This window comes from Rana temporaria, chromosome 2, assembly GCF_905171775.1.
Source record: "Rana temporaria chromosome 2, aRanTem1.1, whole genome shotgun sequence".
In the NCBI taxonomy this organism is placed as follows: Eukaryota; Metazoa; Chordata; class Amphibia; order Anura; family Ranidae; genus Rana; species Rana temporaria.
Window position 1 is genome coordinate 213,235,613 of NC_053490.1, and position 144,179 is coordinate 213,379,791.

The 144,179-nt window shown below is 44.0% G+C and overlaps 2 protein-coding genes across 2 annotated transcripts; both read left to right on the forward strand.

Moving 5' to 3' along the window:
• Positions 1-25,874: 25,874 nt before the first annotated feature.
• On the forward strand, positions 25,875-110,684 carry SEPTIN10 (septin 10). Its single transcript, XM_040336391.1, has 11 exons — positions 25,875-25,957; positions 68,725-68,796; positions 70,674-70,788; positions 75,820-76,015; positions 77,468-77,654; positions 81,747-81,908; positions 86,870-86,966; positions 92,363-92,531; positions 103,404-103,536; positions 107,031-107,215; positions 109,977-110,684. The coding sequence occupies exons 1-11, from the start codon at positions 25,925-25,927 to the stop codon at positions 109,984-109,986; spliced, it is 1,359 nt and encodes a 452-aa protein (XP_040192325.1). The 5' UTR covers positions 25,875-25,924; the 3' UTR covers positions 109,987-110,684.
• Positions 110,685-122,987: 12,303 nt separating this feature from the next.
• DPH3 (diphthamide biosynthesis 3) lies at positions 122,988-130,711 on the forward strand. The gene is made up of 3 exons (XM_040336394.1): positions 122,988-123,187; positions 125,264-125,338; positions 130,222-130,711. Exons 1-3 carry the CDS (start codon positions 123,080-123,082, stop codon positions 130,288-130,290), a joined length of 252 nt encoding a protein of 83 aa, XP_040192328.1. The 5' UTR covers positions 122,988-123,079; the 3' UTR covers positions 130,291-130,711.
• Positions 130,712-144,179: the final 13,468 nt, after the last annotated feature.

Sequence of the window (144,179 nt, forward strand, 5' to 3'; positions counted from 1 at the left end):
ATTAGCAGGGATCTGGCCCTATTACAAAACACCTCTGAGAATCTCTGCCTATGATGAGAGGGGGTGTGTGCCTTTCCTCCAATCAGCAATGTTAGCTATCTTGGCTGTATGCCCAGACATCACTCTGTGTTAAACAGGAAAATATTAGGCATTTTCTTTCCGCCCCTGCCCAAGAGCATCAAGGCATTCTACCTTCCACAGGCTAACAATTTAATAAATACTATGCTATATTCTTCTGACCATCGCATGGACGCTTTGATGTGTTTTACATATTTTACACCCCCTGCACTTTCTACACTCTGTTGTATGTTCCTCCAATCCAGGGCTCTGTGTGCTCTAGCTCTGCAGTGTGTGCCATGTCAGATCCCTGCTCCCTGTTTTCTGCCGCTGAAAAAAAATCAGTTGAGATGTGTGTGTTACAAGACAGTCGAGAAAAGAGGGCTGCAGATAGATAGGTAAAACTTGTGTAGGAGGACTTGTTTCATCCCTGTGTATCACCTGAGGCTAGTTACTTCATTGAGTATATGTTAGGGTTTGTGATCACTTTAAATTACCCTCATCTTTAAAGCCTAAGTCCACCTATTTGCAGGAAAATAAATGTGCATTTATTATTTTTTTCTCGGTGCCCCATTGCAAGCTACTTGCTCTGGGGGCACTCGGCAGGAGGGAGGGGTCAGGAGCGCCCCGCGAGAGACCCAAGAAGAAGAGGATAAGGGCTGCTCTGGGCAAAACTGCTGCACAGAGCAGGTAAGTATAACATGTTTGTTATTTTTTTTAAATTTGAAAAAAGCCTTTAATATAATTTTAAGTTTTATTAAGTATCATTTTAAATATTTTATGGCTGCAACTGTGGCATTTATTGTTAAGCCTCTTTAAACAAATGCCCAGTATATAATGCAATGTAGCCAATTCCACTTTTTACCGCAGCGTGCGCATTATGCGACAGTTCGAATAATTTTACCGATATATGCAACAATTTCAGGTAGTTCCTAATAGCAACACTTTTACATTATGTTGCAACGGCTGCAAAACACTCATAAGGAAATACTGCCATTTTGGAGATAAGAAAACTGTAATAAGATGTATATTTTGGCATCATTTGTGGCAGAAGTAAGGAGATTGCCCCTTTGATGCTTCCTAAAGTAGGAATACACTTCTTCTAAGCACAACAAACCAAAAATGCTATTTGATTGATTTTTAAAGAACAAAGCAAACTCACCCATCCATCCAGGTCTCCATGCTTTATTTTCTTGAGAAATCAATTTGAAACACCCCCCTAGCATTTCTGGTTGTGACCATCTTGTGTAAGAGCAAGATGATTCAGGTAACATTTACTTCCTGGAATCCATCTGCCCTTAGCTCAGACTTGCAAGCAGGAGAGGGTGTGCTTACCTGACAAAGCCCCTCCTCCCTTACTGAAGACTCCTGGGATGTATGACATCATTTGCCTAGGCATGGAAACCAGGAACTAAAGAGATGTAAAAAGAAAAAGTTTAAAACAAGCACATGTGATATACTTTCCTATTCATTTATTAATGCTAGCGGCAGGGCCGGCCCTACCATGGGTCCCGATAGGACCATATATACAGTGGTCCCACCCGATTGTGGTCCGGTCCGCCGACCCGCTCCTCATGTGGCCCGTGCCACTGCTATTGAAGGTATTGGCAGAGCACTCACTGCCATACCCGCACAGCTGGCCGCCCGCCCATCCTCTCCGCAGCTCCCCCCCCCCCTTTGCTGCTGACAAAAAAGTCAGCTGACAGGCTGATGGCCAACAGCGTAAAGGGGGAGGAGCTTTTGGCTGAGCAGAGACCCCATGATTGAAGAGGGATCGCTATAGGCACAGCTGGCACAGAGAGAAAGTAAGTGTCAATAATCCCATCTCTACCACCTCTGCCTGTGTCTAACCTCCCCTACCACCCCTGCCTGTGTCTAAACCCCCTACCACCCCGGCCTGTGTCTAACCCTTTCCCTACCACCCCGGCCTGTGTCTAATCCCTTCCCTACCACCCCTGCCTGTGTCTAAACCCCCTACCACCCCTGTCTGTGTCTAACCCCTTCCCTACCACCCCTGCCTGTGTTTAATCCCTTCCCTACCACCCCTGCCTGTGTCTAACCCCTTCCCTACCACCCCTGCCTGTGTCTAACCCCTTCCCTACCACCCCTGCCTGTGTCTAAACTATTTGCCTCCCCTGCCTGTGTCTAACCCCCCCTGCCCCCCTATGTCTAGCCCCCTCCCTACCACCCCTGCCTGTGTCTAACCCCTTCTCTACCACCCCTGCCTGTGTCTAACCCCTCCCTACCTCCCCTGCCTGTGTCTAAACCCCCTACCTCCCCTGCCTGTGTCTAACCCCCCTTACCTTCCCTGCCTGTGTCTAACCCCCTCCCTACCACCCCTGCCTGTGTCAGCATTTTGATCCTGGGCCCAGGCAGCACAATGTCTTGGGCCAGCCCTGGCTAGCAGCATAAGGATTAAAATGAGTCAATGTTGATTGAGAGAGTGAAATTCCGCTTTAAGATGCCAAGGATTCTTACCTGTTTAAAGTAATTGGTTGCTATGACATTGGCAGATCCAAGGACACCAGTGCCTTAGCAACCAATGAAGCGCGGCCACTCAGTGCCCTTGAGACCAGTGCACAATGCAGGCTTTGAGACAAATTCATGTACATCTTTCTGACATGAGTTTGTGCCACTCTTTATAAATTCCAGAGCATGTGTCTAAGTTAGTTATGCATCTGAGAAAAGTTATAACGTTACAATGCTTTATCAATATAGTTTGTAACAGGGAGTTGAAAAACGATGATAAAACATGTAATACCATACAGAAGACAGTATAGCAAGCTTTAGTTATTACACAAGAATAGCTAGCTGTCAAGTGTAGAACTGCCAGTCAGCGTAATACTACCAGTAACTACTGCCATCTAGTGATAAAAAAACAGAATGCCTAGTTTTCTGAAGAACATGGCCCAGATTCACAAAGCACTTACGCCGACGTATAACAAGTTACGCCGACGTAAGTGCAAATGTGCGCCGTTGTATCTGTGCGCCAGACCCACAAACAGATATGCGCCTAAAACCAGGCTACACCCCGCCGGCGTAGCTTGCTTACGCCAGCGTAGGGTGGGCGCACATTTAGGCAGGCTGCATGGTACCGCTCCCATTGATTAACCATTCAAACATGCAAATGAGGGAAATACGGCGAATCACGAACCTGCGTGCGCCTGACGCAGGCTACGCGAGGTGCGCGTAAGTTGTACGTCCGGCGTAAAGTTATTCCCCATAAAGGAGGTGCAACCCAGCAACAGATATGCAAAGGTCTGCACCAGGGAACACAAGCTGGCGTATTTTACGTTGGACGTGTGTCTGGCTTGGCGTAGATTACGTTCACGCCGTACGCAGTGATCCGGCGTAGTTTAGGCAGTTGTTCCGATATGGTTGTGAGCATGCGTAGGGGGATGCGTCCAAGTCACGGCGCAAGCGCAGTTCATGATAGGTATCTGTCTGGCACTCGGCCCATCATTTGCATGGGGTCACGCCTCATTTGCATGGGTCACGCCCACTTCCACCTACGTCAGTATACGCCTTTGACTCCCACGCCACGCTTGCCCAGCGTTGGGAGCAATAGCTTGCTGAATGCATTGCTTGCCTCTCTGCGCTGCGTTGGCGTAGCGTACATTGGTTACTCTACGGCGGTGTATTGTGCACCCGCTCTTTGTGAATCTGGGCCCCTGTGTTTATCCCAGTGCTTACAAAAGTAAAATTACACACCACTAGACTAAATAATAATAACTAGACTTTTGAACCCATCTAGAGAGTTTAATGAGGTTGGTGGTATTTTTTACCAAAAACAAAGAAGGAACAAACATACACCCTAACCTGATACAAAGAATCCCTGTATATACAGTGTGTCAATAATATAAAACAAAAACAAAACCTTTATGACTGATAATGATATAAGTAGTTGTAATGGTGGATCCCTGATTACCGTATATACTGTGATATGACTGATTATATTTAATTTGATTAGTTGGGGGTACATTGCGTACAGTAACAGCTTGTCATACCATTGTTATTGTCCTTTCAAAATTATAGTTTTCTGTATATAATCTGTTAGCAACCAATGAATTAAACGTTATATATATTTATCTTTTAATTGGGTAATTGTAAATGAAATATCACCATAATAAATACACTCCAAAATGTTTTATTTCCAGCACCCTCTCCACCGGTACATAATAATATTTCCCAACACTGTATAAGATTAATAATCCCAATCACACTAATAATATCCTTCACCACCAGGAATATAATAAAACACCCACCATTAACACTTTATTAATATTCCCCCAATACCAACACCGTTATTATTTCTCTACTGCTAGAAATATATTTGTACTAATATTTCCAAATCTGTCCATTAGTGTGAGTTGGTCCATCAGTGTCATACTATGAGGTTTTTTCTGTCTACTAAAGACTAACAGGCTGCTCACTTTGGGGATTCTTTATGGACCTTCCTTTGAGCACTGGTCTGAATTATTTGCTGGAGGGGGGATTATGGTGTGGAGTTGTTTTTCAGGGGTTGGGCTTGGCCCCTTAGTTCCAGTGAAGGGAAGTATTAAGGGTCAGCATACCAAGATATTTTGGACAATTTCATGCTCCCAACTTTGTGGGAACAGTTTGGGGATGGCCCCTTCCTGTTTCAACATGACTGCGCACCAGTGCACAAAGCAAGGTTCATAAAGACATGGATGATCGAGTTTGGGGGTGAAGGAACTTGACTGTCCTGCACAGAGTCCTGACCGCAACCCGATAGAACACCTTTGGGATGAATTAGAGTGGAGACTGTGAGCCAGGTCTTCTCTCCAACATTAGTGCCTGACCTCACAAATGCGCTTCTGGAAAAATAGTCAAACATTCCCTTAGGCCCCGTACACGACCGGATCTATCCGCTGGGATTGATCCGCGGATCAGTTCCAGCAGACAGATCCGGCCGTGTGAACGTCCGAGCGGACATTTTCAGGCGGATAAAAATCCAGCCGACGGATTCCCAGCGGATAAAAATTTCTTAGCATGCTAAGAAATCTATCCGCTGGAATCCAGTCCAGCGGACTGATCCGGTCGTCTGTACAGACTCACCGGATCAGTCCGTCCGCTCCCATCCCTCGCATGCGTCGTAATGATTCGACGCATGCGTGGAAGTATTTACCTTCCAGGGTCGCACACGTCGCCGCGTCATCGTCGCGGCGACGGCGCGGCCACGTCACCGCGGATGTATTCCACGGGGATTTCGATCTGATGGTGTGTACAGCCATCAGATCCAAATTCGCCAGAGGATTTATCCGCTGGAAACGGTCTGGCGGACCGTTTCCAGCGGATATCCTCTCGTCTGTACGAGGCCCAAGACACACTCCTAAATCATGTGGACAGCCTTCCCAGAAAAGTTGAAGCTGTTATAGCTGCAAAGGGTGGGCCAACTCAATATTGAACCCTACAGACTAAGGGGCAGATTCACAAAGATCTGCCCCGGCGCACCGTATCTGAGATACGCTACGCCGCCGTACCTTACTGCATGCGCCGTCCCTAAATTTCCCGCCGTGCATTGCACTAAATGACGTCGCAAGGACGTCATTGTTTTGACGTGGACGTAAATTACGTCCAGCCCCATTCACAGACGACTTACGCAAACAAAATAAAATATTTTCAAATTCGACGCGGGAACGACGGCCATACTTAACATTGCATACACCACCAAATAGCAGCTTTAACTATACGCCTAAAAAAGCCGAACGGAAACAACGTAAAAGAATGCGACGGCTGCTCGTACGTTCGTGGATCGTCAGAAATAGCTAATTTGCATACTCGACGCGGAATACGACGGGAACGCCACCCAGCGGACGCCGAAGAATTGCATCTAAGATCCGAAGGCGTACGAAGACGTACGCCTGTCAGATCTAACCCAGATGCCTTTGTATCAAAACAAAGATACGACGTGGGAAATTTGAAAGTACGCCGGCGTTTCACTAGATACGCCGGCGTACTCTCTTTGTGGATCTGCCCCTAAGACTGAGATGCCATTAAAGTTCATGTGCATGTAAAGGCAGGCGTCCCAATACTTTTGGTAATATAGTGTATGTCCACCAATGCAAATCATTGTTAAACGCTGCCAATGAACAGCTAATAGAAGAACACAATACCCTAAATGGAGATCATTTCTTGTTGTTATCAGGTGGTTTCTCTTTTTTATTTAAGAGGACCTAAAGTATTATTATAAATTTACCATCTCCCACCACCTCCTTCTTGTTGCCAACAATTTAAAAACAGCAGTTAAATATTTATTTATTCATGGCAATGACATTCTCCAGCTGCCAAATTCTTCTCAACCCTTTACAACTGAGGTTAGGGACCATATTTGTGCAAGGCAAAGGCACTCGTGGCTGGGGGATATTATAGCATTGCGGAAATTGTTTTATACAGTATTGATGTAGGAGATAGATAAAAGGAGATTTTTTTTTTTATGGTGCTGGTGGTTGGGTAAGTAATAATGGTTAAGGCTGGATTTCTACTAGGCTACAGGAATGTTATGTAGCTTACTTGACCATTTTGGTGCCGACCACTATTTTTGTTCCCAGACACTATTGCACTCCACTGACTCTGAACTCACTGGCCTTCCCAGGAGTGTCTTGCTCCTGAAGACGCTTCCTCTGCATGTAATGATATCACTCGCTGCACGCTGTGCTGTTAGGGTGTTGAGCAGTCATCTTGTGGGTTCCCCACCATTGGTGAGGAGAATAGAAGATGTGACTGCTTATGGGGCTGTGCCTGCAAATGTCTTCTCTTCTGCTTAGTTTCACTTTTGGAGAGATGTCTGTCATCTCTGTGGACCTGTGTAAAAAATGTAAGTGTTAATGTACTTTTTTTTCCCCATTAGGCTGCATTCTCAATATTGCAGAAATGCTCTTTGAAATGTGCATTTTTTAATGTTAGCGCAAAGCACAATAATCAAAGGTACATATTATTCTTAAATGGCACCCAAACACATATATAGTAATTACAAAGATGCCTGCATTGTAAAAAAACGCACAGATATTAATACGTTTGGTTCATTGCACTGACACAAATAGTGCAGCTGAGTTTTTACGCACATTGAGACAGGGCCGGATCTAGCCTGTCTAATGTGGGGTTAGAGTCAGGGCTGTCTTAATGAGAGGGCACACATGGGCACTGTCCAGGGGCCCCAGCTGCATGGGGGGGGGGGGCCCTGCACTTTTCCCAAAGCAGCTGGTCCTTGAGCCCATACTGCCCTGAAATTGGGGGCCCCATGATGGCACTAAGAGTGATAGATGCAAAGGGGAGACAGTCAGCCTCCTACCTACTTAATGTCTGTTTACCTGCACTGTCATCATTGTAGGGGCCCCAGAGCATTACTTTGCCCAGGGGCCCATGGTGCTATTAAGACGGCCCTGGGTAGAGTAAAACATGTCAGGGGGGCAGAGGATGCATGGTCATCAGGGGAGTGTACAAGAGTTAGTAGGGCAGTGTATAGGGGGCCAGTAGGGCAGGGGGTGAGAGATCAGCAGGGGAGTTTACAAGAGTTAGTAGGGCAGTGTACAGAGGGTCAGCAGGGCAGAGGATGAGAGGTCAGCAGAGGAGTGTACAAGAGTTAGTAGGGCAGTGTATAGGGGTTCAGCAGGACAGAGGATGAGAAATCAGCACGGGCGTGTACAAGAGTTAGTAGGGCAGTATACAGGGGGTCAGCAGGGCAGAAGATAAGAAATTAGCAGGGGTGTGTACAAGAGTTAGTAGGGCAGTGTACAGGGGGTCAGCAGGGCAGAGGATGAGAAATCAGCAGGGGAGTGTACAAGAGTTAGTAGGGCAGTGTACATGGGGGTTATCAGGGTAGAGGATGAGACATCAGAAGGGGAGTGTACAAGAGTTAGCAGGGCAGTGTACATGGGGGTCAGCTGGGCAGAGGATGTGAGATCTGAAGTGGGGTGTACAAGAGTTAGTAGGGCAGTATAAAGGGGGTCAGCAGGGCAGAGGATGACAAATCAGCAGGGGAGTGTACAAGAGTTAGTAGGGCAGTGTATATGGGGGTCAGCAGGGCAGAGGATGAGAGATCTGAAGGGGTGTGTACAAGAGTTAGTAGGGCAGTGTACAGGGGGTCAGCTGGGTGGAGAGCAGGGGTTGTCAGGGCAGTGGACAGGGGTCAGCAGGGCAGTGTACAGGGGGGAGGAGTTCAGCATCCAGACAGAATGTTCATGGGGTGGCGGTGGCTGGCCTGGGGGGGGGGACACTTATGAAATCTGAGGGGGCACAGCTTACCCCAGCACCCCCTAGATCCAGCCATGCTAAACATGCTATTCAATGCAGAAAAACATGCATTAACACATCACCATTAGCAAACTGCAAGAGTGTAAGTGAGCTCCTAGTGGGACATATTGCCTATCCTTGAAATCCTGGTGAGCCACGCACTCATTCGTCCTCACTGCATCAAGCTTTTTATTGCTCAACTTGTTCAGTGCCACACAGCCTCTTCTTCTGTGCATACAAACTGCAGTCAGTATGGTAATGATTTGGTCTCGGCAAACATGTTTGTTATAGTGTCATCACAGTATTTCAGCCATCACTACTCCAGGCACATTTGCAGTTGTGTCAGTACAGTACTGATTTTCTTTTGCAGACATGATTGTGGTTCTTGGACACATTCATGTTTGTGTAGGTATCTAAATGCTGGGGATGATTTACCAAAGCAGCCATTTTTAAATGTTCCATAATTTTTGACAAGATCATATTTGAGCACAGGCTAAAATGTGCTCATTGAGGCGGTTTTAAACAGAAAAAAAATGGCTGCCTTGACAAGACCCTACTTGCTCACAAATAGGGATGAGCCGAACACCCCTGGGTTCGGTTCGTACCAGAACCTGCGAACAGACCAAAAGTTTGTGTGAACTTTAGAACCCCATTAAAGTCTATGGGACTTGAACGTTTGAAATCTAAAGTGCTAATTTTAAAGGCTAATATGCAAGTTATTGTCCTAAAAAGTGTTTGGGGACCCGGGTCCTGCCCTAGGGGACATGTATCAATGCAAAAAAAGTTTTAAAAAACGGCTGTTTTTTTCAGGAGCAGTGATTTTAATAATGCTTAAAGTGAAACAATAAAATTGAAATATTCCTTTAAATTTCGTACCTAGGGGGGGTGTATAGTATGCCTGTAAAGTAGCGCTTGTTTCCTGTGCTTAGAACTGTCCCTGCACAAAGTGTCATTTCTGAAGGAAAAAAGTAATTTAAAATCACTCACCTTAGGGCCTGGTATGGATATTAAGGGGAACCCTGCGTCAAATAAAAAAAAAATTATGTGGGGTTCCCCCCAAATATCCATTCCAGACCCTTCAGGTCTGGTATGGATTTTAAGGGGAACTCCACCCCAAATTAAAAAAAAAAATGCTGTGGACCCCCACACTTTTAATTTTTTTATTTTTTATGAATGACTTTTCTCTGTATTGCCGGGAGCCGACAATTCATTATAGCCGCAAGTGATTTTAAATGACTTTTTTTCCTTCAGAAATGACACTTTGTGCAGGGACAGTTCTAAGCATGGGAAACAAGCGCTACTTTACAGGCATACTATACACCCCCCCCCCCCCGGTATGAAATTTAAAGGAATATTTCACTTTTATTGTTTCACTTAAAGGAATTATTAAAAATCACTGCTGCCAAAAAAAACTGCAGTTTTTAAAACTTTTTTTTGCATTGATACATGTCCCCTGGGGCAGGATCCAGGTCCCCAAACACTTTTTATTACAATAACTTGCATATTAGCCTTTAAAATTAGCACTTTAGATTTCAAACGTTCGAGTCCCATAGACTTTAACAGGGTTCTAAAGTTCACACGAACTTGTCGCGAACACCCCAAATAGTTCACTGTTCTGCGAACAGGCAATGTTTGAGTCGAACATGAGTTCTACTCGAACTCGAAGCTCATCCCTACTCACAAACCTCCTGTCCATATCTTCTATGCTCAGCTCTGTCCCTCAAACCCACATTACCTTTTTTTTTATCCTTTTGACCCCCCTACCCCCTTGCCCCTTCAGTTCTGCAATATTCATTTAGTCAAGGTATTTAGTCAGATTGTAGTGTCTTTACCTGCTATATAGGATATCATGCTGAAATCACAATGTAGCTTGTTTAGATATCTGAAGGTCAAATATTCAGCTATGCTCTAAATCTCTAGAGCTGGCTGTGATAAGGTTGGCACAACTGCAGAAGATAACATATTACTTTAAAATATAAAGTGCCGGATTAAGTAAAATGCTTTGGCAACAAGAACATGACACGTTCATACAAATAAAACCTCAAGTACTGATTTCTCTAATAAAGGTAGCCCTATACATAACAAGCAATTGTTTCACAAAACAAATGAGTGGTGCTATCATGACAGTCTAACAATTGGTCGTTTGCAAACAATTGCAAACCAAAACCTTGGAGCACTGTTTGTGAAAAAAAATGCTATCTGGACAGATATTTTTATATAATTCTTTAGTGTTCTCTACTGAAAGGGCAACAATAAAGATAGTGACAGAGTTCATGGACAAGCTATAGCACTGAAGCCTAGTACACACTATTGTTATTATTTTTGTTCAACCCAGCAGGGCCGAACGAAAAAAAAAACATGAAGAGCCGCTGTATTAATTTTGGTTGGAGCCCTATGGCCGATACGGACATGGACACAGACTGACTAGGACTTACAACATACAATGGGCCTGAAGTGTGCGCTGGCCCTAATGGACAGTACGCCAAAATAAGGGGGCATACCCTGTTAAATGATGGATGTTTGTGGAGAGGAATGAAGCTGGGAATTCCTGTGAAATGGGATGGGGGGGTGGGTGAAGTGCGCCGGAAGTCTCGTGCTGAGACAGGAAGCCGACGGAGCCCGGAAGCAGGTGAGGGGTTTATATAGGCTGCCGGGCTCCTCCCATAAACACAGGCCGCTGCTTGGCCTTCTTACTTATGCAATGTTAGTACAGCGATCTTCCCCATTGGGCTATTGTGTTCTGACAGGGAGATGGCCCGCCACCAGAACACAGTGGTCAGTGCTCTCAGCCATTGGCTGATGGGATGCCGATCAGCAGATCTTTTTCGGTCATGGCCCTTCAACAAAAGCTGGCCAAACGTCCAGCTTCTGTTGGACCGGCTGCCATACACACGTGCCAAATGTCGACCGGTTTAAAAGAACCCATCCGACATTCGGCCTGTGTGTATGGCTCTTAACTTAAAAGGGATGCTAGAGCATTTAAAAATGTAATTTGAAGATGTAAGCACCCCCTGCGAGTCCATAGCCGCCGAGTGTAAGGCCTCGTACACACGACCGAACATGTCCGCTGAAACTGGTCCGGCGGACCAGTTTCCGCCGACATATTCGGTCATGTGTACGGCCGACTGGACAATTGTCCGGCGGATCGGACAGGTTTCCAGCGGACAAATGTTTCTTAGCATGCTAAGAAACATGTCCGCTGGAAGCCTGTCCGTCGGACATGTTCGGTCGTCTGTACGACTCACCGGACATGCCCGCTCGGCCGAAAGCCCTCGCATGCCCTCACAGCTTAAAAACGCCTGTCCATGTTAATTTTGCGCGTTTTTGAGCGTTTTTTAATGTCTGGCGTTTTTACAGCTCTATTGCTGGAGCCACAGAACGCCCTGGTCCCGCGTTTTTTTTACAGCTCAAAAACGCCTATGCCATTTGCAGCTCAAAAACGCCTATGTGGGAATGATGCCATAGAATAACATGGACAGGCGTTTTTAAGCTGTAAAAAACGCTCAGAAAAGTGGCTGTAAAAACGCCAGTGGAAATGAAGCCTTAAAGCGACAGATTCCCCCTTTTGGGACCCCCAGAGATTCTCTTTCTCTTCGAATGACAAAACTCTGTTTAAGAGCACCCCAATGCAGTTTTGGGCCTCAACAGGTATACCACTGGCTAGTGAGAGGGGATAAGGAGGGGCTGTAAAATTTTGCTCCCTTAGTGTATATACTGTAACCATTTCATGCCGATTTCTGACATTTGTTGCTTGCAAGCTAAAATCTGTATTTTTTGCAAGAAAATTACTAAGAACCCCCAAAAATAATATATTTATTTTTTTAGCAGAGAATCTAGAGAATAAAATGGTGATCGTTGCAATATTTTATGTCACACTGTATTTGCGCAGCAGTCTTTCAAATGCAATTTTTTTAGGAAAGAAGACACTTTTATGAATTAAGAAAAAGTAAAGTTAGCCCAATTTTTTGTATAATGTGAAATATGATGTTACGCTGAGTAAATAGATACCCAACATGTCATACTTTGAAATTGCTCACACTTGTGGAATGATGACAAACTACGGTACCTAAAAATCTCCATAGGCGGCGATATATAAAGAAATGACGGTTACCAGGTTAGAGTTACAGAGAAGGTCTAGTGCAAGAATTATTTCTCTCGCTCTGACGATCGTGGCGATACCTCACATGTGTGATTTGAATATCGTTTACATATGCAGTCGCGACTTACGTGTGCATTTTCTTTGCTGCGTAAGCAAAAGTTATAGCGTCTACAAAATACATTTATGGCATTTATATTGTTATTTTTTTTACTAGTACGGCGATCTGCGATTTTTATTGTGACTGTGATCGGACGCTTTTGACACTATTTTGGGACCATTCACATTAGTACAGCGATCAGAGCTATAAAAATGCACTAATTTCTGTGTAAATGTGACTGGCAGGGAAGGGGTTAACACTAGGGGGCGAGTAAGGGGTTAAACGTGTATCCTAGGGAGTGATTCTAACTGTAGGGGGAGGGGACTCACAGTTCCTCTGTACTGGGAAAACACTTTGGTCTTCTTGGTTTACACACACAGATCTACGTCCTCTGCTGTGTTATCGGCAATCGCGGCTGCCAGGCACGCGCACCGGGTGCCGAGTGACGCAGCGGGTGCGCACCTGCCCTCTAGAGAGTCTGAAAGTAAAAGACGTCATATGACGGCGGCCTGGAGGGACAAAGGGTTCTGTCTATGTGCGGTAGGGAAGTGGTTAAAAACTGCACTATTGTGACATCGCTTCCGTGTTTACAGAGAGAAGACTGGATTAAAACCATTTCCGGATTCGTGCCAGTCTCTCTATAGCCAGCGGAAGTGTCGGATCACGAATCGTGTCTCCCGGTGGGACGGAAGGCCTGGTAAGAGCGGTGGAAGGCGGCGGGAGGGGGGACGTCCCCTCCAGTTCCGGCCCAAGACATTGTGCTGCCTGGGACCAAGAATAAAATGCTGCCCCCCCCAACCAGAAAAAAATCACACCAACCAAAAGGCCCCCACATTTATTATTTTATATCATGATATCTAAAGGGGACCCGTCATGGCTCTATACATGTATAAAGGAGTATAAAGAGGACCTGTCATTGCTCTGTACATGTATAGGAGTATAAAGAGGACCTGTCATGGCTCTATACATGTATATAGAGGACCTGTCATTACTCTTTACATGTAAAGGAATATCAAGAGGACCTGTCATGGCTCTATAAATGTATATAGGAGTATAAAGAGTACTTGACATGGCTCTATACATGTATAAAGGAGTATAACAAGGGCCTGTCATGGCTTTATAGATGTATAAAGAGAACCTGTCATGGCTCTATACATGTATAAAGAGGACCTGTCATGGCTCTATACATGTATATAGAAGACCTGTCGAGACTCTTTACATGTAAAGGAATATAAAGAGGACCTGCCACGGCTCTATAAATGTATATAGGAGTATAAAGAGAACCTGTCATGGCTCGATACATGTATAAAGGAGTATAACGAGGGCCTGTCATGGCTCTATAGATGTATAAAGAGGGCCTGTCATGGCTCTATACATGCATATAGGCGTATAAAAGGACCTGCCATGGGCTCTATACATGTATCCAGGAGTATCAAGGGACCTGTGAATTGCCGGCGGCCACAATGTCTTTTGCGCAAACTAATCAATGTACGCTAATTGTGTTTTTTTGGGGGGTACCAAAAATATGTAGAAGAATACATATTGGCCTAAACTGAAGAAAATAGTTTATTTTTCTAAATTTTGGGGATATTTATTATAGCAAAAAGTTAAAAAATATATATATTTATAGCACAAAAAATAAAAACCGCAGCGGTGATCAAATATCACCAAAATAAAGCTCTATTTGTGGGAAAAAAAGAACATCAATTTTATTTGGGTAGCGGAGCTGGCGGAACGGGCTGGTGGGCATCAGTATATCGCCCCCCTAAAAGAGTCAGATTTTCAGGTACCCTGGGAAACTGTGTTTAATATTTCACATGTAACTGTTAATAACACAATTTCCTTTGTTTGTCTTTGTGGGTCGTGGTTATTGTCACTGTTATTTGCTCGGCTGGACGCGTTGCCGTAATAAATCTTCTTTGCTTCAGTCTTGGTGTGTCAGAGGGTGTGGTACTGCCTGAAGGGGCATTTTCACTGGCAACCAGGGAATGAAATCATCCAACGTCTCCTTCAGAGTTAGCACTACACATTAGGAGAAGATCACAGGCAGCAACAGGCATTAATGTTATTCATTTGAGTAAAAAGAAAAAAAATGTGAGTGCATCATTTTTTATACATTTTATTGCTATTGAAATGGACATAAAGTAATAACTTCAATGCTGATTAAGACATTCACCTATGTTGTGTATACTCAGTCAAAGACAAGGCCTTTGCAATATAACATATACTGTACAATATGTACTACATAGAAAATTGGCAAGTTATCAATTTGCTGAGGACAAATTAAATGAGAGAACTAATCACAAACTGTTCACAGGTATAAGTGCAAAGTAATATAGCAACGCCCATGTAATTAGAGTATAATCGGTTGAGAAACTATGAAAATCTAAACCAAAAGCATTGTGTTCCATCTCAAATATGGTGATATTTTGAAGTTACCTCATATTATTTAGAACAACCTTGTTATGTTTGTTTGTTTTTTGAGTTGGGTACTGCTTAAGATTCATACCAGACCTGAAGGTCCTGGTATGAATTTGGGGGAACCCTATGCATTTTTTGGGGGGGTCCCCCATTAACATTTAAAGCAGACCCTCATCTAGATAAGGGTCTGGTATAAATGAAGGGAATCCCTGACAGCTTTTGTTTACAAACAGATTGAAGCATCTGGTAGCTGTCATTTTATATTATTTTCTAAATGTCAGTGTTGCTGTAGTAGGTTGTAGACGTTGCACAGATTGCCACTTCACAGACAGGGTCAGGGCATTCCCCAGGCAGGGTATTAAAATTGGTTCTAAAGACACACGTTTTTTTTTTAATCTTAATGCATTCTATGCGTCAAGATAAAAAACCTTCTGTGTGCAACAAACCCCCTCAGCAATGCTGTATCTTGGCCTATGCCAACAAGGCCCAGGCCTAGGGCAGCACTTTGCAGGGGGGCAGCACGAAAACAGCAATTGTGGCTTGACTTTTAGTGTTGTGCCAGTCTTGGGGTGGACTTGGCCGGGAGGAAAATCAGTCTAGTGCCCCCATAAAGCAGCCGCACTACTGCCAGTATAATAATACTGGCAAGGCCACCATCAGGGGGGGGAAGCCCATACACATGGAGGACGCTAGGGCGGCAGACCCCCAACCAATGAGTTGTGTGGGCGGGCGGCGTTCCGCAACTGGGGGGGGGGGATTGCATCGATTCTAGTTTTGACTGTTCTATAATAACAGTGGACCTCCCACCTGAGTTCTCAGCTAGAGAGAGACAGAGGCCATGTCGGGAGGCTAAAAACTGTCAAAAAGTCAGATGACGGTCTCCATAGCAAAACGAGAAGTCAGAGTAAATTGCTGCAAATTAAGGGACTCTACTGCCCTCAGAACTGGTGTCCTCACTGGAAAATGTCAGGGCGTGTCCTAAATGAGGGTGTGGTCTTGACAGGAAAGGGTGGGAAGGGGTGGGTCATATTTAAATTAGGGGGTCACGAGTTTTGTCAGGCCTAGGGCAGCACAAAACCTAAATACACCACTGCCCCTCAGCCCTCCTAATACTTACTTCCCTCTCGTTACAGCGATGTTGCGTGAACGCCACGAAGCCCGGGACTCTCCCTACTGATTGGCTAAGGCAATCACTGTTCTTAATGATGCCTTGGAGGAGGGGTGAAACGCATTGACACACTTCCGGTCTCCCAAACCACTGACCTCACTTACGCCCTCCATGGAACGCACGCCAACCAGCGGTGCACCCAGAGATCCATGCTGATGCATTTTGTGTTTTGGTCTCTTCTAAGTAGCACCGAGCCAACGCAAATTTTACCTTTCAATACAGAACTTCACTATCGGTTCCTTCTCTGTCTCCCACATGATCATGATCAAGCACCTTTGAATAATTATGGAAATCAGCACAGATATAGTCTCCAGAGAAAATGTTTGTCTTCTAATTGATCCGATTGGATCCAAGCCTTTTTGACCCCAGACTGCAAAGCTGTGGGTCCTTGCCATTTGCTGAGTGGGGTCACAACACTGGAATATGGCATCACGGCACTGTTTAATTGTGGAGCACCAGCAGCAATAACATTGAAGCACTCATGCCCTTTATGAGCACCCTTTTGAGCACTTTATTTATACAGTTAATTATGCAAATCATGTATATTATGGTATATTATTTGCACTTATTCATGTTTTGCCAGCGCTGTTTATATTGTTTTTTCAGCTCCTGCTGCTTGACAACTCCACCAACTCTTGCCACTAAATAAACGAAGGGGCAGTGCCATGCTTCTTTTTTCCCATTTTTATGGGGAAAAAACAACTTTGAAAAACATGGAAAAAAACTGTTTTTCCCAATTTTTTTATTCCCCCCCCCCCCTCCAGCCTTCCCAACTCTACCACTATATATGCCACATCATCTTCTATTATAATAAAATAATATGATGGGAGGAGATATTGATCAATGTACTGTGTATATTATATAAATTACACATAATACTTAATAATAACAGATATAGACTTTGTGAGGATAATGATCATTGTATATATATATAGTATAAAATACAAATTTCCAATCATAATAGACATGGGGGGGGTTTAATGGTCCTTGTATAGTTTGTATTTTATACACAATCCTCTATAAATGGAGGGGATAATGATCACTGTACAGTGTATACAATGTATATTACGCACCATTTTTTATAATATTAGATTTGGGAAGGAGATAATGATAATTGTCAATGTAAGGAGTGTATATTAGCATTCTTTATAATTATAGCTATAATAGATCAGGGCTCAACATTTCAAGTCCTGATCTACTAGCCAGGCCTTAAAGGAGTTGTAAAAAAAAAACATTTTTTGCCTAAAATTAATGGGGTAGATCCACGTACAGCGGCTCATTATTGCGCTGGGCGTAGCGTATCTAAGATACACTACGCAGCTGTAACTTACCTTTTTTTTTCCGAATCCTCAAAGAATTTGCGCCGTAAGTTACGGCGGCGTAGTGGATCTTTGGCAGCGTAATGGCGCGGCATTCAAATCTCTGTGATGGGGGCGTGTTTTATGTAAATACATTGTGACCCGACGTAAACGACGTTTTTTTTTTAACTGCGCATGCGTCGTCCGTGGGGGTATCCCAGTGCGCATGCTCGAAATTAACCCGGAACAAGCCAATGCTCACGACGGTGACGTCATTCTACGCAAATCCCTATTCGCGAACGACTTACGCAAAGGACGTAAAAAATTCAAATTTTTACATGGGAACGACGGCCATACTTAACATTGAGTATGCCTCATAACAGTAGCTTTAACTATACGCCGGAACAAGCCAATGCTCACGACGGTGACGTCATTCTACGCAAATCCCTATTCGCGAACTACTTACGCAAACGACGTAAACATTTTAAATTTCTACGTGGGAACGACGGCCATACTTAACATTGAGTACGCCTCATAACAGTAGCTTTAACCATACACCGGAATAAGCCGAACGCAAACGGCGTAAAAAAATGCGACGGCCGGACGTACGTTCGTGGATCGCCGTAACTAGCTAATTTGCTTACTCGACGCGGAATTCTACGGAAACGCCACCTAGCAGTCGCCGAAAAATTGCATCTTAGATCCGACGGCGTACTAAGACGTACGCCTGTCGGATCGACCCGGGATGCCGTCGCATCTTGTTTTGAAGATACAAAACAAAGATACGACGCGGGAAATTTTAAATTACGCCGGCGTATCAATAGATACGCCGGCGTAATTCTTTTGTGGATCTGCCCCAATGTCTGCAAGGTAGACAGACAGGATATTGCAATGATTCTGTTAAAAAACAAGTAAATACCTATTAAATTCCTTCATCTATATCACCTCCGGCATTCTAGTTTCTGTTCTCTCATTCACTTCCTGGTTTGCGGCGCTCGTTCATGTAAGAACTACATTTCCCAGTATGCATTGCGGCACGCCCAGTAATTCACACCTCCTTGAAGTCTCTAACACGTAGAGAGCGTCCTGCTGCACAGATGTAGTTCCCAGGAGGGGGTGAGCACGTCACTGACCACCGCAGTAAAGCCTCCCTTCACGGTGGCGAGTTATAATCAGACAAGCAGGAAGTGAACAGAACAGAGAAGAAATAGAGCAACTTCTGAGCAAAAACAAACAATGAGGAAGTGAAAAGAGGAACGTCTGCAGGTAAAGGATGCTTATTATGAAAAAAATATGTTTTCCTTTACAACCCCTTTAACGGTTACTCGTCCCCAGTTGCCCCACCCAACCGATACCCTGCCCTGCCCCTCCCCTAAACACGCCCTCATAAATTACCTAGTATAGATTTATTTCATGAATGGTGTATTAATATCTTTGTGAAAGAAAAACTAAAATAAAGAATAAAAAAAAAATACCTCATGAAATTACACTTAAGGGGTAGATTCAGATAGAATGGTCTATCTGCCCGCCGCGCAAGTTTTGTATTCAGAAACAACTTACGCCCTTAGTTACGGCGGCGTAACGTATCTGTGTCGGCCTAATTCAAATGTGGATGTGGATGATGTGGGCGTGTTGTATGTATATTAACTGTGACCCCGCGAATGTGATGCAATCGTCATTGCTTTCGACGTGAACGTAAATTACGTCCAGCCCTATTCGCAAACGACTTACGCAAACAATGTAAAATTTTCAAAACTCGATGCGGGAACGACGGTCATACTTAACATAGGATACGCCTCATATAGCAGTGGTAACTATACGCCGAAAAAAGCCTAACGTAAACGACGTAAAAAAAATGCGCCGGCCGAACGTACGTTTCTGAATCGGCGTATCTAGCTCATTTGCATATTCCTCGCGTAAATCTATGGAAGCGCCACCTAGCGGCCAGCGTAAATATGCAGCCTAAGATACGACGGTGTAAAACACTTACGCCGGTCGGATCTTAGGGAAATCTATGCGTAACTGATTCTATAAATCAGGCACATAGATACGACCGGCCGGACTCAGAGATACGACGGCGTATCTGGAGATACGCCGTCGTATGTTCTCTCTGAATCTACCCCTAAATGTTTTATGCAAAATTAAGTTACAAAAATAAATATTACTAACAACTTTATCAGTGCCCACCATCAGTGGCCATCAATGCAGCCTCACATGTGCCCATCAATGCAGTCTCACCTGTGCCAATCGATGCAGCTTTACCTGTGCTCTTCAATGCAGCCTCACCTGTGCTCATCAATGCAGCCTAACCAGTGCCCATCAATGCAGCCTAACCAGTGCCCATCAATGAAGCCTCACCTGTGCCGATCAATGCAGCCTCACCTGTGCTCATCAATGCAGCCTGACCTGTGCCCATTAATGCAGCCTCACCTGTGCCTATCAATGCAGCGTGAACAGTGCAAAGGAAGAGAGAGGGGAGAGGGGAGGAAGAGGAGAGCTGGCTGGATCATCACAGAGTGGGAATTGCCCGCTGTAACAGATTTCATTTGAATTGCCGGGTGCTCACTGTCACACACAGTCCCGCCTCCTGGCCAAGCTCCTTTGATAGATGCCACATGTCCCAGCATTGGACCAGTGTTCTGTCTATCAAAAGAAGTTGGGACTGTGTGACGATGAGCGCCCAGCAATTCAAATGAAAGCTTTTACAGTGGGCGATCCCCGCTCTGTGATGATCTGTCTCCTCCCTCTCCTCTCTCTCTTCCTCTGGCGATCACTGGGAGAACAGCTCCCGTTCAACCCCGCCTGCCGGCGGTGCTCCCACTCCCCCTCCTAGGCAGCCCACGCTCACCCTTAATGCTTTTCCACTTGCCAAATGCGAGCAGGCAAGTGAAAATTTTGAGGGCTGTAATAGATATAGGCAGGTGTTACTTTGGATTCAGGTCCATGTCCCCTCAAGACACACAGACTCTGGGAACCATGTATATGTCATATTTGAAAGAGTGACTGATTCATACTGTTGGGACACATACTGTTAGATGCTAATGTCATCAACTCCAGCCACCTGTCTGTCTGTTATAATGTAAATAAGTCTAGGATAACTTCTAAGGATCGCTCACCCATTGTTGCTTGTGCTAATTGACCCTGCCATTGTATGAAGGAGTTCTGTGTTGAAATGTATGATAATGTATATTGTAGTTAGCATAGGTGTGCGCAGGGGGTGTGCCTGGGTACACCCTAATCATCCTGAGTGGTGCAGATTGCCCCTGCTGATGTTACACCAATCCCCCCCTCCAATGGGGCTCCTAAAAAATTGTAAAAAAATAATAAATAAAATAATAGAAAACTACATACACTGTACACTGCCCTACTGACACCAACCTTCGGCATTACAGAAAAGTCCACTGCCTACTAACACTGTCCTTGTTTTAATACATTTGGGGTGCACACCCTAGTGCAATAGGCTGCGCACATCTATGGTATTTAGGGAGTCACAACTGCTGCTTTATGGGATTAGTTAATTAGCTCATGTTAATTTATGTTTCTGTGTATTGCTAGAGTAATATGAGTAGGATGTAGGAACCTCCTCTTTTACTGTATATAAGACTTGTATTCTGGTTCTAATAAAGAGTCCATGTTCAACAGACAAACAAGTATCGTTTTGTTGTGTGCTTGTGAGCAGTTGGAATATCTGATATCTATATCTAGACTGGGAGGAAGTGGTATATGACTTTTTGTTACAGGTATCCTCATCCTCCTATCATGTATAGGTATCCTCATCCACTTATAAGGTATAGGTATCCTCATCCTCCTATCAGGTATAGGTATCCTCATCCTCCTATCAGGTATAGGTATCCTCATCCTCCTATCAGGTATAGGTATCCTCATCCACTTATGAGGTATAGGTATCCTCATCCTCCTATCAGGTATAGGTATCCTCATCCTCCTATCAGGTATAGGTATCCTCACCCTCCTATCAGGTATAGGTATCCTCATCCTCCTATCAGGTATAGGTATCCTCATCCTCCTATCAGGTATAGGTATCCTCATCCTCCTATCAGGTATAGGTATCATCATCCTTCTATCAGGTATAGGTATCCTCATTTACTTATCAGGTATAGGTATCCTCATCCACTTATCATATATAGGTATCCTCATCCACTTATCAGGTATAGGTATCCTCATCCACTTATCAGGTATAGGTATCCTCATCCACTTATCAGGTATACAGTAGGTATCCTCATCCACATATCATATATAGGTATCCTCATCCACTTATCATATATAGGTATTCTCATCCACTTATCAGGTATACAGTAGGTATCCTCATCCACATATCATATATAGGTATCCTCATCCACTTATCATATATAGGTATTCTCATCCACTTATCAGGTATAGATATCCTTATACACTTATCAGGTATAGGTATGCTCATCCACTTATCATATGAAGGTATCCTCATCCACTTATCAGGTATAGGTATCCTTATACACTTATCAGCTATAGGTATCCTCATCCACTTATCATATATAGGTATCCTCATCCGATCGCCAAGAACGCGGTCACATACAACACGTACGACGGCACTATAAAAGGGAAGTTCAATACCAAGTGCGCCACCCTTTGGGCTCCTTCTGCTAATCTCGTGTTAGTAGAAGTTTTGGTGAGAGACGATTCATGCTTTTCAGTCTCGTGCTTTTCATTCCGTTACAGCTTAACGAATGTGCTATCTCCATTACGAACGCTAGTTTTACCAGACGGATCGCTTCCGTCTCGTACTTGATTCAGAGCATGCGTGGAATTTTGTGCTTTTGGGTTTTGTTGTCGGAATATTTGAGAACCAACTCTCAAATTTTTGTTGTCGGAAATTCCGACAGAAAATGTCCGATGGAGCCTACACACGGTCGGAATTTCCGACAACAAGCTCCCATCGAACATTTGTTGTCGGAAATTCCGAGCATATGTACGCGGCATAAGAGTTAGATGAGGTATACAAAGTCAAGAATTGTTACAACTTGTTTGTATGTGGTAACACAGATACTACAATAAACTAGTCAACTAGAAGACATTCACAAATAGCCTACAGAGGTCAGTATTGTATCCATAAATCTCTGAATAATCCACAATGTGATCATTAGAATTAGTTATTACATAGGAGGTATAGAGAAAAAGTAAGAAGGCAAGATAGGGGGATAGGATGAGGAGGAGAAATGTACATATTAAAAGAAGAATGTTTTTTATTTTTCATATACATAATAAAAAAGTCTCCAATGCAAATTTAAATAAAGGATTCCTTGCAAGTATAAAATCCACAAACAAACGTGTGTGGGCGGTCGCGCAATGCTCGATCGCCCACACACGTTTGTTTGTGAATTTTATACTTGCAAGGAATCCTTTATTTTTTTATAACAAATAAATATGAAAATAAAGCAAAAATAAAAAGTTTTTCTTTTAATATGTACATAAAAAAACAAACAAAAATTTTTTTTTCTTTTAATATGTAAAATTAAAAAGTTCTTCTTTTAATATGCATATGCAAAATACAAAAAAAAATCATCTTTTAATATGTACAATTAATATAAGAAAACATATTTTTTCTTTTAATATGTATACGTGAAAAATAAATCTTTTAATATTACATATAAAAAATAAAAATCTTTATTTACATAAAAAATTTAAAAAACTGTTTTTTAATATGTATATGTAAAATAAAAATGTTCTTTTAATAAGCATATGAAAAATAAAAATACATATTCTTTTAATATGTATATCAAAAATGAAAAACAAATCAACTTTTAATATGTACAAGAAAAAAAAGTATTTTAATATGTAAAAAAAAAAAAAAAGTATTTTAATATGCATGTGAAAAAAAAAACGTATTTTAATATGTACGTGAAAAATGTGTTTTAATGTGTATATGTAAAATAAAAAAATAATCTTCTTTTTAATAAGCATATGAAGAATAAAAAAAAAAATATTCTTTTAATATGTATATCAAAAATAAAATCAAAAACGAATTTTAATACGTATAAAGAAAACGTATTTTTAAATATATACATAATGGCCCAGATTCACAGAGAGCAGGGCGCAAATTATGCCGCCGTAGAGCAAACACTGTACGCTACGCCAACGCAGCGCAGAGAGGCAAGCATTGTATTCAGCAAGCCAGTGCTCCCAACGCTGCACCAGCGTGGCGTGGGTTTCGAAGGCGCACGTTGGCGTAGGTGGAAGTGGGCGTGAACCCATGCAAATGAGGCGTGACCCCATGCAACTGTGGACGCACCCTCATGCGCCTGCTCACAACCATGCCGGCAAAACTGCCTAAGCTACGCCTGATCACTGTGTACGCCGTGAACATAACGTACGCCCAGCCAGACACACGTCCAACGCACAATACGCCGGCTTGTATTCCCTGGTGCAGACCTGTGCATGTCTGTTGCCGGGTTGCACCTCCTTTATGCCGGACGTAAAACTTACACTCATCTCGCGTAGCATGCCGCCGAGCACACGCACGTTCGTGAATCGCCGTATTTCCCTCATTTGCATATTTGAATGGCTAATCAATGGGAGCGGCACCATGCGCCCAGCCTAAATTTGCGCCCACCCTACGCCGGCGTGAGCAAGCTACGTCGGCGGGGTGTAGCCTGGTTTTAGGCACATGTCTGTTTGTGGGTCTGGCGCACAGATACGACGGCGCACATTTGCACTTACGCCGGTGTAACTTGTTATACGTTGGCGTAAGAGCATTGTGAATCTGGGCCTATGTATTTATATATATATCCACTTCCCGCCCGGCCTATGGCCGATTTACATCCGGAAAGTGGTTCTGAAATCCTGACAGGACGTCCATGGACGTCCTGCAGGATTTCATGCCGCGCGCGCCCGGCGATCGGTGATGCGGGGTGTCAGTCTGACACCCTGCATCTCCGATCTCGGTAAAGAGCCTCCGGCGGAGACTCTTTACCACATGATCAGCCGTGTCCAATCACGGCTGATCACGATGTAAACAGGAAGAGCCGTTGATGGCTCTTCCTCACTCGCGTCTGACAGACGCGAGTATAGGAGAGCCGATCGGCTGCTCTCCTGACAGGGGGGGGTTCGCGCTGATTGTTTATCAGCGCAGCCCCCCCTCGGATTGCCACACTGGACCACCAGGGAAGCCAAACAAAAAAAAAAAGCATTGAAAAAAAAAAAAAAGTCTTAAAAAAAAAAAGCTTTTTAAAAAAAAAATAAAGACTGGCAACATGGGTAGATCAGTGCTGCCCCACAATGTCCATCAGTGCCACCCCAAGTGTCCATCAGTGCCACCCCACAGTGTCCCCTCACAGTGCCCATCCATGCCCAGTGCCCACCTATCAGTGCCCATCTGTGCCACCCATAAGTATCCATCAGTGCCACCCATAAGTGCCGCCCATGAGTGCCCATCTGTGCCGCCTATGAGTGCCCAGTGCCGCCCATGAGTGCCGCCTATGTGTGCCCATCAGTGCCGCCAATGTGTGCCCATCAGTGCCGCCTATGTGTGCCCATCAGTGCCGCATACCAGCGCCGCCAATCAGTGCCACCTCATCTGTGCTCGTCAGTACTACCTCATCGATGTCCATCAGTGCCATCTCATCGGTGCCCATCAGTGCCGCCATATGACTGCCCGTAATTGAAAGAGAAAACTTACTTATTTACAAAAAAATTAACAGAATAAAATAAAAACGTAATTTTTTTTCAAATTTTTCAGTCTTTTTTGTTGTTGCGCAAAAAAATCGCAGAGGTGATCAAATACCACCAAAAGAAAGCTCTATTTGTGGGGGAAAAAAGGACGCCAATTTTGTTTGGGAGCCACTTCGCACGACCGCGCAATTGCCATTCAAAGTGCGACAGTGCTGAAAGCTGAAAATTGGCTTGGGCGGGAAGGTGCGTACGTGCCTGGTATGGAAGTGGATATATATATATATATATATATATATATATATATATACATATATATATATATATATATATATATATATATATATGTGTGAATATATATGCATACTGTATATATTTAAAAATACTTTTTTTATACGTAAATTAATTTTGATTAGTTTTTTATATAAAATATAAATATTTCTTTTTCATATACATATTAAAAAATATATATATTTTTATTTTCTATATATGTATATTAAAAAAAAAAACTCCCAAAAGAGGAAAGAAATAATATATATTTGTTTTTCTTTCATCATGTATATGAAAAATAAATGTAAAAAACTTCTTCCATGTGCATGTAAAAACGGTGTTGCTTTATGGCCGTTGTAAAATCTAGCTGGAGGAATACATAAAGCGGTGGTGAATGTACGGTAGTAGTGAGTGGAATGCGCTGCGCTCCACACAACAGACAAAGGCAAGCTGATCCTACCTGCCCGGTTCATGACACTCACAGGGGAGGGGCCGTGCAGCTGTCGGGGGGCGTGGTGATGACTTCCAGGGGCGGGAACTGAGCGGGGTTGGTGTTAGGGGGGCGGGGCGGTGGAGTAGCGCTGCCGTTGAGTGTAGAAGTTATGGACGCTTCTCCTGATCTGTCCCGACATCTGGTGAGTCAGACTTTGCCCGATCCGCTGTGTGTGTGTCTGTGTGGGTGAGAAGTCAGGAGGGAGGTGGCTGGCAGCCTGGTACACTGTTGTGTGTATGTGATTGTGTGCGATGGCACAGCCAGCATAGTGTACATAGAGTATGGGTGGGGTGGGGGATGTGACACACCCAGAATAAGTGGACATTGTGGGGGGTAGTGTGGCGATCCTTCCATACTGTACTGTGCACCGATCACTGTGCTGCCCTCCTACTACATGGCTAGTATTATAGATCACTATGATAGAAGTCATCTTCTCAGTTCTGATCACCGTTGTCCAATCAGTGACCAGCATAGAACTTTCTGCTTCTACTTTGTCAGATGTGGGTGGGATGGAATCTTTCTCTATCATAGGAAATCATGACTGATCCCAGCATCATGCTCTATGGGCAGCATGGTAATCACACAGGATATTGGTTTTACTATTAGGAGACACTGACATCACAAAGGAGATTTCAGGACTTGTAACAACGTCCCTACTATATATATGAATGAATGACTGCCCATAGGACACTTATTATTAGATTGTAAGCTCCACGAGCAAGGCCTTCCTGTTGCTGTATTATACGTGTACTGACCCCCCACCCCCCTCTACATTGTAAATGCTGCGTAACTAGGGTGACCACGTGTCCCGGTTTGCCCGGGATCGTCCCGTAATATACATTTTTGTCCCGTGTCCCGGGAGCCTTCAAACCGGGACAACAGAGAGTCCCGGAATCAACTGCCTACCAGTCTGCCACACTCACTGCCGCTGCTGACACAGTGCCGCTGTAATTAAATCATTCCTAAATCACTGGTTGCTAGGGACCCGCTTGGCGTGTAGCAACCAGTGACGTCACCGTGTCCCGCTCTCTCTGCGGCTCCGACTCCACCCCCATCTCCTCCTCCTCCAGCGGCCAGCCGCAGCAGAGAGAGCAGCAGCGTCACCTACCGCGGCCAGGGCCGTCTTACCGAGTGGGCACAGGCTGTAATCCGCCCCTCACAGGCATCGGCACTTTTTTTATGCAGCGGGAGCGTGCCAGGCCAGCAGACAGCAGGAATTCGGAGAAGGTGGCCAGAGAGGGGGGGAGTTGGATGTAAAAGCTCCCTGACCACCGAAGAGATGAGGTCTGCCTCCCCCCCCCCCCCCTCCCAGAACTTGAATCGTGCGCCGCGCGGCCCGGGCCTGAGGAGTGGAGAACAGGCTGGCTGGGAAGTGGGAACCCGGAAGAAAGACCACCCCCGGATCTAGAGGGAGACTCGGCGCTGCCACACTGCTGGCCATCAGGTACCGTACCAGGCATCCTGTCCATACATGCCAGCACACTGAGAGGGGGCAGGGTGAGCAGAGGAGGGACAGCGCTATGTGGTCTGTCTCAGCCCCCTATTCTGCCTATCAGACCCCCATCCTCTGCCTCTCAGACCCCCATCCTCTGCCTCCAAGACCCCCATCCTCTGCCTCCAAGACCCCCATCCTCTGCCTCCAAGACCCCCATCCTCTGCCTCCAAGACCCCCATCCTCTGCCTCTCAGACCCCCATCCTCTGCCTCTAAGACCCCCATCCTCTGCCTCTCAGACCCCCATCCTCTGCCTCTCAGACCCTCATCCTCTGCCTCTAAGACCCCCATCCTCTGCCTCCAAGACCCCCATCCTCTGCCTCCAAGACCCCCATCCTCTGCCTGTCAGACCCCCATCCTCTGCCTCCAAGACCCCCATCCTCTGCCTGTCAGACCCCCATCCTCTGCCTGTCAGACCCCCATCCTCTGCCTGTCAGACCCCCATCCTCTGCCTCCAAGACCCCCATCCTCTGCCTCCAAGACCCCCATCCTCTGCCTCCAAGACCCCCATCCTCTGCCTCCAAGACCCCCATCCTCTGCCTCCAAGACCCCCATCCTCTGCCTCTCAGACCCCCATCCTCTGCCTGTCAGACCCCCATCCTCTGCCTCTCAGACCCCCATCCTCTGCCTCTCAGACCCCCATCCTCTGCCTCTCAGACCCCCATCCTCTGCCTCTAAGACCCCCATCCTCTGCCTGTCAGACCCCCATCCTCTGCCTCCAAGACCCCCATCCTCTGCCTGTCAGACCCCCATCCTCTGCCTCCAAGACCCCCATCCTCTGCCTGTCAGACCCCCATCCTCTGCCTGTCAGACCCCCATCCTCTGCCTGTCAGACCCCCATCCTCTGCCTGTCAGACCCCCATCCTCTGCCTCCAAAACCCCCATCCTCTGCCTCCAAAACCCCCATCCTCTGCCTCCAAGACCCCCATCCTCTGCCTCCAAGACCCCCATCCTCTGCCTCTCAGACCCCCATCCTCTGCCTGTCAGACCCCCATCCTCTGCCTCCAAGACCCCCATCCTCTGCCTCTCAGACCCCCATCCTCTGCCTCTCAGACCCCCATCCTCTGCCTCTAAGACCCCCATCCTCTGCCTCTAAGACCCCCATCCTCTGCCTCCAAGACCCCCATCCTCTGCCTCTCAGACCCCCATCCTCTGCCTGTCAGACCCCCATCCTCTGCCTGTCAGACCCCCATCCTCTGCCTCCAAGACCCCCATCCTCTGCCTCCAAGACCCCCATCCTCTGCCTCCAAGACCCCCATCCTCTGCCTCCAAGACCCCCATCCTCTGCCTCCAAGACCCCCATCCTCTGCCTCCAAGACCCCCATCCTCTGCCTCCAAGACCCCCATCCTCTGCCTCCAAGACCCCCATCCTCTGCCTCTCAGACCCCCATCCTCTGCCTGTCAGACCCCCATCCTCTGCCTCCAAGACCCCCATCCTCTGCCTCTCAGACCCCCATCCTCTGCCTCTCAGACCCCCATCCTCTGCCTCTCAGACCCCCATCCTCTGCCTCCAAGACCCCCATCCTCTGCCTCCAAGACCCCCATCCTCTGCCTCCAAGACCCCCATCCTCTGCCTCCAAGACCCCCATCCTCTGCCTCCAAGACCCCCATCCTCTGCCTCCAAGACCCCCATCCTCTGCCTCCAAGACCCCCATCCTCTGCCTCCAAGACCCCCATCCTCTGCCTCCAAGACCCCCATCCTCTGCCTCTCAGACCCCCATCCTCTGCCTCCAAGACCCCCATCCTCTGCCTCCAAGACCCCCATCCTCTGCCTGTCAGACCCCCATCCTCTGCCTCCAAGACCCCCATCCTCTGCCTGTCAGACCCCCATCCTCTGCCTGTCAGACCCCCATCCTCTGCCTGTCAGACCCCCATCCTCTGCCTGTCAGACCCCCATCCTCTGCCTGTCAGACCCCCATCCTCTGCCTGTCAGACCCCCATCCTCTGCCTCCAAGACCCCCATCCTCTGCCTCCAAGACCCCCATCCTCTGCCTCTCAGACCCCCATCCTCTGCCTCCAAGACCCCCATCCTCTGCCTGTCAGACCCCCATCCTCTGCCTGTCAGACCCCCATCCTCTGCCTGTCAGACCCCCATCCTCTGCCTCCAAGACCCCCATCCTCTGCCTCCAAGACCCCCATCCTCTGCCTGTCAGACCCCCATCCTCTGCCTCCAAGACCCCCATCCTCTGCCTCCAAGACCCCCATCCTCTGCCTCAAAGACCCCCATCCTCTGCCTCCAAGACCCCCATCCTCTGCCTCCAAGACCCCCATCCTCTGCCTCCAAGACCCCCATCCTCTGCCTCTCAGACCCCCATCCTCTGCCTCTCAGACCCCCATCCTCTGCCTCTAAGACCCCCATCCTCTGCCTGTCAGACCCCCATCCTCTGCCTCCAAGACCCCCATCCTCTGCCTCCAAGACCCCCATCCTCTGCCTCCAAGACCCCCATCCTCTGCCTCCAAGACCCCCATCCTCTGCCTCCAAGACCCCCATCCTCTGCCTCCAAGACCCCCATCCTCTGCCTCTCAGACCCCCATCCTCTGCCTCCAAGACCCCCATCCTCTGCCTCCAAGACCCCCATCCTCTGCCTCCAAGACCCCCATCCTCTGCCTCCAAGACCCCCATCCTCTGACTCCAAGACCCCCATCCTCTGCCTCCAAGACCCCCATCCTCTGCCTCCAAGACCCCCATCCTCTGCCTCCAAGACCCCCATCCTCTGCCTCCAAGACCCCCATCCTCTGCCTCCAAGACCCCCATCCTCTGCCTCTCAGACCCCCATCCTCTGCCTCTCAGACCCCCATCCTCTGCCTCTCAGACCCCCATCCTCTGCCTCTCAGACCCCCATCCTCTGCCTCTCAGACCCCCATCCTCTGCCTCTCAGACCCCCATCCTCTGCCTCTCAGACCCCCATCCTCTGCCTCCAAGACCCCCATCCTCTGCCTCCAAGACCCCCATCCTCTGCCTCCAAGACCCCCATCCTCTGCCTCCAAGACCCCCATCCTCTGCCTCCAAGACCCCCATCCTCTGCCTCTCAGACCCCCATCCTCTGCCTCTCAGACCCCCATCCTCTGCCTCTCAGACCCCCATCCTCTGCCTCTCAGACCCCCATCCTCTGCCTCTCAGACCCCCATCCTCTGCCTCCAAGACCCCCATCCTCTGCCTCCAAGACCCCCATCCTCTGCCTCCAAGACCCCCATCCTCTGCCTCCAAGACCCCCATCCTCTGCCTCCAAGACCCCCATCCTCTGCCTCCCAGACCCCCATCCTCTGCCTCCAAGACCCCCATCCTCTGCCTCCAAGACCCCCATCCTCTGCCTCCAAGACCCCCATCCTCTGCCTCCAAGACCCCCATCCTCTGCCTCTCAGACCCCCATCCTCTGCCTCCAAGACCCCCATCCTCTGCCTCCAAGACCCCCATCCTCTGCCTCCAAGACCCCCATCCTCTGCCTGTCAGACCCCCATCCTCTGCCTGTCAGACCCCCATCCTCTGCCTGTCAGACCCCCATCCTCTGCCTCCAAGACCCCCATCCTCTGCCTCCAAGACCCCCATCCTCTGCCTCCAAGACCCCCATCCTCTGCCTCCAAGACCCCCATCCTCTGCCTCCAAGACCCCCATCCTCTGCCTCCAAGACCCCCATCCTCTGCCTCCAAGACCCCCATCCTCTGCCTCTCAGACCCCCATCCTCTGCCTCTCAGACCCCCATCCTCTGCCTCTCAGACCCCCATCCTCTGCCTCTCAGACCCCCATCCTCTGCCTCTCAGACCCCCATCCTCTGCCTCTCAGACCCCCATCCTCTGCCTGTCAGACCCCCATCCTCTGCCTCCCAGACCCCCATCCTCTGCCTCCCAGACCCCCATCCTCTGCCTCCAAGACCCCCATCCTCTGCCTCCAAGACCCCCATCCTCTGCCTCCAAGACCCCCATCCTCTGCCTCCAAGACCCCCATCCTCTGCCTCCAAGACCCCCATCCTCTGCCTCCAAGACCCCCACCCTCTGCCTGTCAGACCCCCATCCTCTGCCTCTCTGACCCCTCTCCTCTGCCTCTCTGACCCCTCTCTCAGACCCCCCTCCTCTGCCTCTCAGACCCCCCACCACCACCAGTGACCATACGAGGAGTCAGTCAGACAGCCACTCCATCTCCATTATATGACTCCATATCAAAAGGTGAGCAAATAGGGGCAATTGACACTGGGTGGCAGCATCTGATGGGGCACAGTAGCGACAATTTATGGGCACACTGGCATTTGATGGGGCACAGTAGCGACAATTTATGGGCACACTGGCATTTGATGGGGCAAAATAGCGACAATTTATGGGCACACTGGCCCGCTGATTTCATGATACGCCCTTGCCCCCAAAACTGGCAAAAAAAATGTAAAAAAAAACGTCTTTTTTGGGGGGGGGGGGGGGGGGTGTCCCTGAATGGCAGTTTGGAAATGTGGTCACCCTATGCGTAACTGTTGGCGCTATATAAATCCTGTATAATAATAATCAAATTATTTATAAGCCCCCTTTAACACTAGGGCTGTGTTAGCGCTAAAGCGCCGCTCGTTTTAGCAGCGCTTAATCTGCGTTTTTTTTTTGCAGTGCTTTTCAGCCGTTAGCAGGGCACTTTTACCCCCAAAAAAGTGTTAAAAACTCCTGTTTTGCAGCGCTTTCAATCAGCGGCCTATTCATTCCAATGGGCAGGGCTGTGTAGGAGCGCTGTATACAACATTTTCAACCCGCCCCAAAGATGCGGCTTGCAGGACTTTTTTTTTTTTGTTTCTCGTCCCGCAAGCGCACCGCCCCAGTGTGAAAAGGCACACTGCAATGAATGGGAGGCGGTTTTCAGGTGCTTTAGCACTAAGGCTGCGTATTCATGCTTATGTGCGCGTTTGCATACAGCGTCGTCCGACGTTTTTGTACTTCGACGTTTTTTATTTTAGCCAATAGGAAAAATGATCATCTTTTCATCACTTGTTGCTATGTTGGTAGATTTTTTTTATCTTCTGCCTGGGTGAAATGTTCTATTGATTAAAGCGACAAAACGCCCGTACGAAACGCTCGTTGTTGCGCTAGTCGCTTGAATCAAGCATTTCCATTACTTTCTATGGGAAATGCTAAAAAAACGCCCAAACCGCCCGATTCGTGCGACAAAAAAGGGTCTGGAACTTGTTTGAGCTTCAGGCGTTTGGCGTCAGGCGTTTTGGAGTGGAGATGTGAACCATCTCCATAGGGAATAATGTATTTTTTCCCCTCTAGCGTTTTTGAGCGTCGCGCTTCAGGCGACAAAATGCTCAGGTGTGAATGCAGCCTAAGGATGAGCTCCAGCGTGTTCGCATGGTACACGCGCAGAGCCCGCCAGGAAGAGTGCACGGCGCTGCGCTAATCACAGCCAGGGAGACATTTCCCGATGCTCGGCTGCAGAGATCGGGAAATGTCTCCCTGGCTGTGATAAGCGCAGCGCCGTGCAGACACACTGGAACACACTGGAGCTCATCCTTATATAGCACTAGAAATGGCCTCATCTAAGTGCCTGAAGCCGCCTCCCATTCATTCCAGTGTGCCTTTTCACATTGGGGCGCGGCGCTTGCGGGACGAGAAAAAAAAAAGTCCTGCAAGCCGCATGTTTGGGGCGGGTTGGAAACGCTGTTTACAGCGCTCCTACATAGCCCCTGCCCATCGGGAAAACCGCCCAGCGTGAAAGGGGTCTAAGGTCCCTGTCTTGCATGCCTACATACGATCGGCTACACACTATAAGAAAATTGGACGTGCGTTTTCGCCCAAAGAATTTTCGTACGGTTTTCATATAGTGTGTACACAACTTTCAATAGCCGGTTCTGAATTTTCATATGGAAATTTCCAAAGGGACAAACGCCAAAAATGTTTCTCGTACGGGAACAGAACAAATATTTTTGTACAAGAAAAATATAGAAAATAAAACTACATGATCAGAAACCATAAACGACAACAAAAAAAGCCTTTGTTGTACAAGAATTTTCGTTCATCGATTCCCATTGGCTGTGAAACAATGAGGATAATCAGACGATCGTTCGCTCGGTTTTCTGATAGTCTGTACCCCGCTTTACTGACATCATATTAGACAGGAGCTGATGCACCTTTGGAGTTTGGAAGAAAATTCAGACAAGCACAGGGTGGACATGCTAACTCCATGCAGATAATATGGAAATTGCACAATTTCTACAAAGTAGAAGTGCTAACCTCTAAGGCTGCATTCACACCTGAGCGTAGCGTTTTGCAGCGTTATTTGCCGCGACAAAACGCAGCGTTTTTTACCACGATTTTTTACAGGTCTAGGGTCACCAATGTAAAAAACGCCCAAATTCGAGCGACAAAAAAGGGTCCAGAACTTGTTTGAGCTTCAGGCATCGGCGTCAGGCGTTTTGTAGTGGAGATGTGAACCATCTCCATAGAGAATAATGTATTTTTTCCCCTCTAGCGTTTTGGGGCGTCGCGCTTCAGGCGACAAAACGCTCAGGTGTGAATGCAGCCTAAGCCACTATGCAGCCTCCAATGTTGTCATAGAACTGTACACCTCATTAACACCCATAAGAACACACCTAAATATTAAAATAAACCCATAACAAGGATTGTGGAAAAGTTTAGGCCGTGTCTTCTTTGAGCTCGGTTTCCACTTGTGCGACTTGTCATGTGACTTTCCAGTCCCAAGTCACATGACAAGTTGTACCTCATGATTTCCAATGAGTACCGTTCATATCTGTACGACTTCAAGTCGCAGCGGCTTCAAAGTAGTCCCTGCACTAGTTTGGTCCCACTTTGATGCGACTTGAGGTCTATGGACCTCAAGAATACGCAAGGCGATGCTTCAAGTCGCGTCTAAATAGTGCGTCTTTGGGGTTGCAATAGTGGAAACCTAGCCTTAATAGGTTTAAATCAGTTTTAATTATGAAATTAAATTGAACCTAATATCAAACAGGACCGCTGTTAAGGCTTTGTGTACACATAGGCTATTATGACTGCTGGCTGCAGGAAACCACAGGTTTAAGGAACGAAAATCGCTCAATTCCCTCATCAACACAAACCGTGTTGATGGGGGAATCCCTCCCCCCTGGAGTCATTGTGTTGTTTTGGTGGGGGAAGCCGTCCCCACCAGAACAACACACTGATTATTTCTGGCAGCTGTAATAGCCACTAGCAATAATTGCATGTAAAATCCAACAGGTTGGTTGTATCCAAGTTGATTGATAAACTTGGTACATTCAGCCTGCCCCAGTTCTTGGCTGGTACATGCTGAACTGCCTGCTGGCGCCCTGAGTGTAAGGTGCCCCTATTAGTTGAGCCCTACCTCTGACAAACACCTAAAGTGGCAGTCCACAAATGAGTGCCTAGGCACACTCACTTACCAGAAAGTGCACTGCTATTTTCTGGGGAATTTCCAGACAAAAGATCAATTTTCCATGGTACTAATTAGGCACTATTATTTACTTTATTTATTAAGGTACTGTAGCGGTGTCAATTTACACAGCACTCATTGCTGCTTGCAACGGCTCTTTAAAGTGTTTGTAAACCTTGTACAACCACTTTTCCCTACAGGCAAGCCTATAATAAGACCTTACCTGTAGGTACTGGAAATATCTCCTAAACCTGTACGGTTAGATTATGTCATTGGCGCATGCGCACTATGGAAAGGGCACAATTGTGCCTTGACTGTCGAGTCCCGCGCGGGAGTGACGTCATGCGACTCTGACCAGTAACAGAGCCGGAGTCCACGGCCCCGGAAGAAAGAAGGGTTGAAGTTGGACGCGAGGACATCACAGGCATCTTCTGCAGGTGAGTGGCACATAATGGGCTACTATGCGATGCATAGTAGCCCATTATGCTTTTACTTTGCAGGGAACAAAGAGAAAGTAAAACCTATCTTCAGTGGATCACTTTTCATAGGGCATTTGACAGGTAGTGAGGCCTGTTTTTAACCCCTTAAAGTCCACACCACAACTATGTGCATTGTACACAGTTGTGGGTCAGTTGTGTCACAGCCCCAGTTACAGTGACGGAGGGGATGGTAATTTTTGCTGCAATGCAAAGCATCAGAGCTGTGATGGTTGTGGGGGGGGGGTCAATCACCTCTTTTTACCTCTTTGGTACACTAAAGCCTGGTACACACTATTAGTAGTTTTTCCGTTCCCGTGAAAGAAAAAATACTATCGGCTCTGGTTGGAGCCACTGTACTAAGAATCCGACGTTAGTACAGCGATCTCCCCCGCTGAGCTGAGACAGGGGGATGCCCCCCCCCCCCCCCGCCAGAACACTCCAATCAGCGCTCTCCGCCATTGGTGGAAAGCACTGGTCATCTCCTGGTTTTCCCAGCATGCTCGCCTGACAGAAGCCAGCCAACCCTTACACATGGGCCAAATGTCGCCTGGTTTTTATTAAACCGGTGATATCGGCCGGCATTCGGCCCATGTGTACGGGGCTTTACCTTACTGGTGTACCCTCCTCCAGCACTGACTGATCTAATCTATCGGTCATTACGCCATCCTTTCTGCCTGCCATTTCTTCTGCCACTGCTTTTAGGTTATTAGTACTTGCGGGCATGCTCCACATCGTGTACACAAAAAATAAGAAAAGCTAGAAGGAAGACGTTTTTGGGCAGAAGTGACTTTGCATGTCTCCTGCCAAAAAATAAAAAAAATCTACTTTTTTTTTTTTTAACAGATTTTGACACATTTTTGAAGCTTAGTTCTGCCTTGAGAAGTGGCATGTGTTTTTGCAGTTATCGCAGCTGTTTTGTTGCCTGTGCCCTACTACATTGCCGCTAAACAGAGAATGCCATAAACAAGTGTAGTGATAAAAGTCACACCCAGCATGCAGCTTCTGTGCAGACACTGGCCTCTCTGTCTTCCTTAGCCCTGAGCTTTTCCTTCTTCATTTATTGTGAGAGTACATAACTAAGCACTTACACAACCACAAGAAATGAAGGGAAAGGCTGCACCCAATACTGCTTTGTACACTTTTTATTCCTATCTGTATACAGCTGGAAAATGGGTACCTGCTCACTGCTGGCTGCCATTTGCAGTACTACAGAGTACGGTTTGTTTAAGAAACATTGTCATTTTATTACAAAAGGTTTAAAGTGCTTGTAAACCTCAAACATGAAATATGAACAAAGCATATCCTTCTATAGTGTGTACTGTCGCACTCCTGAGCACTAAGTGCCATTTCTGTCCACCGCCTCGTTCTTCTGCTATAAGTATGAGTCACTTCTGATGAGTTTTCCTGACACCAAGAGAAAAAAGGTGACAGAGAAGGGACCTCCAGCTGACGACAGCCTCAGCTCTGTTCCTGTGTGCTGAGTGGGGGGGGGGGGAGGGTGTCCCTATCCTCCAATCAGCTCTCTGCCCCCCTCATCAATGTAACGTCAGCTCTCTGCCCCCCCTGCTTTTCAGAGCTGAGAAATCCTGTGTAATTTCTGTATTTTGAATGGATGTGGGGGAAAGATGGCTGTAGATAAACAGGTACAAGTTACGTAGGAGAATTTGTTTCATCACTGTATGATCCGAGGCCAGTCACTTCACTGGGTAAATGTTATGCACCGTACTCACGGGCAAGTTTTTCGATGAGAAACTGCAAGGAGAGCTTTTGCCGTGGAATCCCGGCTGTGTGTATGCTCCCTCGCAGTTTTTCCGACGGGAAAACTGCCAAAACTGCCGGCCAAACGAGAGAACCAGCTCTTTTTTTGTCGCCCAGATCCCCGACTGAATTTTTTCTTGTCAGAAAACCCGGCCGTGTGTAGCTGAAACGGCCATTTTTGCCTGTTTTCCTGTGGGGGAAAAACTCAGATGGAGCATAAACATGGTTGGGATTCCCGAGGAAAAGCTCTCCAATCATCTGTACGAGGGGAAAAGCAGAGAGCAGGTTCTTGTATTTCCCCTCTGAATTTCCGACGGACTTTCCTGTCAGGAATCCCGGTCGCGTGTACTAGGCATGAGGGTTTACAACCACTTTAAGGCCCCATTCACACCTAAGCGTTTTGTAGCTCAAAACTCTCAGCAAACAAAATTTCTTGTCATTCACTAGTGGACGTTTACTAATGAGTGCTCAGGCGCCTGAGGCTTGATGCCTGACACTCCAAAAAGCTACATAAGTTACTCTTGAGGCAGATTTTGGCACTTTTAGCCTCATAGACTTCAATAGGAATGTCAGTAAATGCTTAAATTGACCGTATTTTAATCACTTGCCGACCACTTAACATAGTTATATGGGGGCAGGGTGGCTCTCCTGGGCCGAATCATGGACCTATCGATCTTACACTGTCAATTGATAACTGCTGGCACACCCGCAGATTGGCGAGGAGCAACAGAGCTCTATCTATGTAAACAAAACAGAGCTCTGTCCTGAGAGCCGGTTCCCACTGGGGCAACTTGCAATCCGACTTCATGTCGCCTCAAGTTGTCCCAAGTCGCGCTGTAGAGAAAAACAATGGAAGTGAATGGGAGCGGTGTTAATACACACGACTCAAGGCGATCCGACTTCAGAAAAGGTTCCTGTACTACTTCAATCCGACTTGTAGGCGATTTGTACCCATTGATTTCAATGGAAGTCGCCTCAGAATTCGGATCACTGTCTTATCTGAAGCTACTTTCCAGGAAGATAACCTACATTTCTCAGGCAAACCTCTCCCTCCCCCTCCCTCTCCCAAAGCTGATTGTTGTTTTATTGGCCACTGGAAAGTCTCCTGTCCTGGAGACGACTTCAAGTTGTGTTGTAAATCGCCCCAGATCGCCCTGTGGTTCATGTTCAAGTCGTGTCGGAGTCGCCTCTGAAAGTAGCACTGGAAGTCGTGTCGCCCTAGTGTGAACCGACTCGGGATGTTGTCGTTTTGTTTCCCTGCAAAGCAGGGAATAAAAACGATTGCATCCTTTAGTAAAAGCAGCAAAAAAGTACACACACACACTGGCTATGCACACATTCACCCCTTTGATTGTCCTAGATGTTAACCCCTTCCTAGCCAGTGTAATTAGTATAGTGACAGCGTATATTTTTAGCATTGATCACTGTATTAGTGTAATAACTGGCTTCCACAAAGTGTCAATTAGTGTCAGATTTCCCCGCCATACTATCACAGTCCCGCTATAAGTTGCTGATTGGGGCCATTACTAGTATAATTTTTATATATATACACATATACACACTATTGTTTGCGTAAACCAATCAATAAACACTTATTGTTTTTTTGTTTACCAAAAATGTGTAGCAGAATTTAGTGGCCTTAATTTCTGAAAAAAATAGATTTTTCAAAAGTTTTTTTTTCATTTATAATGCATAAAATAAATGCAGAGGTGATCAAATACCACTAAAAGAAAGCTCTATTTGTGGGGAAAAAGTATATATTTTTGTACAGTGGGTTATGACTGCGCAATTCTCAAATTTAACGCAGTGCCAAAATGAAAAAAAAGAACGGCCTGGTCATTAAGGGGGGTACATATTTCTGAGGTCAAGTGGTTAAGGCGTTATTTTTTTTTTTTTTTTTGGCATGTAGGAACTTGTCTCCCCTAGTAAGGGCACTTTTGGTTCAGCCAAAGTGACAAAGCTTGAATACCCATGTAAAACGCTTGAAATACAGTTCCTAAAACACTTGTGTACACTCACAGAAAACACTCAAATATTGCTGAAAACACATGAAAATTGCTTTCACACCTACGCGCTTCCTCAATATGTGACAAAATACACAAAAATGTGTGCATAAAGACAGCTGTCAGTCTGGGGTAAAGTATGATACCTGTCAGGACTAGCTTCCGATCATGTGACCACTGTGACAGTGATCCCTCCTGCATCCCTAGCATTATGAACTGTTTAAAGGGGCATCGGGGTGGGCAAGAAGGGGTTAAGGGCTTCTTCACACCAGTCTGCTTGTGTACCAGAAGTGCGGGGTGATTTTGATGTGCATTACAGTGTTTACATTTATTTTTTTCCATTTTATTGAAGTCTAACTTCACTAAACTCAGTCACACACAGGTCCAAATCGCATGATGAATCACGCCCTATTGCCAGCAATGGTACTGTTCAAATCGTTGCGATGCCAACTTTGCGGTGTTGCACCGATTTGAAAAATAAGTCTCTGCACTATTTTTACAGATTTCAGGTGCGATTTGCATAGGCACCTGTGTATGAAGTTGCACAGGTGCCAGCCAAGTTGCACCTGAAGTCGCAATGACATGTGAATTTGAAATTGTGTAGTTTCAAGTGAAGGCGCACAATTTCAAAGTCAGATTCAGTATGAACCAGGGCTAAAGGTTATGTACTACAGGTTAGCTGTGGTGCAGTGACATGCAGTTAGTTACACTGCAGAAAAATGCAGCATGGCTTAATTTTTCCATAAGTTCACAACACCGCTGCGTTGTAATGTAAATGAGGCACATACAATTCAGTTGTTTTCTATGTGTCCTTTTGTTGACTTGCATTGATCAGGTGCAGAAAAAAAATAAACAGCAGGTCGCTGTACATAGTGTGGACAGGCCCCAGGTAAAGTTGTCTATACACTAGTAGATTTTCAAACGAATGTTCATACAAACATTCGTAAAAAAAAATCTCATTGGTACATAATATACAAAAGTTTATTTTGTCCAATAAAAACGTGTTTCCTATATGCATTTGTACATGGATACCCTCAATTGACATCTACCACATGGATAGAGAACCATGTGGTTTAGTTGAGATAAAAAAAAAAGTTGGGGTTGACGCGTTTTGTGGGATTACCGCTTCCTCTGGACCTCCTATATTAAAGGGGTTGTAAAGGTACAATTTTTTTTCTTTCCTAAATAGCTTCCTTTACCTTAGTGCAGTCCTCCTTCACTTACCTCATCCTTCCATTTTGCTTTTAAATGTCCTTATTTCTTCTGAGAAATCCTCACTCCCTGTTCTTCTGTCTGTACCTCCACACAGTAATGCAAGGCTTTTTCCCTGGTGTGGAGTGTCGTGCTCGCCCCCTTCCTTGGACTACAAGAGAGTCAGGACGCCCACTAACACACAGCTCCTTTATCTGCAACATAGAAAGCGTCCTGACTCTCCTGTACCCCAAGGGAGGGGGCGAGCACGACACTCCACACCAGGGAGAAAGCCTTGCATTTCTGTGTGGAGTTACAGACAGAAGAACAGGAAGTGAGGATTTCTCAGAAGAAATAAGGACATTTAAAAGCAAAATCGAAGGATGAGGTAAGTGAAGGAGGACGACACTAAGGTAAAGGAAGCTTTAACACAAAGGAATCTAACAACACTGAAAGTTAAAATTGAGATTTGATTATGAAAATTGCAAAACATACCATACGAAGTATTGTTTAGTAACTATCTTTGGGGTGAGCAGGAAGGGGGACCCTCCAAAAAAAAAAAAACAGGGGGGTGGAGAATTGAATCTGTTTACCAAAAAAAAGCTTACATTCTTCTTCTTCTTCTTTTTTTTTTTTTTTTTTTTTTTTTTATGAGTGAGTTTATTTCAACTAAGTACTTTTTGCTTTCAGCGTTGATTGATTCATTCGTGTTTAATATAAGAGGTCCTGAGGAAGTGGCAAATGCATATAGGAAACATGTTTTTATTGAAGATGCTTCTATTGGACGAATTACCGTTTTGTATATAGAGGGAGGGATATTTAAATTCCTACTATACTGTTGTACCGCAATAGATCGACTTGGGTGCAACCACCATGCCCATACATGGATTTCATCTCGACTGGTCCTTGTGGAACCGGCTGAATTTCGATGTATGGGTTGGCTTTAGATATTTGTTTCATCCTGCTCCGAAATTTTCTCATCCCTATGGTCAAAAATGAATGTCCGTTTTCATCCCACTAACAATTAAAAGATTAGTTTAACGTTCTTTTTACATATTATTTTTTTTTTTACTAATGTATGGCCAGCTTAGCAGTTAATTTCCTTTCTATAACCTCTCTTCCTTTGCAAATAATGTGACTCAAAATAATGACTTGCTTGCTATGGCTACAAAACAGAATACATTATATTATTGGAGTATTTCCTTTTTTTTTTACTTCCTTTTTTTTTCAGTATGCCTCACCAAAAGGAATAAGAAAGAGGAAAAACTATTTACAGTATCATGTTCTATGCTCCAGGATATACAATAAATCACACTGTGGCAGCTTCCTGTCACCAATAACCGAAGAGCTGACAATGAGGCTGTACTTATTGATGTATCTGCCTCAGAGAGTTGCACGTCCATGCTTTTTTTTTATATACAAAAGACATGAAAAATCTTGTGGTCTCATTAGTGAGGAGTTCATTGCAATTCAGAATAGTGGTGCCAGCTGGTGGCCCAGGGCCAGTGCTCCTTTGGCAGCCCTTCTGTCTATGGGAAGAATGTGTTCTAATACCTTTTTTTTTTTTTTTTTTTTTTTTTTTTTTTTTTCGGCTTTGGCTGTTCACAGGTTTCAGTGAAGCTTGAGGGGGTAATATAAGAACATTCATAAGTTCTGCACTGAAAATACTACTGGGCAAAACGGCTCTGCTGATAATTCATTAATGCAGGTTGCTTTAAAGCTGTGGTACCCAGGGCCTCAGGCAGCCCTTTGGTGCTCGTGGTGTGGCCCTCAGGCCCCAGCAGCCAGTAGTGGGAGCGTTTTTTTTGTAAAGGGGATGTAATAAAAATGATCTAGCAGTCTTCTATAGCAGTGGTCATCAACCCTGTCCTCAGGGCCCACTAACAGGCCAGGTTTTATGTATTACCTTGGGGAGATGTAGACTAGAATACTGCAATCACTGAGCAGCAAATGAGTTCACCTGTGATGTATTTCAGTTATCTTGCATACCTGACCTGTTAATGTGCCCTGAGGACAGGGTTGATGACCACTTTTCTATAACACAGTGGTCATCAACCCTGTCTTCAGGACCCACTAACAGGCCAGGTTTGCAAAATAACTGAAATACATCAAAGGTGATATCATTTGCTGTTTAGCGAATGCAGTATTCTAGTCTGCATCTCCTCAAGGTAATACCTAAAACCTGGCCTGTTAGTGGGCCCTGAGGACAGGGTTGATGACCACTGTTCTTTAATACACAAGCAAAAGAGATCCTCTTTGCTCAACCAAGTCCCCAGTGCAGGTAACAAAATGCACCGGTGGTTGCACAACTGCCCCTGTAGGCGAGGTTCAACCAGTGAAAGCTGGCACACGTCAGAATATGAAGGCTTTGTTTAGACATGGGGTTAAAATCCAAACAAATCTGACCTGCTTACGTGTTTGAACCTAACCTTAGTCATAGCCAAGACATTTGCTGGACTTTCTTTGGTAACGTCTCCACTTTCTACCAGTCTCCTGCAGCACGTTTGCGTGTTTCACCTGGATTGGGCTTAGACATAGATGTGCAACCTTTACAACTAAGCCCAATTGAGTGAAACACGTCAGAGGGCATGGCCTCCTGATGTGTGGCAGGAAGAGACAGCCGGTTCCCGATTGTCATGGACATGCAATAATGTCTGACAGCTTACCTTCTCCTCCATGTGTCCATTAGAGGCCTGACTCTCTTTCTGGCTGCCTTTATCACCTCTCCTCCCTGTATGGCTCCACCCCAGGCCATCACAGAAACTCTATATTAACTAGTGCACTGCACTTCTGCTTTGCTGTTCAACTTTGTTTGCTAGCTTGTATTCGTGTTTGCCGTGTGGTACGTTAACCTTTCTGTGTACCGATTTTGGCTCGTCTCTGACTACTCCTGTTTCCCTGTTGCCCTGACCTTTGGCCTGTCCCGTGGTTACCCTCGTCTGCCTGTTGCCCCAACCTCGGCTTACCCATCACTATCCCTTGTGTCCTGAGTGGCTGCTTCCCCTCTCTCCCTACGGAGCGTGACCTGGGGGACTCCAGGGGCCTCGACCTGGGTTCAGTTGCAGCTAAGGCCATCCTCGCCACTAGAGGCTTTGGTGAACACCTGCTGGACCTGAGACTCTGCACCCTCGGGAATCTTGGGCTCACGCGTCCTCTCCATCCGCAGCAGTCCGCTATTGGGTTCACTATCTTTCGGTGCACCCCTGTTTCCAACGGGGTGCATTTGTCACCTGGCCACGGGTGACCTGACACCAGTGATGTAGGAGAGGAAAATGTCAGCATGGGATGTGGCCTGTGGCAACGGTTCAATGGATCTTTGCAGGGCAACACTGGAAACGTTGCGTTGAGTATAATAATGAATGGCAATCAAGTGAAAAAGATAATAAGGGTTTGAAAAAAAAAAAGAAATGATGATGAAGTTACTTTTTACAGGCTGCTATTGAAATGCAAACATGGGCACCAGAGCATAGCTTTTCACAAGCCACAATTCTGTAACTCCAAAGTATATCATTGAGGGGTTGACGTAAGAAAAAAACATGGGTGGGACGATACTTGGATTTAGGTATAAAGGAAGGAAAAGCGGAGATGCTATTTGTCATCTTCCTGGTACATTACCAAAGTCCTGAATAATAGGCCAGGCTGCTACACTTGACATGCTTTCCTTGCAGAAATCGGTACATTCATATTTTGAGGTTGACTAGCTAGTACAACAGCATGCCACACAGACAGCCAAATCCCTATGATTACTCATAACCACATTTTAGAAGGATTACTTTCTAATACAAAACGATCGCCAACATTCTTTAACTTAGAATGTGTTCCGAAAACAACAAAAAAAGGACCGGCATCATTATTTGTCAAAGTAGGGGACCTTTTGAAGCTCATTTAAGGGTTTGAATTTCATGTAAAATCCCAGTTAGAGCTCTTGTGGAAAATCCCACTTGTTTGATTTTTCTTTGGCTAAGCCTAAGATACACAGAGAAGTAAAAGCAATTTCGTCTTTCTGTGGAAATCATGATGGAGAGAATGTTTCCTTGTACTTCATTTTAACTTTAAATAGCCAATTTTCCATAAGACCTGTTGAATATTTGATGCAAACACTGGCTAGGGCATGCATCTTTAAGTGGTGTATCCAAGGTATGGCAGCCATGGCACATGCTCTGGGCACCTCCTGAGGGGGGACGCTGCAGCAGCCAGGGTGTCTTTCTTTCTTTCTACTTCTTTCCACCCCCACCTGCCCAGCCACCCTTTTGTCTCTAGCACAGCCAGAGTCCTCGCCTGGGTCTCCAAACCCCCCACCTACCAGTGGCGCTGTCATCATCTGGGACCACCTAGCAAGTAGTAGTAACAACACACTTGTTAACATGGAGTTGTGTAGCTCTTGCCCTCCGTTTAGAGTCTGCCCCACCTCCCATCCTCTGCCATGCTGCCATTAAGTGTAAGATAGGATTGTGAAGAGGGGCTGTAATATGAAGGAAGCTAAAGACACTGATGAGAAGGGGGGGGGGGGGTATGTGAAGTGAGGTCTGCGGTACAAAGGGGGGGACTGAGAAAACTGATGGTAAAGGGGACCGTGATGTTAATGGGGGGTCCTAAAAACTGATGGGGCAGGGATGTAAATTAGGGGGACTGTGATGTGTATGGGGGGGTGATAAGGGGGAGCTGTGATGTGAGGAGGGGGTTGTGATGTAAATTGGGGGGGGGTCTGTGATGTGAAGGGCAGTCTGTAATGTGAAGGGGATGATGTGTATGGGAGCTGTGATGTGAAGGGGGTGACGTGTATGGGGGGCTGTGATGTAAATTGGGGTGACTAATGTGAAAGAGAGGGCTGTAATGTGAAGGGGGGGACTGTGATGTGAAGTGGATGACGTGTATGTGGGGGGGCTGTGATGTAAATTGGGGTGACTAATGTGAAGGGGATGATGTGTATGGGAAGGGGGGGCTGTGATGTAAATTGGGGTGACTAATGTGAAAGGGAGGGCTGTAATGTGAAGGGGGCTGATGTAAAAGGGAATCTTTTATGTGGAGGGGGTCATAATGTAATTTGGGGTGACTAATGTAAAAGTGGGGCTGTGATGTGACAAGGGGTACCCCTAGGCTATAGTGAAGTACTCCTTTGGTACATTATCCTCTTTAGGTCAGTCTCTTGTCTGGTGTACTAGTGGAATAAAGTGCATGTTGGTTTATTGTCAGCCATTGCAGTCAATAATACATAATTCTGAGAGGAACTGAATTTAGTGGGCTATATTTTTTCCATAGCTACTCAGAGGAGTTCATTCATTGTGAATTTTCCTCAGTGCATTCCTATTTAGTGAGGGAACATATAAGTCATTTATTTCTGATTCTGTAACTAGTAACTGCCACGCATTATTTTTATTTAAACTCTGTTTTCAAAGGGCTGCTCAGCATGTCCATTTCGGCTAGTAATACATATGAATATCAAAAACCTTTGGCCAAAACATTGCTTTTAATGTTTGAGCTGTTAAAGTAGAGCGAAAAATTATTATTATTTTTTATATAATTTTTAATGCAAATTTTCTGGAATTGCAAGTTACAAACTGTCTGTGCATGCATACCTGTAGATTCATCCTTTTACATATTTCATATTATACATATGCCATCTTGCCTAGTCTGTTCATCAGCATTAGTTGGGAGATGATGAAATGGGTGAAAAAGAATATTTGTGCTGAATAGTAATACTAAAAGGTATTACACAGTTTACATGAACATTAAAAAGTCAGAAAGTTACGTATTATTTCTACCAAAATTGACAATGTTGCCAGATCTCTTTGCTGGAAAATAAAAGTGCGCTTGACAAAACTCAAAACGTGGATTCTTTATTATGCTGGAGTTTTAATGTGGTACTAAACTGTATACTTGTGATAAAAAAAGAATCAATACTCATTCACTACTTAATGGTCCTGTAATCTGTTTTCCATGAAATTCGTTTCTTACTGGGTTTTTTTTCTGCTTCCTGATAACATCCCCCATAAGCACCTGAACCCCTCCTTTCCCCCCTCACTTCCATTTGTTTCTCAAGCAGTGCACATTAGTTGCAGTTATTTCTACTGCTCTTTGTACACTACAGATCTCATGGTCCATAGTCCATCTTAGGAGCAAACAAGAAAGGGGGGGCTATGTTCCTACATACAGTGGGACCATGGAGAACAAACGTAGCCACCCTCACAGCAGCAAAAAAAAAGGAATTTGTATGAGGATGAGATCAATAGAGATCAATAGAAGAATGAAGACAATCAAGAATGAAGACAATGAAGAGAATCAATTTTTTTTTACACACATATATATATATATGTGTGTGTGTGTGTGTGTGTGTAAAAAAAAAAAAATTGATTCAAGTCTTCATTCTTTTATTGATCTTTTTTTAATGCTGCATGTCTGCTTGATAAAAAAAATCTATATTTTAAAGTTTGGTTTGAATCCTTCAATGCAGGACATCTTGCTCTGGAAATATTGCACTGGTTTTAACATGAAATTTCAAAGTGCTTCCATTAAACAAACTTTAGTTCTGCTTTAGTATCTCTATATGTAACTTTAAATTGATTTGTTTGTTATTTTTTTAATATAAAAAAATTGCCTTTACGTGTCATACTTGCCTGCTTTGTGCTATGTTTTACACAGAGCAGCCCCAATCCTCCTCTTCTGGGATTCCTCACTGGTGCGCCTAGCTCCTCTCCTGCCAAGTGCCCCCATGTTTGCTATGGAGGCACTAGTGCGGGGTCACTCCCAAGCTGACTGTGTGTCCATTGACACAGCACAGCTTGGCCCTGCTTCCTCTCTCCTCACTGGCTGTGATTGGCACCAAAGGGAGCCAATGGCTCCCACTAGCTGTCTCTGAGCCAATGAGCAGGGAGAGAGCCTCTGCTTTCTGGATTGAGATCAGACTCGGGCAAAAGTGTTTTTTTTTTTTTTTTTTTTGTAAAGATAAAAGTTTTTTTTTACCTTAATGCATCCTATGAATTAAGGTAAAAAAACATCTGACAGCACCGCCCCCCCGAGCACCCGTTTTACTTACCTCGCCGTTTGAAAGTCCCAGGTGCGTGCTTGTCATCTTGTTCGGTTCCCAGCCTGGCCGTTGATTGGCTAGGCTGGGCGGATTGATAGCAGCGCAGCCATTGGCTGGCGCTGCTGTCAATCACAGTAGATGACGCAGTGCGCCATTGGGGGCGGGGCCGAGTGATACAGTCGGCGGCTATGGCCGCCGATGTATCACGGGAGCGCGCTCACAAAAGCTTTCCACCATGCGAGGGAGCTCGCATGAACGTTTAAAGCTTTTGCGAGGAGGAGCCAAGACAGCCGCCGAAGGACCCCAGAAGACACGAATCCGGGTCACTCTGTGCAAAACTAACTGCACAGCGGAGGTAAGTATAACATGTTTGTTATTTAAAAAAAATTAAAATTCTGCCTTTAGTGTCCCTTTAATGCAGAGAATGCATCGAGCTAAGAAAACCTTCAGTACCACTGTAATGTTTCCTCAAACCAAGATGGCTACTTTTATACTCATGGACTGATTATTTTAAGCTAGATGCCCAGAATAATCTGTTGTCTGTGCCCATTCACACTTAGCCATTCTTGTGCATTGCATTAATGCACATGCAACAAATACATCAGTCAGTCCACCTGTAATCTAGACCCAAATTCATACAAAAGGTGTTGGTCCAGCACGCAACAGTAAACGATTCAGCCTGGGTTCACACTGATGTAGTACAGGACACCATATGTAATTCGCACAGGAATCTCTTCCTATGTGTGAATTGCATGCAATGTATCCGGGGTGCGATTTGAGCCATGGATTTGTATGCGTTTGCACCAAACTCGTGCAGGGCCTTTTTTCGTCCACACCAAACCGTTTCGGTGCAAACCGATTTCGGGAGGTCGTTAACCTTTACTCCGCAATCGGTTCACAGGAACTGTTTGCAATTTTGATGCAGTGCGGAATCCGCAGCAGATTCGATGTGAAATCTTGCCACATCTAGTGTAAACAGAGGCTGAAAGATGCATGACCGCAGAGAGTATAGAAAATCCAAATGCCGTACTGCAATGATCCAGTCATCCAAAACATCACAGCATCGCAAGGAAGATAGTTGGCGTGTTTCACGCTAAGAGTGCTTCCTCATAACTGTTGTGTTGTGTGTGTTAACATGCATCACGTGCCCATTGAATAAACAGACAGGCATATTTTTTTGATGCAGACCACCACAATGCACAGTAGTGTGTTAGGAGTGTAAAAGCCAGAGAAAAACAAACCGTATGAACATTTATTAAAAATAAAAATTATGTGTGTGTGTGTATATATTAGGGTTGTCCCGAAAACTGTAAAAAATAAAATAAAATAAAAAATAGTAAAAAAAATAAATAAATACTGACGCATGTGCCACTGTCACATGACATAAAAAAAGTATCGGTATTCGGTATCGGCAAGTACTTGAAAGAAAGTATCGGTACTTGTACTCGGTCTTAAGTGGTATCAGGAAAACCCTAGTGTATATGTGTGTGTGTGTATATGTGTGTGTGTGTGTGTGTGTGTGTAATATATATATATATATATATATATATATATATATATATATATATATATTCAGAACTAAAATGGAATTTGTCTTTAGTGGCCAATAAGCTTTAATCATCCAGTTTTGGGTAACATAATCAAGGAATCTGGTCACCAAAGACAGCAACTTAATTTGAGTTTCCTTCATTTCTGTTTTTTGGAAATATGTGCGTTTTCCACTGGAAAGATTGTTGCTTTTCAAAAATGTCCCTCCCCGCCATTCTGCTTGGCTGACACGGGAGGTAACACAGAACTGAGGACTGTCTGATTAAGTGATAGAGCTGAGTGCCTAAGCAGCTGTAAAGTGTGGGAACCTCCCAGCAACCAAATGGAGTAATGAAGGGAAGGTATGTATAGACAGCTGCGTTAGAATGCTAATTGGCTGCTTCTTTAAATAAGAACTCCAGGAATTCAGTAAAATGTGCTGGCTTATAAGGGGTTAAAGTGAAACTAAATGATATTTTTATTCTCAAAAAATAATCCATACACATCCACTACTAATACAACACCCTTGTGTTTTATTGTTTTTTTTTTTTTTTGCCTCCTAACATCCTCTGTGCGCTCCCAAACCACTCCTGTTCCCCCCCTCACTTCCGTTTCTTTAGCAGGAGCAGTACACAATAGTTGTGGTCATGTGCACTGCTCTTTGCAGGGTACAAATCCCATAGTCCCTAGGCCAGGGAAGCCCAACAAGTGGCCCGCGGAGCCCTCTGATGGAATAAAATACTGTTATTAAAGGTCAGTTTATTACTAAAATCACAGTGTGTATATATGGGCATATCTGTTCTGCAGTGGTTACTTGGCTGCTTTCAAACTGATCTGCAAATGCAGAGCAGCGCACCTGCGGGTTACCTGCACTGAGTCATAGACTTCTATTATTACCTGCGAGTTTGGTGAGCTTTCTGAAAGTTCACCAAACCTGCAGAATATAATGGAAGTCTATTGCAAAGTGCAGGAAAGCCAAGGGTACACTGCGTTGCACCTGTGGTGTGGATAAACAGCAGTGCATCAGTGTGAAAGCATCCTTGGTCCCCTATCACACGGTCAGTCTGACCTAATTGGAGTCTCATTCACCTCTAAGGAGTGGCAGATGTAAACCGACTTGTGTCCTACCTCCAATCCGCAAAAAGAAAAGAATTTAGTGGGCCGTGTCCGCTCTGCATATGCAGAGCGGACACGGTCCTGTCATCCACCCGTTCCGCTAATTGTGGCCCACAACCGGTTACCAAGTTGCTTAAGTGTCCCTCGTGCTTCAAAAGGTTGGGCACCCCTGCCCTAGGCCATATCGGGAGCAGGCAAGAGACGGTGGCTATATTCCTACTAGGGTTGTCCCGATACCAGTATCGGTATTGGGACCGATACTGAGCATTTGCGGGAGTACTTGTACTCCTGCAAATGCCCCCGATGCCAGATCCGATACTACGCTACCCCCCTATGACCACCGCCGTATACCGCAACGCCGCCCCCTAGTTAATCAGCGTGTGGGGAACATTACAGCTTTCATTTGAATAGCTGTGTTCCCCGCCGCACCGTGTATAGACACTCCCCCTTGCTCGGGATTGGACGGGTGATCTGTCTATCAAAGTGCAGATCACCCGTCCAATCCCGAGCAAGGGGGAGTGTCTATACGCGGCATGTTGGGGAACACACAGCTATTCAACTGAAAGCTGTAATGTTCCCTGCACGCTGATTAACTAGGTGGCGACGGCATCTAGGTATGGGGAGACATGGCTGCATCTGTGGGGGGACATGGCTGCATCTGTGGGGGGACATGGCTGCATCTGTGGGGGGACATGGCTGCATCTGTGGGGGGACATGGCTGCATCTGTGGGGGGACATGGCTGCATCTGTGGGGGACATGGCTGCATTTGTGGACTAATTCTAAAAAAAACTATCGGTACTTGTACTCGATCCTAAAAAAAGTGGTATCGGGACAACCCTAATTCCTACATACAATGGGACCATGGAGAAAGAACGTAACCATCATCTAACAGGAAGTCGGGTTACAACAACAGGAGGCTCAGAGCAAAAGAAGGTACTTTTTTGAGCTAAGAATACATACTTAAAAATTAATTTTTCTGGCGTAATCGAGCAGATGTATTCATAAAGGAATTTTAAACATTGCTCTGAACGAGGCTGGCTGTAAAGTACATGCCAGATGGTACTTGATCCTGGAGCGTGTTTCAAAAATGTACCTGGGATCGTCGGCCTCCTGCTTTTAGGGGTTGTGGCCAGATAGGTACAGTTCTACACACATAGTGGACTTGACCCAAAGTGCGTCATTTTGGATGAGGGTACACTCCTTTATTTTTTTCAGTCACAATGGTTAATATTACTAAAGATGCAAGCATTGCCCTACTAAACAAACCAGCTGAAAATGTACCAAGACACTCTACTCTATTCTTTTGATATTGACCCACCTAGATTTCCTCCCATAAGCCTCGTACACACGACCGGTTTTCCCGGCAGGAAAACTGCCAGGAGAGCATTTGGCCGGGAATCCCGTCCGTGTGTATGCTCCCTAGCAGTTTCCCCGTCAGGAAAACAGATGGGAATTCTGGCGGGAAAATAGAGAACCCTGCTCTCTATTTTTTCGTCTGGTTTCCAGGCAGAGTGTTTCCTGCAGAGAAAACCGGTCGTCTGTATGCTTACCTGTCCTAGGTAAACCCGGGCATGCTCGATAAGACTTCGACGCATGCGCGGTAGCATACAAGGTTAGTGTGGGGTGTAGCAAGATGGCGGCGACGGCATCGAATGTGACGAGCGCCGGCTCATTGTAGTCGATGACGTGGTTCTTTTGAGTGGCCGTCTGTACACAGGGCTTGGCAAGGCAAGCTTGCCAGGAGTCCCGTCAGGAAAATCAAATTTTTTTTCCTGACGGGATTCCCGACCGTGTGTACAGGGCTATGTACACAGACTTTTACGCCCTCGGATTACCCAAAAAGTTTTATCCTGACTCATAGAATGTCAATAGCTACGAATACTCAAGAAAAGAGTGATAAATCAGTGACTAAATGGTATAGGTGCCCCTCTACCCCAATTTATTTATGATGTAACTTATATTTGTTTGGCATTGTCATGATTCAAAGGGAAACATGGTCCATATCTGGTGGGATTGCCCCCCCGGTGTGGAAGTTCAGGAAACCATATCTTTTGATTTATATGGTAAACTCATGGGTACAACTATCCACGCATCACCCAGGGAGGCTCTCCTGACCATGATTCCTGGACCTTTAAGGACCGCCAAGGAGGATGTGTTTAGACACTACTTCGCTACGGCTAGAGCAGTCATTCCTCCTCACTGGAAATCGCCCTCCATTGGGGAACGGGCAATTGAATTGGCCTCTTTTAGAGATCTACAATGTCTATTGGCGCAGGAAGCAGGAAAAGAACAGTTTTCTTATAATTGGGCTGCTTGGTCCAAGTTTCGACACTCTTCTGAATTGGGCCAAAGATAATTTTACCACTATTTCTATTTAGCCATGCTTGAGTGAGCTCAATAGTTTCTGTTCTCCAAACGTAGTTTTATTTTATTTATCCAATTTTTTTTTATCTTATTTTTTTTCGTTCATTCGTTCCTTTTTTTTTTTTCTCTTTTTTTTCTTCTGTCGTTTTTTTTTTCCTTTTATTCTACATAACTATAATGTGAATAATTTACACGTAGATGTGCTCCCCACTATATGAATGAAATATTAGACTATTTAAATTCTAACTATAATATCTGAGTTGTATCAAAAGCTGAGAGAGCGCACTTTTTATATCCTAGATAGGGAAGATATGTGATTAAAGGAAGGTGTACATAGTACGTGTATATTGTTAAATTTGTTGTTTCATATATTTGAAAACCTTAATAAAATGATATTAAAAAGAAAATGTACAAAGATACACACACTGACCCTAATATACTATGTTTCTAGCAGCCAAAATCGCTGTTGTGACTGCTTGGAAAAGCCCAGCTGTAGACATAGCTTTCATAAACCATAAACTTGCATGGATTATGATAAACGAAAATAGTGAGCGTCCTGCGAGACAAACGGCCCCTTTTTGATAACATATGGTCCCCTTGGCTTGCCTACTTGCAGGCACCAACCATACGGTGTTGACTTCAGGAACACTTGATGGTAGATCAGCCCCCCCCCCCGGACGAACTCGCCTTCTCTTTTTTTTTACTTGTACTTTAGTCTTATTCCCACTGATGGCCCTGTGACCAGTCAGCAACGCCCCCCCTTTCTTTTTTTTTTTTTCTTTTCTTTTTTATCCTATCTCACCAAATTATCAGTACCGTGGAGTAGTATCCCCCATACATGACTATAAATAGTATGACAGTGAGAGAGATCATTTTGAATTGTTTAATATAAGCAAGTTGTCGTCTCAATCTAAAGATCTCTTTAGAGAGGACACATACTTCTGACGTGTTCATAATTCCTCTATGTTGTACCATCGGCGGACCAGATAAGCCCTCTCTGTGATGATCTTTATTCATTCCTTAGGGCATTATGGGGATAAGTTAAGTAGCCCCCCTTTTTTCTCTTTCGTTCATGGACGGACACAGCATCCTTTGACAGTATGGTTATGCACCTTCCTTCCAGGAGAGTTTAAACTCTCCTGGAAGGAAGGTGCATAACCCTACTGTCAAAGGATGCTGTGTCCGTCCATGAACGAAAGAGAAATGGATTTTACGGTGAGTACAAAAATCCTATTTTTTTTTTTCATAAATGTGATCTCCCTCTTAATGGGGGATTATAGGGGAGACCATGGTCATTTTCTCTTCTCTGCCATGGCTCTTTTACATCCCCTCTTTAATTACGTGTGTCTTTTATATGTATGCAGGTTTATGAAGGCACAGAGCTTAGCGAGGATTGTTCACTGCTCTGCTTTATACTGTTTGTTTTTATTGAATATTTGCAAAGTAAAGAACAATTGAAAAAAGATTCAAAATTTAGTGTCGCTTTAAGTCCAACGAAGTGCATGCCACCTCATGGACTCGACTTTTTTTTTTTTATGCAGAAATCTGCTCATTTTCATATAGGTGATTGCTTAGTGGAGATATACTTGCCTAATCCAGCAACTGCAAGACCGGTCCCCGCCCCTCCCCCTGGTGCCTCTGAATGGACTGTTCCTGACATCTGGCTCATACACTGGCCCTGGATGTGAAAAGGACAGGAACAGTCCATCGCTGGCGAGTACAGCTTTCCCTTGCGCCCCTAGACCTAACAAAAAATGTTCATGGAGTTCTGCTTTAACAATTTATGTTTTTACTGAGCACTGGGAGTACAACCATCACCATACTTGCGGCACTCCTACACTGGACCTTCAGGTCTCAGATCATGCAGCTCCAGAGTCATGTGCAGTTGCTCTGCCCAGCCCTCCTCCTCAAAATCCAAAACATTCTGTGAGTGGACAAGGCAGCAGTGGGGTGGCCAGAGCAGCTGCAGTGTGAGAAATCGGTATGACTCCTGTCGGAGCACCAGGAATATGGCAATAGGTGTACTCCCAGTTGTTAGTAACAGCGCAAATAAAATAAGATAATAAAAGAGATAAGTCCATGAGGTGGCATGCATCTCATTGGCCTTAACCCAGTATAAGCTTTTTGGTGGGAGTTGTTCTTTAAAAGTGATGCATAGGCTAACATTCTGAGCCACTGTCCTGAAGCAGGAATGTGATTCAGGAGTTCTGATTTCACTTGCTGCATGCTTGTTCCAGGTCTGTGACTTAGAAAAAGCTCAACGGGTCAGCATCACAGCCAGACGACTAGCATTTTTAGAAGGAGGTCTCTAATGGCAACCTATGTATTTCTCACTTGACAGATTCCCTTTCACTGTCTGTAAATGAATCTACTGTGTTAAACTAGCAGCTGCTACAAGCTATTGTATGATCAGCTATATAGTTCCCATGTCATGTAAGCAATGCCTGTCACTGCAACTCTGAAAAGTAAATACACCTTGTAAAAGGCGTTCTCTATCTTAACAAAACATACTAGTGTACTTTTAGTTACTTGTTGTACTTCAGGCCAGTAAAAGTTTACAATCGCACAATAAAAGTATGTGAGTACAATGTGTATTGAAATTCTGGATGGGGCTGGGTGTGTCTGCAGGGATGGGGGTTGTGGAGTAGGGTAGGGGAACAGGCCCTGTGTCCCTTTTTGGGGCAACTGTGGAGGGTGTGTCTATGGAGGGGGTGGGGATCTTTCTAGGAGGCTAAGGACATTGCAGGGTTACTGCGGGAGATTGGAGGGCACTGTGGGTTCTGGGGTACACTGTTGGGGGGGTGGGCACTACGGGCAGTTGGAGGCTTTGCAACAAACTACAGGGTGCTGGTGGGTACTGTGGGAGTTTGAACAGGACTGTGGGGGCTGGGTGCTACTAGGGGACCTGGGGGCACCGTGGCTCACTATGGAAGGCTGGATGGAAATGGGGGGCCTGGAACGAGAGAGGTCATGGTCTGGCAATGGGTCACAGTCAGGTGGTTGAGACCCATTGCTGTAGGCTAAAGGCATGAAGTAAACCTTGGACCATTTGTTAAGCCAGCCATTGATGGTGTGATTTTCTTTCCTGCAACCACGGGTTGCTTGATTCCCCCACCAACATTGTTGATGGGGGAATCCCTCCTGTGAAGCTATTTGTTCTCCCGGCAGGGGGAACTGCTCCTGATGGGAGAACACACAGTGGTTATTGCTAGCGGCTTTAGCTGCTGGCAGTGATCGCATTAAAAATTTGACAGGCTGCCAAGCGTCGAACCATCAATGGCCGGCTTTAGACAGCACGGAACAATTGCGGGGATTAATGCTTGCATTAGTAAAATTTCCATGGGATACTGAAATGCATTAGGAGTCCTTCATTAACCTCTTGGTGTTGACTGCATGCAAATATGCGTTCTCTCGGCCGGTGGGCCTTGGCACCACATTTGCATGCAATATTTCAAAAACAGCTGTGCTGCGAGTATGTGTCCTTCAGCACAATTATCGGTGGCTAATGGAAAGCCCTGGCAGTCGCATGATCATAAATCCCGCCCCCTGGCATCCAAGACCCTGTAAAGGGCCAGGAGGCGCTGGCGCCAAGGGGTGAACGTGACATGGGGCTTCACATTAAATAGATTTCAGCTTCTTTACCTCCAAGAGGGGTGGACATATTGACACAATGATGAAGACAATGCAGAATCTGTGCCATGATGGTTCATCATTGGTGGCAATGGCCATCCTAGAAAGACCCTTCTGTCTCCATCTCTCTCCCTGCAAAGGTACCAGGACTGGATGTAATGGAAACCCTAAGCTAAGCAGTGTGCATGTGGCTTCCACAGGACTGGGTGCACTAAAACTACTGTGATCTCTCTAGGGGATTGGAGAGCCAAGATGTACTCATCCAATCCTCTGATCCTCCCAGCACAGGACCGGGGCCTGCAGCATATACACACCCCGGTGGTGTAGTGGTCCTGTGCCATGGACTGTTCCTTCGGCTCGTTCTGAACGTGAAGACGTTAGGAACAGTACACTGCTGGTCTTCAGGGGATCAAAGGATCAGGTGAGTATAGGCGCTGTGTTCACCCATAGACAAAATCAGCCCGGAGTTGGGCTTTAAGGGCCTGTTCATACCAGGCTTGCTTAACACATAGGGCCAGATTCAGGTACAATTGCGGCGGCGCAACGTAACCCGTTTACGTTACACCGCCGCAAGTTTTCAGTGTAAGTGCCTGATTCTCAAAGCACTAACCTGTAAACTTGCGGCGGTGTAACGTAAACCCGTCCGGCGCAAGCCCGCCCAATTCAAATGGGGCGTGTACCATTTAAATAAGGCGCGCTCCCGCGCCGGACGCATGCTCCGTTCGCAATTTTCCAGACGTGCTTTGTGCGAAATTACGGCGGCCCGACGTGTTATGTGAATCGCGACGTGCGTAACGTACTTACGCCGAAAAAAAATTCAAAATCGACGCGGGAACGACGGCCATACTTTAACATGGTGGAGTAATTTTACACCATGTTAATAACACACTTAACTTTGCGACGGGAAAAAATGACTTGCGCCGACGTAAGGAACGCGAAAACCTTCGTGGATCGCCGTAACTGCTAATTTGCATACCCGACGCTGGAAAACGACGCAAACTCCACCCAGCGGCGGTCGAGGTACTGCATCCTAAGATCCGACGGTGTAAGTCAATTACACCTGTCGGATCTAAGGGCTATCTATGCGGAACTGATTCTATGAATCAGCCGCATAGATACGATGGTGTATCAGGAGATACGCCGTCGTATCTCTTCTGTGAATCTGGCCCATAGACTTGTTCCCTATCATGACAATTTACACCACAAACACCAAGGGTGGGCAGAAAGGAATTAAAATAATACCACGGAGTTGCCTTTTTTTTCCATTTCTTAATTTGTTCCTTCCTTTTCTTCTTTCTTTTCTGCCTTCCTCTCCTATCTATCTATTCTTTTTCTTTTTCTTTTCTTTCTTTCTTTCTCTCTTTTCTCATTTTTTTTTTTTTCTAATTTCCCTTTTTCTTTTTACTTTTTCTTTTTTTTCCTTTTTCCTTTCTTCCTCCCTCTCTTCTTTTGTATGTATCTATCTTTTTTTTCTTTTGTATCCTATATATCTATCATATATAACAGGGTGTTTTTAGTATCCCGTAGAAGTGTGTGCCGATGTCATTGTGTGAGTAGTGTCTGTAGTAGCTCAGAACAGAGGAAGTTTAGGCTGGTGCTTGTTAGTTACAGAGCCACTCCTTATATGTGGAATTCCTGTGCACAGTAATGCTTTCCATATGTGCCATTCCCAGTCCCGCTCTTCTTGATGACATAAGAATGTGGGCTGCTCTAAACAAGCCTGCTTCCTTCTCTGCGCTCTACAACACAGAACTTCCTTTATCAGGATGTATTGTAAAAAAAAACGCACAATGACCCAGAGGCTGCATTCTTTTACAACAACTGTGACTTAACACTCATTGCGTTTTGATGCTTCTATATATGAATATTGTGGCTCTATTAACAAGGAGATAATAAATCTGTGTTGAGGCTTGTGGTCGTGACTTCCTGATGTGTCATTGATCATAATGCTGTGATTTTCATGCTTGACAAAGAAGACAGGTGGTTTAATTGCTTTAGGTTCTATAGCATGAAAACAGATGCTGTAACATTAGCTATGTCACAATATGGGGTTGATTAAAGGCAAACAGGCTGTTTACTTTGCAAGGGGAGTTGCATTTTTTCCAGAGCTTAGTGAATGAAGTGAAGCCTCCCTTTGCAAAGAATACCCAATCATATTTAAGGTATCAGCATTTTTGCCTGCATATGATTGGATGATAGAAGTCAGCAGAGCATCACCTCCATCACTGAGGTGAAAATTCCCTTGCAAATTGAACAGCCTATTTGCCTTTAGTAAATCGACCCACACATGCACTTATCTAAACATTCATCTGTATCTGTTCGTATTTATTTCATTCATGAATAATGGCAGTGTATATTTAGAATGGGAAAGCTTCCTGCTGTAAACTGCACACATGTCCTTAAAAGTCAGTCCAACCAAATTTGTTAATTTATTCTCTGCATTTTGAGATTTATTTTAAGCTGACACACACTAATAGCTGGATTCAGTAAGACTTACGACGGCGTATCAGTAGATACGCCGTCGTAAGTCCGAATGCGCGCCGTCGTATCTTGAAGCGTATTCTCAAACTGAGATACGCTTCTCTGTTACTAAGATACGACCGGCGTAAGTCTCCTACGCTGCCGTATCTTGGCTGCATATTTACGCTGGCCGCTAGGGGCGTGTACGTGGATTTACGCCTAGAATATGTAAATGAGCAAGATACGCCGATTCACGAACGTACGTACACCTGTCGTAGTAAGATGCAACGTTTACGTAAGACATACGCCGGCGTAAAGATAAACCACCAAAAAGATGGCGCAGCCCATGCAAGGTATGGACGACGGAACAGCCGTCGTATTTTACGTTGTTTGCGTATAAGCGTACGTGAATGGGGCTGAGCGTAGGTCAGGCATATGCAATTAGCGGACCTCCAGCTGTTCCAGAACTACAAGTCCCATGAGGCATATCAATACTCTTGACAGCCACAAGCATGACACCCAGAGGCAGAGGCATGATGGGAATTGTAGTTTTGCAACAGCTGGAGGTCCGCTAATTGCTTATCCCTGGCGTAGGTTATGTTCACGTCGAAAGCATTGAGCCGACGTTGTGATGTAGGGAGTATTTGCGACGTGACTCTGAGCATGCATGCGCGGTACCAACGGCCCTCATTTACATGGGGTCACGGGTAATTTACATGGAGCACGCCCCCTACCTGCCTATTTTGAATTAGGCGGGGTTACGCCGGGCCATTTGCGATACGCCAACGTAACTTGGGAGGCAAGTGCTTTGTGAATACAGTACTTGCCTCACTATGTTATGTCGGCGTATCGCAAATGGGATGCGCTACGCCGGCATAAAGATACGCGCCTCTACCTGAATCTGGCTATTATAATGCAAGTTTAACAGATTCCTAGCAGTCAGAGGCAACTGTGCTTTTAGATCATTTCACACTGCATATTTACAGTCTTGAAGGCACACAAAAAGCACTGCTATTTGTTAGGAGGCACTCAAGACAAAAAGTAAATTGATCTAGCTTGGCACAATGCAAGTTTGCATTTCTCATACCTAATGGGTCACTGGGGAAACTGAAAATCACTGTAGTAGTTACTGCTGCTACTACAGTAAAAGCCACAATAGTCCAGGTTCAACTACTACAGTGATTGTCAGCTTCCTCAGTTGGCTCCGAAGGTATGAGATATGCAGAAAGCTGGACACAAGTATGCCATACAGATAATTCTAGTTTAGCTTTAATGCAATGCACATTGACACGGGACGCAACACCCAAAAATGGAAGCATGTAAATGGGCCTTAATAGACCACAAAACGTCATTCTTTGAGGTCCAATTTAAAGGAGAAGTAGGGCCGAAGCTTTTTTTGGCCCTGCTTCTTCTATGGATCACAGTAGTGTAGTTTTTTCTGTGCTCTTGTGACCCATTTTCAGCCGACAGAGGGCTAAAGCCTGCTGTCGCCTGACGCCACAGAGATGGGACAGGCTCTAAAATGATCAGACAGCAGCATTGTCAGTCTGGGGGGAGGGGGGTGTTTAGATGCACTAGGAGAGTGACGCACTGACAGGGCTTTGATCTTCCCCCGGTCTTCTTTCCAGATTAGCAGCCTCCAGCTACACGAATGGCTAGGGGTGCGTTGATGTCACTCCTGCGCATGCGCCTGGGAGCCGCCATTTATGGCATGCCCTCTGAAGGTTTGGCACTGTATGCTGGACCTTCAGAATGCATGTGCCGGTGACATCATCGCCTGCATGCACTATGAATTTCTCCTAAACAGTGCAAGTTTAGGAGACATTCACAGTACCTACAGGTTAGCCTTATTATAGTCTTACCTGTAGGTACAAGTTGTGTAACAACGTTTACTAACACTTTAAATCAGGGATCTTCAAACTACGGCCTTCCAGCTGTTGCAGAACTACACATCCCATGAGGCATTGCAAAACTCTGACATTCACAGACATGACTAGGCATGATGGGAATTGTAGTTCCTGAACAACTGGAGGGCCATAGTTTGAGGACCCCTGCTTTAAATGGTTTGGCCTGACCCTGTAACTGCTACATCTACAGGACAGCTTGTTCTGATGAAAAAACAGACTTACTGGCTGGATCACCAGGTGAAAATAAAAGGCAAAAAAAAGGAGAAATTAATACAGCCATCGCATCTAAGAATTGGTAAGCTGCAATATAATAAATAGTAAAATGCGATCGGCGCAGAAATAAACACCCCCTTTCTATAAAATGCAAGCTGGACACTAAGGGCCAGATCCACAAAGAAGTTACGACCGCGTATCTATTGATACACCGCGTAACTTCTAGATTGCTCCGGCATATCTTTGTTTTGTATCCACAAAACAAGATACGCCTGAAGCTGTGCTAGATCCGACTGGCGTACGTCTTAGTACGCGGTCGGATCTAAGGTGCATATTTATGCTGGCCGCTAGGTGGCGCTTCCGTCGATTTCTGCGTCGAGTATGCAAATTAGCTAGATACGCCAATCCACAAACGTACGTCCGGCCGGCCCATTTTTTTTTACATCGTTTCCGTAAGGCCCTTTCTGGCGTAAAGTTACCCCTGCTATATGAGGCGTACTCCATGTTAAGTATGGATGTCGTTCCCGCGTCGAATTTTGAAAATTTTACGTCGTTTGCGTAAGTCGTTCGCGAATAGGGCTTTGCGTAGAATTACGTTCACGTCGAAAGCATTGGCTTGTTGCGGGTTAATTTGGAGCATGCGCACTGGGATACCCCCACGGACGGCGCCGTTAAAAAAAAAAATGTCATTTACGTCGGGTCAAGACGTATTAACATAAAACACGCCCACAACTTAGTGATTTGAATTGCGCGCCCTTACGCCGACACATTTACACTACGCCGCCATAACTTACGGCGCAAATTCTTTGTGGATACAGGAAATACGCTGTAAGTTACGGCGGCGTAGTGTATCTGAGATAGGCTACGCCGGACGTAAGAAAGCGCCGCGCTACGTGGATCTGGCCCTATAGATTTTTGACAAAAGAGAAAGAAGTAGAAAAGTGCAGCGCAATATAAATAATAATAATGTTTGCTTTTGGGGTTAATACTGCTTTACCTTTCACGCTGAAACCTAGACTAGAACAAAAGCCGATATCGGATTGATTGCAATAAGCAAAAGCAGGGTTTTTAATAGACGTTATTTTGGATCGTGAGCATATAATCTTTTCAGCTGGAAGTATGACAAATGATGCTAACGCAGCACTTAAATCCTGGAAGTCATGGTTGATAAAGTGCCGCTGCACACATTTGGCTGGGTTGTAGCAGCAGGCCTCCTATTTCAGGTTGTCATTGTGTACTCTCTCTGGAATGCATATTTCTTTCCAGAGCTGTGAATAAGTTTAGAAGAAGGTCACTCACATGAATGTGTTTCCTGTCAGGCTCACCAAAGCCATCGCTGTACTCAGTCAGTGTGGGAATGTAGGCTAGCTGGAAGCATTATTATAGGAAACTATACAGACTTCATTGTGTGACTGAATCACCTAGGTGTTTATTAATGTTCTCCACAGACATTGTTTTGTCTGGTGACTTGTGACATAATTATAACTTATTGGGCAATTATTGAACCCGGATACTCTGCTCTGTAGCGAGGAATCCTACCCCCCTCCTCCTAACAGTGTTTCACTTTGTTCCAACCCTTGTCACTTTTGCTGGAAAATGACAAAGAAAGGAATGAGATGTAAAGAAATTGAATCGCATACCAAATTATATTAATATGTATAGTATTTTTTTTATTTTTATTACAGGTATTTACAGTGCCGATCCTGACCTCCCTGGGGCCCTAAGCAAAATGACATGTATCATTAAAGTAATAAAGTTGAGACGCGGGGGGAGGGGGTGTTCTGCTGTCGGAAATTACATCTTACATTACAAGCGGGGGGTGAGGGGCCGAAAAATGACTGGGGCCTCCAGTAATTTGGGGGGCCCTAAACGGCTTGCATAGTGAGCACTATAGGGCGGATCGGCCCTGGGTATTTATATAGTGCCAACACTTTATGCAGCACTTTACATAATGTACATACACATCAGTTCCTGCCCTCAAAGAGCTTACAATCTAAGGTCCTATCTCACATTCATACATACACATACTAGGTTAGACAGACGGCTAACCGACCAGCATGTCTTTAAAGTGTGAGAGGAAACCAGAATCCCACCCAAGCACAGAGAAAACACAAACTCCATGCAGATAGTGGCGTAATATAAATTGGTAAATGATCTAGCGCTTAACCAGTTCCCGACCAGCCTGTAGCAATTTGACAGCCGAGGTGGACTTTCGTTGGTTCAGGTGGACGTTGTATGATATCCTCCCCGATACGAGCCTTCACGTGCGGCCATGATCTGTGTCCACTGGATGACTGATCAGTGTACCAACTCGCTGCTGGTACCATGTGATTGCTGTGATTAATCACAGCAGATCACATGACAATTGTAAACCATGAATGGCTTTGATTCATGCCATTCAATGTTTCAATTGTGTTAACTGTGGTTGGTCACAGTGATCACATGGTACAGACAGGGCAAATCACAGCCTATCTGATTTGCTTTGGCCAATCACAGCTAATTGCAACAAAACCAAACTAAATTAATCAATTTCATTAAGTAAAATGCTTGTAACACAAAGCAATCACTTCCAGCGCTACGAGGTCCTCCACAGTAGCCACGTGTGCGTGTCCTTATTTAAGCACTTGAACATTGATGTACTGGTCAGTCCAGCTCTGAGGAAGGGGGAGCGCCCCTGAAACGCGTCAGCTTGGCACCACAGTGGAATGTAATTGGAGTATGCATATACCCAGCACTTTATGGAATCTTGTGGTCTGTGGGCTTTTATTAGTTTGATTAGCACTCTTGTGAGTATCCATTTTTACCTGTTTGTATAGCTCTAATACATTTTTGGTACTGCACTAGGTGCTTGCACCTTCCTGTTTGTTTATTTGTTTGTTTTCAGTAATGCTTGCTTATAGCAATGAATCTCAGTTATATAATGACACTTTACTGCATTGGTGTCAGTATGTAAAAAATACAATTGTGAATTTTTAAAAATGTTTTTTAAAGGGGTCATCTGGGGGATATATGTACTATCCTGACAAGAAATTAGATAGGCTGTTAATACATCAGATACATTTTTTATATATATATATATATATATATATATATATATATATATATATATATATATATATATATATATATATATATATAAATCATAGTTTGCTGACACTATTGCTTTTCTACAGACGAAATGATATACAGTATACTGATTTGGGTTATTTTTACCAATGCAATGTAGCAGAATAAATGTTGACCTACGTTTTATGAAAAACGATTAATTAAAACAGAAACAAAGAGACACCTTTTTTTAAAAAAAAAAATGGATTTTATATTTATTTAGCAAAAAGTAAAAAACCCCAGTGGTGATTAAATGCCACCAAACGAAAGCGCTAGCGCTAGTTTGGGTACAGTGTTGCATGACCGCATCTGTTATTGAAATTGTGACAGTGCTGAAGAATGGCCTGGGCAGGAAGGGGGTAAAAGTGCCCTCTATTTAAGTGGTTAACCACTTTTAGCCCTTAGGATGTACCTGTAAGTTTTTTTTCAAATGTAGAACATTCTGGGGTTACTAATTTTGGCTCAGTCTGACTTTAGCTTGACTGAGAGGTCAAGTCACTTTTACAAAGAGAATCCCATATTAACTCATCAGAAATCTGTCATTTTGTCTTCCTACATTTAACCTTTTGCTATGTAGCTGGACCTGTATAGTTGCAAATGAACTTGTCAATTGCTTGCATTTTCAGAATAATCTTCTTTTTTTTTTTTTGCTAGATGCTTTTTAAAGCGGCACCATTGGTCTGCCCATGCGCTGTGGCACTATTGGTCTGCTCATGCGCTGTGGCGCCAGCGATATACTCATGCGCTGTGGTGCCAGCGATGTGCTCATGCGCTGTGGCGCCAGCGATGTGCTCATGCGATGTGGCGCCAGCGATGTGCTCATGCGCTGTGGCGCCAGCGATGTGCTCATGCGCTGTGGCGCCAGCGATGTGCTCATGCGCTGTGCACCATGGCTCTGTCCATGCACTATGGCACCATGGCTCTGTCCATGCACTATGGCACCATGGCTCTGTCCATGCACTATGGCACCATGGCTCTGTCCATGCACTATGGCACCATGGCTCTGTCCATGCACTATGGCACCATGGCTCTGTCCATGCACTATGGCTCTGTCCATGGCTCTGTCCATGCACTATGGCTCTGTCCATGGCTCTGTCCATGCACTATGGCTCTGTCCATGGCTCTGTCCATGCACTATGGCTCTGTCCATGGCTCTGTCCATGCACTATGGCTCTGTCCATGGCTCTGTCCATGCACTATGGCTCTGTCCATGGCTCTGTCCATGCACTATGGCTCTGTCCATGGCTCTGTCCATGCACTATGGCTCTGTCCATGCACTATGGCACCATGGCTCTGTCCATGCACTATGGCACCATGGCTCTGTCCATGCACTATGGCACCATGGCTCTGTCCATGCACTATGGCACCATGGCTCTGTCCATGCACTATGGCACCATGGCTCTGTCCATGCACTATGGCACCATGGCTCTGTCCATGCACCATGGCTCTGTCCATGCTCTATGGCTCTGTCCATTGCTCTGTCCATGCACTATGGCTCTGTCCATGCACTATGGCACCATGGCTCTGTCCATGCACTATGGCACTATGGCTCTGTCCATGCACTATGGCACCATGGCTCTGTCCATGCACTATGGCACCATGGCTCTGTCCATGCACTATGGCACCATGGCTCTGTCCATGCACTATGGCACCATGGCTCTGTCCATGCACTATGGCACCATGGCTCCGTCCATGCACTATGGCACCATGGCTCTGTCCATGCTCTATGGCTCTGTCCATGCACCATGGCTCTGTCCATGCTCTATGGCTCTGTCCATTGCTCTGTCCATGCACTATGGCTCTGTCCATGGCTCTGTCCATGCACTATGGCACCATGGCTCTGTCCATGCACTATGGCACCATGGCTCTGTCCATGCACTATGGCACCATGGCTCTGTCCATGCACTATGGCACCATGGCTCTGTCCATGCACTATGGCTCTGTCCATGCACTATGGCACCATGGATCAGCCCGTATGCAATGACCTGATCTTTCAGTCAAGTATTCCATCAGTAACATACATGGATGCCAGGGGAAACCTGTAATATCATCAATAATCTTTTTCAGGAAGCAATGAAGATTTTTCCTTTTCCAATTAGTAGAACTGTATAAATGGGTGACTTTGTTCTGAGGCTCCTCAGAATTCCTGACTATTAAAATATTGCAACAATCTGACCTCATTGCACATACTTGACAACAGCTGACAATCGCAGATATTAGCCTGCATTACTCAGCTGTCATTTCAGGGCTACCAACTTCATCTTCCGGTATAAAACGATATATCTAGATAACATGGTACTGTAGGAAGAGATTCATGTTCAGAATTCCTTCTGCTGCTTGTTCATATTGCTGAAAATCCCAAGGCAATCTGTTTTTTTCAGTCAAGTTAAAGTTGGATTTATGTAACCTGAGCATTATGGAACCCAAGTAATCTTTTATCTAGTTATCTTTATCCCAATATTGAGCTTTGGCTTGTAATTTAGAATGTTTTGCTGTGCACTAAAATATGTCAAATGGTGACAGAATGGAGGTTCTGTTGGTAACCATGGGGGTGCATTCATGATAAAGTCACATACACCCAATAACCCAAAGGGGTTGCAACTCTTTCTGTGAAAACAATTTTCTATTGTTTTCTGTGAAGTCTTATACTGTATGTTGGCGCCATATGGGTTAAAAAAAAAAAAAAAGTGTCTGGCAAGTCAAAGCCGAATAACTGAGGCAGAAAAGTAACTGATGCAACTGATGAGTTTGGCAGCAAGTCCAACATGATATGACAACTCAACAACTCTCATGCCGCGTACACACAATAGTTTTTTGGCATGAAAAAAAGTTTTTCCAACTTCATCATTAAAAACGACGTTGCCCACACACCATCGTTTTTGAAAAATGATGAACAAAGCGCGGTGACGTACAACGGCACTCTAAAGGGGAAATTATATTCGCCTTTTGGCTGCTTTTAGCTGATTTGCTTGTTAGTAAAAGACGATTCGCGCTTTTTTAGCTGTTACAGCGTGATGAATGTGCTTACTCCATTATGAACGGTAGTTTTACCAGAACGAGCGCTCCCGTCTCATAACTCGCTTCTGGGCATGCGCGGGTTTAAAACGTTGTTTTTGCCCACACACGATCTTTTTTAACAACCCAAAAAACGACGTGAAAAAATGCAGCATGTTCGAATTTTTTTTGGTCGTTTTTCAGAAGCCGAAAAACGATGTGAAGCCCACACATGATCATTTTAAATGACGTTTTTTTAAAACGTCTGTTTTTTTTAATGCCGAAAAATGATCGTCTGTACGCCGCATCATAATTGGAGGCTTTCAGTCCTGCCATGAATAAGTTGTGTAATGACTTTGTATGATGATGAAGAAGAATTGTTGAGAATGCACATAGTTTTGTTCTGTGTACTGATGTACAGTCAGTTTAGCTGCTCTCCTGTTGCATTTAGTGCTAGTTCGCACCAATCGCAGTTCCGTGCGCTCTTTTTCTGCACAAAATGCATGCACAGTGTTTTCCATGTAGTCCAATGGCTCTAGTTCACACAATGCAGTCCGTTTTCTGCACCGGAAACTGACTGCATGGTGTGTGAACTAGAGCCATTGGAATACATAGAAAACACTGTGCATGCATTTTTAGTGCAGAAAAAGAGCACACGGGACTGAACGGAACTGCGTCTGGTGTGAACTGGCTCTTAAAGGGAATGTTTAGGACATATTTGCACGGTTTACCTAAGCAAGATTTTTGATGTGTCAGGTTTTTGGCATGCTTGCTGTTTTCCTAAAACTTTTTTTTTTTTTATCTATTAGTTTTGGCTAGAGTAGAGAAGGGTTAGAACATTGTCATTGGATTTTTAGTTTAAAGTGGTTGTAAAGGCTTTTTTGTGGTTTTCTTTTATTAAGCAACAGTGCGGCATAGTTCTTGCCACTGACCCCAACAATGAAGCACTAGTCCTTTTACTGACTCCAAATATGGCATACTATTCTCCGCATTGATACCAATGACTGGTCACTATTCCTCCCACTGATGCCAATGACAGGGCACTAGTCCTCCCTCTTGATACAAATAATGAGGCACTATTCCTCCCACTGACACCAACCATGGGGCACTATTCCTCCCACTGACACCAACAATGGGGCAGTATTACTTCCAGGCCCGGATTTCCCACAAGGCCACTGAGGCCAGGCCTTGGGGCGGCAGTGGCATGGAGTCCACCGACGCCCGGAACAAACAGTTAAGGGCGGTAAGCTATGGGGGAATCCGCTCGCTCGTTAACAAGTGATTGCGGTGATGTCGCCAAAATCACTTGTAAAATATGTGCTCCCGTCCGTCCTCCCCACCCCACATACCTCTCTCTGCTGGCCCTGTCTTCGGGACTCCGTCCTCCCCCCGGCCACCGAGTCTGTCTCCTGTCCCTGCTGCCGATGTACACAGTAAAAGGGGAGAGCTGTGCTCTTCCCATCTCAGCTGTGACAGGAGTTCTAGCACAGTGCTAGGACTCCTGTTTTGGAGGTGACAGGGTCAATAAAGAGAACATGTCACCTCCAATTGCTATCACACAGGAAATTGTTTTCTCCTGTGTGATAGCAAAAAAGTTAAGTGATATTTTTTTTTTTATAAATAATAAGAAATAATAATTAAATTAATAAAATAAAGTAAAGAATAAGAAAAATAATTAGAAAATTATACAAAAATGTAAAAAAGTAAGCGACAAGCTACAAATAAATAAAAAAAGAGATAAAAAAGTAAAAAAACTAACAAAACACATTTGAACTAACCGTGCCGCACATTCTCCATTGATTTTGGGGGGGGGGGGGTTGGTTGGCGGGGAGGGGGTACATTGTGGAACCTGGCCTTGGGGCGGCAGGGAGAGCAAATCCGGCCCTGATTACTCCCCCCTTTTTTACCAATCTCGGTGACATCGGGACATTTTCTTCTCATACTAGCCACAATTCAATCCCCCTAAAGTTTGACGGACCGTAAACTGGCCCTTTGTTTAGAAAGTTTGGTTTATAAAAGGTAAATGACCAGCTCAGTATATCTGTATTCTCCTTTCCCTTTTTCTTAAAGGAGGAACTTAAATAAATATTGGGTCACTGTTCGCCATAGCAGCCATGAGCTTTGCTCATTTTCAGGTGCAATTGCGCATGCCTTCACAATTTGCTGCTGAACTGTTGCCACAACGTGCTGCATTGTGTTTTATATAGAAATCCTAATTTCAATGATGTAACGTGGTTTTCAGATAATATCTGCAGCAACTTGAAAACTTTACTATTTTCTTTTACTTTAGGTTTACCAATCAAGCCTTGGAATGAGAGCCCCACAGAGCCCTTCCCATGAATATAATCGGGATGGAAAAAAAGTAATGTGGTGTTAAACTAAAGATTTTATATTGTTTTTCATAATTTGAAAAAATGCTGTTATTATTGACAATGATTTATTGCTGTTAGAATCACCAAAAAAATACTTTAGAATATAGATTAAAGCGGAGGTTCATCCTAAATTACAGCTTTGGCTGTCTAAAACCACCAGCCATTGATAGTAATGATTCCGTGTTTTTTTTATTTTTAAATCGCCGTCCTTACCTTTGTACCCGAGCCTTTGGTGAGCTGTCACTCACTTTTCCCCGCGGGAGTGGGCGTGGATTTCGAATTCCCCTGACCAGCGCTATGTCTCCTGGGAGTGAGTCCTGAGAATGCCAGGAGACGCGCTGTGCTGAAATCCAGCGATATCTCGCAGGTCACGTGACTAGTCAAGCGGGGCGTGACCTACGCCGGCCGTTGTGATGGCAACAGTGCAGTGTTGACGGCGACGCTCGCCGTCAACACTGCACATGCGCGGGATAGAGCGGTGAATGCTGGGACGTCAGCATTCACCGCATCCCGGAAGGAACAGCAGCTGGGCTTCACAGTGCCCACAGTAAAGATGGAAACGTCCATCACGGATTTTCAAAAGATCTTCTTTTCTGGCGATTAGTAAGGGAGCGGGCTAAAAGACTGGGACAGATGAGTGATAACTTTTACAAGGTAAGAGCGGCAGAAGCCATAAAAAAAAACAAAAAAAAAACGAAAACCAGCGGAACCCCCGCTTTAAGCTGAATGTTCATTACAGTGACGTGATATGTAAAATTTGTAAAAGGAATACCAATATTTTTATATATTGTATGAAACTAAAGGGTACCTATAGTTAAAAAAAATAAAATCAGCATCAGACTGCTGCCTCAAACGTTATACAAGTTAATTGTTAAAGGAGAAGTACTCCTGTGGTCTACCCTCATGTGACCTGTTTTCATCAGACAGCGGGCTGAAGCCACAGAGCCAGTCCTAGCATGGGAAAGTTTATGACCACATGCATGGACTTGTACCCCGGCTCAGCCTCTCAGTGAGCCACTGAGAGCCTGAGCCAACCGCTCTCACCCTCTCCACAGCCCAGTACTCCAGTGAGCGAAGGGGGAGGGGGCAGAGCAGAGAGCGGTGACTGACAGTCGCTAGGGAGCTCTGAGAAACGAGCGATCTGCAGTGTTTGATCGCTCGGTTCTCAGTCTTAAAGGCGGGGGGGGGGGGGGGACCGATGCTACATCCACCTAGGTAGGTACGATTCCAAAAAAAAAAACATTCCCATACTGCTCTTTTAAAGTGGTTGTAAAGGTTTACAACCACTTTAAGAGAGCAGTATAGGAATGTTTTTTTTTAATAAATAGGTACAACTTAGGAGAATTTGTTTTGATCTCTGTGTATCAGCTGAGGCTTGTCACTTCACTGGCTGAATATAAAGGTTTACAACCACTTTAAAAAAAAAAAACATTTTTTATTAAAAAAAATAATAATAATTTATTACTGTAGATAGCATAGAAAAGGGTTAGAAACGTTGGCGGTTTGTGCTGCTCTTAGGTGATTGTCTCTCACCTGTTCACTTATATTGTTTCTGAATGATATTCTTAATTTTATTGTAATGAAGCATACAGAAACCCCATTATATTATCATTGGCCCTAACCTGTTCCGCTAGTGGCTCTATTGCCACTGGTCAGCTCGCAGCCATCTTTTTTACGGGCAACGGTGCCTGTAACAGACTTTAACTGGAAGCCCGAAAAAGGGGTTAAATTTACGGACTGCCCGTAAATCTACGGGTGGTTGGCAACACTGAATGCCAGGGGAAATAAGAGGGGGGGAGGTCCTGTCTGATTTTTCTTCATTTTAAGTTTAAAATGTAACCATAGATTTATTTTTTCCCTCCGGCAGAATGAAAATGGCCGTATCTTGCCGCTATCTGGTCACGTGGGCTTTGACAGTTTACCAGACCAGCTTGTTAGTAGATCCGTCCATGAAGGATTTTGTTTCAATATCTTGTGTATTGGTAAGTTCAAATGTATACAATTCAGCTAGCAATAACACACTATGATGATGAAAAATACAGTACGATGATTATTTGTATTCACTTCATCAAATACCGGACTGTTGTATGTAGTTGTATGACCATTGATATAGGTAGAATGGTTTAGTGGAAAAATAGAAGTAGTAGAACTTTTTGGATATCCCAAAAGTAGAAATCAAGTATTTAGAGCTGGAGCCCTTTATTATTTTTCCAAAGGACTATGAATGTCGGTATTCCCTGACACCTCACTGGTGGTTATCTACAAATTAATGGGTTTTTTACTGTATAAAAAGCTCTAGCGCTCAACTATCTGAGATCATAACTTTGGACAAAAAGTGAGTATGGACAGGGCAATAAAAATATTCTCCAGCTAGTCCATACTAAAAGCTTATACATGAGTGTAACAAGAAAAGCTGCTCCAGGTGAGTGAGTCTCTGGTTAATCCCCACACACACTAGTCAGGTGCCAATGACTAAGCGCTGATATTTGCGCGAAATGCGTCTACCTCTTTGTACCCTGCTCCATCTGTCAACCACTTGTCATATAAAGCTTCAATAAAAAGGATTTTTGAAAGTGCAGCTGTCCGGAATTATGTCTTCACACGCCTATACATGAGTGTACTGTGCCCATGTAGAAACCATTTACCTGCCTTCTACAGCATGTCATATTTTATTTTGCTTGTGTTTTGTTCATCTTTCTCTTGCTATGCTTTTGCTTTAATGGTATATTTGCTTTGCTGTTTGTTTGTTTGCTTTTATGTGTCTCTTTCTCCTCTGCATTTTGTGCTCTAATCCTAGTACTGCTAATCGGGGGCTTTTGTATTGGTATAATGGGTGTAACCGCACTGTATGCTGGGAACAGATGACATTATTGCAGGGACATTTCAGCCAACATTTATGAGTGAACATGTATCTGCACAAATTGAGAGGTCCCTTGGTTGATTTTGCGATTTGATACTTCACCCACATCAAGCAATTGCTGGAGGTTACATTGGATGTTGGCCAATCAGAATTGGCTGACATCCCGTAACATAATTTGACTACCCAACCCCTTTTCCTGCAGATTCATGGCGGCTACAGTTCATCCTTTCATTTAGTATTAGTGATTTTCCAGAACATGTGCAGAGCTCTTGCCAACATCTGTAACATCCTATAAAATCCCGCATTGTATACATTTGAGCAATGGTAGGATCAATACTTACAGAATGGGTAGAATTCCCACTTCATGTTTAACAAATTAATTTGCCCGATCTTTCCCAAGTGTGAAAAGGGGAGCAGTGTCCAGGGCCGTCTTTAATATTGATTGGGCCCTGGGCAAACATTTTCTTGGCCCCCCCCCCCCCCCCCTGCAAATTTCCCCTCCACCCCAACATTCAAAAAAACAAATGTGTAAAAAAACAAACACACACATAAACTTAAGTTATAAATTGTGTTGTAACTGTACTGTCTGCCCTTATGTGGTAAAGCGCTGTGCAAAATGTCAGCGCTATATAAATAACGGAGTCCAGGATGATGGGGGGGGGGGGGTTGGGGAGTCCAGGCTGACACACAGGGATTGGGAGTGTGTACTGTGAGGTGTATGTATCACGCAGGGCACAGAAAAAAATCAGCATGAGGGGCAGTACTTACATAGCCTCCCCCCCAAAGTAACCATCTATTGGTCACCTCTGTACCCCCCTCCATCCACAGTTCACCTCGGTACCCCCCTCCGTCCACAGTTCACCTTTTGTATTCCACCTCTGTACCCCTCCATCCACAGCTCACTTCTGTATCCTTTCATCCACCTCTGTACCCCCATCCACATTCACTTCTGTATCCCGTCTACCTCTGTACCCCCCCCCCCCATCCACGTTCACTTCTGTATCCTTTCATCCACCTCTGTACCCCCATCCCCGTTCACCTCTGTACCCCCCATCCACATTCACCTCTGTATCCTTCCGTCCACTTCTGTACCCCATCTACATTCACCTCTGTATCCTTCCGTCCACTTCTGTACCCCCATCTACATTCACCTCTATCTCCACCCCCCATGTTCACCTCTGTACCCCCCCCCCCTCTCATGTTTTCACCTCTGTACCCCCAGTGCACATGTAAATCCACTTTCCCATCTCTCCATGTTGTTTTTTATAACCTGACACAGCAGTTCAGCAGTCTCCGCCTATCAGACCCAGCACACAGCCACAACACTTCACTTGTCTGTGTGCTACAGTGCTACACGGGTCTGGGATGTGTTTGGCACGTCGAGTTCCTCGGACGTGTGTACGGGGCCTCAGAGTGTCCGTGCAGGTGTACATTGCCCGCCCCCTCCCTCTCTCCTCGCTCTCATCCTCTGCTCTCATATAGAGCGGAGAGGGATCGGAGCGGCCGTCGACAGACAGGGGAGCGCTGTCACTTGTAAATACAGAAGCAGCGCTTTTCTGTATCTACAACTGACCTAGTGACTAGTTTTCAGCTAACAAGTGGCGGAACTCCAGCGGGCAGCAGCGTTGGCTGAATCGGCAGCTGCTTTGGGCCCCCCAACAGTCACTGGGCCCTGGGCAGCTGCCCTATTTGCCCTGCGCTAAAGACAGCCCTGGCAGTGTCACTGGCAGCAAGTTTGTTCTGATGGAGGTTTGCAAGATATGTATATCTATATCTGCTTTCACTTGCTACCATCTCTCCATTTCCTTTGTTCGTTTTTTTTTTTTCATAACGTTTTATTGAGTAAGCAATATATCAAAGTACAAAAAAATTGTTAGAACATGGCATAGATACATTTAACAACATTGAGTGTATCCAATGTAAACCATGGCATAAGATTAACTTGGTTATCAAGTAAAAGAAAATTTGAACTTAAAAATCCTATTAAACTAGGTCATAAAGAAATGCAAAGGACCCAAGTATAAATATGTCTCCCTCTTGCACCACCTCATAATCTGGGGTTGTTGCCCCTTCTCTTTCTTTTCACATTCTGGTCTTGCTGTTTCTTCCCCCCTCTCTCCTACTTTCTTCCACAATTCAGTCTCCCTGACTCTGATCTCGCTGCCTCCTCTCTTTCCCTCCACCAAAATCCAGTCTCTCTAACATCTTTTTCTCTTTCTCTTTCTGCAATTGATAATTTCACTTCACTGCCTGATTTCCCACCCTCCACTATTCAGTTGTGTCTGCCATCGTTTTTTCCCCACCTAACAATCTCGGTTTGATTTACTAAAGGCAAGTAGACTGTGCTATTTGCAAAGTGCTGTTGCGCCAGAGCTTAGTAAATGAGGTAAGGCTTCACTTTGCAAAGAATATCCAATCGCATGCAAGGGAAAGAAAAAAAAAAAACAGCATTTTTGCTTGCAGTGTCAACAAAACACAAATACATGGTAGGATTTTAAATACCCCTCAAGTAGACACCTAAATACATCAAGTAATTTAAAAAACATATATGCAAATCTTTATTTCATCCAATAAAAACATGCATCCTATATGCATGGGCATTGGTGCTACCAATCCTCTTTCATCCTCTAAAGCACAGGTGTCAAACACGAGGCCCGCGGGCCGAATCCGGCCCTCCAGGCCATTTTCATGTGGCCCTCACACCTCTCCTACAGCTGCAGCAGAGCTCCAGTCCTCCTCTGGTCCTCTTCCAAACCCTTACTTTCTGCTTTCAAGCAATGCATTCAGCTTCCTCCCAGCAGCAGCATAAGAAAAGGGGGGGTGCACTGTGATGTAAGGGAGAGTGGGGGGCTCAACTTCTGATGGTGGGGTGGCTCTTGACATCTAATGTAAGGGGGAGGGGATGCGCTGGACATCTAATCTTATAGATACAACCGACCCTTTTGAGGGCAATCATAATGCTGATGCGGCCCACAATGAAATTGAGTTTGACACCCCTCCTCTAAAGGGATGGTAGTCTTCTGAGGTTAGGAAATGTGGTTTTGCAGAGACATCCACTTCCTCAGGACCTGTTATCTCATATACAGGTACTTTTTTTTTATTTAATTTTTTCCTCCTTTCTCCCCTTCCCCTTTGGGGATAGCCATTTATTATTCAGATATAGATTGTTGATGGATATGGTTTTAAATCCTACCATGTATTTATGTATTGTTGATTAAAGGGGTTGTAAAGGTTCGATTAAAAAAAAAAAAAAAACTTGTCATACTTGCCTCCACTGTGCAGTTCGTTTCGCACAGAGTGGCCCCGATCCTTCTGTTCTGGGGTTCCACGGCGGCTGTCTCGGCTCCTCCCTGCTAAAGCTAACCCCCTCTGGCAAGCATACAGTTGGGGCCCCTTGACGGCCGTGTCATTGGATGTGATTGACAGCAGCGGGAGCCAATGGCTGCGCTGCTATTAATCTATCCAATCAACGGCCAGAAAAGAGGACGCAGGGGGGTGCGCACAGCAGGTGAACGGGCTCAGGTAAGTAAAACGACGGGGCTGGGGGGGGGGCTGTGACAGCCAGGTGTTTTTTTTCACCTTCATGCATTGGATGTATAAAGGTGAAAAAACATGAACCTTTACAACCCCTTTAAGCTTGGGGTTAGGACCCTCCATTGGCACTGCTATCTAGCTAGAACCCATTCGCAAACATACAAAATAGTTGAAGTGCAACTGCACATCCTATTTTCCTTCAGTAAATCAATACCTTGATCGTCTTCGCTTTCCTTTTAATCCCCTTTCATCATTTTTCAGATTTTTTTCCCACACTGCCACTTTAGCTCACTGACTATTATCTGCTGCCCTTTGGTGATATTAAGGGTACCCTTTAAGGTCCCCTAGATTGACCACTGCTGCTCTACAAGATGCCATTTGCTTCTTGGGATACTAACTGTGCATAAAATACAGAATTTAATGCTCACAAAGGGTGGCGCAGACATGATTGGCGGGAATTGCACCCTGTGTAAAAGAATACAGCTACATTTTGGGTGGTCACGTGACTAAATGCTGAATTTGTTTGCTGTTTTCTATTGCCCTTGGATAATAATGTGCTAGTAAGCGATAAAACACTACAAGACTATGATTCCTTTTTAAAATCTGTTTACTTTTGCAGGGGAAACTGGCATTGGAAAATCAACATTAATAAACACACTGTTTAATACAAACTTTGAAGAACATGAATCCACTCATTTTGAACCATCAGTAAAGCTCAAATCACAGACCTATGACCTCCTTGAAAGCAACGTACGCTTGAAATTGACCATTGTAAATACAGTAGGATTTGGGGACCAGATAAACAAAGAAGATAGGTTTGTTTGCCATTTGTCTAACCATGTCGTTTCATGCCTTCAATTGTCCCTACATGTCAGAAACATGTGTAATAAAGTAAATGGATGCTACAACAACTGTTTTTTTTTTTTTTATAAAAAAAAAAAGAATTTGTGGCAAGTACCAGTGCAATCATTCATGGCAGTCTGTTAAAAATCTATCTTTCATATGACAACCGACATAAAACTAATTACCTCCGCTTTCTGCATGATATAATATAGGCGTTATATATAGGTATAGGGTATATTTTGTGTGTATATATAGATGTATATGTTCTATCGGGTTGAGGTCAGGACTCTGTACAGACCAGTCAAGTTCCTCCACACCAAACTAGCTTATTCATGTCTTTATGGACCTTGCTTTGTGCACTCATGTTGGAACTGGAAGGGGCTTTCCCTAAACTGTTCCCACAAAGTTGGGAGCATGAAATTGTCCAAAATGTCTTGGTATGCTGACGCCTTAAGCACTTAGACTAAGGGGCTAAGCTCAACCCCACACCATAACCCCCCCCCCCCCCTTCACCAAATGATTTGGACCAGTGCACAAAGCAAGGTCCATAAAGACTGTGGCCAAACATTCCCATAGACCAGTGTTTCTCAACTCCAGTCCTCAAGGCGCCCCAACAGCTCTTGTTTTCAGGATTTCCTTCAGATTAAATGGCTGTGGTAATTACTAAGGCAGTGAAGCTGATCAAACCACCTATGCAAAATAATGGAAAGCCTGAAAACATGATCTGTTGGGGCGCCTTGAGGACTGGAGTTGAGAAACACTGCCATAGACACTCCTAAACCTTGTGGACAGCCTTCCCAGAAGAGTTAAAGCTGCAAAGGGTGGGCCAACTCAATATTGAACCCTACGGACTAAGACTGGGATGCTATTAAAGTTCATGTAAAGGCAGGCGTCACAAAACTTTTGACAATATTTGTGAGTTTACAGCTTATCATTTCTATGTAGGCTGCATGTTTCCCTAATGGGTACAATTAGATTAACTTACTGCTTGCCTGGAGCAGTGTTCATCAACCCCTCCACAAACCGATCAGGTGCTGTTCCGATCCGTGATCGTGAAACTCCAAAGAGGAAGGTAAACCAGTTGACTGCACTCCAAATGATGAGGAAATTTCAAAAGAGTTTATTGAAGTCTTCCATATAAAACACTTATAAGCATCACAGCTTCAACCAGGGGAACAGCAGTTTATGCGTTTTATACAGAATGCACATTCTGCGTGAAACGCATTAAATGCTGTTGTTCTGGTTGAAGCTGTAAGATTTGTGTTTTATGTGGACGACTTCAATAAACTCTTTTGAAATTTCCTCATCGTTTGGAGTGCGGTCCAAAAGTTTACCTTTCTTTGGAGCATGTTTCCCTAAACCATGCTAGTAATTGTTTCATTTTGCATATTATTCCTATTCATTCAGTGTTCATATTCTTTCAGCTATATGCCCATCGTGGATTACATTGACACACAATTTGAAGCCTACTTACAAGAAGAATTAAAGATCAAGCGTTTATTGTACAAATATCATGACACCCGTATTCATGCATGCCTTTACTTCATTGCTCCCACTGGACATTCACTTAGATCCCTCGATCTCATAACCATGAAGAAGTTAGACAGCAAGGTAATTTTACACTTTGTTGTCCTATTTTATTGAAGCTTTGTGTGTATGTCTGTCCCTGTGTGTAGTTATGTTTTATTGCGTGCAAATGGACTTTGGTCATCAAATTTCAGCTTCATATTTTTAAGGGGTTTGAATAAAACTGCCACCTGGAGTTTTCCAAAAGTCACCTGAAGGACTCTCAGACCATGAGAAACTAAATTCTCTGGTCCGACGAGATGAAAACTCTGGCCTCAATGTCAAACGTCATGTCTGGAAGAAACCAGGCACCGCTCATCACCTGGCCAATACCATCCCTACAGTAAAGTGTTGTGGTGGCAACATTATGCTGTGGGGATGTTTTTCAGTGGCAGGAATTGGGAGACTAGTCTGGATCGAGGGAAAGATGAATGCAGCAATGTACAGAGACATCCTTTTATTAAAATCTGCTCCAGAGCCCTCTGGACCTCAGACTGTGGCGAAGGTTCATCTTCCAACAGGACAACGACCCTAAGCACACAGTCAAGATAACAAAGGAGTGTCTGCAGGACAACTCTGTTGTCCTTGAGTGGCCCAGCCAGAGCACAGACTTGAACATCTCTGGAGAGATCTGAAAATGGCTGTGCACCGACCCTCCCCATCCAACCTGATGGAACTTGAGTGGTCCTGCAAAGAAGAATGTGAGAAACTTCCCAAAAATAGGTGTTCCAGGCTTGTAGCATAATACCCAAGGCTTCTAGGCTGTAATTGGTGCCAAAGGTGCTTCAATAAAGTATTGAGCAAAGGCTGTGAATACTTGTATACATGTGATGTTTTTTTTTTTTTTTTTTACAAATATGCAAAGATTTTAAACAAACTTCTTTGACGTTGTCATTATGGGGTATTGTTTGTAGAATTTTGAGGAAAATAATTTAATCTATTTTGGAATAAGGCTGTATCATAACAAAATGTGGAAAAAGTGACGTGCTGTGAATACTTTCCAGATGCACTCCACAGAGGTTTTTATGGTTAAACTTTCGCCTTGCTGTTTTGTCGATCCAAAGGCTTCAATAAGTGTATCCACTGACCTGGAACAAGTATACAAATGAACAATTTTGACTTAATTTGCAGCATGCATATTCCAGTTTAGTAATTCACAAAGTATTGAGCCCAGAGACAGCCAGGGCACTAGCTTTTTTTTTTTAGAGAGAGAGTGTCAGCCATGGCAGACTCTGTCATGCTCTTAGTACTGATTTCCTTTAAATGATATTTGGATATTATACCGTATATACGCGAATATAAGCCAACCCGAATATAAGCCGAGGCACCTAATTTTACCACAAAAACTGGGAAAACGTATTGACTCAAGTATAAGCCTAGGGTGTCCATGCCTCACTGTGCCCATGCCTCACTGTGCCCATGCCTCACTGTGTCCATGACTAGACTGACGTTTAACATGGAAGTATATAGAAAGGGTGCCCGGGTTTGAAAAATTGGTGCTTCTTGGCCATAGGTCCCCCAGACAGAAAACTTTGCACATTTGTAGAGGAGAACTGGGGCTGCATGTGTGCCAAGTTTGGGGTCCCCACAATCCGGGAGATCGGGCGCAAAAAGGTGACTCAAGTATAAGCCGAGGGGGGAATTTTCAGCACAAAAAAATGTGCTGAAAAACTCTGCTTATACTCGAGTATATACGGAAAGTGGAGCATTCCTCCACAAAGTCAGTTGTTGGGGTGTAGCACTTACTCCTTGATCACTTGAGCACACAAAAGTATAAGTTAGGAAAAACCTTAGATGCTTTGGTGTACCAGGAAGGATATTTGATGTTCAGAGATAATGTGAGATTGGTGACGACCAGCACCACTGGTGGGCACCAAACTGAAAAACTAGGAACTTGGAATCAAAAGAAAATTATTTTCCATGTGAGATTATTATTAGCAATGCATCAGAAACAACATATTAAATGGCATAACTTGCAGTAAATCACAGGAAAAATATCTGCTGTACAGTTTTTCAATTTTGTATTGCTAACTAACAATTGGTCATATAAACAAGGCAAAGATTAAAATCCTAAAAGATTAAAGCACAGATATAATGTACATATATTGTCCTGCTATGGTATTATATAGCAGAAGTTCAGTTGTACTGAGAACATCAACATCTGGAAAGAAAGGCGCACACAATGATTATGATAACATTCTTTTTTAACGTTTAAGGCAGTGTTTCTCAATTCCAGTCCTCAGGCCCCCCCAACAGGTCATGTTTTCAGGATTTTCCTCAGATGAAAAGGCTGTGGTGATTACTAAGGCAGTGAAACTGATCAAATCACCTGTGCAAAATAATGGAAATCATGAAAACCTGACCTGTTGGGGGGGCCTGAGGACTGGAATTGAGAAACACTGGTTTAAGGTAATACTTGGCTAACCAGCCGTTCAAGCTGACAGTGCACCACCAATACACCACAACAAAACTCCATTTGTCAAATTCATGGGAAAGATCTGAAAGCAGTTTTCCTGCTTCTCCCCCCCATCACCATGCTAAAGGAAGGAACAGAGCTACATAATGACCATCTGTGATTGTGTTGCAGATTTCCTGGTTTACTATGAGATTACATAGAGTAGTGGTCAGGAGTGCATTACATACAGCAAACGTTTGGTAATCTGTGTTGTACCTGACCTTCTATGAACCATCCTAATTTATTTGCTGTGCTGTATGTGACATACAACTCACCACTACACGCCATACACTTTACTAGCGTTCTGACCACTCCATTCAGTATTTAATGCTGCATATGAATTATTTCACATAATTCCCCTCTAGACATTGTCATAAACTGTATGCTGCAAAGTCTTTTTCTGTATATTTATATTAATTAACCTCAGGGCCCAGCTGTTTATGTTTTTTAATGGTACGATAATCCCTTAAAAAGTGTGGACTTTGGAAAAAACAATCATACTCGCCTCACTGCTGCAGCATTGGTGTGATGCTGCAGCTGTCCCACGTTGTCTCTGGAACCTGAAACTGAGCTATCACATTAGCGCTGATCACTCAGCTCTTGAGCTTCTCTGAGTGGAGAGCAGTGACTGTCCATCACTGTTCTCAACCCTGCTCTTCTGGCGCTCGCTGAAGTGCCAGGCAAGCGAGAGAGCGGGCACGACTGGTTCCGATTGTCGACTACACGCTAAGAGGCCAAGCCAGGTGCCAAGCGGGCAGTTTTCTTGGATCCCACCAGTATTGTTAGGATCCTTGCAATGCCTGGAGCGGTTCTGCAACATAAGATGATAGCAGACAATAGCCTGCTATTGGCTTACTCTGAATGACAGGAAAGCATAAATAAGTGTACTTCTGTTATCCACAAAAGTCTGGCCAAAAAAGCTTTGGCCATACTTTTTCTTTTAATAATTCAAAAGATTTGGGTTGTGACCTGTTGGCAAAGAAGTGTGTATCATAAACTGTGCCCCTGTGTTGCAGTGATCCCAATACTATTATTAAGTTTTAGTATCCACACATGCTTGAAAAAGCGTAGGAATGCCTTCCTCCCTATTCACTATAATTTTATATATGGGAAAAATAGACTCCAATGTGACTGCAGGCAACTGAGGTCCCCAACTTGGATCATTGTCCACACAGTAACCTTTCTCATTCCTCCAAATCTAAGATTCCAGAAATCTTTTACTACCCTATTGCTATATAAAGAGCTAGAAGCATTTAGATTACAAGCCAGTGCGAAATGCCATAAATCCTATTTATTAGAAGAGAACATAGATACAAATGTATTGGACACACATGATTGGTCTACATAGAGATGGAAAGATCCAAACCTATAAGTAACCTATTATCAACTAATCTAATTGTTAGGAAATCATTTATGGTTGGTTGCAAAGACTTAAAGGACACGTATATTCACAAATTGGAATTTGCCCGTTTTCATTACTCTTTCCGGTGATTTTTAAATATAACTTCATTTTGTAAATGTTATCCCAAGCATGTCACTTAAATATGTAATATATTTTTCAAAGAAATGTTTTATTTCAAATGAGTTTAAGCAACAAATTTTAATCTTTTAAATTTGTACTCATCTAATTATAGTATAGGTGTCTTTATATGTAGCCTTTCATGTTGTTTTTTTTTTCCTAGGTGAACATTATTCCTGTGATAGCAAAAGCAGACGTGATCTCAAAGTCAGAATTGCATAAGTTCAAAACAAAACTGATGAGTGAACTGGTCAGCAATGGAGTCCAAATCTATCAGTGCCCAACAGACGATGAGACCATTAGTAAATTGAACTCCTCCATGAATGTAAGACTTCAGCACCACATTTACACTCTACTATTGCAGTGCACGTAATGCTCAATTGTTTTATTAAATTACTCGGTGGACCTTAATCCTAAAAAAAAAAAAATGCAACAATCCTGCGAGCCGCCACTCCTTTTAGCTAAGGTATAGAAATAAAGCTGCTAGCGTGAAACACGTCTCATAAATCGTGCCAAAGACTAAATAAAATGAACAAAACGCAGCGCTAATGAAATGATAGTGCACACACCACTATACAAAGTAAGGGGGATATGTGTCCAGTAAGTGATGTAGATATGTGCAAACAAATAGTACAAGTAAATATATATAAATAATGATTCAAAAAAATATATTGATTGCATCAAAAAAAATCACATGATTAACCACTTAACGACTGCCGCACGACGATATACGTCGGCAGAATGGCACGGCTGGGCAGATGGACATACCGGCACGTCCTTTACATCTACCCAGCCGTGGGTCCCGGTTCGAAGCTCCGGGACGGGACCGCGAGACCCGATCGCCGCTGGGGTCCCGCAAACGGTCCCCGGAACTGAAGAATGGGGAGAGCCGCGTGTAAACACGGCTTCCCCGTGCTTCACTGTGGCGGCGCATCGATCGTGTCATCACCTTTATAGGGAGACACAATCGATGACGTCACTCCTACAGCCACACCCCCTACAGTTGTAAACACACACTAGGTGAAACATAACCCCTTCAGCGCCCCCTGTGGTTAACTTCCAAACTGCAACTGTCATTTCCACAATAAAGAATGCATTTTAAATGCATTTTTTGCTGTGAAAATGACAATGGTCCCAAAAATGTGTCAAAATTGTGCGAAGTATCCGCCATAATGTCGCAGTCACGAAAAACATTGCTGATCGCCGCCATTAGTAGTAAAAAAAATAAAATTTAATAAAAATGCAATAAAACTATCCCTTATTTTGTAAACGCTATAAATTTTGCGCAAACCAACCGATGAACGCTTATTGCAATTAATTTTTTTTTTTTTTTACCAAAAATATGTAGAAGAATACGTATCTGCCTAAACTGAGGAAAAAATATTTTTTTAATATATATTTTTGGGGGATATATGTTATAGCAAAAAGTAAAAAAATTGAATTTTTTCAAAATTGTCGCTCTATTTTTGTTTATAGCACAAAAAATAAAAACCGCAGAGGTGATCAAATACCACCAAAAGAAAGCTATATTTGTGGGAAAAAAAGGACGCCAATTTTGTTTGGGAGCCACGTCGCACGACCGTTAAAGCGACGCAGTCCCGAATCGCAAAAGGGGGCCTGGTCCTTTACTTGCATTTTGGTCCGGGGCTTAAGTGGTTAAAAAAATTGCATCAAAAAAATCATATCACACTTAAGTGCATAAACATGCATAATAAATAATAGTGGTAAACAGTCCAATCCTTAAAAATGACACACAAGTCCATATAAAAGTATTCTAAGGTGCTTCAGTGTGGATAAACAATGAATGAAAAATCCCATAGTGCTTTAGTGCACGTAATCAGTAGCAGCAATCCAAGGGTGATGTATAATACAGTTCATACAACAGTGAGTGATCCAAAAGTCATGCCAAGGTGTAGTCACACAGGTGCTCCCCTATGGTAATGGACGCTCACCTTAGAGCATGCGACCTTGCAACTAAGCTTGGTCTGTGCACGCTTATGAATCACACCTGGGTTCTAATGGATAATCCTGGGTTCTTGGTTCCTTGGCAGGCAGCTCCAGATCATAGAATATTTAAGAAAAAAACCTGGATGGTGCAAGTAACGTATTAACAATATTTATTTAAATAAAAAGAGATCCCTTGCCGGGGTACTCACATACTGCAGATGCGACAGTGCACCCCTCTATAACAGGCTGGTAGCGAGATGTACAGATCAGGATATGGTAAACAGTCCTCTCAGCCTCACACAGACTTTCCTGCTGTCCTGTCCCCTATGCGTGACTATACAGGGGGTGTCGTATCTTCTTCAGGGGGACCTTCATCCTAGTGTGGAAAGAGTGGTGTGTGTGTGTGTGTGTTTGTGTGTGTGTGTGTGTTGCTTTATGCAGGACACAACTTTTCTGTAGCTGTAAGATAAATACTGAGGGGCAGATTCACATACATCTGCGTGGGCACAGCGTATGTGAGATACGCTACGCCGCTGTAACTTACTTTGCTATTCTTTGAATCCTGAAAGAATTTGCGCCGTAAGTTACGGCGGCGTAGTGTATCTCTCGTGGTGTAAGGGCGCGGAATTAAATGCGGCGAGTAGGGGGCGTGTTTCATTTAAATGAAGCGTGTCCCCGCGCCGAACGAACTGCCCATGCCCCGTCCGTCAAAACTCCCAGGGTGCATTGCTCCAAATGACGTCACAAGGACGTCATTGTTTTCGACGTGAACGTAAATGGCGCCCAGCCCCATTCACGGACGACTTACGCAAACGACGTAAAATTTTCAAAATTATACGCGGGAACGACGGCCATACTTAACATTGAGTACGCCACCAGATAGCAGCTTTAACTATACGCCGGAAAAAGCCAAACGGAAACGACGTAAAAGAATGCGACGGCCGCTCGTACGTTCGTGGATCGTCAGAAATAGCTAATTTGCATACTCAACGCGGAATACGACAGAAACGCCACCCAGCGGCCGCCGGAAAATTGTATCTTAGATGCGACGGCGTACGCCTGTCGGATCTAACACGGATGCCGTCGGATCTTGTTTGGTGGATACCAAAACAAAGATACGACGCGCAAAATTTGAAATTAGGCGGCGTATCAACAGATACGCCGGAGTAATTTGTTTGAGGATCTGCCCCTGAATGCTCAAAGCATCCATACTTACAAAATGTTTGGGCCTCTGCAAATTAAATTTGCTAAATCCCATCTGTGACTTTCATTAGGACATGAGCTACAGTATTTACGCATATGACTACAGAAAATATTTATAAACTTTCTCTTTGTGGTTACTATGTTAGTTCACATCCTTACAAAACTCACTATTGAAGACTTAAAATTGCGCTGAATATACATCACTATCTATGGGTACGAGATCTTTCCCAGTTGACATTTCAACATGTTGGATGCATTATAAATTTCACAAAAATGGACAATGCATATAATAATATTCATTCCTAAAGCTGTTTGTATGCCTGGTCCTCTGATCTTGACTGCCTTGCAAAGTGAGTACAGCCTTATCCAATACAAAGTGTCTCTTAGTATTTATTTAGGGAAAAAGATTTACAATTTGACACTCTTTACTGAGAACTGTTACCAGATGGGCTGCTGGATACATTGTTTCTGTATTGGATTGTAGCCTGGTATTTTATTGTTCTCTGACTAACCACATAAACCGTTAAACAGTAACTGTTCTATGAACATTTTATTTGTTGTGACACTTTTTGGGGGGTCAGATGCCTGCCCGCTGCTGCGCTTTCTGATTCCTTTAACCAGCCCATACATCTACACAGAGACCAAAACCATTATAAGTGAAGCTTCAACCTTTAATATCCACTGAATCAACAGAGAAGGGGAAAGGGGGAGCACTCACATTTGCCACATCCGTAAATTTTTAAAGCAGAGGGAAACAGTTACTCAAAAAGCAGTAATTGATGGTCGGATTTTGGAGGAAAAACGGGAATATCAAAAATATAAATTTTATTACAAAAATAAAGACTTGACAAAACAAATATATAAATAAACATATATAATATATAGTATAGGCAATATCCGCTGTGCATAGTCTACGCGTTTCGCCGTTGTGCTTCCTCAGGATGAGCAGAAGAGATTTGACAATATAAAGATATATTTAATTTTCTCAAAATATTCCAAGTTGTATATGGATGTATCAAAAAGAGTGGTAAAAAGAGAGAAGTTCCAGGTGTAGCAGAGGGGTATCCGTAGCTCCTAGAACAGATTCACTCGGTCTACAAATATCGACCAAAAATGCACCACAGGTACACAAAGCCAGTTCTAGTAAATCCAGGAGAAAAGTTAGTTCCGGGGCAGACCAGGGACAATATGTCAAACATACATAAATGTATAATGTTGGCCACACAAGCATCCAAGTGCTGTTATAGTAGCAGTTTTCAAAGGAGAGGACACACACCAGAGTCTATAAGGCTGTGATGGTATGATATGCCCCGGGGTAATAGCCTGTGCTATACACGTGTATAGCACAGGCTATTACCCCGGGGCATAACATACCATCCTGGCATTGCTGGGTTTGCAGCCTTATAGACTCTGGTGTGTCTCCTCTCCTTTGAAAACTGCTTCTATAACAGCACTTGGATGCTGGACTGGCGTGTGGCCAACACTATACATTTATGTATATTTGATATGTTGTCCCTGGTCTGCCCCGGAACTAACTTTTCTCCTGGATTTACTAGAACTGGCTTTGTGTACCTGCGGTGCATTTTTGGTCGATATTTGTAGACCGAGTGAATCTGTTCTAGGAGCTACGGTTACCCCTCTGCTACACCTGGAACTTCTCTCTTTTTACCACTCTTTTTGATACATCCATATACAACTTGGAATATTTTGAGAAAATTAAATATATCTTTATATTGTCAAATCTCTTTTGCTCGTCCTGAGGAAGCCCATCGGCGAAACGCGTAGACGATGCACAGAGGATATTGCCTATACTATATATCCTATATGTTTTTTTATATATTTGTCAAGTCTTTATTTTTGTAATAAAATTTTATATTTTTGATATTCCCGTTTTGCCTCCAAAATCCGACCATCAAATACTGCTTTTTGAGTAACTGTTTCCCTCTGCTTTAACATCCACCAATTCATCTCCTTTATCTGAACGTCAAAAATTAGCACATAACCCAAAGTTTTAAACTGAACATGCCACCTAACCCTAAAATGCTAACAGTAAACAAACTTGAATTTTTTTTGTTGGTAACAGTTTTTTTTCTTATGTAAAAATATGCTTTTATTAAACCTTTTTTTTTTTTGCAGGCACAGGTACCATTTGCTGTGGTAGGTAGTATGGAGGAGGTTAAGATTGGAAACAAGATGGTAAAGGCCCGGCAGTATCCTTGGGGGATTGTACAAGGTAAAAGCCTTTGTTGCTTTTGAAGTTCTTTATTTAAATAAAAATGTTGAATGTAGGAACCGTCTTAATAGGAACCGTATAAAATATCTTCCGCTGTTTAATGTATTTTTGCCCACTGATGCATATTTACATAAGTAGCCTTTCAGCTGCTTGTCAGTTGAACACAATATTGTAGACTAGACTGCTGTTGCCCTCCGAAACATATTGGGGTTGATACAGTATACTAAAAGTAAACAGGCTGTTTGCTTTCCAAAGTGAATTTTCTCTTTGCAAGGGAATTTTCCCATTGCATAATGAAGAGAAAATCCTAAGTTTATTGGACACAACTTGGGTAAAAGCAAGGCTGTCATTTTGAGGTATGTAAAGGCCGCTACTTCATGAATACAATTGAGGCTTTGGAAATATAATACATATATACTTTGTGACTGCATGATGCCAATTCTATAGTTTATTTTTCAGCCCTAATACACGTAATGCTTTAGACCAGTGTTTCCCAGACATATTATTTATTTATTTTTTTTTTTAGTCAAGGCACCCTTTAAAATTCTATACAGTCTCGAGGCACCCCATTCTAAAATGTAGAAAACTAAACTAATAGTTTTATATAAAGCAGCAACATCCACACATGTAGGACATCCAATGTTGGAGGTGATTTATTCTTCCAATGCAAATATACCTTTGTACACTGGTACTGACTAGTATTCCAATGTTTCTCTCTCCTTCACTCAGCTAATGTGTCCCCAGTGCTGATAGAGAAGGGTAAACAAGGCTGCCGTGCAGGTGCCCGATGTCCTCATCAACCGATGTCATTGGTTGTTAGGATGCCGGTGGCTAGAAGGTTGTAATGGTGTACAATGAAACCCTGTGGCTTTGTGTAACTAACAGGCAGGCTTGATCCAGCCACTGGTTTGTATAACATTTTTGGGCAGTTGGGCAAATTGGCCTCTGAAGAAACCTGAAGGTACCCCAGGGTGCCTAAGCACACTGGTTAAAAAAGGCGGCTATAAATAACTTGTAGTAAGAGGTAAATCACAAATAGTAGGCATGTAACATTTGTACTTCACTCAACTTAAAGTGTTTGGCCTTTGTATATAGCAGCCTGTCCCAACAGAAGCCAAACATGCGTCTTCTGTCGAACGGCATGCTGGAAAAAAGGCAGCCAATCAGTATTTCTGCGGGTGCTGACTGGTGTGTTCTGGTGGGGGGCAGTCTCTCCTGTCAGAGCACTGTAGCTCAGCAGGGAGATCGCTGTAATAAAATTGCATCGTTGGTACAGCAAGCTCCTCAGTTTCTCCTTCTTTTTTTTTTTTTTTTCCAGCCTGCTAGTTTGAAGGAAAAAACTGCCAATGTGTACCAGGCTTTAACTTTACTTTGATCATTTCTGTGTATTGAACACCCCTGTATCCTATTGATAACCGTGGGTGTAGATTTAAATAGGAAGACCAGATAACAATGCTCCGCCTCAGGGTACAATGGTAACCGTTCCCACAAGTGAGGGACCTCCCAACTGGTAAATTCAGCTGCAGTAGTCAACAAGGGATAAAAGAAGCCAAGCTCAATCCAGTAACAATCGGGCTTGGCTGGATTTAGCCTTTCTGAAAGAGGAGGAAATGGCTCTGCCATTTCGACTTCCGTACATCTACCTGTAAACACTTCATTACTTCATTAAAGCGGGAGTTCACCCGAAAAACAATTTTTAACATTAGATTGATGCTCATTTTGTCAAGGGGAATCGGGTGGTTTTTTTTTTAAATCGAAGCAGTACTTACCGTTTTAGAGAGCGATCTTCTCCGCCGCTTCCGGGTATTGTCTTCGGGACTGGGCGTTCCTATTTGATTGACAGGCTTCCGACGGTCGCATACATCGCGTCACGAGTACCCGAAAGAAGCCGAACGTCTGTGCAGCTCTATACGGCGCCTGCGCACCGACGTTCGGCTACTTTCGGAAAGTCGTGACGCGATGTATGCGACCGTCGGAAGCCTGTCAATCGGATAGGAACGCCCATACCCGGAAGCGGCGGAGAAGATCTATCTCTAAAACGGTAAGTACTGCTTCGATTTAAAAAAAAAAACACCCGATTCCCCTTGACAAAATGAGCATCAATCTAATGTTAAAAATTTAGTTTTTGGGTGAACCTCCACTTTAAGTAGTTAAAAATATAAAAAAAAACAAAACATGACTTTTCACTTGATGAAAACCTGTTATCCTGTACGCTGTACGCATTAAGATTTGTTGGACCCTTAGAAGAAGTGTAAGTAAGTCTCTTTGACAGCTTGTCTGACAATACAGTGGTAATTTAAAGCCATCAATTATGTTGTGTAATTAAATCTCTACAGCAAGCTAATGATTTTCCATGCTGATCCTTCATTAGGTCAAATTAGGTGAACAGTCCAACAGTAAACTCAGAACAGTGTACTTTCTACTTTTATTTCACCTTGATTCTTTTCTTTTGATTCCATATTTGAAAAAACTGGATTCTTTGTATTAAAGATGATCTCCATGTTTTATTTAACGTTACATCGTTTGTTTGGGCCAAGTTGTTCCAAGTGAACTATTTACTTCACTAACAGATGCAGTGCTGTGAAAATGTACTGTATGTAGCCTCAGCTCCATACAGAATACAGACCTGTATTCCAGCATCAGGACAGGAACTTCCCATCCCATAACCAGGACAAAATCTGGTTGGGCTAAGTGCAGCTCAGCCATTCACAGGGAGCTTTGCATTCTATGAATGACTACAAAGCTTCCTCTGATTGGCTGAAATGGAGATGGTGATGTCATCCATCCGCCTTAGCCAATCAGAGGCAGCTTTGCATTAATTCGTAGAATACAAAGCTCCCTGTGACTGGCTAGCAGCGCTCAACCCAACACCATTTTCTTTGTGGCAGCAGGGACGGGAAGTTCCCATCCCACAGGCAGGAACACCGCACTGTATACTGTATGTAGCTGCATCTGTTAGTGAAGGAAATAGTGTGTTTGTGCCAGCTTGGTCAAAGCAAACTATTTAAAGTGGAACTAAACTCTATATCAACATTCATTATTTTAATACTTATGGTGGTAGCATTAGTAAAAAGATATATAATATATATATTTTTTTTTTTATTTCTTTAGTTGCTTCCTAGTTTCTATCCCATGCATCTTCATGGGCATTTTTTTCTTTCATCTGTAGGGGAGGAGTTTTCTCAGTTAAAGGAGAAGTCCAGTCTGAGCTTTTTAGGCTGGGCTTCTTCTATGGGTCACAGGAGTGCAATTCGTTTTGCACTCCTGTGATCCGTTTTCAGCAGAGAGTGGGCTGAAGTTTGTTCTCTGTTGACGTTGACGTCGCCAAGATCAGTCCAGGAACCTCGTCATCCCGACTCTGGGAGTCTTGACCCGCCAGGTACCTGGACTGATGGCAGTCTCCGCCTCTCAGCGAACCACTGAGATGGCCGCTCCCCGTCCCTCCACAGCTCATCGCTTCCTCCCCTCTTCCCCTTCTCCCCTCTTCCCTTCCTCCCCTCTTCACTTCCACCCCTTCCTTCCCCTCTTGCCCTTTCTTCCCCTCTTGCCCTTTCTTCCCCTCTTGCCCTTTCTTCCCCTCTTGCCCTTTCTTCCCCTCTTGCCCTTTCTTCCCCTCTTGCCCTTTCTTCCCCTCTTGCCCTTTCTCCTTCCCCTCTTGCCCTTTCTCCTTCCCCTCTTGCCCTTTCTCCTTCCCCTCTTGCCCTTTCTCCTTCCCCTCTTGCCCTTCCTCCTTCCCCTCTTGCCCTTCCTCCTTCCCCTCTTGCCCTTCCTCCTTCCCCTCTTGCCCTTCCTCCTTCCCCTCTTGCCCTTCCTCCTTCCCCTCTTGCCCTTCCTCCTTCCCCTCTTGCCCTTCCTCCTTCCCCTCTTGCCCTTCCTCCTCCCCTCTTCCCTTCAATTTTTGTCACGGGTGTCTCAAACCTATTTCAACTTGGGGAACACCAAGTTGTTTGTTTGCCGCATGTCTGATACCCTTCACATGTGCGCCAACCATCTTTTTTAGGCCCTATGAATAAATGTATTTTTGATTTAAAGTGATTTGATCATAATTGTGACAAGAACCAAGTTGCATGCTTTTTTGGGTATAGCTCTAGGTCAGAATATTCCTCCATTTCTTTCCTTGCATTATAAAAGTTCCCACCATGTACAGCCATATCCTTCGATTTACTCATTCTCTCTGTGTTCTTCAATTAAGCTTCCATTCTCAGACATATTTGCTATTTAAAGGCAAAGTCTGGACAAACAGCTTTTTTGCCTATACATCTCCTATGGATCACAGTGCACCTCGTCCTGTTTGAGCATCTACTGTTTCTGACTTTTTATTTAGTATCCATTTTCGCGCATGTGTTTTCTCGAATGCGCGAAAATGTATTCTCATGTTTTTGCTCTGCACAATATTTAAACAGCCATTTGCACTAATTTTTTCACGCAATTGCGCACATTTGCATGCATGAGGCGTAAATTACTGACCAAAAATGCAGATTTTTCTATTTATTTTTTCAACTGAAGAATGCGCGGCGCTTGTTTACGCGCCTGTGTGCATAGGCACATTACAATTAAAGTGGATGTAAACCAGATTCAAGAAATTTGAGCTGGGCACATATATCTGCAGTATTTTGTTATCTCTTTTCAATGAGCCAAGTCTTATAGTTCTCTTCTAAACGGTTCCTCTGTTATCAGCCTGAGAACTCCTGACATATTTTTTGACTTCTTAGGCAAAAGCAGCCTGAATCTTTTGTCAAAGGAGGTTGCTAAAATAAAGTAGCAGAGAGCAGCTCCTATTACAAAACAGCTCTGAGAATCTCTGCCTATGAGGAGAGGGGGTGTGTGCCTTTCCTCCAATCAGCAATGTTGGCTATCATGGCTGTATGCCCAGACATCACACTCTGTGTTAACCAGGAAGAGAAAATCTTCTAACATGATCGGAACTTTCTAAACGGTATATAAATGTGAAGACAGCAGATATACATATAAAACCTATGGGTAGGGAGATTTGTTTAATCTCCGTGTATCATCTGAGGCTGTTCACTTCACTGGGTGTATGGGGGGTTTACATCCACTTTAATGGACTGTATTTTTATTTCCGTAAAAAATAAAAGCTGTACTGAGCTTTTTCAGGCTGCAGTGTGCAAGATGCCTAAAAGCTGCTGTGTGAATGATGGTTCAATTGAATGCCAAGGTGTTGGCACACACATTTCTCTAATTGAAAGTGTTCATTACTGTAGTGTACCCTTCAACAGTCTCCAACTCTCTTCCTCCAGCCTTGCAGTGGGCTGTTGATACAGGGCCGGGGGCAAGAAACCCTTAGTGCCAGGGATGATTACATTTACTAGCAATCATCCTAAGATGATTGATGCGAATATGCCTTAGTAACCACTTTTATGTTCTTTCCCATCTAGTGGAAAATGAGAATCACTGTGATTTTGTGAAGCTTCGTGAGATGCTAATTTGCACTAATATGGAGGACCTGAGGGAACAGACTCACAATAGACATTATGAACTGTATCGACGCTGCAAGTTAGAGGAAATGGGATTTCAAGACCTGGGTCCTGGAGATAAGCCTGTAAGGTAGGTTGCTGTCTTTTTAATTCAGTCACCCTGTATATTTATGTGATCTGTTTAGAGTACAGGTGTCAAACACAAGGCCTGCGGGCCGAATCCGGCCCTCCAGGCCATTTCATGTGGCCCTCGCACCTCTTCTGCAGCTGCAGGAGAGCTCCAGCCCTCCTCTGGTCCTACTCCAGACCCATACTTTCTGCTTTCAAGCAATGCATCCAGCTTCTTCCCAGCAGCAGCATAAGGAAAGGGGGGTGCACTGTGATGTTAGGGAGAGTGGGGGACTCAACTTCTGATGGTGGGGTGGCTCTTGACATCTAATGTAAGGGGAGGGTATGCGCTGGACATCTAATCTTACAGATACAATCGGCCCTTTTGAGGGCAATCATAATGCTGATGTGGCCCACGATGAAATTGAGTTTGACACCCCTGAAACTTTAGAGTAATATTGCTACTATGTGGTTGGCAATTCTAATTTCAAACTGAGGACCATGCAGCACTGGGGTCCCCAGTTGTAATCCTGGTGAGAACACTATCTGCAAGGAGTTTGCACGTTTCCCCTGTGTTTGCATGGGTTTCCTCCGTGTACTCTGGTTTCCTTTCACATGCCACACATGCAGGTAGGTTAACTGGCTACTGTCAAAAATTGTCCCTGGTATGTGTATGCATGCATGTAAGTGCTGGTAGGTTAATTGGCTTCTGTCTAAATTGTCTCCAGTATATGAATGTGAGTTAGGGACCTTAGATTGTAAGCTCCTTGAGTGCAGGGACTGATATCAATGTATATGTAAAAGCGATGTGTAAATTGACGGCGCTATATGAGTATCTTAATTATAATAATGTAAGATACGGGACCTTGGATTCAAAGCTCATTGAGATCAGGGACTGATTTGCGTGTACTGACATGAATATGTAAATTGTTGCCACCGTATAACTACCTGTAATAAATCTTTACCGTTTCTGAAACTAAATTCTATGAATGATTTCAAAAGTAATTTCTCTCATCTGTACAATCTGCTAGCAAGCTACAGTCCTAAAATAATAGTATAAATAAAACCATAAAAGATGCCACTGTTGCTGTCACGTGATGGGAAAATAGGTTGCCTGGGCACAGGGCCCATGCAAAGCATGCAGGGAAAATGTCCGGGTGGTGGTTTGTGGCCTCACCCTGCACCTGTTGCTTGCACAGCTGTTTGGGACTGTGCTCCGCTGAGTCAGCCTTGCTAGGAATTTTAGTGATTGTTTTCTCACGGCTGGCACAAATGGAAATCATAAACTAGTGCTTTGGTACTACACTGTAACTAAGGGAAAGCTAATTCTTTCGCCTAGGGTTTGCTGACTGGAATTTCTGTTCCATGTATTTAATACTAGTAAAATCTAAGGTACTATTTGAATAAGTAGCTAAATAGGTTGAAGTTAAAGGGGGACATAGTCTTTTTATAATGTTTCTGTACACGTAATCAATTTTTAATATTAAATCATTGTATAAATTGTGTTTCTCAACCTTTTTTTCAGTCATGGCAGCCTTTAGGCTCGTTTACACTTGCATTTGGAGGGCTATAAAAACATGCAGCCCTTTTCACACCAGCGGACTCAATTGAACCCTCCATTCTTCTTTATGAAGCGGCAGATGTCAACGGACATGTGTCTGTTGACACCCGTCGACATTCGATTCGATCCTATCCACTAAAAACAGACAGATGGGGATCTCCATCTGTCTGGCGGATCGGATGACAGTCGGGTGTAAACAGACCAGCAGTCCGTTTACATCCGACCGCCCATAGAGGAGAATGGGTTGTGTCTGCTCTGCATAAGTGGACTCGGACCAGCCATCTGCTTGCTGAGCGGGGATAAGCGGACCGATTCCCCACTGAGCTGGCGGATTCCAACGTAGGGACCCAAGAGTATGCAAAATCCCAAGTTTAACATTGTAGAAAACCATAAATGTTACTTGTCAAAAGGAAACCGGAGTCTGGCACAATGCACACAACCGCAATGATGAAATTAACTTCACATCAGAGCCTCTCCATCATGTCAAGAGTTCTCCCTATAAGTCGGAGTCACTTCAACACATCAGGTTCCCCCATCACTAGGTCTTGTCATCACATCGGAGCCCCCCAATCACACAGTTTCCACTTCACACTTCACATCAGGGCCCTACATTTTGGCTCCAGCAGCATGAAGGTTGAAGGTGGGAGGTGGAGCAGGTCTGGAGGAACCAGACTTCCATTCTCTCCTGAATGCTGGGGGTGTCCCAGTATGCCGCCTGCCCTGGATCAGCATCGTGAGTTGCCAACATTATAGCAAAGTGGCGCTGATCCATGGCAAACTGGGTCCTCTGAGGTGGAACCTAACTGGCACCATGGTTGAGAAAAGCTTGTTTCTGTGTATGGTATGAAATGATGCGACACCCATGTTTGCTCGAGACATATGCAGACTGTGCTTTTATGATCGTCTCATCCACAAAATGTTAGGAGTCAGGGTTTGCATGACTGAAAATGATATACTCTCTGCAGTCCTTTGACATAAAACCATAAAATGTTTTTGGTTTTAGAGGCCAAGAGATCTTTTGTTTAGGCCTGGTCACATAAAACTCAGCAGTGATTTTTTTTTATTTATTCATGCTAATCAAGAGACATTTCTTACTTAAAGCGGGGGGTTCCGCGGGAATGTGTGTTTTTTTTTTTTTAAGATCATTCTTGCGCTGTTACCTTAGTGAATCTGCTAGTCACATCTCCTAATCTTCTAGCCGCCAGCATTGTCTTTGTCCCAGAAAAGATATTTTATAAAAATCATAGATGGACGTTTCCATCTTGATTGTGGGCACTCTGAAGCCCACCAGGATTTCCTTCCGGGATGCTGTGAATGCTGATATCCCAGCATTCACAGCTCTATCCCGCGCATGTGCAGTGTTGACGGCGAGCGACGCCGTCAACACTGCACAGTTGCAATCACGCAAGAGTTCTTCTGCTGCTGGGCAACAGAATCGTCTCCCGGGCAGCGTCACGAGACATTGCTGAGTAATCCCAGGAATCAATGTGGCGATCGCAGCCGAAGCGACACGCCCAGTCCCGCGGGAGCCAAACCAGGAAGTGCCTGGTTCAGGAGAGAGAAAAAAGGTATGCAATCGTTTTTAATTTTTTTTGACAGCGAACTTTGAATACATACACACACACTGAGCCCTTGTGTTTAACGCTAAGTTTCAAATTAGGGTGAACCTCCGCTTTAAAGAGGTGTGTGTCTCCCCCCCCCCCCCCCCCACACACACACACACACACGAAAAATAACAAATACTGTAGCTGCTGACTTTTAAAATTAGGACACTTGCCTGTCCAGGGTTCCCCACAAATTCGGCAACCCAGTCGATTTTCAGATTTGCTGTCGGATGCTACCGTCACCTTATCTGTTGAGGGAAACTGGCAGTGAAGACTTTCAGCTTCACAGCTGGTTCTCTACTGCGCATGCGCGAAGCGTGCTGCGTTTTCTAATTGGCCCGGCGGCAGAGGAAGGAGGAGGGGGGCCGACCTTTCAAAAGTGGAAGTGTCAAAAAACAGGTACCTCCACCCCTGTAGAACCCCCCCCCCCCCAATGGTGCCAGATGTGGCACTGGAGGGGGTGATGGGAAGGAAGCAGATAAGCAGAAGTTCCACTTTTGTGTGGAACTCCTCTTTAACATGATTGTTTGTTTGGTTTTATAATGTTTTCATGGTTTCATTGTGTTGTCATTTGGTTAATGTGAAGTTTGAATTTTCATGATAGGTCCACTTTAAGTATCAAGAGTGAGATATGGGTTTTGTGTTTGGCAGCAGACAGGAATCTGGGCATGCATTTTACTGGCTGAGTAAAGGGCCGATACAAATGGATGACCAAGCTTTCTGTTTCAAATTAGGATGTGTGGTGTTGGGGGTTGTACAGCTGTTCCATTCAGGAATGTTCAGTCGGTCTGGTTTCTAGTTTGACCATTTGAGCTAAGGGGAGACCTGTTTTGTAGAGCTGTTAATCGCACTCCATTCTTGCGTGTCACAAACATATGTTCCGCATGTACATTCACTGGCTTTGCCCTGGAGCTTCCACTCCTGTACTTGGATACCCAATTCACAACATGTTTACAGCTTGGATTCAGGCCGAATAATCTTCTGATAAATAATAAAACATAGTCTTTTGTCTCTTTTGTAAAGGAGAGTTATCTGCCTAAGGGTGGCTTTTGATTTTCCATAATTTGTAGAACGTACAGTACAATGTCATGAGTAGTAAAGAAGCTCATATTTATGGTAAGGCAGGCTGTGAAATGTTCTGTTCGGTATCCTAGATCAGTGGTCTCCAAAACTCTTGCCCGTGGGCTGGATGTGGCCCTTCGCTTGCCTTTATCTGGCCCTAGGGGCACTAGTCCTTCCATTGACACCAATGACTGCACACCATTTCTTCCACTGACACCAATGATGGAGCACTATCCCTCCCACTGACACCAATGATGGAGCACTATTCCTCCCACTGACACCAATGATGGGGCACCATTCCTCCCACTGACACCAATGATGGAGCACTATCCCTCCCACTGACACCAATGATGGAGCACTATCCCTCCCACTGACACCAATGATGGAGCACTATCCCTCCCACTGACACCAATGATGGAGCACTATCCCTCCCACTGACACCAATGATGGAGCACTATCCCTCCCACTGACATCAATGATGGAGCACTATCCCTCCCACTGACACCAATGATGGAGCACTATCCCTCCCACTGACACCAATGATGGAGCACTATCCCTCCCACTGACACCAATGATGGAGCACTATCCCTCCCACTGACACCAATGATGGAGCACTATCCCTCCCACTGACACCAATGATGGAGCACTATTCCTCCCACTGACACCAATGATGGAGCACTATCCCTCCCACTGACACCAATGATGGAGCACTATCCCTCCCACTGACACCAATGATGGAGCACTATCCCTCCCACTGACACCAATGATGGAGCACTATCCCTACCACTGACACCAATGATGGGGCACCATTCATTCCTCCCACTGACACCAATGATGGGACACTTTTCCTGTGACCTTTGTGCAAGACATTTTTTTATCCCTGGACCCTTAAAGTACCTTGGTATTTCCTGACATGCAGCAAACATAAATAATCTGAGGAATGGACCCTTTGGCCTCTGGTAATTCTTTGAGTGATTTTGTAGTATGAAACTGAGGCTTGCTGTGTATGTGTAATATGCTTGAAACACGTTTTGACTTTATGCTATGTAATGTTTTCAATAAACTACTAGTATTATGCATTGTTGCTTACATTGAAATGATATCACTCACTGTGGTGACTGGGCTGCATTGTTGGCTATTCTTTTTTTTGTTTTGTTTGAGGAAATAGATTAGTTTAGAATTAGGAAATAGGTCACAGCATATTTTTAAAGGGAATCTGCTTCCTAAGCAGTTTTACACAGCAGTGAAATAAAGTTGTCAGGATGGCTTTATGGGGGCCTATATCCTGTTTACTTTTCTGTGGGCTGAATTGGTGCTGCCGTCTGACTTGTACTCCATCCCTGTGATGCATGCTACCAACAGTAATTGTATACTTTCCTTGCCGTTGTCGTCCTTCATCGCTGTATGTGTGTAATTGTTCTGTGGTACATATCCCTCTAACAACTTCCTCTATTGCAATTTGAATGTCTTCAGCTGTAATGGAGGGCGGCTGTTTTCAATTAACTGAATGTCCAGTGTTTGGGCCTACCATGTAATATTGACAAAGCATCTTTCCATCTGTTCAAGTTATGTCAAGGTTCCAATTGTTTGTCTAGATCAGGGGTCACCAAACTTTCTAAACAAAGGGCCAGTTTACTGTCCTGCATACTTTAGGGGCCGTACTGTGGCCAGAATGGTAAGAAAATGTGCTGGTGTCATTGGGATTAAACAATACATCGCTATTGGTATTGGGGGTATTAATGCTGCCCTATCATTGATATCACTGAGAGAAATAATGTCCTATTTGTTGGTGTCATTGAGAGGAATAGTGTCCCATTGTTGTCAGTGGGAGGTATAGTGCCCCATCATTTTTATCAGTGGGAGGAATAGTGATCCATCATTGGTATCGGTGGGAGGAATAGTGACCCATAATTGGTATCGGTGGGAGGAATAGTGACCCATAATTGGTATCAGTGGGAGGAATAGTGATCCATCATTGGTATCGGTGGGAGGAATAGTGACCCATAATTGGTATCGGTGGGAGGAATAGTGACCCATAATTGGTATCGGTGGGAGGAATAGTGACCCATCATTGGTATCAGTGGGAGGAATAGTGTCCCATTGTTGTCAGTGGGAGGAATAGTGACCCATCATTGGTATCAGTGGGAGGAATAGTGTCCCATTGTTGTCAGTGGGAGGAATAGTGACCCATCATTGGTATCAGTGGGAGGAATAGTGTCCCATCATTGGTATCAGTGGGAGGAATAGTGTCCCATCATTGGTATCAGTGGGAGGAATAGTGTCCCATCAGTGGGAGGAATAGTGTCCCATCATTGGTATCAGTGGGAGGAATAGTGTCCCATCATTGGTATCAGTGGGAGGAATAGTGACCCATCATTGGTAGAAATAGTGTGCCATCATTGGGGTCAGTAAGAGGACTAGTGCCCCATTGTTGGTGGCAGGAACTGTGCCACACTGTTGCTGACCATTGGGGGGAATAATCCCCCAAGGGCAATATAAAAGCAAGCAAAGGGCCGCATACAGCCCCCAGACTGCAGTTTGGAGGCCATCCGTCTAGACAATTGTAGTGGCAGAACATGTTGGGATACACAGAGCTGTATGCCTATCAGTAGTGGTTAGTGATGTATACTGTATATGTGACTGCCTGACAGCCAAATGGACTGGGGCTACAGGAATTCAAATGCTAGCTATCCAAGAGATCTTATGCATCCTATGCTGTACTCCTTTTATTGTTTAGAACATCTGATCCCCCTGATATCCTTACAAGTCTTAATTACAGGTTTGTTTGACTAGAATGATAAATAGGTGTGACCTCTGCACTTTTGGGACACTGACAGCATTCCTGACATAGCTATGTGTTAGACCCCCTAACACTTTTACAGCTGTGCCTACACATGGTCTTGCAGCCCAAAGTAGGACTCAGACAAGTATACAGGGGATATACAAAACCTGGGATACTTTTTGCTTTAATGCAGGAAATATATTTAAGGTAAAAAATGTCCAGGCTTTAGAACCACTTGAAAATGAAAGCCGCTGATTGGTTACTATGCCCGGCTACTCCAGATTCTGTCAGCTCCAATCAGTACATTTTATAGTAATAGTATAGTAGTACCGGTAGTATTACTTTTGTTCTTGTTCCCTTTTAAATCTTGGACCAGACTTTCACAAGCCAGATACTTTAGTGTGTGTTTGCTGCCATCTAGTGTTTAGTTATTAGTGCAGCTTAGTTCGAGGCCAGCTGTTTGTTTTATAATTGTTCTATATTTACATAGCGTGGATCGCATCAGAATACTATTATTATACAGGATTTATATTGCGCCAACAGTTTGTGCAGCGCTTACAATGTGAGGACAGGCAGTACAGTTAGGCCGCGTACACACGATCGGTCCATCCGATGAGAACAGTCTGATGGATTTTTCCATCGGTTAACCGATGAAGCTGACTGATGGTCAGTCGCGCCTACACACCATCGGTTAAAAAACCGATCGCGTCAGAACGCGGTGACGTAAAACACAATGACGTGCTGAAAAAAAACGAAGTTCAATGCTTCCAAGCATGCGTTGACTTGATTCTGAGCATGCGTGGATTTTTAACCGATGGTTGTGCCTACTAACGATCGGTTTTGACTTATCGGTTAGGAATCCATTGGTTAAATAACCTATGGGGCCCACACACGATCGGTTTTGACCGATGAAAACGGTCCATTAGACCGTTGTCCTCTGGTTAACCACTTCCGGACCGCCGCATGTATATGTACGTCGGCAGAATGGCACGTACAGGCACATTGGCGTACCTGTACGTCCCTGCCTAGACGTGGGTCGGGGGTCCGATCGGGACCCCCCCCGCTACATGCGGCGGTCGGAAACCCGCGGGGAGCGATCCGGGACGAGGGCGCGCTATTCGATTCTCGCGGACACGTAAACCACGTACGACGGCACTATAAAGGGGAAGTTCAAATCCAATGGCACCACCCTTGGGGCTGCTTTAGCTGATTTTGTGTTAGTAAAAGACGTTTCACGCTTTTCTGTCTGTTACAGCGTGATGAATGTGCTATCTCCATAACGAACGCTAGTTGTACCAGAACGAGCGCTCCCGTCCCCTAATTTAGTCTGAGCATGTGTGGATTTTAAACCGATGGTCGTGCCTACTAACGATCGGTTTTTTTCTATCTGTTTGGAATCAATCGGTTAAATTTTAAAACAAGTTGGCTTTTTCTTAACCAATGGCGCCCACACACGATCGGTTTGGACCGATGAAAACGATCGTGTGTACGCAGCCTTACAGTACAACTCTATGCAGGAAGAATCAGAGGGCCCTGCTCATTAGAGCTTACAATCTAAAAGGGAGGGTTAATTGATACAAAAGTTAGTAACTGTGGGGGGATTAGCTGAAATAAAAGTACAGTTAGGTGGAGGCAGGATAGGCTTCTCTAAAGAGAAGTTTTCAGGGATCATCTAAAAGTGTAATAGGAATAGTTTGACAGATTGGGGTAGGGAGCCTCAGAGGATGGGGGATGCCCCTAAAAGCTGTCATTAACCTGTCAGGCCCAGCCCTGCAAATAGCTTTCCATATGTCAAACTGCACCTAACTGAACTAAGACGATGAATAACCCACATGCACCTGTATTAGAGGATCATGCTGTTACAGAGCAATCACATCAATTGCCTTCTGCTCTTCTTTTTTTGTGTGGTTGCCCTGGAATACATCATGAAACAAATGACCAGAATGGCTCTAATCTCCATTCATATGCGCAGAATCTTAAGGCTTGGACAGTGGAAGCTGCCTGTAAAACATGCATGCCCTTTCAAGACCTCTGTTTGGTCAGTGACATTCTCTGTTCTGGGTCTAATGCCACGTGCACACGATCGAAATTTTCCGACAAGAAAACCGTGGATTTTTTTTCCCCGACGGAATGTTGGCTCAAACTTGCCTTGCATACACACGGTCACACAAATGTCTGAAATTCCGAACGTCAAGAACGCAGTGACGTACAACGAGCCCAGAAAAATTAAGTTTAATGATTCTAAGAATGCGTAGGATGTTTGTGCGTCGGAATTGCATACAGACGATCGGAATTTCCGACTAGAACTTTTCCCGCCTGAAAATTTGAGAACCAGCTCTCAAATTTTTGCTGGTGGGCTTTCCAACAGAAAATGTCCGATGGAGCCTACACATGGTCGGAATTTCCAACCAAAAGCTCACATCGAACTTTTCTTGTTGGAAATTCCGATCGTGTGTATGTGGTATAAGGGTTGGCTCCTTTCACCTAATTCCAATCTAGAACTCTCCAGCAAAACATTCTGTCAGCATAGAAGCGGGCTCTTTCCCCGGACCTACCCATGCCCCTATCCAGCTGAGCATGAACTTCCTTGTCTTCCACACCGTGACCGTTCAGGGAACATGGTCGAGAGAGAAAAACAAACTCCTCATCAACATCTTGAGGCTCAGAACAGTCAGGTTTTCCCTTCAGCACCTTTATGGACCCAAGGGACACTTACCGGTAATTCGGGTGCAGTCAGACAATGCCACCACAGTGGCAAATGTCAACAATCAATGGGGCTTGAGAAGCTTGGCTGCCTTTTTATGGAAGCCAACCAGATTCTGTCATGGACAGAAACATACAGTCCAGCAATTTCTGCACTCCACATTCCAGGAGTGGGCAACTGGCAGGCGGATTATCTCAGCCACCTCCGCTTGGCCAAAAGGGAACGGTCTCTTCATCCACATATGTTCAATCTGCCATGCCAGAGATGGCGACTCTGAATGTGGACATCCTAGCCTCCAGTTACAGCAACAAGCCAATTCTTTCTGTTGCCATAACCAGAGATCCTCTAGCTTTTGCCTTGGATGCTCCCCTGGTCTCAAGTTAAGCTAATTTATGCTGTCACTGCAAATTCTGCTTCATCTACTCCACAAAATATAGCAAGAGAGAAAAACAGCGATTTCTACTTTCACTGAACTGGCCCAGAAGAACCTGGTACACAGACATACCCGAGGGAGAGCGCTTCTCCGATGGAGCACTCGAGAAGAGGGGGTGGGGCACTCGACAAGAGGAGGAGCCAAAAGATAAGGATCGGGCCCCTCTGTGAAAAACCAACTGCACAGAGGAGGTAAGTATGACATGTTTGTGGTGTTTTTTTTTTTTCTTTTAACTGAAAGTTTACATATCCTTTCACCCTTGAAGTATGGGGGGCGCCCCACTGCAGGGAAATGTTTTCCTTTTTCTGGAGTTCAGCCTAAAATAAGATAAATAATAAAATTTACTAAATCTTAACTATTATTCACACATGTTTTTTGTAATTAGTTCCATTGCCTCTTGAATCCACAATATAGAATGCACCCTGCCAGGATTCACCACCATTTGCCAGGAATATGTTGTAGAATTTACATTTCATTGTGAAATTGGCATGCACGCTGGAGTTACATTTTCCCTGCACTTCGCGCCATTCTCGGACGGGGACTGCGCAGTGCACATGCACCACACTCAGTGTTTTGCTATCAGGTTGTTTTTGCAGAGGACTTTTAAAAGCTGTTCTACAAACAATCCATGGGAAACGTGTGTAGATGGCTGGAGCATCATTTGGTGCAGTGAAAGTTAAGCAGATAGAAAAAAAGATTGTGTGTATTATAATCTTGGCTATCAAATGATTGTGTTATTTCCTTTCAGTCTGCAGGAGACCTATGAAGCAAAGCGGCATGAATTCTTTGAGGAGCTCCACAGGAAGGAGGAAGAGATGAGACAGACCTTTGTGCAGAGAGTCAGAGAGAAGGAAACTGTGCTGAAAGAAGCCGAGCGGGAGGTAATATTATTATAGTATTTTGTGAGTTGGGATCTGGGCTAAAGGTTTTATCTTCCCAAGAAAAAAATCTCCCTACTTTCCGCAATCACTGTATTCCTGTCATCCGTTTTTTGCAACACCTATATCTGTGAGCAATGATTTTCAAGGATGAAGCACACAAAGGGCGAAATTAGAACCAAAATATCTGATGAGCATCTTGAGAATTCATTGAGAATTGCTACTACATTCATCCAACCAGATATTGATGCGTTAGTTTATCAAAACCAGTGTCAAATATCGCACTAGTTTTACGTTTCCCTCTTTTACTTTTTATAATAAAATGTATTACTGTATATACTCGAGTATAAGCCGAGGCACCTAATTTTACCACCAAAAAAATGGGAAAACTTATTGACTCTAGTATAAGCCTAGGGTGTCCATCTGCATGCCTCACTGTGTCCATGCCTCACTGTGTCTATGACTAGACTTATGTTTAACATGGAAGTATATAGAAGGGGTGCCCGGCTTTGAAAAATTGGGTCCAGGGGACCTACGGCCGGCCGGTACCGGGTCTCCAAATTCCGGGAGATCAGGCACAAAAAGGTGACTCGAGTATAAGCCAAAGGGGGGCATTTTCAGCACAAAAAAATTGCTGAAAAACTCGGCTTATACTCGAGTATATACGGTACTAAAAATAATGTTTTATTACTCAGAGAGGTACATTATTTATATCGGTGATTGTTAAAGTGGGAGTTCACCCTAAAAAAAAATTTAACATTAGATTCATGCTCATTTTGTCAAGGGGAATCGGGTAGTATTTTTAAAATCGAAGCCGTACTTACCGTTTTAGAGATACATCTTCTCCGCCACTTCCAGGTATGGTCTTCGTGGACTGGGCGTTCCTATTTGATTGACAGGCTTCCGATGGTCGCATCTATCACGTCACGAGTAGCCGAACGTCGGCGCGGCTCTATACGGTGCATGCACACCGACGTTCGGCTACTTTCGGAAAATCGTGACGCGATAGATGCGACCGTCAGAAGCCTGTCGGAAGACTGTCAATCAAATAGGAACGCCCATACCCGGAAGCGGCGGAGAAGATGTATCTCTAAAACGGTAAGTACGGCTTCGATTTTAAAAATACTACCCGATTCCCTTTGACAGACTGAGCATGAATCTAATGTTAAAAATGTTCATTTCCGGGTGAACCTCCACTTTAACTGGTGATCTGCTTGGCTTTTTCTGCTCATCTATCTTTCTTGATAGAGTGAAGGAGATGTATTAAATCTGGTGCAGCTGTGCATAGTAACCAATCAGCTTCTAGGTTGTATTGTCAAAGCTTCATTGAACAAGCTGGTTACTATGCACAGCTGCACCAGATTCTGAGTGTTAATGTTTTAGTAAATCTCCCCCTATGTGTGGCCCAAGACCAGAGCTTTTTTTCTCCGAAAATAGGTGCAGGAACTCAACCACGACCCCGGTCAGATTTCACAAACGGTAGAATGGTCTTAAAGTGGCATTAAATACCAGAATTGCATTACATACAGAGTGCAGAGTTCAGGGGGTTACAAAGCTGTCACTTGTAAACACAGAAACCAGACTTTTGTGTTTACAAGTGATTGTGGTAAGCAGGCACCAAAGGGTCTGAGCCAGAGGTGGTGGAACTGAGTTCCCCCAAGTTCCCCCTGAAAAAAAGCCCTGCCCAAGACCATTCCTTTTCTTCCAGTGTGGCCCAGAAAAGTCAAAAGGTTGACACCCCTGCCCCTAAAGTAACAGAGAAAAGCACAGAAGGGTCAACCAAACTATTGTGGCATTTTCATTCTTTCCCAGACACTTGGTATGTAGGTCATGACTGAGCGCTGATATTTGCGCGAAACGCGCCTACCTCTTTGTCCCCTGCTCCATCTGTCAACCACTTCATATGAAGCTTCAATAAAAGGATTTTTGGAAGTGCAGCCACCCGGAAATATTTCTTCAACTGGTCATGTAGGACAGTAAACAAGATTCAGCAGCCATCTTTCACAGTATATATTTCAAACTTTAAAAAAATATATATATATATATATATATATATATATATATATATATATATATATATATATATATCTCGTGTGAGGGATTAGCTCGTGGGGATCACCTTTTCTGAAATCAGTCTGTAAGCAGGCACTTTCTTTTAAGTCTGGCGGATGCCAGATTTTATTTATAAACGGTTTGCAGATTAAAATAAACAAAACAGTAAATTAAATCCTTGCCGTCCGGCGCTAAACTAAACAAACAGGATCTTCTCTCTATACAGTGTGGGGCTAGTCCCTGACACCCACAAAACATGCAGTAAAGCAAACCTTTTCAGTAAAGCACTCAGCGCTCCCCTCACTCAGGTCCCTCCCTGAGTTTCAAGCCAGAGCCCTGTTGTGCTCTCTTCCTGGACATTTAAAGTCCAGCTGATTGTGGACTCCAGTGGACCCAAACATCCGGACCGGAACCCTAGCCAGGCCCAGAGGCTGTAAAACCCGGAATGGATTCCGGTTCAGTCTCTCATGATAGAACGTATGCGAGGTGAAATGTACCTATGATCATGTATCGCACCTCGCATAGCGTCACAATATAAATATATATATATATATAATTATTATCATTGTATTTGGTTGTTATGGGTAATGTGTACTCTGCACACCATCACAATCTAACTTAAAGCAGAGTTCCACCTAGAAGTGGAACTTCCGCTCATTTGTCTCCGCTGCCGCCCAATTGCTTCCACACACGCGGGTAAGGTGCCTTCCCACCCACGCCTGCCCCCACTATGTATCCCAAGCTTAGTTTGCCCATCTGCAGGCCTGGGTCACCATTGAGTTTCTCTGTCCAACATGGCCAGTAAAGAAAGTAATGCAGTGCTAGCATTCAGTGGAACACAGGGGAGACATAGAGGGTCTTTTAGACCCTCCATGTCTTTATTAAAGGGAACCTGTCACCCAAAAGCCATCACATAGACAAAAAGTCCCCTATGTGATTGGGGGGGGGGAGTTAAGTAAAATTTTTTTTTTTTTTTTGATTGTAAAAAATGTAAGTTACACCCAAGCACATACAATGTAAATACAGGCGTTGGGGCGGCTATGCATGAAAACGTTGATTGCTATACACGTTGCATATCGCCACACACGCGCACAAACTGGCTCCTAACTTTTTTTAAGCTGGCTCCTAGATTCAAAGCAAAGTCTAGCCCTGTGCTTATTCCCTCATCATGGCACCATGGCATGTGGTGGCACCGAACAGGTTATACTGGTAAAATAGACACCTTTGTCTGATGTTGCAGTCAGGCTTTATAAAGAACAGGGCAATGTGCTTACAGTAAGTCAAACAAAGTGTAGATCTTTTTTATATATTCGAATATGGGCATTTCTTTTAAAACGACTAGTAGCTAAATTTATCTGTATCGATATCTGTAAAATGTAACATAATTATTGGACTCTACACCAAACTGAAGGCCGTCTCTTTATCTGTTTATGATGTATGTACAGCTTCAGAACAGATTTGAACAGCTGAAAAGACTTCATCAGGACGAAAGATCAAATCTTGAAGAGAAGAGGAAAGACTTGCAGGAAGAAATTAATGCTTTCAGTAAACGGAAAGCTGCTGCAGAGCTCCTGCAAGGACAGGCATTTGGAACCGTGGCCAACAGCAGTTTAAAGAAGGATCGCAAAACGTAAGTGTCTCATTTCACTTTGTTACAAATCCAATCGTAGAGACCAGTAAATATTCCTATTTACAAAGTAAAACTTGGCATCAAAATGAAACCCTGCTATCAAAGTAAGAGGGAGATGCATGAATACAATATGGAAACACCAATAATAAAATATAGCCGCACTAAATTCCACAGATCGTGCAATCTATTTAATAAATAAAATAAGATAGTTCCATTAAACTTACAGAAAAACATGAGCCCCTCAGACTTAAATATTGCACATATGACAACTGTCAATGTAAATATACCTGTTGGGATCACCCAGTGAAGGGGGGTTGCCCAGAAATGCATCAGTGGTGGTATTGGCTTACATTGGAGTACAATACATATAACCCGCTCGGCAAATTGGAAAATCACAGGTGTCCCAGGAGCCACGAATCAGATCAAGACCATTAAGTGTAATAATAAATGACAGAATAAACCTGTACCCCCGCCAGGCCATACCGATGGTATCGGGGTAGAGAGAAATGTGCTGGAGCATGGCCTGGTGGGGGTCCTGGCTGAGGCTGCCATTTTCCATCGCACAGCGGGTCTTGATCTGATGTGCGACTCCCAGGACACCTGTCATTTTCCAGTATTGTCCGGGGCATAGGTAAGCTCCCCTCCCGGCCGGCTCTGTGGCACGCACAATATCTTGTTCCTACACACTACCTGACCGGCTCTCACACATATCTTTGCTCTGCTCGGGATATTACCTGGGCTGCAATTGGTCAGATTATCTTTTGTGCTAGCTGAGGGGGGAAACTGGTGATTTTTACAGAAATGCTTACCTTAATAGATGTCACACAAGTAATATGTGAGCCTGTGAGCTCAGGACAAATCAAGCATCTTATTTGAAATACTAAATGAATGTGCACAGTTTACCGTGCCTGTATCTTGGTGTTATGTTTTCCTGTTTCTAGTGTGGGAAACCCGCAATCTGCAGTGGGTGTTAGTGTTAATGACACCCTAAATGCAGGTCGCAAATGCAGTTCGCTTGCCTGCATCGGATCGCATGGTTACTGTGTGTTTTTTAAGGTAGTGCATGAATTACTTTTGGTGCGGTCCAGCGCAAATTCAACCCACTAGGGTCTCAACTGAATCGCACCTATGCGATTCAGGGTGTGAACCAGCACTCAAAGAGTTGGCAGTATTTAAAGCGGAGTTCCGGCCACAATTTCACTTTTTATATATAAATACCCCTGTAATACACAAGCTTAATGTATTCTAGTAAAGTTGGCCTGTAAACTAAGGTCCGTTTTGTTAGGTTGTTACCGCATTTAGACACTTTATAAAATAGAAATTGACTGGGGCCATCTTAAGTGTGTGCATCATGAGGCCAGACTGTATGACTTCCTGGATTTCAGCCTTGCAGATCTCGCACAGGCTCAGTGCTGCACAAGCAGTGTAATAGGTTTCAGATCAGGTTTCAGCACCTGTACTGTCCAAGTCACATGATTGTTCGAGACTGGGGAGTGCACAGACTCCTGGAAAGTTACACCCACTACATTCCCAGGAGTCTGTGCGGTGTAGGTTAGGAAGCTTAAGCACCTAGGTGCAGGAAGTGGGAAGATTAACTATTCTGCCTAGCAACAACACTTTGAAGGCATCTAAAAAAAAAAAAAAAAAATCTTAAAGGACTAATGAATTTTTTTTAAAACTACTGATGTAATGTTATATTTATGGGTGGAACTCCACTTTAAGTACTAGCTATAACTGCAGCCTTTCCATAATTTTTACTCTGTAAATGCAGTCTCTTATAACAAACCTTTAACCACTTGCCACCCTTCCAGAGTACATTCACTGCAGCAGCTGCAGGCCCAGTGACGTACAGGTGCATCACTGAGCACCTGCGCCCTTGCGTGCCCCCTGGGGAGAGCAGCTGCGTGATCCTGTGACCGTTGTGTCCTTCCGGAGGTGTTTAATTGCCCTGGTGTGTCTGCCTCTGGTTTTATTACTAGGCACTAACCCAGAACAACTATGAGAAAAGGGCTTCTGACTTTTCTCCAGATTTCCTAAAAAAGAAGTACGGGAATTTTTCATACTTACCTAGGTGGATAGAGCATCGGTCCAATGCTGCATCTGTCCCCCGTCGCCTCTTCACTGAGTACCGAGCAAACGAACATCGCTGATGGCTCGGTTCTCTAGGGCAGAGAGATGCTGCCCATCAATCAGCAGCTCTCCTGCTCTGCTCCTCCACGCTCATTGGAGTGCTGAGCTGTGGAGGGGCGGGAACGGCTGTCTCAGCATCTCGCTGAGAGGCTGAGACAGCCATCAGTCCAGGCACCTGGCAGATACAGACTTCCAGTCATGATAACGCAGTGCCTGGACTGATCTTGGCGACGTCCGAAGAGAGCGGACTTCAGATTGCTCTCTGCTGAAAATGGGTCAGAGGAGTGTAAAACGAATTGCACTCATGTGACCCATAGGAGAAGTACAGCTAAATGAGCCCAGGCTGGACTTCTCCTTTTTAATCAGTATATTTGCTCTGGACCAGTGATTCAAAAAGTACTGTAGATTTAGCATAACAGCCAGGCAACTAGCATTTTCAGAAGATCAACAACTGCAATACCATATTTCTATTAGGGAAAAGTTGCTCTGGAGTGGATGAGAACTTTTTGATTTATTAGATATAACTGTTGTGGGGATTTATTCATACAGGTGTTCTAGAATTTTACCAGAAATGTAAAGTTGATATTCAGTGTAAGACTTTTAATGCCAACCATGCCATTATGTTTTGCAGTTTCATGTGATTGGATGATGCTACAATCATATTCATCGGTGGCAATGGTTTTAACTCTGCCTGCTTTTAAATGGGTCCATGAAGCCTCCATCCATTTCTGAAACGAAAGAACAGAAATCTGTGTACAACAGCCAGTGACAGAAGATAAGGAACAAAGCAAATTTCCATCTAGACATTTTCATTGTAACCCCGTCAAACCCAGATGGCTGCTTGGATGTTATGCTCCCTCCTGGAGCTGCCTGGTACCAAAGAATATAAGGGGAGACGTTGGCAGCTGTAGAGTCCAGGAATCATTACTGATGGTTTTCCGGGATAACCAAAATATTCTGTTGTGTAGGTTACTAAAGAAAAAGGGGACATATACAAACTGGAGATATGTTATTGTGCCAAAAGATAATTCTATACGTATAATCTGCTTTGTTCAGACATGTTACTGTTTTCTAACTTTTTTTAGTTACAGGAAAAAAAAAACATTTATATTCATATCTATTCTGTAATATTGTCTATTTCATGTGGACTTTGAAACTTAGGTCATTTTGGATTTCTCTGTGTTTTGACATATCACTAAGATGATAATGGTTTGAATTGCAGGAGTGCATAAACAGTTGCCTAATCCAAATGTATATTTTAAAACTGATGTTATACTGTATAGGCAAGTATACTTATAAACGGGAACTTTTTCACATGAATACACCAAGTTCTTCTTAATAAGTTGTGTTGTATTATTATTATTATTATTATTCTTATACAGGATTTATATAGCACCAACAGTTTGCACAGTGCTTTGTATTGATTGCATAACAACTACCCAAGCTGACATTTTAACATTGTGTCTGGTAAAGAGTTGTCTGCTTTTACCTGCTGCAGGTTTCAGTGTCCCCTTGTAGTGCCAAAGCTTGCCTGCTTCCCACACATCATCATGGGTTAATATGAATATATGGTAGCTAGAAAGAGAGAAGAAAAGCTCTTACAAATAGGCATGCACAGGGAGTGTGCCTGGGCACACCCTAATCACTGTGTGCCATGCCAATTCTGCCTACTGCCCTGGTTAATCCCCTTGTTTCAGGATAAAGAACGAAGGAAGGAGCTTGCAAATCTGTAATTTACCGATCATTTGATGTGGTGGCCGCATCAATTTTATTTTTTAGGGTTTTTCCCCTCAGTTTTCATCTGGTAATCTGGCCAGGAACACACCTCCTTTATTAAGTGTGCCTCCACTATGGATGAATGAGCACAGGGGGCACCTTTTGGATAGCAGCAATATCAGTCTAAGAGGGAGGGGAGTTTTAGATGTACTAGCAGCTTCAGATACACGATCAAATTGAAGTCAAACTCCAGATTACACTTTAGACGCAGTAACACCACCTTACCTTTTGGGATAAAAGTTTTCCGTAAATAAATAAAAGTTGATCATTGTAAGCACCCCTGTGGAAAATGGCTTTAAAGGGGTTGTAAAGTCAGAAGGTTTTTTAACTTCATGCTGTGTGTAGCAGCCCCCCCCCCTAATTCTTTCCTGAGCCCCATCTCTGTTCAGCGATGTCCACGAGTGGCATTGCCATCAGGGACTCTCCCACCTGGCTGAGACACAGCAGCGGCACTATTGGCTCCCGCTGCTGTCAATCAAGATTAGTTGGCCAATCAGGAGAGGGAGGGGGTGGGGTCAAATCATAGCCCCGTGTCTGAATGGATACATGGAACTGCAGCTCAGATGCCCCCATTGCAAGCCGCTTGCTGTGGGGGCACTCAACAGGAGGGAGGAGCACAGAAGAGGGGCCCGAGAAGAGGCGGATCGGAGCTGCTCTGTGCAACTCCACTGCAACAGGGCGGGTAAGGTATGACAAGTTTGTTATTTTTATAGGGGGGGGGGGGGGGGAGACTTTACTATCACTTTAAAACCGAATATTAATACAGCCATCGCATCTAAGAATTGGTAAGCTGCAAAAAAAAAAAAGTTTGCTTCTGGGTTTAATGCCACTTTAAATAATTATCTTTAAAATCTTGGAAATGCATTAAGATACTTGCACCTTTCATCAGTATAATTCAGCAGTTAGAAAATAATTCAGGTGTCCGACACCTTGCAGTTATTCCTTGTCACAAATCACTCCTTAAATAGCAAACATGGCATTAAACCCCAAACCAATAATCATTTTGCATGCAACCACACACTTTCGTAAGGTAAATTGGATCCATTACCAATGCTAACTGTCCAATTATCATGAATGTTTTCAATTATGGATTAATGCACTCACTTGTGATTACAATATGTTACAAACGGGAAGAACAGCAGGGGATGGACTATAGTATAGCCAAAGCTTTATAGCCTTACTTCTACTATGCAGGGCTGTGTCAGAGTCGAGGAGTCTGAGGAAATTTTGGGTACCTGGAGTCGGAGTCTGCAAACAATGCACCGACTCCAACTCCGACTCCTACTAAATTTAGATTGTCGGAACATTTAGGAGTCAAAACATTTATCTACCGACTCCACAGCCCTGCTACTATGGATTCCAGATGTGCACTTCAACTTTACATTCAGGATCCACCCAGATGCCTGGACCAGCAGCTGGCTCAGCCCCTCAGCATGCAACTGAGAGCACCCCTCCACAGCCCGGAGCTTCAGTGAGCGCTGGAGGAGCACAGCACAGAGTGATGGCTGACAGTCACTGGCTCTCGGCAGACTGAAACCCGACAACTGAGCAATCGTCAGTCTTTGATCGCTCAGTGTAGTGCAGGTGGGGGACGGATGCAGCTGGGACCTGAGTTGCAGCCTTTTAGGTGAGTATGTTTGTTTTTTCTATTCCCGAATTTCTCTTTTAATTCAGAGAGACATAGTTTCCACTTTAATTCAGAAGGATAATAAATCACTTCATCAAGTCTGTAAGCTTTCATTTTGCTGGTATTTATGTGCTAAGATTCTTGGAATTCATAGTTTCATATTTAATGGCAAGTTATAGATCCCATGTAGTTTAGCATATAAACTATCACTGTATTATGACTATTGTAGGAGACCTCATACCCATATTCACAGGCAGTTTTGGATAGTGCAGGCATTTTACCTTGTAAAACATTTTGACCATATACTTTGAGGGCCAGTTCACACCACATGCAGTTCTATGTGCTTTTTTCTGCACTAAAAACTCATGCACAGTGTTTTCCATGTATTCCAATGGCTGTAGTTCACACCAATGCAGTCAGTTTCATTGGAATACGTGGAAAACACTGTGCATGCGTTTTTACGGCCAGTTCACGCCACAAAAATCCACTCCAGATATGTTCCGGATCAGTTTTTGTTTACAGTTCACACCACACGCAGTTCCAGTGCATTTTTTATAGAACTTGCTAGGTCCCAGTACAGTTCTGTGCAGAAAAAATGCAGCACGCTCAACATTCGGTTTTTCGTTTTTTTTTCATTAATTTAATTATTCCATTTTAAAAGAGTACTCACTGTTATGGTGTTTCAAATCATCCGCTGTCTGATTAAGTCTGAAATTCTAAGTTATGTAATTGGTGTAACGAGGTTTCCATTTTGCTTGTGGGCATGTGAAGCCCACAAGCACTCATTTCCTTGTTGCGGTAAATGCTCATCTCCCAGCATTCCCCGCTTGTAACTTGCAGCAAGCGGCCACAATGACTCCTGGGAGCAATGACAAAAGCCCCCAGGAGACAGTGCGGGCAAAGGATATGAAGCACTACCCGCAGATTACACAGACAGGAAGCAAAGACACCAGTACCATAAACAAAAAAAAAACTTCAGTTTCTAACTTCATTCGTCGCTGCAATAAGATTAGGAAAAAGTTTAAAAATGGGGTGGAGCTCCGCTTTAAGGTAAGTATAGAAATATTGTATAACAGGCCTTGGAACGCAATAAAAAATGGCCCTAAAAAAGACTTGTTACCTGTAATCATCCCATCAAACTATGGGTACACTATCCATATTGTTAAATTCATAACTTAAATTATAAAATAAATGATTGCAGTGAGCATCGTACGAGGAACCAGACTTGGAGCCATAAAAATGGGACGATAAATAAACAATCTTTTGGTCCTTGAATAGAATATAGGACCCTATGGAACCCCTGTGTGTTTGCGGTTGTATTTATTTCCTTTTAAATGAAATGGATATTGGGAGACAGTTCTTTCTCACAGCTGATCTCCACACCTATACATTTGAAACACATACTGTATATGTGGTCTTTATTACCAAGTGTTTTTTTTTTTTATGCATTTATTTTTAAACTAATTTTTATTCCAAATCATCAACCCAAATTGGAACAGCAAAAATAATACAAGAGAAACCACCCTTAAGCCTCGTACACACTCACGGGTTTCTCAGCCAGAAACAGTAAGAAAACTGCTGGCAGAGGTTTCTGGCCGAGTACACCGTGAGTGTGTACGAGGCTTTGAGGTTTCTCGTCAAGAAAACTGCCCAGAATCTCGACGAGAAAAATAGAGAACCTGCTCTCTATTTTCTCATTGTGAGAAACCCGAGCGTGTGTATACCTCTCCATGGAAACCCGCACATGCTCGAAATGACTTTGACGCATGCGTGGTAGCTTCCAAGGCATAGGTAGGGTGAAGCAAGATGGCGGCAACGGCATCGAATGTGTCAAGCGCATGCTCGTCTTAGTCGATGATGTCACCGCGTTCGTGCTATTCAAAAGAACGGCGGTTCTTTTAAATGGAGTGTGGAAAAACTTTGTAGTTTTTTTTTTTTCCTGACAAGATTCTGCGCCGTGTGTACAGGGCTTGAGTTGGGTGCAAAAAAAAATGTTAATATACAATCCCTTACTGAAGAGGACCTTGTGTTTCATCATACGGAGGAACGTAAAGTGAGAACTTATATTGTATGCGTCCAGCCAGAAGGATAGTAAAACAGGTCGCCAATTGCAGTGGAAAGCAGTGCTGGTGACTCTTATACATCATTGAGTTGGTCGTTTCTCCAGCTGTGTCCGTCACATGCTCTACATTTGGAAGTTACACCAAGAGGTGCAAAATACAGAGTAAACCTTGAGAGATAGGAAAAAACAAGCAACAAAAAAAAAATTATATATAAGTAATAAATAGGGGGTAGAGAGGGCATGGGTGGGCAATGGGTGTATTCGCTCCACTTCAGCGCCTTATGGTCCATAACTGATGGTCAACCATTGCCGGGGCTATGGAAAACACATACAGCATACACACTTTGGTAGTCTCTGCATCACTGGGTAAAGGAGGCTGCTGACCTGCCAAAATGTGCTCAAGCTCGTCGGTGCAAGAATACGCAAGCCAGTAGAACCAGGTTCTATTCAATGTCTCTTTAGATCCCTTTAGGGCGCCAGTCAGACTCTCCATAAGGCAGATATCCTCAACCTTACGGAATCATTGTGTGAAAGAAGGCACTCTTGTGGATTTCCACAATCCTGGGATGAATGAACGAGCTGCATTAACCAAATGTCGCAGCACTGATTTTTTTTTTTTTTGTACACTTTCACCAGCACTGGGATATGGTATCCTTTAAAACCACTTAAATACCAGGCCTTTTCTGATGCTTTTTGCTTACAAGTATAAGGCTGGGTTCACACCCATGCGAATTGGGTTTCCTTGCATCCAATTCACATGACAGAAGATCTATGGAGCCGGTTCACAAATCTACATAACGAGTGTGGAGCACACTGCACAGGAGTCCTGTGCGTCTTTGTGTTAGTTTCAGGTCCGAAATCGGGCAAAAATGTGTCCTGAAACGGAGAACAGGGACACACCGGAACCCCTGTCCTCAGCTGTATCCTTGTTTAGCTGTGAACCCAGCCTAAATCTGTTTTTTATGCTAGAAAATTACTTATAACCCCCAAAGATTCTATTTATTAATTTTTTTTGGCAGACACCCTAGGGAATAAAATGTTGATCATTACAATTTTTTATGTCACACGTTATTTGCACCGTGGTTTAATGAATTAAAAAAAAAAAAAAATACAATGGGGAAAAATAATTATTTGATCCCTGCAGATTTTGTAAGTTTGCCCACTTACAAAGAAATGAAGGGTCTATAATTGTTATCATAGGTGTATCTATACTGCCACCAGTCAGTGTCCCTGATCACCACCACACCAGTGGCCTCTTTCAGCAGGGTAATGCGCCTTGCCACACTGCAAGAATGGTTTGAGGGACGCAACGATTTCGAGATGTTGGCTTGGCTTTCAAACTCTCCAGTTCTCAATCTGTGGAATGTGCTGGAAAAACATCCCACCCAGAAGGGCTGGGCAAGACCTAAATATGTGTAGCATATTTTTCCCCCATTAGCAGCACAGCGCCAAAAACTGTTGGTTACATTTGTTGCAATGCAGCTGCGTTCCATACCACCTTGTCAGTATTTTATATCCTGATTCCTGGCACCTATTGCTGACGGAACATGGATACGACAGGGACAACATTTTCGAATGTTTCCTAGTGTATAGTTCCAAGCTGAGGTCCTTTTTCATGGCATCTTTTCATATTTTACAAAACTTGGTTTATATTCAGTGGGGAAAATAATTATTTGATCCTCTGCAGATTTTGTAAGTTTGCCCACCTACAAAGAAATGAAGGGTCTATAATTGTTATCATAGGTGTATCTTAAATGATAGAGACAGAATATCAACCAAAAATCCAGAAAACAACACATGATACAAATGTTATAATTTAAGTTGCAGTTCAGTGAGTAGAATAAATATTTGATCCCCCAAGCAAAACATGACTTAGTACTTGGTGGAAAAACCCTTGTTGGCAAGCACAGAGGTAAGACGTTTCTTGACCAGGTTTGCACACATCTCAGGAGGGATTTTGGTCCACTCTTCTTTACAAAACTTCCCTAAATTCTTAAAGGGTAACCCCACTTTTGTAGGGGGGGAAGCTGATAAAGAAAAAACTTTAAGGCTTCATTTCCACTGGCGTTTTTACAGCCACTTTTCTGAGCGTTTTTTACAGCTTAAAAACGCCTGTCCATGTTATTCTAAGGCATCATGCCCACATAGACGTTTTTGAGCTGCAAATGGCATAGGCGTTTTTGAGCTGTAAAAAAAAACGCAGGACCAGGGCTTTCTGAAGCTCCAGAGTAGAGCTGTAAAAACGCCAGACGTTCAAAAACGCGACCGCGGCATTTTTAAAGCTGCAGCTCACAAAAATTTTTTTTTTTTTTACAAAATAAACATGGACAGGCGTTTTTAAGCTGTAAAAACGCCAGTGGAAATGAAGCCAAATAGCGTATACCAGTGTTTCTCAACTCCAGTCCTCAAGGCGCCCCAACAGGTCATGTTTTCCATTATTTTGCACAGGAGATTTGATTAGTTTCACTGCCTTAGTAATTACCACAGTCATTTCATCTGTGGAAAATCCTGAAAACATGACCTGTTGAGGCGCCTTGAGGACTGGAGTTGAGAAACAAGTCAGATTCTAATTGAATATTATTAAAAATTACTAGGGCTGTTACGGATTAAAAGTTTTGTGTTCAATTAATCCTTTTTTTTTTTTTTTTTAATCGACTAATTTCGATTAATTATAACGCACATACAGATCCAACTACTTTTAGCTGATCTCCTCCTTGCAGGCTGATTCCCAATGCAGCTACCAACCACTGGAAAAATGGATAGCACGATACAAAAAACACACAAAGGCAGCGCTCGATGGGAATAGCATTAAAACTTTCATAGTCTTCAAGTAGGCAACAAAATAAATATTGCACTGGAGATAAAATCGATGTAGCTTCATAAACTGTAAAAATGGTGCGAGTAATACCAAACGATACCAAAAGCAGTCATAAAAACATGTAGCTAAGAATGATACTGGTATAAAAATGTGTACAACGATACCACTGCTAAATCCAGATAAGGAGGGGTTAACATCAGTCCATCGGCATGTAGATGTCCCATGAAGGGAACTATCACAACTCCCAGTGGATGGTTGTAGAATCCCAGGTTGATAGAGGGAAGTGATAGAGGGAAGTGTAACAGCCCTTGCGTGTGGCAGATAGTAAGGTCCCACTGCCATGCAGATATGAAGGCACAGCAAAGGAGCCCTTCAGATGGACACGGCAAGCCCCGCTGGTGTCTGTGACGTCACCGGATCTCCGACGGAACTCCCTGAAGCTGGTCCGATCAAAATAGTTAATCGAGGAATTATTAGTTAATTTCCACAGCCCTGAAAATTACCTTTCCTCTTCAGTCTGCAGCCGCTGTAATTTTCTGAAAATGCAATGCGCAAACATCATTTCCTGCTTGTGTGATTGGCTCACTGATTTTCCCAGAAGTCTGCACCAATATACAAGTCAGATTCCCAGCATCCACTGCAGCAAAAATGTCATTTTTGGTGAGATACTCCCAATAGGAAATCCTTTCTAAAGGGGTGCAGACCCTGCAATTTCCCTCATTAGAGCCCTGTAGCTACTGCAGCTGATTGATAATTATGAAACCACTCCCATTAGACTCACTCAGCACAGAGGTCCGTTTTCATCCGATCCGCCAGACAGGTGGAAAGTAGGGTTTCCATCCGTCTGGATTTAGCGGAGCAGGTCGCATTGGATGTTAGCGGACATGTCACTGATGACATCCGTCGCTCCATAGACCTGCATGGAGTATCCGTTCAGGTCCGCCCGCGTGAAAGGGGCCTTAGGCTTGATTCACACCTATGCATGTTGCTTTTGAGCATTTTTGCGGTGCTTGCTGCGTTTTTTGACACATGTTTTTACAGCGATTTACGTTTTGCTTTTTTTTGTGGTACTTGCATTTTGGATGTTGGTCCATTGAATTCTATTACATTCAAAACGCTGCTTTCCAAAAACGCAGAGGCACAAAAAAGCATTGATGTGAACATGTTCCATAGGAAACCATGTTAAAGAGGTTGTAAAGGAAAAAAATGTTTTTCATAATAAGCATCCTTTACCTGCAGACATTCCTCTTTTCACTTCCTCATTGTTTGTTTTTGCTCAGAAGTTGCTCTATTTCTTCTCTGTTCTGTTCACTTCCTGCTTGTCTGATTTTACTGACCACTGTGAAGTGCGGTGGTCAGTAACGTGCTCACCCCCTCCTGGGAACTACATCTGTGTGGAAGGACGCTCTCTACGTGTTAGAGACTTCAAGGAGGTGTGAATTACTGGGCGTGCCGCAATTCATACTGGGAAATGTAGTTCTTACATGAACGAGCGCCGCAAACCAGGAAGTGAATGAGAGAACAGAAACTAGAATGCCGAAGGTGATATAGATGAAGGAATTTAATAGGTATTTACTGTTTTTTTAACAGAATCATTGCAATATTCTGTCTACCTTGCAGACATTAATTTTAGGCAAAACATTTTTTCCTTTAAAAAGTTTTCCTGCATTTCTGTAAAATGCATCAAAAATGCATTAGTGTGAATGTAGCCTAAGGCCCCGTACACACCATAGAATCCATCCGCTGAAAAATCCCAGCAGATGGGTTTCAGCGGATAGATCCTATGGTGTGTACACGCCAGCGGATCTGTTTCCGCGGATATTTCTCCCCTGGGATGGATTCCAGCAGATCGAATATTTGCTGACATGCACAACAAATCTATCTGCTGGAGTCCATCCCAATGGATGGATCCGCTGGTCTGTACAGACTTACCGGATCCATCCGTCCGAAGGGATCCCCCGCATGCGTCGTAATGATTCGACGCATGCGTGGAATTCCTTATATGACAGCGTGGCGCACGTCGCCGCGTCATAATCGCGGCGACGGCGCGACACTTCATCGCCAGAGGATTTCGGCGCAGATTTTAATGCGATGGTGTGTACACTCCATCGCATGAAAATCCGCCAAAATCCTCAAGAGGATTTATCCGCAGAAACGGTCCGCTGGAACGTATTCGCGGATAAATTCTATCGTGTGTATGGGGCCTTATACTCAGAAAGGGCCTGGTCTTCAAGGATAGTTAATCCTGTGCTTCTACTTATCTTTAGTCTCAGATCCAGTACATTTTACCACTGACATGGACCCAGCTAGCCTCTCCGCCTTCTGCTTATGCTCACAAAGGCTGTATTTGGGATACAGATAAGCCTAGGCTGCCTGCAATTGAAAATGAAGAAATTCAGTGAATGCAAAATGTGTTCGATCCGTATACAAATGTATGGCCATATCTTAGTAAATCAGGCTCCAGTAGAGTTGCCATCTAGCCCATGAGGACTGATACGACACCATGAAGGAGTGTTTTTCTGCACCCGGGAGTCATAGGTGTTTACACAGCATGTACAAATCAATACCAGGCTGACAGACACCATGACTGTACATACACTCATTGGCTACTTTATTAGTTACACCTTGCTAGTACCGGGTTAGACCCCCTTTTGCCTTCAGAACGGCCTTACTTCTTTGTGGCATAGATTCAACAAGGTGTTGGAAACCATCCATTGTCCATATTGACATGATAGCATCACGCAGTTACTACGGATTTGTTGGCTGCACATCCAGGATGCAAATCTCCCGTTCCACCACATCCCAAGGTGTGCTATTGGATTGAGATCTGGTGACTGTGAAGGCGATTGGAGTACAGGGAACTCATTGTTATGTTGAAGAAACCAGTGGTGAGATGATTTGAGCTTTGTGACATGGTGCATTATCCTGCTGGAAGGAGCCATCAGAAGATGGGTACACTGTAATCATAAAGGAATGGACATGGTCAGCAACAATACTCGGGTAGGCCGTGGTGTTTACACAATGCTCATTTGGTACTAAGGGGCCCAGAGTATGCCAAGAAAATATCCCTCACACCATTATACCACCACCACCAGCCTGAACCATTGATACAAGGCAGGGTGGATCCATGCTTTCATGTTGTTTAAACCAAATTCTAACCCTACAATCTGAATGTCGCAGCTGAAATCGAGACTCATCAGACCAGGCAACGTTTTTCAATGTTCCACTGTCCAATTTTGGTGAGTCTGTGCGAATTGTAGCCTCAATTTCCTGTTCTCAGATGGCAGAAATGGCATCTGATGTGGTCTTCTGCTGCTGTAGCGCATCTGCTTCAAGGTTTGATGTGCTGTGTGTTCAGAGATAGTATTCTGCATACCTTGGTTGTAATGAGCGGTTATTTGAATTACTGTTGCCTTTCTATCATCTCAAATCAGTCTGCCCATTCTCCTCTGACATCAACAAAGCATTTTCGTAAACACAACTGCCACTCACTGGATATTTTCTCTTTTGCGGACCATTCTCTGTAAGCCCATACCTCCCAACTTTTCAAAATTTAACTGCGGGACATTCATTACACTGCAACATTATTTTTTTTTTTCCTGATATCAACGTTGTTTAGCGGGGGATGCCACGGGATATTGCCGCCGATCGGCCAACATTACAGTTGATAAGGGGGGGTGCCGTCGACCGCCCGTCATTACAGTTTTAATTAGTAGATAGGCGGGGGCTCCACGGTGTAATATCTGCTTACCTCCTCCTCCCGTGCTGCCTCCACTGGCTCCTCTTCCTTTATTGGGGGACTGCGGGGAAAAGGGTGTCTATGCAGGGAAGTCCCGCAGAATCCGTGCGGGTTGGGGGTTATGTAAGCCCTAGAGATAGTTGGGCATGAAATGAAAATACCAGTAGATCAGCAGTTTTTTAAATAATCAAACCAGCCCTTAGATTCCTGCTCGTTTTTACTAGGGGAATCGGCTATTTATTTTAAAATATGTGCAGTACTTACCCGTTTACGAGATGCATCCTCTCCGTCGCTTCCGGGTATGGGCTTCGGGAATGGGCGTTCCTTCTTGATTGACAGTCTTCCGAGAGGCTTCCGACGGTCGCATCCATCGCGTCACGATTTTCCGAAAGAAGCCGAACGTCGGTGCGCAGGCGCAGTATAGAGCCGCACCGACATTCGGCTTCTTTCGGCTACGAGTGACGCGATGGATGCGACCGTCGGAAGCCTCTCGGAAGACTGTCAATCAAGAAGGAACGCCCGCTCCCGAAGACCCATACCCGGAAGCGACGGAAGAAGATGCAGCTCGAAAACGGGTAAGTACTGCTCATATTTTAATACAAATAGCCGATTCCCCCTAGACCGAACGAGCAGGAATCTAGGGGAAGAAAAAAAAATTTTTTTACAAATGGGTGAACTCCCGCTTTAAATGCCCTTTCTTCCCCATTCTGATGCTCGGTTTTAAATTTAGCAAGTCATCTTTACCACATCTAGATGCATTGAGTTGCTGCCGTGTGATTGAATGATTAGCAGTTTGTGTTGCCAAGCAATTGAACAGGTGTACCTAATAAAGTGGCTGGTGGTCTGAGTGGTTAAATACCTGTGTACAGGGGTGGATGAGCAGCCTGTGCCCAGGACCACTTATTCCTCCCTTAGGCTGGGTTCACACTACGGTTTTCCCGTCCGTCAGCCGCATACGATTTCAGTATTGAAAACGTACGGGCCCGGACGGGAAAACGTATAGATAGAGAATGCATTGCAAATCGTATGCACTCAGATGCATCCGGGTGCGTACGATTTGCTGGCAAAACGTTTTTTAAACGTCCGCAAAACCGTGTTCAACCACGGTTTTGCGGTCGTTTTTAAAACAGTATGGCAAACGCATACGTTTTCCTTTAACATTAATGTTAATGGAAAACGCACATGTGTGCGGTTCCATAAGTTCCCGTCCGTTTCAGCCGCATACGGTTTTTCATATAAATCGTATGCGGCTGACGGACGGGAAAACCGTAGTGTGAACCCAGCCTTACCCATGTGCAGTTACAGCCATACAGCTGCCGCATCTGTTGGCCTGTCATTAATTTGTACAGACCGACGACTGTGTCTGTATGCAAACAACTGTGAGACTCCCGAGAACAGAAATTATTAGAAAATAGATGACAAAGCTAGCATGTCTTCCCAGAACAGGCACTCATCATATCTTATATGTTTAACCAACATAGGCAGAATGTCTGAATTTTAAGGAACAAGTGATTTTTAACTCAAAGAAAAGTTCCAGCTTCAATTATTTCCAAATGCCAGAATCAAACATGGCCGCTTCCAGCACACGTGTCTTAGCGTAATGACGCAGGTGATTGTCGCCCAGTCAGTGACGTCCAGCCTGGGAGGCGGAGCTGATTGTTGCAGCGTGTTCTCGTGGTGGCGGAGGTGTAGTTGCCGCTCCAGGTGTTAGGATGGCGGTGTACCATGACGAGGTGGAGATCGAGGACTTCGAGTATGACGAAGATACGGAGATGTATTATTACCCCTGTCCGTGCGGGGATAGGTTCGCCATCTCTAAGGTATGATGAGAGCAGGGCTGGCCACAGGTGAGAGACCAGGCACACATCACGTGTCACATGACTCACAGCATCAGCGGGAGGGGACAGCTGATACATGGGGCGTGGTCTGACACTTCTTATACAATCTATACTGGGGGCTTCTGAGGTCAGTTGATCTTTATAGTAAGTTTTGCTGTACAGCCAATAGATTTATTTAAATGACACACTTGGTGGTTTCCACCCTGGCCTAAAAAGGGGACATACTAAAAGGAATGGCAGAATGGAATGCCCATAGACTAACAGGGAGAGTGCCACCTTGTATATAAGCTGTGGGCATATGGTACGTTGAGTGCGCCCCCCACAGTCACCTTTACCGATTTTAAATGCGTGTTTTTTTGTTTTTTTTTGTACAACATGCACAGAGAAGCCTATTGATGTCAATGGTCTACCCTACTCGTGACAAACGCCGCAAAGTAACTCATAAAGCATTTTTTTTTTTTTTGCATTCTGGTTCGCGTTTTTTTTTTTGCTGCATTGGTGTGTGGGGAAAAATGCGCAATTGCTTCCTGTTTGACGTGCCATTAACAATGGCCCCACAAGCGTGACGCGCATTTTTTGTACATTCCCAGAAGTGGAGATTCTGTATTGCTCATCTGACCCCCCCCCCCATCCGCACATGCTCAGTGGGCTCTCCCCACCCACAAATGTGTGTAGAGCTCTCTCCTTCCTTGTCACAGCAGAGCAGTGGCTCCGCACTCCTTCCTGTGATGATGGTGGCATGCTCAAAATGCCATCCAGCCTATCTTATATGCAGGACGCCACTCAGAATTCTACTCTTGGTCAGGCTTTATGGAAGCCACGGTTGGCCAACAGAGAAGTCATTCAGTTTCCTGTTCACATTGACTGCGGCTTTGAAATTGTGCGACTTCATCTGAAATTGCACCATTTCAAAGCCGCGTGACTTTGAAGACATCTGTGCGGCTTCATGCACAGATGTCTATTCAAGTCGCACCCGAAATCGCCAAGAGTAGTGCATGTACTACTTTTTAAAATCGATGCTGCGCCGCAAAGTCAGCATTGCACCCATTTAAACGGTGCAATAGGACTTCAGATCACATGACAAGTTGCTCCAATGTGAGCAGGGGCTTAAAGGAAGCTCAATTTGTCAACATTACACCATGATTTCTAAACTATTGGGGCCCCTTGACCGCACTGCCGATTTTATTATAACAGTGAGATAACTCTTTAACCACTTAAAGACCAGTCGCTGCAGTTGTACTGTGGCAGGTTGGCTCTATTACGGGAATCGCCATCATTGTATGTTGCTTTGTGTAATAAATCTAGCAGGCCTGCGGCCCCGGAGCCCGTGCGCGTGGCCAGTGGGCGCGATGTCTGCCAGCCACCTGCGATCGCTCCCCACAGAGGCAGAACAAGGATCTGCGAGTGTTAACACGGCGGATACCCTGTTCTGACTGAAGAGTGATCGTCTTTTACTAGTGATTAGGAACAGCGATCTCTCTCCTCCTCCCAGTCAGCCCAGCCCCCATACAGTTGGTAACACCTCCCAGGGAACACATTTAACCCTTTGATTGCCCCTAGTGTTAACCCCTTCCCTTTCAGTGACATTTATACAGTAATCGGTGCATTTTTATAGCACTGATCGCTGTATAAATGTCTCTGGTCCCAAAAATGTGCTGTATCGCAAAAAATGGCTTGGTCATTAAGGGGGTAAAGCCTTACGGTTCTTAAGTAGTTAAAGTGACACTAAATTATATCTTTATTGTCCAAAAGTAGTTCATACACATCTATTACATAACGGCCCTGTAATCTAGTTTTCATTAACGCATTTCTTGCTTTCCTATGTGAGCTCCTGCAATTCTCCTTTTTCCCCTCACTTCAGTTTTATTTTTTTGAACAAACAATTTAGTTGCACTGACCAGACCCAAGAAAAATGTAGCCTTCATTAGTGTGTAACCCAGATTTCTCTTGCCAAAGAAAGCATTTCACAACCTGACGTGCGTTAACCCTGTTTTGTCTGGTAGATTTTAGCGACTGGTGACGTTTATAACGCTTGGGTTGTCCAAATTGTATTTGCAGGAACATCTGGAAAATGGAGAAGAAGTTGCAACGTGTCCTAGCTGTTCATTACTTGTCAGAGTCATCTATGATAAGGTAGGTCACACTCTCCACTCATTGGGTCAGAGCTTTTCATGGCACTTGTTTTTTTTTACCTTGAATTATGCAGCATTAGCATCCCTCACTGAGCTCATTATTTCTGTGCAAATGAGAAATGCTGCAAGATATAATCCTGTTAGGTTAGACCCTGTTCTTCCAACAGAACTTTGCACATTGAATTTGGAGAAGAAAAAATTCTTCTCGGGGCTTTTCCAGCATTCATTCATGGATCCAAATGCTGCCGTTCTAAAAATAAAGTTAGAATAAAAGTTCTCCCCTAGTCTACAGAATGAAGGTACTGTACTTGCTTCTCAAATCCATAAGATGGAATTTAATGTACAACTAAAGGCAAAACTTTTTATTTTGGATGGATTGGAGAGGGATAAGAACACGTCAGGTTTTGTTGTGGTCTGTGCCCCGTTGGGGAGATTCAACCTCCTTAATTGTCCTGTTTACCATTAGTGAACGTAAAAGAAAATCCCACATTTTGGTTTGCCCCCAGAAAAGTAATAGAGGGGAAAGCTTCCAAAGGGGACACCAGATCTGGGGGTCCCCAAGGGATTCTCTTAATTTGCAGGGATTTTCTCACTTCCTGTTTTGGCTAAGGGACAGGAAGCGAAAATCTCCCCAAATGGGACACGGATGGCAAAAAAACTGATAGGTGGTATAACCCTCCCTTACGCTGTTCAAAATGGAGTGATGCTTCATATCTTGCACAGATTGGGGGGGGGGGGGGGGCAATAAGCCCAATACAGCTTTTATGCCGCTTACCTGCAAACAAAGTCCGATGTCCTCGCTGGTGGCTGCATCCATCTTCACCCCTCTTCCTTTCAGGGCCGTGGACTCCGGCTCTGTGACTGGCCGGAGTCACGTGACGTCACTCCCACACATTCATGTGGGAGCCACCGGTCATGGCATGGGCCCTTTTAGAAACGGCACGATCATGCCCTTTCATCAGTGCGCATGTGCTGATGACGTTGGCGCAAGCGTGTGTAGTAATTATCTCCTAAACCGTGCAGGTTTAGGAGATATTTCCAGTACCTACAGGTAAGCCTTATTATAGGCTTACCTGAAGGTAAAAGTGGTGTAACTAGGTTTACGGCCACTTTAAGAACAGGGGTTTAGTCTGCACTAGGGATGAGCTCCAGCGTGTTCGCATAGTACACGTGCAGAGCCCGCCAGGAAGTCTGCACGGCGCTAATCACAGCCAGGGAGACATTTCCCGATCTCTGCAGCTGAGCATCGGTACAATGTCTCCCTGGCTGTGATTAGCGCAGCGCCGTGCAGACTTCCTGGCGGGCGCTGCGCGTGTACCATGCGAACACGCTGGAGCTCATCCTTCGTCTGCACACATTTGCAAATACATGGGTAAGCTACAGGCACCTTGCTTTCTGTAGTCCCTAACTCTAACTTCTGGGCCTCCACAATGGGAGTACATGCACTGAAGGTACAGGGGTGCACTGAACACCCTGCACAAAGCACTGGCTGCAAAGATGTCAGTGCGTTGCCTGACCAATATAATAAAAAATACAAACAAGTGGCCACTGTCCCCACATATAACTGGTCTGTTGCAGAAAGGAGCCCTGGAAGGGCGATGTACGCCAAACAAATACAAACTTACCAACCATGTGCTTCCATTGTGGATGCCCAGAAGTCAAGGTTTTGGGATAGAGCCATGTTTACATGCCACGTTTTGCATTTAGAAGCATTTTTTTTTCTTCAAATCTGTCAAAAATGTAAAATGCCTGTAAACGAAACGTGGCTAAATGCGAGTTACCGTGTTTACAAGCTGTTACAGGCATTTGGCGTTTCAAATGCTTCTGAATCTCTGTCCTGAATGCATTTGTTTTGCTTTCCAAATAACGCAATTGCCTAGAAATTACTATAAACGACCTTGTGTACATGTACTGATAAGTTAAAGCGGAGTTCCGGCCACAATTTCACTTTTTAAATATAAATACCCCTGTAATACACAAGCTTAATGTATTCTAGTAAAGTTGGCCTGTAAACTAAGGTCCGTTTTGTTAGGTTGTTACAGCATTTAGACACTTTATAAAATAGAAACTGACTGGGGCCATCTTAAGTGTGGGCATCATGAAGCCAGACTGTATGACTTCCTGGATTTCAGCCTTGCAAATCTCACACATGCTCAGTGCTGCACAAGCAGTGTCAGATCAGGTTTCAGCACCTGTGCTGTTCAAGTCACATGATTCTTTGAGACTGGGGAATGCACAGACTCCTGGAAAGTTACACCCACTACATTCCCAGGAGTCTGTGCGGTGTAGGTTAGGAAGCTTAAGCACCTAGGTGCAGGAAGTGGGAAGATTAACTATTCTGCCTAGCAACAACACTTTGAAGGCATCTAAAAAAAAAAAAATGTTCGTAAAGGACTAATGACATTTTTTTAAAACTACTGATGTAATGTTATATTTATGGGTGGAACTCCACTTTAACATAGAGGAGAGTTCAGGGGCAGCTGAAAAAATGCCCAACTGTTCCTAAACGACCGTTTACCAGCAGCAGTGTACATGATGCTTAAAGTGGAGTTTCCATCCCCAAAAATTTTTTTTCATTATTGTGCTCATTAGACCTAAAAAATAAAAATAAATGTTTTACTCGCCTGGAAATGCCTGTTGCTATGCGGCCCCATGAAATCTGCCTTCGGAATAACCTAGGATTCTGACATCATCTCCCTCGGCTTCTCAGCACGCTAATGCTCCTGGGAAATGTGTGTCATCATTTCCCAGGATGCAGTGCGCTTCCCCATTATAACTCCCCATCCAAGACTTCCAGGAAGTAAGTGCTTGTGGGCTTCACAATGCCCACAAGCAAAATGACAACGGTGTGGATATAGTTTATAAAACTATCTTTTTTGAATAACTATGTGGAACGGCGGTGGATTGTAAAATAGTAAGTGACCGGATTTAACCACTTAGATTAAACCCTTTTCTGACACTTGATTTTAAGTTATAAATCACTATATTTTTTTGCTAGAAAATTACTTACAACCCACAAACATTATATTTTTTTAGGAGAGACTCTAGAGAATAAAATGGTGGTTGTTGCAATATTTTATGTCACACTGTATTTGCACAGCGGTCTTTCAAATGCAATTTTTTGGGGGGGGAAAATACACTTTAATGAATAAAAATAAAAAAAGTTAAACAGTAAACTTAGCCCAATTTTTGTATGATATGAAAGATGTTACACTGCGAGAATTGTGATCCTCATTCTAAGCAGAAAAATTATGATTCTCATTTTGGCCAGAATCGCGCAGCTCTATCGTTAGACGGGTCAATTCGGTTGGTCTCAGGCTGGTTGGTTAGTTTGAGCATCAAAATCATTTTGTATTTGGCATGCGTCGCTCTTCCAGTGCTTCTTGCTGCAAAGACCAGTTATAGTTGGGGGCAGTGCCCATTTGTTTGCAAACAAAACTTACAGAATAAAGTATGCTTATACCAGATAAGAGACAAAATTATCTAAAAACAACATATTATATAGTGCATCATGTGGATGTTACTAAATATCTTATGTCGCAAATGCCTAATAAACAACTAGCAACCTTTAGATTATGCATTAAGAACATTAGATGGCAGTAGACTACATAAAATATGTAGTAATAAAGTTTGGGACTATCCAAATAGACTGTATCAATTCCAGTGTGTGACAAAATAATGTTAAATAAATAAGAGAAACTATCACCATAGTGTATGTAAAGCCAAAACATATCTTTTAGTTTAACCACTTCAATACCAGGCACTTGCCACCCTTCCTGCCCAAGCCAGTTTTCAGCGCTGTCTAAATGGCATTTGATCACCTCTGTAGTTTTTATTTTTTGCTAAACAAATAAAAAAAGACCGAAAATGTTGAAAAAAAATAACGTTTTTTCTTTGTTAGAAAACGTAAATAAGTACGTTTTTTTTTTCTCCTTAACTGACGAGCACTGATAAGGCGGCACTGATGGGTACTTATGGGTGGCACTGATGGGCGGTACTGCTGGGCACTCATACCCAGCACTGATAGATGGCACTTATAGATATCGCTGATGGGCACTGATTGCCATCTCCCTGGTGGTCCAGGGTGGCATACCTTTTGGGGTACCTTTTTGTGAGAATCCCTGGTGGTCTGGCAGTCCTGGGTGGGGGGCTTGCGCTGATAAACAATCAACACAGACCCCCCCCCTGTAAAGAGAGCCGCCGATCGGCTTTCCTCTACTAGCGTCTTTCAGACGCGAATGAGAAAAAGATGATCAACGGCTCTTCCATGTTTACATCGCGATTAGCAGTGATTGGACATGGTTGATCACGTGGTAAAGGGTCTGTCAGACTCTTTACTTAGATCGGAGTTGCGGTGTGTCAGATTGACACATCGCGGCAATGCGCGCAGCGGCTTGTTATCCTGCGGACGTCATATGACGTCCGGTAAGGATGACACAACCACTTTGCTGACGTCATTTTGCTATTTGCACACTGGTACTGACTAGTATTCCGATGTTTCTCTTCTCCCTCGGTTTCTCTCCCTTCACTGTGGTAATGATTTGACTCTGTTAGTTTTTCTCTGAAGAAATGTGATACTCGGGTGCCTGTCCAATAAAATCTGTGCCCTTAGACTCATCCCGAAATCATGAACCTGCAGCCTCTGCCTAGCTTTCTCTAATCCAGCAGCCTCATAAAAGACAATCTGGCCAGCAAATTGGCTTGGAGATGATGGAAATCCATTGTTTTATGTAGTGCAGTAAAAGGGTGTGCGTGTGTTTTTTTTTTGTTTGCCTGAAACATTGTGCAACCGGTAATGTGGAATAGGCATTGAAATGTATCTATTTGTTTGTTGGTGATTTTTCAAGCACTGATATATAACAATTCATTATTTTATGTTTGCAGGATGAATTTATGAAAGGGGAAGCTGTTCCTGAACCAGTTTCTGCCAAAACAGAACTGTTAAAGTGCTGATCATGAATTTGTAAGCCAACCCCTCTGTGTGGACGCTTCTTTGCTGCTGCTGGACTGCTGTTTAAAGCCTCCCTTTTGGATACAAGACAAGTTACAGTTGGCTGCTTGTTCCAGCTTGTTTTTAAAATGTCACACCACAGCACTAATTCGCAAGTTTTTCATTGCTGCATATGTTGGCAAATTGAAAATGCCTTTCTCTGGGTCACAGTACTGCAGAACAACATGTCTTCATTACATCGGGATTGTCTTTGCTTCCTTCTATAAAACTTGTGATAAATCCACAGCTGTTTCTTACCAAATGCATGACGCTATTTACACTTTTTCTGAACCAACTGAGCAAAAGTAGAACCCTAGGAGAACTTTACACATTTACTGTAAGCTGTAAATATTTTAATAAAGTTTTTATTTTATTTATATTTAATTTGTTTGTAGCGTCTGAGATCTTTGTAAAATATAATGCTTGTACTTAAAGCGGTAGTAAGTTGCGTTTAAAAAGGAAAAAAAAATGTTTCCCTAGCAGGCTCATGCCATCATACTATGGTGCATACTAGCACATTATGCAAGACTTGCTGTATATGCTCGAGTATAAGAAGAGTTTTTCAGCACATTTTTTTTTGTCTTGAAAATGCCCTCGGCTTATACTCGAGTCACCTTTATGAGCTTGATCTCCCGGAATTTGGGAACCAGGTACCGAACGGCCGTAGGTCCCTTGGACCCCCAAACACACATATAGCCCCACTCTTCCTATACAAGTGTGCAAAGTTTGTTGTCCGGGGGACCCAAGGCCAAGGAGCCCTGATTTTTCAAAGCCGGGCACCCCTTCCATAGACTCCCATGTTAAACGGTAATTTCTCCGGTGACTTTTTGGGACCCGGTACCGGCCGGTCGTAGGTCTCCTGGACCCGGAACATTTCTTCTCTACAAGTGTGCAAAGTTTGTCTGGGGGACCTATGGCTGGGGAGCTGTGGTATGGCTTGGCCGGATGAGTGAAATGAGGGTATGGTGAGTGAACGGGCTAATGGGGCCTGGGGAGTGACAGGTAATGCAGACACAAATTAACCTTAACGGTTTTAAATAGGTACAGTCCTAACTGGACTGTAAAATGGTACAGTGGAGTCTTGAAAAGAAAGGTGTATGTGAAAATCAAAGCAAAAACTTAAAACGTGAACATAAAGTCTTAGGTGAGTGCAAACCAAAAGAAAAGGACCGCAGTTCAACACTGGGACTGGTGCAGCAGTGAGGAAATGGTTAAAATGGAAAAGGTTCCAAATTCTACAAGGGGTATTCAGTCCAGACAAATCCAAACAAACGCATGCAGCCCACACCTCGGTGACTAGTGCAGCTTACCTTCCAGCTGACATAAAAAGGACAAACACATAGGATCAAAACGTTACCAGTTTTCTATTGGGTGGATATCTTGCTGCCAGTTCTCAATAGTTGGTCACACATAAAGAAACAAGAATAATAAAAAAAGGTTGTAGCCTTGTCCTCCTAACACTCATAAGCTGTAGGGAAAGGGATGTGATTAGCAGGGTGGCAGATTAAGTGTCCACTTACACAGCTTACACAATGTGTAGGGAAAAAATGCACATCTCCACGAGTGCCGAACTCGTCTCCTACTACTTCTCACTGTCAACAACTTTTGGCTCTTTAGCTGGTATGAGGCCGTCCGCTCGTGTCAGGATGAAGAAGGCAGGGGACGGAGGGAGGAGAAAATGCACATAGCATAAAACTGTACAGCAATTTTAATAACTAAAAACCATAAATAAAACTCACATGGAGCAGTGAGGTGGCGGTCATGTATCCACGAGCACCGCGCTCGTCTGCCGTCCGTTCGGTGCTGCTCCCGGTTAATGCTCTGAGTCCCGACGCGTGTTCGTCACACCACGTGACTTCATCAGGGGATGGTTGCTAGAGCACTGGATTTGTTTAAATAGTGTCTGATTGATAGGACGCAACGGCGGCCATTTTGTTGGAGTCCGCAATGTAATATGCCTAATACCGACCCAGCGCCATTTTCCCTAAGCCATATGAGGCTGGTCAATGGTAAAGCTACAAGGGTAGGTGATAGGCTGAGATGTAGGAAAGTGGGCGGTAACGGATCGAAAATGGCCTATGTTAGAGTGAGGGGTATAAGCAAGGGATCTACATAACAGAGAAAAAAAAAGATCAGACATATTGTGGTAGGTCTGAGATATTATAAAAAAAAGCAATGTCCAGCAAACTTGTGGTCGGAATAAATCCGTGGGCACCGAGCTGCTATCCCACACTGTTATAGGGATGCAGCCAAACCGTGTCAGTGCTAGTATGTATGTATGTCACAAAATGACATGACAGAAAAGTATTAGTTCAAATGGAATAAATAAATTCAAAGAAAAAACGCTGGCACATGGAACATGTGTTAGGTATATGTACGGATCCCTGTGGCGGAGCCATATGGGAATCACACACTGGCTGATGGAAAAGGCTAGTAAGTGTATGATTAATGGTATTAGATTAATCATGGCTCTGCTCAGAGCAGCACCCGACGCACGGCAGATATGTAAATCAAATGGGAGACTAACACATAATTTGGCACACTATGTAAGTATCGTGGTGGAGTGGGGTGGGCAGGCCAAAGGGTGAGATAGGCAAAACACTAAAAGTCACTCAAAAAGCAGTTCAAATCGAACTCGATGTTTAGGCCTCTGGGTGTGAAAGTGTCCATGTTAAAAATATATTTTGATTCTAGTTGGCTGAGGTCTCTGACCTTATGGCCACCCCGCCATGGTCTAGAATACGGCACTATCCCCCAGAACTTCAGGTGTGAAGGGTCTTTTTGGTGGACTTTGGCAAAATGGCGAGATACGCTGTGGTTGGGAAATCCACTTTCTATATTTTTCACATGTTCTTTAATGCGTATCCTTAACACTCTCTTCGTGCGACCGATATATTGAAGTCCACAGCTGCATTCGAGGGCATATACTGCGCCCTCTGTGTTGCAGCCAATGAAGTCCCTTATCTCGTGTTCCGTCCCATTACTGTTGGATTTAAATGTACACACTTTTTGATTGGGACGTTTGGTGTGTGTGCAAGAGTAGCACCTCTTGCAAGGGTAAAATCCCTTTCCAGTGAAGAATGTAAAGTGTTTCTTCGGAGGGTTTATCACATTTTTCACCAACTGGTCTCGCAGTGTGGGGGCTCTTTTGTATATAAACCTCGGTTTTTCTGGTAGGAGATCCCGGAGGTCTTTGTCGCATTTCAGAATGTGCCAGTGCCTTTGGATAACCTTTTCGATTTTTTTGTGTTGTATACTATAGTCTAAGACCATAGGTACGACATCTTCTCTACTTGTTGGTGTCTTGTTTTCCAGAAGCCTTTCCCTTGGTATCTTCGATACTTCCTCTATTCTTTGCCTGATAAATGTGTCATCGTATCCCTTTTGTATAAATCTACCGCCTATTTGTTTGGCTTGTGTTTGAAATACATCTAAGTTTGTACATTTGCGTCGTAGGCGCATTAGTTGGCCTTTCGGTATGTTATAAAGCCAGTTCTTATGGTGACAGCTAGTAAGGGGAAGATAGCTGTTTCTGTCTACGTTTTTGAAGTAGGTCTTGGTGTCGAAGGTGTCATTATTTCTGGAGATCACTAAATCCAGGAAAGTAATACTGTGTTCTTCTATCTGCCAAGTGAGCCTAATATTTCTAGTATTGGTGTTCAAATTCTCAAGAAAGGTCTCAAGTGACTGGTGGTCGCCTTTCCACAGGATGAAGATGTCGTCGATGTATCTTTTATATAATACAAGGTCTCTCGGGTAGTCGAAAAAAAAACGCTTCTTCCTCCCATTGGGACATAAATAGTCCTGCCACGCTCGGAGCAAATTTTGCTCCCATTGCCACTCCGGTCCGCTGCTGGTAGTACTGATCATTATACCATAGATGACTATGTTTTAGACAAAAGTCTAAACATTTGATGATGTACTTTCTTTGAACACAGGGAAGATTGGAAAAATTCCTGAGTCCCCATTTAGTAGCATCACAGGCTAAGTGGTGGGGAATGATGGTGTATAATGATGAAACGTCCGCCGTGGCCATCAACATGGGGCCATCTTCATTAAGCTCAGTCAGCAGTTGCAGCATCTCTTTTGTGTCTTTTAAGTATGCGCGTGTGCATTGGACGGCTTGTTGGAGGAAGCGGTCTATGTATTGGCCTAGCCTCGCTGTTATGGAGTCTATCCCATTTACAATGGGTCTAAAGGGAGGGTCATCCTTATCTTTGTGGATCTTTGGCAGCGCATAGATGATGGGTGTTCGACAGGCTTCCGGAATCAAAAATCTTGCCTCTTTTTTATTCAGTACTCCTTTTTTGAGGCCTAGGTGCACGACTTGTTCAAGATCTTTCCTCCAATTGAATATAGGATTTCTTGACATTGGACTGTAAGTCTCAGGGTCGTCAAGGAGTCTCATCATGCCTCTATGATATTGTTCCGTAGTAAGTAGTACAATCCCACCACCCTTGTCTGAGGGTCTGATTACAAGATCTTTATTTGCTCTGAGCTTCTTGATGCCAATCTTCATAGATGTCGGTTCTTCTACTTTCTTAAACACTAGATTTTTTTTAATTTTTTTTTTTGCTTTTTTTATAATATCTCAGACCTACCACAATATGTCTGATCTTTTTTTTTCTCTGTTATGTAGATCCCTTGCTTATACCCCTCACTCTAACATAGGCCATTTTCGATCCGTTACCGCCCACTTTCCTACATCTCAGCCTATCACCTACCCTTGTAGCTTTACCATTGACCAGCCTCATATGGCTTAGGGAAAATGGCGCTGGGTCGGTATTAGGCATATTACATTGCGGACTCCAACAAAATGGCCGCCGTTGCGTCCTATCAATCAGACACTATTTAAACAAATCCAGTGCTCTAGCAACCATCCCCTGATGAAGTCACGTGGTGTGACGAACACGCGTCGGGACTCAGAGCATTAACCGGGAGCAGCACCGAACGGACGGCAGACGAGCGCGGTGCTCGTGGATACATGACCGCCACCTCACTGCTCCATGTGAGTTTTATTTATGGTTTTTAGTTATTAAAATTGCTGTACAGTTGTATGCTATGTGCATTTTCTCCTCCCTCCGTCCCCTGCCTTCTTCATCCTGACACGAGCGGACGGCCTCATACCAGCTAAAGAGCCAAAAGTTGTTGACAGTGAGAAGTAGTAGGAGACGAGTTCGGCACTCGTGGAGATGTGCATTTTTTCCCTACACATTGTGTAAGCTGTGTAAGTGGACACTTAATCTGCCACCCTGCTAATCACATCCCTTTCCCTACAGCTTATGAGTGTTAGGAGGACAAGGCTACAACCTTTTTTTATTATTCTTGTTTCTTTATGTGTGACCAACTATTGAGAACTGGCAGCAAGATATCCACCCAATAGAAAACTGGTAACGTTTTGATCCTATGTGTTTGTCCTTTTTATGTCAGCTGGAAGGTAAGCTGCACTAGTCACCGAGGTGTGGGCTGCATGCGTTTGTTTGGATTTGTCTGGACTGAATACCCCTTGTAGAATTTGGAACCTTTTAACCATTTCCTCACTGCTGCACCAGTCCCAGTGTTGAACTGCGGTCCTTTTCTTTTGGTTTGCACTCACCTAAGACTTTATGTTCACGTTTTAAGTTTTTGCTTTGATTTTCACATACACCTTTCTTTTCAAGACTCCACTGTACCATTTTACAGTCCAGTTAGGACGGTACCTATTTAAAACCGTTAAGGTTAATTTGTGTCTGCATTACCTGTCACTCCCCAGGCCCTATTAGCCCGTTCACTCACCATTCCCTCATTTCACTCATCCGGCCAAGCCATACCACAGCGCAGACAATCACCACTTGTTACATACACCTTTTTTGTCTATAAAGGACAGACTCCCCATTTGTTTGCTGCAGTGTTTACCATATTGCACTCATCCCTTAGCCCACCTCCCTCCTCCTCCCCCCTCTTTTCTCTCACTTCCCTTTCCCCTTATCCTACACAGCGCAGGAGCTTTCACAATCATATGGCTGGGGAGCACCGATTTTTCAAATCCGGACACCCCTTCCTTAGACTCCCATGTTAAACGTCAGTCTAGTCATGGGCACAGTGAGTCATGTAGATGGACACTCTAGGCTTATACTCGAGTCAATACGTTTTCCCATTTTTTTGTGGTAAAATTAGGTCCCTCGGCTTATATTCGGGTCGGCTTATACTCGAGTATAATACGGTACCTAAAAAATGGAAATCCAATCTTCACCTGCCATGCACACGGGAGTCACGCTTGCGGCACAGCTCTCTCAATGGATGGCATGTCGTTCATTGAGAGCGCAGTGCACATACACTGGTGACGTCACCGACTGCTACACATAAATATCTCTTGAGCGGCACACGTTTAGGAGATGTTTATTATAGGCTTACCGGTAGTTAAAAAACAAGGGGAGTTTATTACAACTTTAACTGCTGTCATCCACAGAATAATATTTGAGCTTCCCAATACTGACACCATCTACAGGTATATAAAATGTCTGAAGTTTATGGTCTTAAAGTGGACCTTTCACTAACCTTATAAGTCTGCATTAATAAATTCCTGACATTTCACATAATACATGAACTGTATACTTGTTATCATCACCTATTCTCTACTCTTTACGTTTTAAAAAGGTCACTCTTCTGCAAGCAGGAGGAAGCATTTTCTCAATCTCGTTTCTCCACGTGATACCTGAACCCGCGATGTTGCATCTTTTGTAGTAAGTAACAAGGTTGGAGGCTGCAGCAGGGGGTTGATCTGTGTCAGACATTTGAGAACACGGTCACCAGAATTGTGTTGTCTCCGAGCCATTGGCTTAGTTCAGGAAGTAGATTCTAACCCTGGATAGTGCAATGTCCGAGTGAGTGCTGTGTGAGGTAAGCGTTTTTTCTCCCTGTGCCTGTGTGAGTTTCCTCTGGGTACTCCGGTGTCCTCCCACACTCCAAAGACATGCTGGTAGGTTAATTGGTTCCTATCTAAATTGGCCCTAGTATGTGTATGTATGAATGTAAGTTAGGGACGTTGGATTGTAAGCTCCTTGAGGGCAGGGACTTATGTGACTACCATATATATGTGAAGCGCTGCATACATTTTTGGAGTTTATATATATATATATATATATATATATATATATAAATACCTGTAATAAATTAGAAATACCTGTAAGTGTTAAATCTACAGTTGCATCATACTTGGCATCTAAAATGGTAAATTAAAGTGTAATACATTGTGCTGTATTTTACTATTTTAGATACCTTTTACGGGTGATTATACTAAAGTAGAGCAGCATACCTGATATTCTGCACATGGAGTATATCTATAGGAATAGCACAATTTACTCATTTTATTTCCTCTTTCTTAACATGCATGCACCTATGAAAAATGTTTGCTGATGCTAGGTCCAATTTAAATGGCTAATTCTGCTAAAGAAAATGTGCAGGCACAATACTGACCACTAGGTGTCAGTATGCATAAATGAATATTTTTTTTTTTTTTTTATACAAGATTCCATCGCTTGCATCTGTCCTGTGGTCTGTTTTTCATTTGAGAAGGGAATGGTGTAGAAAATCATTGATGGGTTGTATACATTTGTGTGGGGCTCTGGACAGAGATGTCTCACTCAGGATCTTTACTTGTAAAGTTATGTGCTATATTGTTAAAGGGGAGTTCCAGGCTTTTTTTTTATGTTTATTAAAAGTCAGCAGCTACAAAAAGTGTAGCTGCTGGCTTTTAATAAACATACACTTACCTGTTCCCCGGTCCAGCGACGTGCTGAGAGCTTCGTTCTGGTCCCCCCTTCACTGCCGGCGCCTCCACTGAAACTGTGGGCACCCGGCCGTGACGGCTTTCGGCTTCACGGCCGGACACCCACTGCGCATGCGCGAGCACCATTTGATTGGACAGGCGATCGCCTGGGACCTGTCAAGTGTCCCAGGCGATCGCCTACAGGGAGGGTCTGCCAAAAGGCGATTAGATTATTCGCCTTTGCAGCCCCTCTGAGGAAGGAGGACAGGAAGTCCCACTCCTCCTGAAGCCCCCACTCCCCCCCCCCCCCAAAAAAAATTACATGCCAAATGTGGCATGTAAGGGGGCGAGGAGTGGATTAAGTGGAAGTTCTACTTTTGGGTGAAACTCCGCTTTAAATATATATTTTAAATATATATAATAGATTTTTTTTATTTATATATAAAAAAACATTTTTTTTTTTTTTTTTCTGTATGTTAAGGTTTTTTAAATGAATAGAACAATGAACATTCAAAATTGTAAAACCATTAATTACAAACTAAAACCCTTGCATACACACTTTAACATACTAATTTTGCATGCAAAACAGGGTCAAATATTTGGTTCAGTTTTTATAAAAAAAAACTTCTAAGTTGTTTATAGAAAGATATTCAAGATACTTGAGGATAATAAATTTACAGCAAAAAAAAAAACATTGTAGAGACCTGTGCTAGTCAAGTTTCACAGACCTGTACCCAACATTACTTGCAAACACACAGCCAACCCCCCATATGTACCCACAACTCAGCCTACATTTCCCATTGCATATTAAAGAGCTGGGCTATAGCAGCACTATCCACATTAGAAATTCGAAACATCTGGCCACACACTGCCAGAAAGCCAGTGCCATACACACAGACAGTCAACGGCTGCTTTTTGCACAAACTTCTCCATAAAGCTAGAGACAGGGGCAATGCCCCATAAAAATAGACTGTGCTATACACACAAACTGCCCAATGACTTTAGAGACTGCATGATGCATTGCCTCATAAATGAAGGTTAAAGAGGCTGGGCAATACAAAGCCACTTCCCCCTAAATAGTTGGTGCCAGAGGCCGTGCGATGGAGACCGCCTCGAAAATAGATGGTGCATGTACGATACAGAGACTGCTCTATAAACAATGGTGCCAGAGGCTGTGCGATACAGAGACACTGCCCCATAAATAGTGCCAGCAGCTACGCAATACAGATACACTGCTCCATAAATTGATGGTGCCAGAGGCTGTGTGATACAGAGACACTGCACCATAAATAGATGGTGCCAAAGGCTGTGCAATTCGGTTTTATGCTCATAAAGCAAAATTATGACGAAGAAATTAATTCGGACTGATGTCTCTGTTGACAGATTTATAGAGAGAGGATATAAGAGGCATTTTTTGGACCAGGTGAAAAGACACGTAAAGGAGATTGATAGGGAAGAGCTAATAGAGGGAGAAGGAAGACTTTGGTTTACTGTTAGTTAGTATAGATTATAATAGACAGTATAGGTTAATAGAAAAATTAGGAAACGGACAATATTACTTCCAAAATGAAATTTGTGTACAGATGCTCTCCCACAGCAAGGGACAAAATAGTAAAAAATGTACATGATGTTCTTGGTCCAGGTAGGATTCTACAAATGCGGTAGGTGTGTTACATGTAAAAGTAGAGGAAGAAAAACTAGACACATGGGGCCAGATTCTCAAAGGACTTACGACAGCGCAGCGCCATGTACGCCGTGGTAAGTCCTAATCTGACCCGTCGTATCTATGCGACTGATTCTTAGAATCAGTTACGCATATATATCCATTAGATCCGACAGGCGTAAGTCTCTTACGCCGTCGGATCTAAACTGCAATTATTTTTTTGCCCGCTAGGTGTCGCTTCCGTCGAATTCCGCGCCGAGTATGAAAATTAGCTAGATACGCGAATTCCAGAACGTACGCGCGGCCGACGCAGTAAAGTTACGATGTTTACGTTAGGCTTTTCCCGGCGTAAAGTTGCCCCTGCTATATGAGGCGCAGCCAATGTTAAGTATGGCCGTCGTTCCCGCGTAGAAATTTTAAAAAGTTACGTCGTTTGCGTAAATCGTCCGTGAATGGGGCTGGACATCATTTACGTTCACGTCGAAACCAATGACGTCCTTGCAAAGTCATTTGGAGCAATGCACACTGGGATATTTTACAGACGGCGCATGCGCAGTTCATTCGGTGCGGGGACGCGCTTCATTTAAATGATACACGCCCCCTACCCGCCGAATTTTAATCCTGCCGGGTGATTTACGCTACGCCGCTGCAACTTTAACTTGCGGCGGCGTAACGTAAATCGGATACGTTACGCCACCGCAGAGATACGCCCAGTGTACAAGAATCTGGGCCCTTGAATCCAGGACAAGCAATAAAACATATGAAATAACAAAATTTATAACATGTAGTAGTACACATGTTGCGTGTTTACTGAAATGTCTGTGTGGGCTCCAGTTTGTAATAAGAACAACGAGAGAATTTGGGGTGTGCCTGAGAAAACCTGAATAATAAGAAAGAATTGCGGAAACGTAGGCTCTCTGATCATTTTAGGTTGCATTATTATGGAGATTCGATGTTGACGTTCAACGGGGTAGATGAAAAAATAGTGGTTGGAGAGGTACTTAACATAATGAAAGCTGTCTCGTGGAATGAACCAAGGTGGATCTATGAGTTAGGGACGTTATCCCCTAGGGGCCTTAATATAGAGATAGATTTAAACAGTTTCATTGCTAATTTTTAAAGTTATAGTAATTAGTTTATTGGGTTTTAAGCAGTGTATAAAAATATCCAAATTATATACACTCAGTTTCACGCCATATAATATTTAAAGGGTAACTGCACTTTGTAGTGGGAAAAAAAAGCAAATAAAAAGAAAAAACAATATAGCATATACAATTGCAACTCAAGTCATATTGTAATTGAATGTTATTAAAAATGACCTTTCCTTTTCAATGTGCAGCACTGCAGTTTTCTGTAAAATGCAATACAATATAGCTATCTGGAGGTGTTCTGTACACAGAATGACCCCAGAAACATAATTTCCTGCTTGTGTGATTGGCTTACTGATTTTACCAGAAATCTACACTATGATACAAGTCAGATTTCAGGCACCCTGTGCAACACAAATTTCATATTTAGTGAGATACTCCCAACAGGAAATCACATCTAAAGGGATGCAAACCCTGCAGTTTTCCTCATTAGAGCCCTGCAAGTGCAGCAGCTGATTGATAATTATGAAACCACTATTAGATTCATTTCCACATGGACACAGAGAAACACAGGGATTTCTTCAGAATAACAAAAGAGGAATCTGAAACAAAGTTTGTTAAAAACCTTGTAATGTACATAGATCACCCAGAGGGGGATGTTTATTTTCTCCGCAAAGGTGGAGTTTCTTTTTAACCTAACCTATTACTAATTCAGTAATACTTAGAAGTGTAATTATATGCACAGCTATTGGGGAACATTTGTTAGTTTACGAATGGAGATTTGTACTATTGGGAAAAATCCACTCCTATTAGTAAAGTTTTTTTTAATTGGTTTATTGAAATTTTTAAGGTATGCCAAATGAAGTGATATTATCTTTATTTTACTTTTTATTTTTATTGCATTAGTATTTTTTGCATTAGTGCACAAGCCAAGTTTACTGGCTTACTTGTACACTTCTTTGCTTACCTTAGTTGATATGGTCATTGGGAGTAGAAAATGTCCCAGTATCAGTGTGAGTAAACAATGCCCCTTCTTTGGTGTCAGTGAGACAAATTTTGTCCAATCATTGGTGTCATTGGAAGGAATTGTTCCCCATCATTGCTGTCATTGGGCCCCATTGTTAGTGTTATTGAAAGGAATTGTGCCCAATCACTGGGGTCATTAGGAGGAATTGTGCACCTTTGTTGTCATATAGGGGAAATTATGCTCCATTGCTTGTGTCAGTCGAATAAAAAGTGCCCCAAGGGCCAGATAAAAGCAAGCAAAGGGCCACATCTGGCCTCCGTGCCGCTGTTTGGAGATCACTGCTTTAAGCGATCCCTGAAAAGCCATCTCTTCAGAGAAGTCTATCTAATAAAAGGTCCTTTTTTACTTTCTCATCCTCCACAGTTATTACCTTTTTCATATCACTTCCTTTTAGATTGTAAGCTGTAACAAGCCGGGTCCTCCGATTTCTCTTATATTGTAACTGGTAATGTTTCCCTCCATTTTGTAAAGTGCTGCACAAGCTGTTGGCGCTATATAAATCCTATATTATAATAATAATTGTATTCGTTTTCCTCCCTCACTCGCATTAGTGTGGCCAGGTTGGTTAAGGGGATTGGGGTGGAGGGAGGCGCTAGTCGCTTTAAGTCGCTATAACATAGGCAGACTAATATTGTGAAAGAAGCACCGAGATTAGGCCTAGGTTCACATTGCTGCAGGTTAGAAATCGAGCGAGTTCAGTTGAACTTGCACGATTTCAACCCGGCAATGCAGTCGGACTTCAGCGGCGATTTGACAGATATCTGTGCGGGCTCCTTCACACATGTCTATAAAAATCATCCCCCAAAGTCGCCAAACGTAGTACAGAAACTACTTTTGGGAATCAGTGCGGCGCTGCACCAATTCGGACGGTGCCATTGCCGGCAAACTTTGCCGATTTGGCATGCCAAATCGTACCAATGTGAACCTAGGCTAAAACAATTAGGAAAACAGTCAAAGTCCATTGCTTTAAGCATGGAAAAAATGATGTTTATAATGGACTGGTATGTCTGTAAGGCCTTTGATATACAACCTCCTAATAGGATTGGAACATGATCTGGCAGCATTTATTCTGTTTATACATTATTTAACTAAATGGTTCAATACAGATGTTTGAATCATGTAATGCCACAGGAGTATAATTAGAAGCTTCTAGGCAGCATTCAGGGTCCCTGACACATTTACTATAGGTTCTGTGATTTCCATTTTAGTTTATTTTATTTTTGAAATAAAAGGTGTCTTAAAGTGCCATTTAAAGTACATGTAAATCTTAACAATAGACCTCTGTTATCCATTTTGGTGTGCTAAATATAATATTAAAAGCATTTAGTTATAGCTTCAAAAAGTTTAAATAATCCTGTTATATCTGACAGAAATCTAACTTCCTATAGTACACTCTCTGCCTGTGTACTCAGTGCCGTATTCCTATTAGCATTGTTTCCAGCTTTGTCTTTGGACTACAGTACACCTCCCCACCATGAAGAAGAGCAGAGCAGGAGGGGTTCTGCAGCCAAGCTAAACAGGACAGATGTTACTTTTATGACATCCGTTTCCATTCATTTATCATTCCGCATTTTAACAGCAGATTTTGGCGTATCTGTGATGGCTTTATGGGTGGCCAGATGTTTTCATCAGTCTACCTTTGATCGCTCATGCTTAGGTCTACAACAAAAAAAAAAAAGCGAAAAGGATCAATTTTGTTTTGTGGACCTGGATGCACTCAGAAGTAGACTGCCTGCTCTAATACCGCGTACACACGATCGGAAATTCCGACAGCAAAAGTCCGATGTGAGATTTTGAACGGAAATTCCAACGGTGTGTATGCTCCATCGGACTTTTGCTGTCGGAATTTCCGCCAACAAAAGATTGAGAGAAGGTTCTCAAATTTTCAGACGGAAAAAAAATCCTATCGGAAAATACGATCATCTGTAGCAATTCCGACGCATTCTCGGAAACAATTTGACGCATGTTCATAAGTATTGAAATTCATTTTTTCGGCTCGTCATAGTGTTGTACGTCATAGCGTTCTTGACGGTCGAGAACTTTTGTGTGACCGTGTGTATGCAAGCCAAGCTTGAGTGGAATTCCGTCGGAAAAACCATCAGAGGTTTTTCCGACGGAAAATCCAAACGTGTGTACGGGGCATTAGACTTGCATTAAGTTTCCGATCAGATCCCCCTGAAAAACTGCTAGGCATACCTGATCAAAAAGTCCTTTTGAAAGGGACCTTAGGAGCAAGTGACTGCTCCAACAATAATGTAACTACTACGATCATCCGGGTCGGTGGAGAATATTTTGGAGAAATCTGTGTGCCACAAAGTAGGGGAACA

Bases quoted from the DNA above. Each gene is read 5' to 3' on its own strand.
- DPH3 (XM_040336394.1), top strand. From the start codon at position 123,080: ATGGCGGTGTACCATGACGAGGTGGAGATCGAGGACTTCGAGTATGAC. The intron at 123,188-125,263 runs GTATGATGAGAG...TTGTATTTGCAG, and splicing joins ATAGGTTCGCCATCTCTAAG to GAACATCTGGAAAATGGAGA. The intron at 125,339-130,221 runs GTAGGTCACACT...TTATGTTTGCAG, and splicing joins TCAGAGTCATCTATGATAAG to GATGAATTTATGAAAGGGGA.
- SEPTIN10 (XM_040336391.1), top strand. From the start codon at position 25,925: ATGGACGCTTCTCCTGATCTGTCCCGACATCTG. The intron at 68,797-70,673 runs GTAATGTGGTGT...TCCCTCCGGCAG, and splicing joins ATAATCGGGATGGAAAAAAA to AATGAAAATGGCCGTATCTT. The intron at 86,967-92,362 runs GTAAAAGCCTTT...TTTCCCATCTAG, and splicing joins TCCTTGGGGGATTGTACAAG to TGGAAAATGAGAATCACTGT.